The 123373-nt window shown below is 33.4% G+C and overlaps 9 protein-coding genes, 1 long non-coding RNA gene and 1 pseudogene across 13 annotated transcripts; 7 read left to right on the top strand and 4 right to left on the bottom strand.

The window, feature by feature from the left end:
* Positions 1-12642: 12642 nt before the first annotated feature.
* On the top strand, positions 12643-14715 carry LOC130960283 (uncharacterized). Its single transcript, XM_057885655.1, has 3 exons — positions 12643-12895; positions 13887-14087; positions 14418-14715. The coding sequence occupies exons 1-3, from the start codon at positions 12785-12787 to the stop codon at positions 14451-14453; spliced, it is 348 nt and encodes a 115-aa protein (XP_057741638.1). The 5' UTR covers positions 12643-12784; the 3' UTR covers positions 14454-14715.
* A 5725-nt stretch (positions 14716-20440) lies between these two features.
* LOC130961340 (PRA1 family protein B4-like) lies at positions 20441-21596 on the top strand. Its single transcript, XM_057887172.1, has one exon. The coding sequence runs from the start codon at positions 20555-20557 to the stop codon at positions 21248-21250; it is 696 nt and encodes a 231-aa protein (XP_057743155.1). The 5' UTR covers positions 20441-20554; the 3' UTR covers positions 21251-21596.
* A 3580-nt stretch (positions 21597-25176) lies between these two features.
* LOC130960527 (probably inactive leucine-rich repeat receptor-like protein kinase IMK2) lies at positions 25177-28309 on the top strand. The gene is made up of 2 exons (XM_057885944.1): positions 25177-27276; positions 27445-28309. The coding sequence occupies exons 1-2, from the start codon at positions 25383-25385 to the stop codon at positions 28053-28055; spliced, it is 2505 nt and encodes an 834-aa protein (XP_057741927.1). The 5' UTR covers positions 25177-25382; the 3' UTR covers positions 28056-28309.
* A 1647-nt stretch (positions 28310-29956) lies between these two features.
* LOC130963343 (uncharacterized) lies at positions 29957-35562 on the top strand (annotated as a pseudogene).
* Positions 35563-45384: 9822 nt separating this feature from the next.
* LOC130959378 (uncharacterized) lies at positions 45385-49300 on the top strand. 2 transcript variants are annotated; one of them, XM_057885290.1, is made up of 3 exons: positions 45385-46535; positions 47375-47475; positions 48712-49300. In XM_057885290.1, exons 1-2 carry the CDS (start codon positions 45561-45563, stop codon positions 47426-47428), a joined length of 1029 nt encoding a protein of 342 aa, XP_057741273.1. In that variant the 5' UTR covers positions 45385-45560; the 3' UTR covers positions 47429-47475; positions 48712-49300. The 2 variants fall into 2 exon arrangements, with proteins under 2 accessions (XP_057741273.1, XP_057741274.1); XM_057885291.1 differs by having other exon boundaries at positions 48661-49300.
* A 10414-nt stretch (positions 49301-59714) lies between these two features.
* Positions 59715-62019, top strand: LOC130960930 (uncharacterized). Its single transcript, XM_057886467.1, has 2 exons — positions 59715-59893; positions 60424-62019. The coding sequence occupies exons 1-2, from the start codon at positions 59871-59873 to the stop codon at positions 61871-61873; spliced, it is 1473 nt and encodes a 490-aa protein (XP_057742450.1). The 5' UTR covers positions 59715-59870; the 3' UTR covers positions 61874-62019.
* Positions 62020-62394: 375 nt separating this feature from the next.
* On the bottom strand, positions 62395-67523 carry LOC130960929 (protein DETOXIFICATION 44, chloroplastic-like). Of its 2 annotated transcripts, XM_057886466.1 has the most exons (13): positions 66985-67516; positions 66733-66857; positions 66301-66459; positions 65815-65948; positions 65536-65671; positions 65249-65345; positions 65041-65141; positions 64703-64866; positions 64337-64408; positions 64124-64240; positions 63398-63493; positions 63160-63281; positions 62395-63026 (listed from the first exon to the last, which is right to left on the bottom strand). In XM_057886466.1, the coding sequence occupies exons 1-13, from the start codon at positions 67326-67328 to the stop codon at positions 62966-62968; spliced, it is 1728 nt and encodes a 575-aa protein (XP_057742449.1). In that variant the 5' UTR covers positions 67329-67516; the 3' UTR covers positions 62395-62965. The 2 variants fall into 2 exon arrangements, 1 of the variants encoding a protein (XP_057742449.1); XR_009079297.1 differs by lacking the exon at positions 62395-63026 and having other exon boundaries at positions 63162-63281; positions 64075-64240; positions 66985-67523.
* A 4151-nt stretch (positions 67524-71674) lies between these two features.
* Positions 71675-76283, bottom strand: LOC130960576 (receptor protein kinase-like protein ZAR1). The gene is made up of 2 exons (XM_057886004.1): positions 74669-76283; positions 71675-72790 (listed from the first exon to the last, which is right to left on the bottom strand). Exons 1-2 carry the CDS (start codon positions 76173-76175, stop codon positions 72153-72155), a joined length of 2145 nt encoding a protein of 714 aa, XP_057741987.1. The 5' UTR covers positions 76176-76283; the 3' UTR covers positions 71675-72152.
* Positions 76284-80219: 3936 nt separating this feature from the next.
* LOC130961666 (uncharacterized) lies at positions 80220-82349 on the bottom strand. 2 transcript variants are annotated; one of them, XM_057887648.1, is made up of 4 exons: positions 82174-82348; positions 81376-81588; positions 80925-81079; positions 80220-80631 (listed from the first exon to the last, which is right to left on the bottom strand). In XM_057887648.1, exons 2-3 carry the CDS (start codon positions 81535-81537, stop codon positions 80936-80938), a joined length of 306 nt encoding a protein of 101 aa, XP_057743631.1. In that variant the 5' UTR covers positions 81538-81588; positions 82174-82348; the 3' UTR covers positions 80220-80631; positions 80925-80935. The 2 variants fall into 2 exon arrangements, with proteins under 2 accessions (XP_057743631.1, XP_057743629.1); XM_057887646.1 differs by having other exon boundaries at positions 80315-80631; positions 82202-82349.
* Positions 82350-103297: 20948 nt separating this feature from the next.
* Positions 103298-103735, top strand: LOC130963342 (uncharacterized). The gene has a single exon (XM_057889469.1). It carries the CDS (start codon positions 103298-103300, stop codon positions 103733-103735), a length of 438 nt encoding a protein of 145 aa, XP_057745452.1.
* An 11580-nt stretch (positions 103736-115315) lies between these two features.
* On the bottom strand, positions 115316-116104 carry LOC130960875 (uncharacterized). The gene is made up of 2 exons (XR_009079286.1): positions 115670-116104; positions 115316-115410 (listed from the first exon to the last, which is right to left on the bottom strand). It is a non-coding gene; the product is annotated as an uncharacterized LOC130960875 (long non-coding RNA).
* Positions 116105-123373: the final 7269 nt, after the last annotated feature.

Below are 123373 nucleotides of genomic sequence, written 5' to 3'. Positions count from 1 at the left end.
TCAGACCAAGACATACAAGGTATTAAGGAAGTTCTCATCCAATACCAGACAGTTTCAAGCCAAAGAATCAATTTGGATAAGTCAAAAATTTTCTTCAGCCGAAATGTGCCTACTATAACACAATCTTATCCAAGACGGGTTAGGGATAAAGGCGGTGAAACAATACTTGAAGTACTTGGGTTTGTCCACTTTTGTGGGAAGATCCAAAAAAAAAATTATTTTGTCCAGGAGAGAGTTTGGAAGAAGCTCAAGGGATGGAAGGAGAAATATCTCTCAAGAGTAGGGAAGGAGACCCTGATAAAAGCGATTGTACAATCAATTCCTACTTATATCATGGGATGCTTTCAAATACCTAAAGGACTTTGCCAACACCTAGATGCCATGATAAGAAAAATTTACTAGAAAAGTAGGAATGGGGAAAGGAAGATACATTGGATCAATTGGGATAAACTTTGTTCAAGTAAACCAGAAGGTGGACTAGGATTCCGAAAATTTGAGGCCTTTAATTCAGTGTTTTTAGCGAAACAAGGGTGGAGATTAATCATTAATGATAAGACCTGAATCCTTAGCAACAAGAGTCCTAAAAGCAAGGCATTTTTCTAGAACCAGTTTCCTAGAAGCATCAACAGACTATGCATCAAGCTACACATGGAGAAGTATTTTGAATGCAAAGGAAGTTTTTGAATTGGGAGACTTTGGAAGATTAAAAATGGAAGGTCTGTAAAGATTTGGGGGTACCATGATTACCAGAACAGAACAATCACAGAATATGAAGCCCAATTAACAGTTTAGATGAGAATGCAACTGTTAGAGAGTTAATCAATGATGAAGAAAATAGATGAAATATTATGAAAATAGGGAACATGTACATAGAGTTCGAAGCCCAACAAATCATAAGAATTCCACCACCAATAACAACCCAACAAGACTAATATTATTGGAAATTTTCAAGGAATGGGGAGTACAGAGTCAAGGTTGTGTACCACAAGATCATAAAACAAGAACAACTCCAAAACAGAAGTGGGCTATCACCAAACCCAGAAGAGCCTCGGTGGAAACAACTTTGGAAAGTAAAAGTCCACCCTCACGCAATTCACTGTGCTTGGAGAATTCTTAATAAATCGCTGCCAACAAAATTGAACCTGCAAAAGAGGGATATCAGTTGTATTGCTTTCTGCCCTCGTTGTTGGAAAAATGAAGAAACTGAAACTCACCTCTTCAAGAATTGCGAATTTGTTCGAAGATTTTGGTTTCACTCCTCTTTGGCAATTCGAATGACTGCAATTCATCTATAGAAGCACCAGAGTAGATTGAATTTTTGTTGAAATCTCTTAATCCCCAAGATCAAAGTTTGCTGTGCAACTGCTTCTATCTCTCTGGACAAGTCATAACCATCTCATTTTCAAGAATAAAGAAGAATTGTTTTTGAAAGCAATTGATCGAGCAAGAAGAAAGCATGAGGAGTTCCTTTTTGCTTTGAGAATTACCGATACCGAGCTCCAATCTCCACTTCCTGGCTCCAACAGTTTCGAAAGATGGGTTTGTCCACCTACCAATTCCATCAAAATAAATGTAGATGCATCTACTTTAGATAATGGATTGGTTGGCATAGGAATAGCAACAAGAGATGATTTTGGTGCCATCTTAATGGCTAACACGTGGAAAAGGGACTTATCCCTTAATTCCCAAGAAGTTGATGCAATGGTTTGTTTAAAAAAGTCCAACAATGTTGCTTTTTTTATGTTACTGTAGAGAATGATAATATAGAAATCATCCAAAGTCTCAGATCTAACAAAAGTCAAAATAATTATTTTGGGTCCTTCATTGTTGATTGTTTTAATTTATCAACTAATTTAAGATTAGTAGAGTTCTCTCATATAAAAAAAGAGTGGTAATAAAATAGTTCATGAATTAGCAAAATTGACTCTTACCATTCAAATAAAGTGTAGATAGAAGATGCTCTAACCAATATTTGTAATCTTATTTTTTTGGACACTATTAGTCCTATTCATAAATGAAAACTATTTATTTATATTGTCAAAAAAAAATTACTAACTTAAATTTGGGATTGAATTCTTTTAATTTTTTTAATTATTTAATAAAATATGATTTTTTATTATTTAATATCTATTTTATTTATTTTTTTAATTTTATTTAAAAAACCTAAAGTGAAAAAACATACCTTACCAAACAATTAAAAAAAATTGAAAGAATTCATTTCTCTCAAACTTTTCCCTTCATTCCTCCCGTGACCCAAGTCAATGATTTTTATTTTTTATTGCACCTTCCTCTCCAAATAATTTTTTTTTTAAAATCACTCCACAATATAATATAATATATATAATGTCTGTAGTAGCTATTATTTTACTGTGACTATAGTGCCTACAAAAAATTTGTCAATTAATTATAGATATCTGGTGTTTGTGTTTTTAAAAGAATTTTGACTTTGAGTTATTTTGTATTAAACATGGTAAAAAAAGCTAATAATAAGAGTAAACATTTTAAAAGGTGATTTGCATCAAATATATCATTAACGGCTAAATTTTTAGAAAATTTAATACCAATCTAACAATAATACATGAAAATTATGCTTGATTTGCTTGTGTCGAGGGTTATTCTTATGAAAATTGTTGTTGAATTGATCTTAAAAAATTAGCCGTCAGGTATATTTGATGCAAATCGAAAACTTTTAGGACAAAATTAAAACAAAATAAAAGAGTAAAGTGTTGTTTTTGTCCCTAACGTTTGGGGTAAGTCCTATAATTGTCCCTAACGTTTCATTCGTCCTATTTTTGTCCCCAACATTCCTAAATTGATTCAATGTTACCCCACCGTTAATTCCACTCACGGAACAGTAACGGAGATGCCTACGTGGACGCGAGACGTTAGTAACCCCAAACGTGTGTATTGACTGGGGGTTCACTTCGCGCGTAATGTTTCTTTGACCATACGAAACGCTTGCAGTTTAAGGGAAACGAAACACTTCACATTCCACCCACACCTCCTGAACCCTACTGATTATTGCTCCTCTGTTCTTCGCGCTCGATTAGAAAGGAAGAAGACAGATTGAAGCGAGTTGGTGGTTGGGTGCTACCTACACACGAGAGCTTTGCCTCGTGTTGGTGGTTCTGAAAACTTCGAAACGGCACAGAGCGAAAAGGTATGTGCAATGTATGTTTGATTTTCGTTTGGCCGGAATAGTTTATGCAAGTAAAAATGTTAATGCATAGGGTTTCTGAGATTGCAATGTTATTGCTCTTAGGGTTTGGGGTTGTTGATGTTAGTAGAGTCTTTTGAACCTGTGTTTCTGCACATTGATTACCGTTGTTTTATGGTTTGTGTCATAGGAACAGAAGCGGAAGAGATGAGTCATTTTAGTGTTAAAATTTATCACCAGGGGATGTTTCGGCTTCAAGGAGGTACTGTTAGGTATTTGGGTGGGGAGACGTCCATCGTAGACTACTGTGATGAGGATGAATGGAGTTTGATTGAGGTGTATTAAATAGTAAGTAGACAGGGGTATTTGAAGAAGGATATTGCTGCGATGTGGTATAAAGCTGTGAATGCTGGGTTAGAGGACGGATTGACCATGCTTAAAACCGACAAAGATGCAATGGATATGGCAAGAATTGGGGTAAAGGATGACATGGTTGAGGTGTATGTTGTGCACAAGACAAGTGAGGTGGGAGAAGTTGTGCAACCTGGGCAACTTACTGCTCCTGCTGAAGAAGGTGATCAAGCTGGACCTGGCCCAATTGTTGTGTATGATGGCCCTGGTGTTGGGTCAAAGGCAGCTACTGATGGGCCAACTGATGGGCCTACTGAAGTGGAAGAGGTTGGGTCTATGAGTGAGGGATCATGTGAGGTTGTAAAGAGTGATGATGCTGTTGAAGAAGAGGAGGAGGGGAGTGAGACATCTGAAGATGATGACTATGAACCCAGGGGGAGTGAAAGCTCATGGACTTCTGATTCGATTGCTGGGAATGCATCAACTCACAGCCTTGGTAGTCTTGATTTTGGTGACAGTGATGATGAGAGGGAGGGAGCTGAAGGCTTAGTTGATGTGAACATCACAGAAGAGGGGAAAAAAGAGTCTGCACCCAATCAGTCTCATGGTCAATCATCACAACCAGCTGCACAAAATCTTGGTAAGGAAAAAATTGTAGGGGGTTTTGGTGATGAGGATACAGGTTATAACAGTGAGGAGTTCCTGGATACTCCATTTAGTGATGATGAGGATGGCACGGGAAAGAGATATCCCATACACAGGCCGTTGAAGAACATGAGTGAATACACTTGGGAGGTGGAAACTTTGTATGTGTCAAGGGAGGAGTTCAAAGACTGTGCCACTGCATATGCTGTCAGCAGTGGCAGGGGTTTGAGATTCACAAAGGTGGATCTGAAGAGGGTTAAAGTGGAATGTGTGGAGGGATGTGATTGGTACGCATATTGTAGAAAGATGAAGCATGAGCGTAGTTGGCAGTTGAAGAGTTGCAACAACAAGCACAATTGCTCTAGGGAGCTGAAGATTGGAATCATGCATGCAAGGTGGTTGAGTAAGGTTTTCTTGAACAAAATTGCTGAGAACCCAAAGATTAAGTTAACCACATTAATGAGGAAAGCATACACAAAATGGAATGTGGAGTTGACCAAATCTAAGGCCTCCAGAGTTAGACAGTTTGCTCTGGATGAGTTGCAGGGAACATATGTGGAGCAGTACAGAAGATTGTATGACTACTGTCATGAGTTGCTGAGGACCAACCCTGGGTCATCAGTGCATCTGAAGGTTCAGAGGCCTCCTGAATTTGCTTCTGAAAGACCAGTGTCAGGGGTAGATTTAAGGCCCAGGTTTGAGAGGATATATGTGATGTTGGATGCTTGTAGGAGGAGTTTTATGGCTTGTAGGCCAATAATTAGGTTGGACGGCTGTTTTCTGAAAACACCTTACGGAGGTTGGCTACTGACTGCTATGGGTTGGGATCCAAACGATCAAATCCTGCCAATAGCATATGCAGTTGTGGAAGCTGAAACAAAGGATTCGTGGACATGGTTTCTCCAGCACCTGTGTGATGACCTGGGAGTAGACAAAATCAGGACTTGCACCTTCATGTCTGACCAACAGAAGGTACATGTGTTTTATTATGATTGATACTTAATTACAAGTGTTCTAGTTAATTACATGTGTGTTATTTTGTTTGATACTTAATTACAAGTGTTCTAATTAGCATGTAACATTCTATATTTTGTGCCAACTTTTCTTATACTCAAAACAGGGGTTGGTGCCAACTTTTGAGGAGCTTCTGCCTGGAGTTGACCACAGATTTTGTGTCAGACATCTGTATGCAAATTTCAAGAAGAGATATCCAGGAATCCAGTTGAAGCTAATGATGTGGAATGCTGCCAAGGCAACTTATCTTCAAGAATGGGAAAGGAGGATGAGTGAGATACAGAAGTTGGATCAGGGAGCATACAACTATCTTATGGAGATTCCAACAAAGTACTGGTGTCGTCACAGGTTTGAGTGTAGACCTAGGTGTGACACTTTAGTTAACAATATGTGTGAAGTTTTTAATTTTGTTCTGGTTGAGGCTAGGGAGAAGCCAATAGTAACTATGCTAGAGGATATCCGGGTTTACATCATGAAACGTTGTGCTGACAACAGGGACAGAATAGTGCCTTACAATAGAGATGTGTTGCCCAGAATTAGGATTAAGGTAGAAAAACAAGCCGAACTAAGTGGTCAATGGGTGAGTGTGTATGCTGGACGTGATAGATATGAGGTGGTTAGCATTCAAGGGGGTAAGAAAAAATTTGTGGTTGATCTTAGGCATCATGAATGCTCATGTAGGAAGTTTCAACTGTCCGGAATTCCTTGTGCACATGCCATGACATGCATAAGAAAAATATGTTTCAATGTGGATTCATATGTTGCTGACTACTACAAAAAGGCTGCATACATCTCTTGCTACCAGCATGTTGTCTACCCAGTTAATGGGCCAAACCTTTGGGACATAACTCAGTTCGAGGATGTGTTGCCTCCAACTTATAGAAAACCTATTGGGAGACCAAAGAAGAAGAGGGCACGAGGTGCTGATGAGCAGGCTACTAGGACTGGACTGTCTCGTGAAAGGCAACAGCAAAAGTGCTCTTACTGTTTGTGCTCTGGCCATAACAAAAGGAGATGTCCAAAGAAGCGCAAAGTCACACCAAACCCAACAGTAACAAATTTTAATAATGTGTTTATTCTGTTTCTTAATTGTGTCTTTGGTTATTTATTCTGTTTCTATTTTGTCACCAGGTTAACAATGTTGCTACTTCAACTTCAAGGGGGAGAAAAAGGCAAGGAGTCAGAAAAAGTTCCAGACTATCTGCCAAGACAGATTCTGGTAAGGCTGCTGATAGTGGAAGTAGGAAGCAAAGGGGGCAGCAACAACAAACCACCCTCACACCCAAAGAGGAAGTCACCTCTGAGCTCCCAACAATCACAAGCTGCTTCGAAGAGGGCCAAAGTGAATCATTCACAGACTGCTTCTGCACCAGCCCCAACAACTACAAGGGTACTGCCAAGCCCAGTGAAGAGGGTCACCCAGTCTCAGCTCAGGTTCATGGCCAGGACACCACCAAGAGCATGGAAGAAAGTGGAATGACTTTGTTTCACTTGTTACAAATTTTGTATTTTGCCTTTTGTATCAGCCTAAGAACTATGGTTGTTGGTTTCACTATTTTCAATTTGGTTTTGCTACTGCTACTATAGTAAAACTGTTTAGCATCTATGTTGACTTATATTTCCAATTCTAAGACATCTACTTAGGAATGTATGTATCTTAAGTTGCTGACTATTGCCTATCTATGCCATATGGTTGATTTTAATGCTTTATGTTTGCTCTATTTCACTGTTTCATTTAATCATTTCTGCTGATAGTTACCTCCCTATTTGTACCATGAGAATGTAAACTAAACACATAAAAGTGGATAACAACAAATTTTCATTCAAGTTCGTTCAATCAACAGGTTACATTACACACCAAATTACAGACAACACATTGCCAACACATTACACTAGCCACTATGTTCTGCAGCCTTACTGCAAAAAGAACCTTACATTTCTTGTTGATGAAAATTTTTCACACAGCAAAATTATAGCGCATGTCCATCCAACCAGACCAACTGCTACTGCCATTCTCAACATCCTCTCAACTGTTGTCACTTTACCCTTCAAGCATGTAATTCTTCTTTTCAATCGAGGAACTTGTGGCTCTTGCTCTGACTCTGTCCACACAAAGTACTCACACTCTTCTCCAATCTAGGCAAAAACCAAAAGAAAATCCCAATCAAAAAATCAAATAACAGCCATACCCAGATGCAAAGTTTTCTACTTACCCCATAGTTAACACAGCCCCAGAACCTCCGTCTCGGATTTTCTGCCGTTGACGAAGTCGCAAGCACTGGCCTCTCCCCACAGTAACAAGTTCTTCTCCGTCGACAACCTTGGCTGCTGTTTTGACCTGAAGCAAAGCTACTACTCGGCGCCGCTGAGCCCTGCGATGCCATGGGCTCAGCAATCAACTTCAACAGAGACGGCGATGGTGAGAAGGAGAAGCTACAGGAGACGCACGCTGCAATTAGGGTTTCAACATCTTTTTAAATTAAATTTTCAATTTTTTTTCCCAAATTCTCAGTAACGGTCACCAGGGACAAAGTTTGCCAGAGTGGACAAAGGGATTCACGTAGGCATTTCCGTTACTGTTCCGTGAGTGGAATTAACGGTGGGGTAATATTGAATCAATTTAGGAATGTTGGGGACAAAAATAGTACGAATGAAACGTTAGGGACAATTATAGGACTTACCCCAAATGTTGGGGACAAAAACAACACTTTATTCCAAAATAAAATTTAGGAATATTTTTAAAACTTTTGTCAAACAGAGAAAAAAAATTATACTTTACTTATTAATAAATTATTTCAAAAAATAAATAATAAAATGAGTGAAACCTTGTCAGCTTCCATCGTGTCATCCACTGGTGCTTGTATGGGAGCACCGGGTCAGACAATGATTTAGACAACACAATTGAGATTGAGTTTAAATTTTTAAATTTTATGATATATTTATTAAAGAAAAAAATAAAACTTAGTTTATTTCACAATTTTTTTAATATAAAAAAATTTATATTGATAATAATAAGAATAAGTCAAAATTATTTTCTTAAAACAATTGAACCTTAATTCTAATTATTAATCACAATATTAATATTTTTTTTTAAATTATATGTAATAAAAATTTAAAAAAAAAATTAAAAATATAGAATAAAAAGATAATCGATAAAAATTTAAAACTAAATAACAAAGCTAAAAAGTATATATATAATAATAATAATATATTATTTCTGTGAATAATAGTACGGATTTATTTTTCAATTATATTTAGTTATAACTTTAATGTATTTTTTATAAATTTTTTATTTTATTTAAAACACAGTTATTTTATTTTTTATAAAACAGAAAAGTGGAAAGAGATAGAGAATGAGAGAAAAAAGAAAGAGAAAAATAAAAAAGAAAGAGAGATAGAATTTTTTAATTTTTGAAAAAAAATATTTTAATTATAATAAAAAATATTTCGTGACATATTTTATTTTGTCAAATTAGTAATATAAAATATAAACTAAAAATTATACATAAGATGGGAATGATAGAGAGAAAAAAGAAAGAGGAGAGAGATAGATAAGATGATGGAGGAAAGGAGTTTATTAATTTTTGAAAAAAAATATTTTATCTCAATTTTAATGATAGAATATCATGTGGCACATTTTGGTTGTTAAATTAGTAATATAATATTATTATATTACAATTTTAATTTTAATTTTAATTTAATTATATTTAAAGAATGTTATATTACATATTTTGATTGTTAAATTCGTAATTAGTTATTGATAATGATATATAATAGAAATAGAGTGGGTGAAAGAATGTGACAAATAGAAAAAATGAGAGAGAGGAGGAGATAACTACTAAATTTTGGTAAAAAATATTTGATTTTAATTGCAATGAGAGAGTGACATGTGATATATTTAGTTGTAAAATTAGTAATATATAATAGATATCTAAAATATCTAAAATTATTTTATATAATATAGTAATTATAATTTTATACATGTAATATTTATAATTATATATTTATTATATTTAAAATTATATAACTATTCTAGCCATAATTAATAAATATTATCTAAGTTGATTTTTATTGTCATTTAAATTATAAATTATAAATTTTAAATCCTAAATTCTAAATATGAGTAATTGATATAAATTATAATAAATAAAAAATTAAACTTTATTTAATTGATAAAGACCGCAACACGTTTTATTTAATAAAATAAAATTAAAAACAACTCTTTAATCTAACATTTATTTTTAAAACTTAGTTATTTTTTTTCTAATGAATCAATATTTAATTTACAAAGGACTTGTGGATAACAAAAAATTTTTGCTCTTTTTTTTTTATTTTTTATTTTTCTCAAATTTATTTCACATTGCCAAGACATCCAAATTGTTGGATCACAAAAAAATGAAGTTACCACCACAATAAATAAGTACAAATTACTGCACTTACTTTATTGTTAATCCTTATTAGCCCTCCATTGATTCTTTTTAATGTTAACAGAAACTATCACGTATTATTTTTTTATTGGCAAGTCAAATATTAACTACCAATAACATTACTCTTATGACCACCAAAACATGACTATATATATATATATATATATATATATATATATATATATATATATATATATATATATTATTTAACTCAATTTTAATATATATTTTATATAAATAACTGATTTAATAATTAATTTTTAATAAATATATAGAATTACCCATAACTATAACTATTATGGAAAACAGAAAATTGTGATAATCAATTACTTCCGTGCATTCACTTTAATAATTATATTCAATTGTTAGGTATAATATAATTAGAAATAATTTATATTATTATTGGTATAATATCTTGTAAATTAAGTAGTTATTATCCAATTGATGGTTAGATGGATGGAATTAATTATTTTTAATTAGTTAAGTTTATATTAATTAAAAAAATTACCAAAAATTAAGTAAGCATGAAATTATGAATAAAAATCCAATTTTAATATATAATGTATGTAACTAAATATCAATATATTATCCATATCAGTACCACCATACCTCTATCAATCACTCAATCTACTACCTCCTTCCATAACCGAGAAACAAAAGATAAAACCCCACAAACTAGAAATAGCTTGCACATGCTTATAGATAATAGATCGTCGTGGTAGGTTAGGTTTAAAAAAATTGTTAAACCTATGCAATAATATAAATAAAGGATTTTTTTCATAATTTTTATGAAAAATATTTATTTTTACCAAACTCGATTTTGAGCTTTATTTATCGAAATGCACATTTTTTTTGTAATTAGGACAAGTTCGCTGTATTCTCCGACAAAATTTAGGTAACATGATTTTTTTCTTGTTCCGAAAATGTTGTCCAACCTCAAACTCATTTTTTGGATTCTCTTCGGGGCCTCCCTATGTAAAGGACTAATCGGACGTCATTGCATTGAGGTTCAACCTAGAGAAGTGATCCGGGTGGTCATACGGTTGCGAAATAACTGACTGTATCAGAACAATTTCTGTGTCACCGTAATAATTCATCTCTTCTTCTTCTTCATCAGGAATTTCGGATGGTTCTTCTTTGGCATCGTCTCCATCGTCGGGGTTAATTTCATACTGATCCATCATTGGATCCCTTACAGCATCCTCGTGACTTTCAACGCCGTCATCCAACTCAGCATTGCCGACTTCAACATTAGACCCTTCTTGATTACCTTTAGGAGCCATATTTAGATCCACCATCGTTCGTCTAATATTTCGTCTAACAGGCCTACCCAACGGACTATCGTCGACAGTATCCGCAGACGATCCTCGGCCACCCAAATCGACAAGGAACACAGATAACTCCAACAGATAAACATTTGTCCAGCGGTTGTGCCAAGACTGTATAAGATGTACGTGCTCATCGTCACATAGACGATACCTGATTCAAAAGACCATAAAGTTTTTCTCACAAGCGTGTTCAAGTAAATATACCATCAACAAATACAATACAGCTGTGACATACCTTTTATAAATTAAACTACCATCTATTTCGGTTGGATATCTGTAGTAGATTTTTTTCACCTTCTTTGTCTCTTGCATTCCCACAGAAAATAATATCAGATTCTTTAACAACTCTAAACTGTTGATTTCTGCTGTCAGATGGGTAAATATCGGTTGGTTTGATCTAAAAACGATAGAACCTTTTTTTATCATACATCATTTCTCCATCGTAATGAATGGATAACACTAAATTTCTTGCCATTGTAAAAAAAAAAAAGAAATGATCAACAACCAAAATGATTGTGGAGAATAAAGTCGGGTGCTAAGTTTCATTCTCTAACTGGCATTTATGGTGGGAACTTTGCCTAGAGTTCGCCAGGATGTGCGGTGAACTTTATTATATATTATAGAGTTTGCCGAAGAGTGTGACGAATTCTGTATAAATCATATAGTTCACTGGGGAGTGCGACAAGCTCCGTAATTTATATAGAGTTTGTCGGAAAATACGGCGAATTTATCCTAATTACAAAAAAAAACGTACATTTCAATAAATAAAACTCAAAACTGGATTTAGTGAAAATAAATATTTTTCATAATTTATTATAGAAAAAAATCTTATAAATATATAAATAAATAATTTATCCTCTAATTTTTAAAGAATATTAGAATAAATTGATTCGTTTAAATGAAAAAGTAACTTTTTCAAATAAGATATTTTTATTAAAAAATCAACAATACTTTACTTTAAAAACATAAAAGAAGTTTGTAATATTTAATTTTTTTTAGAAAATATGTCTAATTGTGAAATAATTTTTTATTAAAAAATATTTTTTAAAATAAATAAAAAATAAATATTTTTTTCCAAAAACTAATTTAAACTGACCGTAAATCAAATTTCAAAAATTATTTGATCAGACATTTAGTTTTTATTAAATTTTAATTATTAGATTAATTTATATTTTTTATTTTATTAGACAAATTAATTTTATTTTTAATTTTATCAAAAAATAAACAAATTAATATCCAATATTATTCAATAAAAATATAAAAGTGTTTTAGAAACTAAAATTCTTAAATCAATATTTTGTATAAAAATAAATAATATAATATAAAAGCTGATTTATATAAAAAAGTTAATAAATAATTTGATAAATAAAATTTCCTAAGAACGGAAATGATAATAACAAACATTTGGGTAAAGAATATTTTTATCATTAATATTTTTAATTTTTTTAAAAAATATTCTTAATATTTAATTTCATTTATTATCTTTAACGTTTTAGATTTATATCAAAATTGTTCCTAACAATTATTTTAATTTTATTCATAAAATTTTACATAAAATTAATATTTAAAAATAATTTTAACACAAATAAAAATATTAAAAATAAAATTAAATATTAAAAAAAAATCATAAACATTAAACACAAAAAAAAATGTATATATATATATATATACTTTACCTATTTACCATAAAAATTTCTCGGAATGATATCATAAATCATAATAATTTATTTATTTAAAAACGCCCATATTCCCGAAAGAGATTCTGCTGCGTTGCGTTGTAACTTTAAAGGGTTTTTTCATTTGTTCGAAGCTTCACTTGTTCAGTTCAGCGCTAAGCAGGAGAGAACAAAGAAACAGAAACGATGCCGTGCCTCAACATCTCCACCAACGTCTCCCTCGACGGCGTCGACACCTCCTCCATCCTCTCCGAAGCCACCTCCACCGTCGCCAACCTCATTGGAAAACCCGAAGCCGTTAGCTTCTTCTTCTTCAATTACGATTTCTAGATTTATTTTTTGTTACTGAACAAATATAGGTTTGAATTTTTATGCGTTTGTGATGTGATATATTATATAGATGTTTCTTAAGTTTTACCTGCTTGAAACTTCTATGGATTATTAGGTACTTTTCCCCCCTTATTTGTCAATTGAATTATTAGTGAGGTTCTAGGTTAGATGCTCTTATTTAATGAAGATAAGGAATATGATAAATTATACCTAGGTTAGAAACCGGCAAACTGCAATGTGTTCAAATATTGGATTGTTTTACTTTACTTATTTTGTGACATTAGGGTTTAGAGCTTATTTGGGTGCCATTTAGTTGTTAGAAAAAGATTTTTTTTTTAGTCTTAGTGTGTTTTGCAAAATTTTAGTACTAAAAATAAAATTAATAGAAAAATAAAAAATAATTTTTTAGAAGTTATAATTTATATTTTTTTAAAAAATTTGTTACTTTTCTAAAAGATTTTTTCGTAAAAGCTACCCAAACAAAACCTTAGGGCCATGAATTTACATGATAAGCTGTTTTCATTTTTTAAAAGATTTGGTCTCATTTTTTATTTAGTCTTCTATTCTAACCATTATAGTTGCGTAGCATAGTTGTTTTTGTTTCTTTTCTTCTTTCTTTTCTTTTTCCTTTTTTTAATATCCTGTATATGAATATTTGCTAAAGCTTAGTTATATCTTAGCTCCCTTATTGATGAATCCATGTGCCATTTCTTGATGTTTGTGTAAGGTTTTATTGCTGCTGAGCATTTTGAATCATCTCTGTTCTTGTCAACACCTTTGTCTTGAAGTATGCTTCAGCTAAATGTTGGATCAATGGTGTTTTGGGGTTACTTTTCAAGTTGAAAGTTTTCATTTTTCTCATTTTCAACATTTCTTTGTTTTTGGTATACTGATTTCTTGTTCTGCGCTATTCGCATTGTCCTAAAGCCTTAAAACTTCACCCTGTTCTTTGATGCAGTATGTGATGATTGTACTGAAAGGGTCAGTGCCCATAGCCTTTGGTGGGAATGAGCAGCCTGCGGCTTATGGTGAATTGGTGTCCATTGGTGGTCTTAACGCCGACGTGAACAAGAAGCTTAGCGCCGGAATTGCTTCAATTCTTGAAAACAAGCTGTCTGTGCCGAAGTCAAGATTCTTCCTGAAATTCTATGACACCAAGGCAAGTTTCTAAACTCCTCTGTTGCCCTGAAAAGAAGGGTCGTTGCCCTGCATGCTTTTCTTATTGCATTCTTCGTTTTTGTTTAGGCGCATCAGAGTCAAGAATATGCACAGTGTTTGCATGCTTTACACCAGCACTAGATCATGTAAAAATTAATCCTTACTGTTACACTGTTTTTGTATACCTTTTAAGCTGCAAGTATTAATTATCCGTGTTCCCTCTTGACATCAGCTATCCCTGTTCCGGTCTCTACTTTTATTCTTGATATCCTGTCTATCTATTTCAGTATTTTTCTGATATCCAAATCTTAACGCATTGTTACTTTGTCAGGGTTCCAACTTTGGATGGAATGGGTCTACATTCTGAATTCCATGATCCTTTTGTTGTGGTGCCTTGAACCTGTTGGAGTCTTTGAACTGTCACCTCTACTATTATGTCAACACTTGATATTTTATGTCATGTTATAAGTTCTCTGCATTTTTGTTTGCCCCATTTGGGACATCATGCAACTGTAAGGTGATTAACTGAGGTCAAATGAGGGTGTTCATAAATGCTTATGCTACATTTTGTACTAATACTATTTGGCACCACCAGAAATGAATGTGTTGATGATGCGTTACGGGTTAAACTTGAGACCCAGATGAAAGCCTTGTGTTATTTAATCTGATATCGTTATGGTACTATGATATAAGTAGCAGGTTTTTGTTCTCTATCTACTACAATTTCATGGTTATGCTCTGGTAATTTGGTCACAGGGGATAGGCTGTTAAGCTATACAGTCTTTGCTCTTATATTTGAGTAAGGTTTCATGTTTGTTGTATTCATTTTGCATAGAATATCTTATCCATTCATCTATTACTATTAGATTGGATGCGGTTCTAGCAGGATTTACTCCCTGACTAACGGTAGATGATGAATGAGTTGGTGTCTTAAAGGGCAAAAAAGAAAGTTATGCCTAGAACAATATTTACTTGGAAGTTGGAACCCTTGATAGTGGGGACAAAATGATAGCCTGATGCAAAGCATTTTGTGTTGAGCAAGATCTGGGAAAGGATAACATTCAGATAGTGTAATGTAGGAATTTTAATCTAATGTCAGCATCAATGGCTGATTCTACTACTTGAATTTATGATCTTAAGATGACACGGAGATAATTCAATGGTTATTTCAAAGCGGCTTTTCTGTTGATAGCAGGAATAGTAAGGAATAGTAGGGAATAGGGATAGTGGTTATGCATAGGACGTTAACTTTTGCATATTCTCTCCAGTTGCAACAAGTGATGTTGCCCCAATTTCGCTGCTAAGAACAAACTTTTGTATTCACATTTTCTTCTTGAGCATGAACGTTGTCTCACTTTGTTGGTACCTAAATCATGTATGGAATCAGTTTTCCACTATGCTTTGAATATTTCTACTTTAGAGTCAAGATTTTATTTTCTTGGTCATGAGAACCTTGGGTTTATCACCATACCGAGTTTATTCTTTTGCCCTTCTCTTTTCGGTTTGGTGTAGAATTTAGATTAAAGATTGGTAAAGTGATAAAGTAGGGAGTTAATCAATAATAAATATGTAATTCTCATTATATGTGAATTTTATTATCTTAATTTACGAGTAATTGACCTTTCATTTTAAAAGAACTTGATCCTTTAACTTGAGCACTAGTGGCTCAAGTGGAAAATTAAAGGAGTCAAAATCATATGTTTAGCTTTATCTTTTTTGGTATGATGGACTTCACAACTTCTAATTTTACTTTTTTTTCTATTTTTTATTGTATATTTCAATTCAACACTTACTTGAGCAGATTGGTAAGTTGCATTACACCCATATTTCACACACACACTACTATGGGTATTATGGATTCTTAAACCAACAACCAACCTCAGCGGGGATTAGAACCCAAATGCAGCGTTATATGAGGCAAAGAGCTAAGCTATCTGTGCTGGACCTCTGCTGCAGTTGATTTCTGTTTAGATTAACATTAATTGTATAAGGTGCAATTTGGGCCTTTTCATTTGATATGATTGCCTTTTGTTGGGCTCCACCTTGTATCAATGGAAAAACTATGGCGACCATTCTGATAAAAAGAATTTTGGATAACTTTCCTAGAGAAGTGGGGCAGCTTTGGGCTAATGATGCAAGAGGGATCTTATTATCCTGTACTGTGAGTGTTTGGTTTTTTCTTTTAGGCCTTAGGCCTCGCTTGTAAATAAAAAAAAGGAAGAATTTAATAAATATATGGTGATTTTAATCAAGTTGGGTTGGTCTAGTGATTAGCTCACTAGTCCGCTTAAGTAAGTGTTGAGGGTTTGAATCCTGCCTTATGCATGCAGTAACTCATTGGGCAGCGACAAACCCTTAAATGGAGTTCAGTATCACGACGGATTAGTCATTGACCTGTCGGGTTAAAGAATACCGTAGGAAACTAAAAAAAAAAAATATATGCTGATTTTATGGTTGGCAAAATGAATTTAATTTATAAAAAAAATTATACAATCATTAAATTAGAATTTTTTTTTTTTGCATCTAAGATAGATTCATTTATTAAAAATGAAAAAAATAGTCAAAACTTTACACATAACTATAAAAAAGGGAATCTCCTAAAAAAAAATCATTAACATTAACACAACATAGCAATTGAGCCATAATATCCTAAAACTCTCATAACAAATTCCTCTTACAATTGAGCAGCGCCTTAAAAAAAAATGCTTGTTGGAGTTGAATCTTTTCTTTAAAAAATGAGTTGATTTTTTACCTTCCATGTTTGCGAAAGAATAATTACAGCAAAGGAGAGTCTTCGAACACCATCCAATCCTTTGTTCAGCATATCAACAAGCTTCAGTCATCACCTCCAAAATTCATCTTCTTCAATAATCAGTAGCAACCTTAGTAGACCACAAACACTCCATATATTCAGTGTATAGGGACAAGTGACCGAACAGTGCACCGTCGACTTTTTCAGAGATTGACGACGTGGACAATTTATTGGGATACTTTATATTTTCTGCTTCAGGCGTTAACGAGAAGGAAGTTCATCATGCAATTTTCACAAAAAGAGCTTGACTTTGGGAGGGTATCGGAGTCCTTCACTCCTTTATGAGCTATCATTACATTGTCACTAATGAGTCTACCTTTTATAAAGGCACTTTAGTTTTCGCTAATCATATTATTCATCATTAATGATTTTGTAGAGACACTAGTCAAGCTTATAGGTTGTACCTAAGCCATAGTTGTAGTATTAGGAACTTTAGGAATAAGACAAATGTGTTTATGGTTAAAAGCTTTGAGAATCCTTCTTCCCGAAAAGAAACTATGAGAATCCTTCCTCCTGAAAAGAAACTATGCATTGTTCTGATCACATTTTTTTTATCGTTTTTCAAAGGAACTTAAAAAACTTGGACGTGAAGCCATCATCTCCTGATGTCGAGAATGGATTTATAGAAAAATACAGGCTCTTTAATTTCTTTGTCTGAGAGTGGTCTGGTGAGCATTCTATTGGTTTCATTGGAGATTTTTCTTTCCAAGTCTTTTAGTTCCATCTCAGTTACCTCGGATTAGAAGTTTGAAAATTTTCCTCAAAATACGCCTAAGCTATGGTAACAATTTTAGATGATTTTATTTCCATCTCATGATTTTCATCTTCCAGCCAATTAATCTTATTCTTCTTACTTCTTTGCTGGAATTTAGAATGGAAGTACTTCATGCTTCTATCACCCCAATTCAGCCATTGAACACGTGATTTTCTTTCTAATATCTCTTTTTATTATCATAAACATCTTTTAATTTTAGTCTCCGAACATCTAATAACCTCTTCCTAACCTGCTATTCCCAGTTCTTTCTCCTGTTCCAGCTTTGTTTTCAACTTAGAGATTCTGATTTGCAAGTTAGCGGAAATAAATTTCTGTCATTCTACTAGCTGATATCTATAATTTTTGAGTTTGCAAAAAAGAACATACATAGTCACCCTTATTTCTTCTTGGATATTGAAATTAGCAAAACTCTTGAGAAGACTAATTGGAATAGACCTCCTAGATTTTAAATTGTCGTTGCTTCCTCCAAACATTGAACCAGGATTCTTGTTCTCTTTCTAAATTTCTTCTTTTCTCGTAATCTGATTTGCCCTTAGCCAGCGTCCCACTCCTCTTCCTTCACATCACCTTTAATCACATCTTTTAGTTACTCATTATAGTTTTTTGTTTCATAGCTAACTACACCACAATAGTGACAAAAGTTTCATATGTTCTCATATCTCAATTGCAATTATGTTATCTTCTTATTTCTCTCTACAATCTTGAGAATTCTGTAGAGACTTTGTAATGTCTAAGTCAACTTTAATCTTTGCTATTTTCTCTTCTTTCCTTCTCATGTAGACAAAAATTCAAATCCAAGACTTTTTCAATACACTTTTATTCTTCTAGCCCAATTTTTTTGTTTTGCAGTGTCCTGAAAGACTCCATAGTTGATTCTTAGGGATGGCAATGGGTAGGGTAGGATAGAGTTTGGATCCAACCTTAACCCTATTCGCGAGTTGAGAATATCCAATTTTAACCCTATCCACTCTTAACTTGTTGGTATCCGACTCTATCCGCAGGTTACAAAAAAGATACAACATTACTATATAACTTGATGATAATTTAAAATAAAATTAATTTTTTTTAGTGCCTAAGGATCTTTTGCATTTAGTGAGAGATCTTTGATTTAACATCTACCTAAAATATATTTTTATATAAGTATATAACATATACATATATAGAGTGCGGGTTGGTCGGATAGGGTTGAGGTTCAACCCACACCCTACCCGACCCGCACAAAAACCTTACTCGCACCCTACCTATCTGCTGCGGATCGAATTTGGTACCCGTGAATAGGATACATATTACCACTCCTAATGATTCCAGATTGAAACTTATGTGAATTCTTTCCCATCTATTGCATGTCTTCCTCCTACTGTTTCAGATTCAAGATATAGTTCTTGAACAACTATGGCACACTCTTTTCAACCCTTATAATGTCCACCTCATTGACAAAGAAGAATTGAAATATATTACTATTTTTAATCTTACCAATGCTAAAAGTTTTGTCTGCTAATAATCTTTTGATAAGATTTTTGGAACAAGTTTTTATCCTCGTTTATGTATCAGTATTATCATATTAAATTACTTCCTCTTGTTCTCTGCCTCTCTTATTTTTTTCACTATTAAAATTAATAGATATTATTGCCAAAATATTAAAGCTTAAAAAGTAAAAAGAAAAAACTAATAATAAGAAACTACACTAAATGAAAATAATGATTACTCTCTTGTAAAGAGTACGAAGAAAAAACTCTAGGAGAGGACAAATTTTGTTAATTTAAAATAGGTCAATTTTTTAAATCATCAGGATTTAATTATTTTTTAGTTTTTATAATTTTATTAAATTTAGAATTAATTTTTTATATTTTTTAAATTAGATTCTTATATTATTTTAATTTTATAATTAGGTGTTTATTAATATAAAAAATATTAAAATTAACTGAATATTTTTTTAAAAATAAAAAATATTCATAATTAAAAATATAATTAAATTTTTAAGAGCATGTATTTTGAGAGAATATTTGATTAATTGTAATGTTTTTAATATGAAAAAGATCTAATTACAAAACTAAAAACAATATAAAAATTTAATTAAAAAAATTATAAAAATTTAATTAAAAATTTAGTAAAATTATAAAAAATAATAAAATAATTAAACTTAAAAATTAATTATTTTTTTAAATATGATAATATATGATTAAATATTTACATAATTTTTTTTACAACAATAGATTACATAAAAATCAAGTTTCTATTATGTTTTTTTTTTTTTTTTATCGAGGTTCAAGAATCAAGACCGACTCATGACAAGGATAGAGTTTAAAGCGTCGTTAATTTACTTCTAAACTTTTTATTCGCTTCCTGTGTTGTAAGCTAATTAAGGTCTAAATTATACCCAAAATAAATTTTAGATCTAAGAATAAATAGTAACATTGTGACCATTGCTTCAAACCTTGATATTGAAACTACTATAAACGAGCACCGATCCCATTACCTGGCTCTTTCCTTTCCCATTCTCATACTCGCCCAAAAATTAACTAATTCCTCGAATTAAACATCCCAAAATAAATAAATGAAAAAAAAATCCCAGACTAAAATAAAACACCTCTATAAGAAAACGCGTTCGTGACCACAAGAGGATGACGACGAAAAGAAGGAGCAAAACGCAATTATTTTGACTTGAACCCTTCTCATAAACGACACTCGTTTTCTCCTCGTTGGTGCATTCCGAACCGTAACCATTAAGCAAAGTTAAAAACTCTATTAACCCCTCTTCACATTTTTCTTATATTTATCCCCAAAACCCTTTTTCTCTAGCAAAATTCCAATAACCATTCTCTCTCTAAAAATCGATTCCTCCTCTTTCTCACTCTAAACGGTTACAACAAACCCCACAACGATGTCGTCCACCGCCCCTCCCGTCCTCCCAATCTCCAGCCACCAATTATCCACTCAAACAACCACCGCGCCTACAGTCGCATCGGCGGTTTCTGGACCGGAGTCCGCCTCCTCCACCGCCGCTCTCCGCTCCTTCATCGGCCGCCTGACGGACTCCCTCCGCCACGGCCTAGACCAACGCCGTCCGTGGGTGGAGCTCGTGGATCGCACCGCCTTCTCCAAGCCGGAGTCATTCTCCGATGCCACCGTCCGTGTCCGCAAGAACTACTCGTACTTTCGCGTCAACTACTATGCCGTCGTGGCGGTGATTCTCGCTGTCTCGCTCCTCACGAATCCGTTCTCACTCGTCGTCCTCGTCGGCCTCCTCGCCGCATGGACCTTCCTCTACCTCTTCCGTCCCTCCGATCAACCCGTTGTGCTCTTCGGACGCACTTTCTCGGATTTCGAGACGCTCGCGATGCTCTCTGCATTAACTGTCTTCTCTGTGTTCCTCACTAGTGTTGGATCTGTCATCATCTCCGCGCTCATGGTCGGCGTCACCGTCGTGTGCCTCCACGGTGCGTTCCGTCAACCAGAGGATCTGTTCCTTGACGAGCAGGAGCCATCGCAGGCCACCGGTTTCCTCTCATTCCTTCGCGGCGCAGCCGCCAACGCCGCCGTCGCTTCCGCCACCTCCGCAGTGCCTTCCCGCGTTTAAACACGGTAATGGTGTGTGTAGCTTGATTTCTGATCCGTAGAGATTCGGAGATCTGGAAGCTGAATCTGTGCTGAGGAAAAATATGATTCAATTTTTTGTTTTTAATTTTTTTTTTCAAATTACTTTTATGTGTATTAATTGACAGATTTGAATACAATAGGGTGAATATGCTTAAATATGTATGGATCTTTTGTTTAATTTTTGCCTATTCGCCGTTAATTTCGTTGGATCTATGAATTTTGTTAAGCTGATTCATTGATTCTTGGAAATCTTGAAGTGAAATTGTAGCAGGAATTCTTCTTTTAGGAAAAATAAAATGAAATACTTGATCTGTATTCTTTGAGAAGTTTGATTATACATAAAGTTGAAATTTGAATAGCAAATGTAATTTGATGGATCTCATGAATCAGGTTTTGTTCTATAAGTTTGTCATTTCATTGAACTAAACTGCATCACGGATTGACCGATCTAGTGTTATTTTGATTTCAGTGCAATTTTGCCTTCTGTGTATTTCTGATTTGATCTTATTATCCACCATTGTCGGTGCCTCGTTCATTGAACGACGCGTGTACTTCTTATGCTGCTTAGGATTTAATCCCACAAGATACGCATCGGTGAAATTGGTGCTCCGTAAGTGTCCCAAGTTTAGGAAATTGAATCTTCAGTTTGATAATTAATGGATGTCATATTACATTTCTAATAATTGTTTCAATTTGAAGCAAAGTTGCAATCTGATTCTATCTGAATCTGCATCGTTTGTTTATGATGCTCTAGCTTCTAGTTATTCATAAGGTCTTGCTAAGGAATCAAAGTGATAATGTGGATTCTTCATTAGAAATCATCATATGGAACTGAGTCCTTTGAAATCAATCTAACGGTTAATGTTGGATGAGTTGACACACCGAATTCATATTATGCTCTTCATTGGCAACAGTACATTACAAGATTGAAGAACTGGGCTTAAGTCCTAAAAATTTGCATGAGTTTCATAGTTGATTAGGCCTCTTATGGTTTGGGTTCATGTTAAATTGGTAATTGATCAGCATCAACCTTGCTACTTCCGGTTAGAAAAAATCTAGCATGTTCAGTGAATTGTATGTGCGAGGTAGATATTGCTATTTGTTGACTGGGTCTAGTAGTCCTAAACCATCTTTTTAATTTTCTAAATTAAAATTTTTTAGAGTTTTATTAAATTTTTTTATATTTTCAAAAGCAAATATATATTCAAATTTTCTTGGGTTTAAGACACATGTGAAGATTATCAAATGAAAATATTTTTATAAGAAATATATATCGTTGAAAATTTTAATTTATTCATTATGTATTTATTAAAGTAAAAGAGAAAAAAATCTTTATGGTTTAAACTTTAAAGAGACATCTAACGTCCTTAGTTCCCTTCCTCTTCTAAACTCGAACCCGATCTCACTTTCTTAAGAGCTATGAATTTTAAAAGGAGGAGTGCTAGGAGAGTGGACCAGCAAATTTTGTGCTTGTAGTAACTAATTAGCTATTATTAATAACTAATTTAGGTTGGTCGAGTGGTCAGTTCACCCGTCCACTTAAGCAAGTGTATTATTAATATTTTTAATGGTGTAGGATTAATGCTGGCAAATTTTAATAAAAGTGCTGTCTCCTAAATTTTTTCTTTTAGGAAATTAGTCTATTATCAATTTTTACTGAGTTTTATTTTACAGGTTACTTTCCAATTATTTATGATAGTCTTTGCTCTTGGATTCCAGGTAATCTACTCTAAAGAGAATAGGATCCTGAATTTTTATTTTGACACTGATATAAATAGGTTAGAAATGAAAACCTTATACTTGGTGCTGGTTATAAGTGGTTACTCTATACCTGATATCTGTTGCTTATATCACCATCATTTTTGTTGTTTATGGACCTTAAAATCTAGATCACAATTGCGTGGCCTCACCAATTAATGCAACCAATTTTTTTTCTTCATGCTTTTTATGGAGAGGTCATATATAGAATCGGTATTTTATTTTTGTACTTAAAATAAATCTGTACTAAAATTTGGGATTTAATTTTGTTTCTATAAAATGGGGTCAGCTTTCAGTCACATTAAACTCTTTTTATCAAGGAAAACAACGGTTTCTTGGTGCTCACTTATTCATCATGTTGGTCTAATATGTTGAAAAACATAAGGACAATTATTCACCAGAGTTTCGTTGTAACTTGCGACTATGACAACGAAGGATGATAATTTAGTTCTTCCTAACATCATGATTTTTCAAAGGTTCTGCTGGGCATTGGTGCCCCATTTACAGTTCATGTATAATGATGCCTCCCTCAACTCCATGCATCTCCATAAAGATGAATTTTATTTTTGTTTTTTTGGTATAATACAAATCATTCATCTCGCAAATAAAAAAAAAAAAAACTTATGATAAAATTGTCCTACACTAATATATGTCTAATATAATTAGGAACGCATCTTTTATTGTCGTTAGCTACATTTTTATTTAATGAGCCTTACCACATTACATTATAAACAATTAAGGGTGTTACTGTTGTTTAACAATTAAAACTAAAAATTAACTATTAAATTAGTAATGATGTATTTGTATATAAATAATTTATTTTTTATGTATACGTAATATAGTTGCTACTAAATATACTTTTATCTTTTGTGTAATACATATACATATTTATTATTAAGTTTGACTAATTTATTTCAAGTTTAGTAAGATTTTAGACCGGATATAGCTTTTTTATTTTTATTTTTATTTTTTTAATATTCAATAGCTCAAATTAGAGACACTATATTACTTGAAATCAACACTTACTTTTCTAAACTTTTTTTCCAAATTTTAATATGATGGAATTGTATATTTGTATTAGTATTTTACTGATATTACATGATTAAATTATTTTAGGAATTAAATTATACTAAATTGTTCTTATAATTTATTGATGCAATAAAAATTAATTTAAAAAAATACATAAAAAAATTAAATTAAATTTAATTATTATAAAATAATTTATTCACCTAATATGTTCTTTAAAATTTAGATAAGAAATATCCAAAGAAAAAAACCCTAAGGGCAAGTTTGGTAATTAATTAGTTTAGCCTACGTGACATATTATGATGCACGGATACGGACACAAACAAGGATACTGACATGAAACACGACACGACACGATATGAGACACATGGACACATGAATTTTAAAATTTTATAAGATATATATAAAATATAAAGCATTTTTTAGATAAATTACAATGATATTTTGATATTTTATTGATTTTAAAATATAAATAATTTTTTAATTATTTTTAATATTTTTTTAATTGCTAAAAGTATTTAAAATATTATTTATTTTAATAAATAATAATATATATTATTTTTAAACATATTTTAAAAATATATATTAAAAATAATACTGAACATGATGATATTTAAATATATTTAATTTTATTATTTTTTATTAAAATATAGTTAGATACAATAAATACTATGCATGTCATATAAATATCGATAAATATTGTATCCAAAGTATTCCTCCTTCTTAGGCGACACAGTTTTCCTACACCAAATTATTAATGATGATCACACTGATCAAAACGTGGCAAAGTGGCCCCATCGTTTTGAGGATCACATAATCCATCCAAAACCAAATCCAATGAAATGTAGCCGTTGGGAGTCACCAAACCAAACCTTAACTCTCTTCTGCTACATTGGTCTCTCTAGGTCCCAACCCAACCCGTTATTTGTATCTGAAAAATTCAGATATATATGATATTAATAATAATAACAATAATGTTAATGTTAATAATGTAAACAACCATATAATATAACCAGTAAAACTAGCCGTTAGCAAATCACAGAAGAAAGAAAAAATAATGTGTACCCTTTGACTCATTCTACCACAGGAATCAATAACAATAACCCCACCCCCCATCTTTTCTTCAATCACATGCATTCATCAGAAACCGTACTCCATCTCCTTTTAACACGCCCTCTCACTTTGCTCTTCCTTCACCCCTACATTGCTTTCTTTCTTCTTCTTCCATTGTAATACTAAACTAGCTACTACTCTGAACTTGGTCTCAGAAAGTGAGAATTTTTGTTTAGACACAAAAGAGAAACCAACATAGATTGTTTCTTTTGTTCATGGAAACCAATAGTTGGCATGTCAAGGGTTTCCACGTTAAGGGTACTAGTAAAGATTCAATCTTTTTGGCCATTTTCATGTTCATTCATGTTTTGGCTTCTACCATTGAACCTGTTGCATGCCACCTGTATGATGGAGTGATTGTGACACAATCAGATTACCAGGCCTTAACGGCCATCAAGCATGAGTTCATTGACTTCAAAGGGGTTCTGAGGAGCTGGAATGATAGTGGTATTGGTGCTTGTTCTGGTGGTTGGGCAGGTATCAAGTGTGTCAATGGTGAAGTCATTGCAATTCAGCTTCCATGGAGGGGTTTAGGCGGAAGAATCTCAGAGAAAATTGGTCAGCTTCAAGCACTCAGGAAGCTGAGTCTCCATGACAATGTTCTTGCTGGTTCTGTCCCTTTTTCTTTAGGATTCCTTCCAAATCTTAGAGGTGTTTATCTCTTCAATAACAAGCTTTCAGGTTCTATTCCTCCTTCTATTGGTAGTTGTCCAATGCTTCAGTCTTTTGATGTTAGCAATAACTCACTCACTGGTAACATCCCTGCTAGTTTGGTAAATTCAAGTAGGATATTCAGGATCAATTTGAGCTTCAACTCACTTACTGGTTCCATTCCTAGGAGTTTCACCATGTCTCAATCCCTTACTATTCTTGCCCTCCAGCACAACAATCTATCTGGTTCTATACCAGATTCTTGGGGTGGAATGGGAAAGGGAAAGAGAGTTCCCCAACTTCAAGTTTTGACCCTTGATCACAACCTCATTTCTGGTTCCATTCCTGTTTCTCTGAGTAACATGGTTTTGCTTGAAAATGTTTCTTTGAGTCATAACCATATTGGAGGCTCTATTCCAAGTGAGCTAAGTGCACTTTCAAGGCTTCAAAATCTTGATCTTTCACATAATGCCATCAATGGAAGCTTCCCTGCTAGCTTCTCCAACCTTTCTTCTCTTGTTTCATTGAATTTAGAGGGTAATAAACTTGAGAGTCATATCCCTGATAATTTGGACAGGTTGCACAATCTTTCAACGCTTAACCTCAAGAACAATAAGTTTAATGGCCAAATCCCACCAACAATAGGGAATATCTCTGGCATTAGACAAATTGATGTGTCTGGGAACAAATTCATTGGAGAAATTCCAGACTCACTCACCAAACTAGCAAATCTCACTTCATTCAATGTATCTTACAACAATCTCTCTGGTCATGTCCCTTCACTCCTCACCAAAAGATTCAACTCTAGCTCTTTTGTTGGGAATCTAGAACTATGCGGTTACCTATCAAAACCATGCACTTCACCTCCACCTTCAAATCTTCCAGTCCAAACACCAAAGCCTTCTCCAAAGCCACATCATCACAGAAAGCTAAGTACCAAGGACATAATCCTCATTGTAGCAGGTATTCTCCTGTTGATTCTGTTACTCCTGTGCTGCTTTTTGCTATGTTGTTTGATCAGGAAAAGGGCTGCTTCAAGTAGAAAGGGTGCAAAGGCAACATCCAAGGCTTCAGCATCTGCAAGGAGTGTTGAAAAAGGTGGTGCTGGTGGTGAAGTTGAGTCAGGAGGAGAAGCTGGAGGAAAACTTGTTCACTTTGATGGTCCATTTGTGTTCACTGCTGATGATCTTTTGTGTGCAACTGCTGAGATAATGGGAAAGAGTGCATATGGAACTGCATACAAGGCCACATTGGAGGATGGTAACCAAGTTGCTGTGAAGAGGTTGAGGGAGAAGAGTACAAAAGGGCCCAAGGAGTTTGAGGCTGAGGTTGCTTCACTTGGCAAAATCAGACACCCAAATCTCTTAGCACTCAGAGCTTATTATTTGGGTCCAAAAGGAGAGAAGCTTCTTGTCTTTGATTACATGCCAAAAGGAAGCTTAGCATCATTCCTTCATGGTAAGTAGTAGTAACTAATTAGAACATCTTATCAAATTGAGTTTTTGTTTATTATTAGTTAGTGTTAGTTTAGGAGGATCTCAGAAGATTAATCATTTATCTTCAAAGTAACATTCCATTTTAAATTCAACCATTGATTATGGTATTAATGTTTGTCAATCTATGCAGCTCGTGGGCCGGAAATAGTGATCGATTGGCCAACAAGGATGAAGATAGCAATCGGAGTCACACGTGGCTTAAGCTACCTCCACAACCAAGAGAGCATAGTCCATGGCAATCTCACCTCAGGGAACATACTCTTAGATGAACAAACCAATGCACACATAACAGATTTTGGACTGTCCAGGCTAATGACAACCTCGGCGAACACTAACATCATTGCAACAGCAGGAAGTCTAGGATACAATGCACCAGAGATATCAAAAACAAAGAAACCAAACATGAAATCCGACGTATACAGCCTTGGAGTGATCATCTTGGAGCTCCTAACTGGGAAGCCACCTGGGGAACCAACCAATGGAATGGACTTGCCACAATGGGTGGCTTCCATAGTTAAAGAAGAGTGGACTAATGAAGTTTTTGACTTGGAGCTCATGACGGATGCACCAGCCATAGGTGATGAGCTTCTCAATACATTGAAGCTTGCCCTTCATTGTGTTGATCCTTCACCAGCTGCTAGGCCTGAAGCTCCGCAAGTTCTTCAGCAATTGGAAGAAATCAAGCCAGATTTGGCTGCTGGTGATGATGATGATGATGGAACTCTCAAGACTGCTGAATAAATTAAAAGTTTTTTTTAAAATTTAATTTTGAATTAGTAGAGAAAGGTTCTTTCAATATTTCATTCTTTATTTATTTTTTGATTATTTTGTTTTTGGTGAAATTTGTTGATTCTCAGTGTATGTACATAATCAAGTGAGGAAGTATGCTAAGCAGTTTTGTATTGAATGTTATAGTGGTGTGATATGATACAAGAAGCTATTGAATGTAATATTTAATTTATGTTTTGGATATATATAAAGAAAGTTCTTTCTTATTTTGTATACTGAGAAAAAAAAAACTAATACGGTAAAAATTTATCCCTTTTGTTTGAACCTACAAAAAAAGAGAGCTAAATATAATAACTTCAAAAAGAAAAAAAAAATGGAATATCTTCGGGAAGAGGCTAAATTTATCCATATATATATATATAATAAGTTAATAACCGAGATATTATAGCAATAAATAAAATAAGGGTAAAGTATATTTTTTGTCCCTAAAGTTTCATAAAAGTTTCAAAAATACCCCTAAGTTTTATTTTGTTTCGATTTTGCCCCAGAAGTTTTTGACTTGCATCAAATATACCCCTAACGGCTAATTTTTAAAAAATTTAAGGCCAATTCAACAATAATTTCATAAGAACAACCCTCAACACAAGTAAATCAAGCATAATTTTAATGCATTATTGTTAGATTGGTCCTAAATTTTTTGAAAATTTAGCCGTTAGGGGTATATTTGATGCAAATCGAAAACTTTTGGGATAAAATTGAAACAAAATAAAACTTAAGGGTATTTTCAAAATTTTTGTCAAACTTCAGGGATAAAAAATATACTTTACCCATAAAATAAAATAAATGAACACATGAAAGCAGAAATATACTTCAAAGGAAATTGACATTACACAAGCGTAAATGAAGAAAGTAGTTCCTCACTAAACTTCCTAAGTAACAGAAAACCAAAATATATGTTTAAACTTTTTTTTATATCATTCTTAAATTGATAATATTACTGTTATTTTAGAGATTTTATTTTTAATATAAGAATAAATTTACGACAAAATTTTATTAAATTTAAAGTATACTACATTTGTATATTTTTTATTAGAATTTAATTTTCAATATTATCATAATAAAAAAATTTATACTAATAATTAATTAACTATTACTATATCCGTAAAAATAATTAATTTTTAAATTTATTACTTAAAAAATTATTTAAATATATAAATCTAATCGAACGAACGTATACAAATTTTTATACTATTATACTATTATGTATCAAAATTTAACTTCATTATTATCAATTTTTTCTTATTAATTTGTATATTTTTCATTTTACAACAATTATACAAAGAAACTTAAAAACAAAAGAGAAAGTAACATAAACATTCTTACAAAATAACTAACCAATAATGATCGAGAGTTTTAATCTATTCTGCTAATTATCCTCTTAGTACTTCAAAGAATAAAAACTTTAAATATATATTTCTTTTTAGAAACATCAAAATGATAAAAAAAAAACTTTTTTATTTTGAAGTTAGGATGATGAGTTATATAATTCTCAATATTTTTTTTAATTATAAATTAGTGCACGCAAGGTCTTAGTTAATGATAATAATCTTTGTCTTGCAATAATAGTAGATGAGAATTTTTAAGTGGTTGCTCTGAGTTAATACCTGAAACCAATGTGATATGAATTTACATGTAAGATCTAGACTTTTTTGAGTGAAGATTCTGACTTGTTTGATGGTCAAGTGGATCTGTCCGACGTGCTCGCCTAAATGGTGGTGGGAGATACCAATAAGGACTTCAATACTTAAGTTAGAAAGAGTTTTAAATAGATTTAAGTGAATTGTGATTAAAAATACAACATTTAAAGAAAAAATTCTAGCAGAGAAAGAGTACGTACTCCGTACTCAAAAAGAATGAGAGAAGGAGAGAGCGGGGGCGAGCAGTTGAGGGTGAAACACGGTGAGGAAGATGGTCATGCCATCGGAAGAGATAAGGGGGAGAGCGTGGGTGGGTGTGTATCCGGTGTTAAGGAGGGTTCTTCTCCAGATGGGTTAGAAAAGCCATCCAATGTCTCTTTTCGAGATAAAGTTATTGGTGCAGAAAAGTCTAAGGCCTTTGCGTTAGTAGGGTCTTTATCTGGGGATGGTATCGCGACGGTCACAGGTAAGCAGGGTGATTCTCGTCCACCAAGTGTCAATTTTACCAAGGAGGCAAAGAGCTGTCTGGCTGAACCTTATAAGGAAGCCATCGTGATCAAGGTGCTGGATAAGCATTATGGCTACACGGCTCTCATACATAAGTTTCGGATAGTATGGCGCATCAAAGGAGGGTTTGATTTGTTGGACGTGGGGTTTGGATATTTTTTGGTTAAATTTGATATTGCTGCAGATCGTGAGAAAGTCATTCTTGGTGGCCCGTGGTTGATAGACGGTCACTATGTTGCAGTAAAGTCATGGGATGTGGATTTTAGGCCATGCGAAAAATCCTTTGGATCAACGCTGGTATGGATTTGAGTCTCGGAACTTCCAATTTGGTGCTACCAGGAACAAGCAATGCTGCGAATTGCTTCTGCAATAGGGATTCCGGTGAAAGTAGATTTGGCCACTAAGCTTGCAGAAAGAGGAAAATATGCCCGAGCTTGTGTTCAAATTAATCTTGAGTTGCCTGTAATTAAACATATTATAGTGGAGGGTGTGACTTATGAAGTGGAGTATGAGAGTTTACAGTTGATTTGTGCTACTTGTGCACGGTATGGGCATGATAAATTGTTGTGCATGGAGAAGGAGTCCTTGGAAGGAAACGGAAATTCCTTTGGTGATGGAAAAAATAATGAATCCCCGACACTAGTGCCACACAACAATCATGAGATTCAAAAAGAGGCTGATTCAGAAGCTCGTGATTTAGGTGAGAATCCTCGTAATTTGTGTGAGAAATTAGGAGTTGTTAAAGGGAAGGATGTGGTTATAGAATCATTGGCTCCTCACGTGCCTGATGGTCATGTTAATGAGGCATGCATGGATGATGAAGAGGGCTGGCAACAAGTGCTGCGTAAGGAAAAATTCACAATGGGCCAGTCATCAGGTTTGAAGGACCCAGATGGAAAGCAACACAAGTTTGGTTCGAGAAGGATTCCAAGGCCCATTTTGCATGGTGATGAAGGTAAATCAATTGGCATTAGGATGGGGAAGAGAGAAAAACATGAAATTGCGCCATCTCCATCGCGCAGAACTTCTGCACGTCGTGGAATTTCTCTACGGAAGCGTCATCGGCCTTCCTCCTTGCAAAACTCGCCAGTTGATAAAAATGGTGGCACAACGGAGAAAACTTTAGTAGATGGAAGCATGGCAGGTGCAGTGTCAAGAGGTCCGAAGGTGGCAATTATTAAGGATCAGAGTGTGCCAGTACCGCAGGACAAACCACCTATTGAGGTTGGTGATTCTGTTTAGAGTTTATGTTCTTATTTATTCTGTCCCTATTATTTATGGATAGTTTAAATATGATTGTTTGAAATATTAGGGGTGCTTCTAATAAGTTAGCCCGGGTGCATTGTAAGAAACTTGTTAGGAAATTTAGACCTGTTTTCTTTATTGTGGTTGAAACTCACTCCCCTTTTCAGCATTTAAAATTATTTTGGGAAAGGTTGGGGTATCACTCTGTTGGTATAGTAGAAGCAGAGGGGCATAAGGGAGGTATTTGGTTTCTATCCTCTATGAAGGGTGTTTGTTGTAAGTTCACTGATGCTTTTGATCAGGGTGTTACTGTTGAGGTTCACTTTGATAATTTAATTTGGAGGTGTAGTGGTATTTATGGCAGTCCTCAATTTAAGAAAAAGGTTCTCCTTTGGGATTATCTTGTTGCACAATCCATGGTTTTTCAAGGACCTTGGATTGTTCTTGGTGATTTTAATGAAGTCAAATTTTCTCATGAATCTAAAGGCTGTCAATTTTCTCATCAAAGAGCAGACATGTTTGCTACTTCATTAGGGGATAGTGGTTTGTTTGATCTGAAGACTATTGGGAGGCAATTTTCTTGGTACAGGAAGGTGAAAAATTATGTTGACGTGGCAAAAAAGCTTGATCGAGTCTGTATAAATAGTAGTTGGTTATCTATCTTTCCAGAGGCTTATGCAGAAGTTTTAAATATGCTTCAGTCTGATCATTGCCCTATTCTGGTGCGTTGTAAAGGTCATCCTCAGCCTAAAGGGAATCGACCTTTCCGATTTGTTGCTGCTTGGGCTACTCATCCTGGGTATAGGAATATTGTGAACAAGTCATGGTGGTCTGGTAATAGAGGGATTCATGGCAAGCTTTCGGAAGTACAGAAGAATTCACTAGAGTTTAAATTGAAGGTATTTGGTAACATTTTTGTTAAGATATGTGAATTAGAGCAGCAGATTAATTATTTACAAAAGCGTTTGGAAATGGTGGATAGTATTTATTTGCGTCAGAAAGAGCAACAGTTGCTTGATGATTATAATAATACTCTAGTGCAAGAAGAGCTCCTATGGTTCCAAAAGTCCAGAGAGCAGTGGGTTGGGTTCGGGGATAGGAATACAAGATTCTTTCATATTCAAACTCTTGCGCGAAGGAAGCATAATAAGATTCATGGCCTTTTTCTCAAGGATGGAGTATGGGAAACTGATCCAGAGGTTCTGAGTCAAGAAGCAGAGTCTTTCTATAAAAGCTTATTCTGTCATTTGGATGATGTTGATTTGGGTTGCCTTGGTGATGTGCCTCTTCCTTCTCTGAATAAGGAAGCTTGCAATAATCTTACGGCACCAGTTACTATGGAGGAAGTCAGAACAGCTGTTTTTCACATGAACTCTTTTAAAGCTTCGGGTCCTGATGGATTTCAAGCTTTCTTCTTCAAAGAATATTGGGAGATCATTGGTCTTGATGTTTGGAAGATGGTTAAGCAGGCATTCTCCGGTGTTACTCTTGATCCGAGAATGTTGGAGACTTTACTGGTTTTCATTCCAAAGGTTGAATCACCGGTATCTATGAAAGATTTCAGGCCGATTAGTCTCTGCAATGTAGTTTACAAGATCATCACGAAGGTCCTTGTTAATAGGCTTCGTCCTCATCTTGCGGAGATTGTTGGCCCGCTTCAAGGAAGATTTATTCCGGGACGAGAAACTCCTGACAACATCATTATTGCTCAAGAAGTCCTCCACTTTATGAAGAAGACTAAATCAAAGAAAGGAACATTGGCCTTTAAGATTGATCTGGAGAAAGCTTATGACAGAATTGACTGGAGGTTTTTAGCTCATACACTTAAGAGCTTTGGTTTTCCTATTCCTACACTTAATTTGATTATGAATTGTGTCACTGCTTCTTCTTTATATATTCTTTGGAATGGGAGTCGTCTGAATGGCTTTCCTCCTAGCCGAGGTCTTAGACAAGGAGACCCTATGTCACCCTATCTTTTTGTGTTGTGTATGGAGCGATTGGCATGCTTTATTAGTCATCAGGTTGATTTGGGCTTGTGGGAGCCGGTTGCTATTTCTAGAGGGGGACCAAGAATATCCCACTTAATGTTTGTGGATGACTTGCTTCTATTCTGTAAAGCTACAAAGAGACAAGTGCAAAATGTGATGTTGGTTTTAGAGACTTTTTGCAAAGCATCTGGGATGAAGATTAATGTGGAAAAGTCTAAAGCGCTTTGCTCTAAGAATGTCTCTGCAATAAGGAAAGAGGTTTTCACTGGGGTATCCTCTATCAGATTTGTCCAGGACTTGGGCAAGTATCTTGGAGTTACCCTTAGCCATTCTAGGGTGACTCGTTCAGCTTTCAATGGTGTCCTGGATAAGATTCGGAGTAGGCTAGCAAGCTGGAAAGGGAGTTTACTCAATCGGGCTGGTAGACTCTGCTTGGTTAATTCTATTGTCGCCGCTATTCCCACGTACCAGATGCAGGTCTCTATTTTTCCCAAAGGAATCATTAGTAAATTGGAGTCTATGATGAGGAATTTTCTTTGGAAAGGACAAGTTGATGGAAGAGGATTGAATCTTGTTAGTTGGAAGGTACTGGTTACTCCAAAAAAATATGGAGGTTTGGGAATTAGAGATCCTTATTGTGTAAATATTGCTCTTCTTGGGAAGCTAGTTTGGACTTTTTTCCAGCAGCCAAACAAGCTATAGGTCCAATTGTTGGATGCCAAGTACCGATCATCTCTATATGGCTGTTTTAGTTATTCTAAGAACAAGGACTCTCCCATTTGGAGGTGTCTTTGCAATGCTTGGGAAGTGTTGAAGGATGGGTTTGCTTGGTGTATTGGAGATTTGAACCAGAATTTTTGGTTTTCTAGCTGGAAGAGAGAAGGACGGTTATCTAATGAGATGGATTATGTTCACATTTCTGATTCGAATCTCCGGATACAGGATATTTGGTCGGTTGGTAGGTGGCATTTGGATACTCTTTATTCTCCTTTATCTCAAAATCTGAAAGGTAATATTCTCTCTTACAATCCAGATGAACAAGCAGGTCCGGAAGTGGGTTGGTATTGGAGTGGGTCTGCTGCCAAAGTCTATAACTCACGCAATGGTTACTTGTGGTTGTGTAAGCAACTGTTTGGTTGGGAGGAGCGGGAGAATTGGCTTTGGCTTTGGCGTCAGCTTGTTCCAGAAAATCATAAGTTTTTGGCTTGGTTGTGTCTTAAGGAGGCTCTTCCTACTGCAAGTTTTCGCTTTAGAAGAGGGATGTCGTCATCGGATAGGTATCCAAGATGTCTTTCTAGCCAGGAATCGGTTTTACATTGTATTCGGGATTGTCCAAAAGCTCAGCTTGTCTGGCATAGATTGGATATTTCTTGTCATCCTTTGGATTTGAAGAACTGGTTCTTGTATCATAGCAGAGAGCATCCGTTCAAGTTCTTTTCGGGACTTTGGTGGATATGGCGAGCAAGGAATAATGACATATTTAATCCCTATGAAACTTGGCCTCCGGAAAAAGTGATTTGTTTGGCATTAACTTCAGAAAAGGAGCTTAGGAATATTTTTGAATTACAACGTATGTCCCTTCCCTCTACTCTAAATAGTTTTTGGAATCCCCCATCCATTGGTACTTTTAAGATTAATTGTGATGCTAGTTATTTTGGTTCGGGTGATAGTGTTGGTTTTGCTTGTATTATTAGAGATTGTAATGGGAGTTGGCAAAGGGGGTGTTTGGGAATGATTGAGAGTAATAGTATTCTTCAAGGAGAATTGTTTGCTATTTGGAGAGGATATCTCTTAGCTTGGGATGTGGGTCAACGAGATGTTATTTGTGAGACGGATTGTGTGGAAGCATTTAATCTTGTTACTCAAGATGGTTTTGGGTTTATTGATCCATTGGTGCTCAAAATAAGAGATATCATGCATTGGAATTGGCGTGTTGACTTTCGTTTGATTATGAGAGATGCAAACACGGTGGCAGATACTATGGCAAAGATGACGATGAAGTTACAACTTTCGCATGTGGAGCTTCTTTCACCTTGGGAGGAGTTTAAGAGTAGTCTTAAACGGGACTGCCTCTCTATTTAAGCAGTTCCTTGTTTTGTTTGTTTTGTTTTTCTTTATTTAATTTATTTCAATCACCAAAAAAAAAAGTGAATTGTGATTGAAAAATACTTGAATTTGATGGAGTATTTATAGAGAGATATGATGACTTTGCCATCACTCCTATGCTATTTTATTTACAGTAATGGGCTATTTCTCTTCTAGTCTTTGGGGGGTTATCCTATATTACAGTAGTAGATGAGTTGTGGATCAGCTTATAAAGTGGTGCTTGACAAGATCTTACTTGTCATACAAGTCAAGTTGGGTATGAATTGCGGAGCTCGTGCCTCGAGTAGGTCAGGATAAATCTGTATGCTTGTTTGGGCCCACATGATTCGGATTCTTTTTGTTCTAAAGAGATTAGAGTAACAATTTTTTGCTAAGGCATCATTTTGGTAGCATTTGGAAGAGAGATAGTGAGTGAGAGACAAAGACCGAAATAAGCTTCAGTATTATGTTTGGGAGACAGAGATTGAAATAAGAATTATAAAGAATAAAGTTGAAATTAATTCATTGAAATAGGGGTATTTTAGGTATAAAATATTATTAAAGTTTCAGTTTCTGTCTTAAAAAATTTCAGTCTCTTGTGCCCCCACTTTTTAGAAGTACTGAAATACTAAAATTTTAAGGACAGAGACTAAAATTTTAGTACCAGTCTTTGGACCAACAAACATGATACTGAGTTCCAGTTTTTCAGTCTTCGTCCCAGTACCTCAAAACAAACGCTACGCATGGAAAGAACTAAAGGTGTTCAGATCCAAACTGCTAAAAAAAACGCAAAATCGCACGATCCAAATCGAAAATCGAAACAAACCACTCAATTTTGGATTTTTTTGGATTTTGGATCGATTTTATTGCAGTTTGTTTAGTTTGCGGTTCCACTTTGTACAACCAAACCAAACAGAATCGAACCGCATATATAATAATAATAATAAGACCCTTAGTCTTTAGTTCGTTACTGTACTGGCTTACTCCCTTATCACAGCGCTGCACACACTCCATTTTCCCCCAAACAATTATACAAACCCTAACCTAAAGAAAGGGAAATTTACGTATATAAATTGAATGGACGAATTGTTTATCCAAATGCAACAATACAGATTTCATTACTTATGTGTCCTGAAACAAGTTTATGTAATATGTGGAATCCTCCCACGTTTTACAAATTGTGTATAAACCGTGGAAGTCTCCCACGGTTTATGAAAGAATCAAACTATAGAAAACCGTGGTTCTCTGCCACGGATTATGAAAAAGGGAGCTTGAGCATAAATCCTCCCACGGTTTACGAAGAGATCGCATTAAACAAAAACCTTTGGACTCTACAACGGTTTATGAACAAGAGACAATCACACATCAACTGTGATAAATTTGTGTCAAAATTTTGTGCATGTTATATATGTTCCTTAGTTATAATATCTTAAATGTAAAAAATATAGGATTACATGTTTGTTGGCGGTATTTTTAGGAATGTAAAATGAAAGTAAATAAGAGAGGGGAGCTATTAGCACTTTTATTATAGTGATTTGTTTGGAGATTATTATTATTATTATTATTATTATTATTATTATTATTATTATTATTATTATTATTATTATTATTATTATTATTATTATTATTATTGTTAGAGAAAATATAAAACAAAGATAAGAAATAAAAAATGTGAAATTTCAATTATGGATAAAGAATATATATGTTCAAACTGTATGTTTATACTATTTTTTTTAGATTATAGTTAATCATATTAATATTGCAAGTATAATGAGGAATACATGAAATTTCAATTATGAATAAAAAATATATATGCTCAAGCTCCATTCTTCATAATCCGTGGCAGGAAACCACGGTTTTTCTATAGTTTGATTCCTTCCACGATTTATATACAATTTGTAAAACGTGGGAGAGTTCTACGGATTACATAAACTTGTTTCAGGACACATAAGTAATGAAATCTATATTGTTGCATTTGGGTAAACAATTTGTCCATTCAATTTATATACGTAAATTGCCCCTAAAGAAACCCCTCTCTTCACTTTTTAGTCACTTGTATTTGTATCTCACACCTCACTCACTCTCACTGTCACACGCTGACGCTGTCTGCCACCTCCTCTTCTCAATGATACCTTTTGTCGCCTTCTCTTCTCAGTGATGCTACTGTCGCCTCTTCTTCTCAGTGACGCCGTTTGTCACCTCCTCTTCTCAGTAATGCCGCTACTGCCTCTTCTTTTCGGTATAATTTTTATTTGTTTTTGTTAATTTTGTTTTCTTTTGGAAGAATTTGTTCTTGCTTTTGTTAAACCTTGTGTTAAATTTTGTGTTGTTCTTATTATTTTTTGATAATTTGTTCTTGTTGATGAAATTTTGTTAAACTTTGTATTAAATTGAGTATTTTGTTCTTGTTGATTGAATTATGTTTTTTTTATCTTTTGCAGATTTTATATTTGTTCAATTGATTTTAGCTTCTAATTTGAAAGAAAAAAATGTTAGCTTCACATCTTGAGGTAATATTTTTATTTTGTAATGTGAATGTTGGTAACAAACTAACAATTCAATATGTTGATTAATTGAGAAAAATATTAAAATAACATAAACTGATTAACTATTCTTTGTTATCACATGATGTTGAAAACAGTGAGCCAGAATTTACCAGTGCTACTCCATTCATTTTTGAATCAGTTAAATCTTTAAGACAGTCAGAGTCGATACCGCGACCACAACCGCAGTCGCAGCCATAAACTCAGACACAGACACATATGCATATGCAGCTGCCATTGCTGCTACCGTGCAGTGATCAGAATAATGAAGGAACTAGATCTTAGTGGAAGAGAGACAAAGCAAATGTTGCTGATGAGTCACCTAATCCTAATTAGTCTGAGAAACTAGATACAGGTAACACTAAAAAATCTGTTAAACCAAGATCTTGGACTTGAGAGCATTTTTAAAAAAGATGAAATTGGTCTCAAACCTAGGGCTATATGTAAGTGGTGTGAAGCATATTATGCGGCTCATTCACATAAAAATAATACTAGCAATCTTAAAAATCACTTGTTGAGTTATTGTAAAAAATTTTCAAAAGATTCACTTGATCTCACACAAAAAGCACTTGTTATGTAGCAATTTAAAAAGAAGGAAATGGGCTGGGTAATTATTTTATTATTTGTATTATTTGATTCTGATTTATGTAGACAAGCCTTTGCTAAAATGATAATCATAGATAAGTTGTCTTTTAAATTTGTCGAATGGAAGGAGTTTCATTATTTTATAAGTGTTTTGCAGCCAAAACTCCATATTTCAGGTAGGATTTCAATTGTTAGGGATTATTAGAACTTGTTCATGAATGAAAAACATAAGTTGAAGAGTGTCTTTATAAACTTAAATTAAAATGTGTGTTTGACTATTGATTGTTGGATTTCTATACAAAATTTAAATTATCTTTGTCTCATTACACATTTTATTGATTAAAATTGAAAGTTGTAAAAGAGAATTCTTAACTTTTGCCTCATCAAGAATTATAAAGTTGAAACAATTGGTAGAAAGATAGAAAAATGTCTTTTAAATTAGGAAATAAGTAGAGTCTTTAGCTCACAATTAATAATACTAGTTCAAATGATGTTGTCATTTGTTACTTGAAAGATAGAATGAATGATTAAAATTTACATCCTTTAAAAGGTGAACATTTGCGTATTAGGTGTTGTGTTCATATCTTAAATTTGTTAGTCAATAATGATTTGAAAGATATGCATTCTTCAATTAGCAAAATTAGAAATGTTGTTAGATATGTCCGTACTTTTTCTAATTGCATGGACAAGTTTAAAAGTTGTATTAAAAAAGTTAGGATTCAAGACTGCTCTTGTGTGCAATTAGATGTTCTCATTAAGTGAAATTTTACTTACATAATGTTTGACAGTATTTTAAATTTTCAAAATGCCTTTAAGAGAATAAGTGAGAGGGATGCTGCGTTTGTAATGATGCAAGGGGCATTCCAAAGAATGAAGATTGGGATAATTCAAGATGCTTTATGGGGTTTTTAAAAATTTTTTCCAATGTAACCAAAAAGGTCTCGGATTCTATATTTGTGACATCTTCTTCATATTTTCATCACTTTTGTTCAATTTAGTTCTTTAAAGACTTAGGTTGATAGTAATAACATATTACTAAAGGGTATTGCTACAAAAAAAGGCTAAGCATGATAAATATTGGGGTAATTTGAGTAACATGAATATGATGATTTTTGCTGCTGTGGTACTTGACCCTAGATACAAGATTAAGCTCGTTGAGTGGAATTTCAAAGGTTATTTGAGAATGAGGATGCTGATTTTTTATGTGGTAAAGTGAAAGAAGTATTTAATGAATTATTTAATAGCTATAGGGTTGCTCTCAATAGTGATCAAGCACATCAATATGCACAACACAGTCAAGATGTGGATATAATTGATAGTGCCTTTGATGATGTTCGCTTTACAGCAATATTTGAAAAAATGATATACAAGCGAGAGTCTCAACACAAATGAAGTGAATTTGTATCTCATAGAATCCCTTAAGAAACTAGTTGATCCAAGTAGTTTTGACATTTTAACTTGGAGGAAAGTGAGCTCTAACAATTACAAATATCTTGTTCTTAGTCAAATTGCAAGGGATATTCTAATTATACTTGTGTCAACGGTTGTTTTTGAATTTGCCTTTAGCACTAGAAGTAGAGTGCTTGATCAATATAGGAGTTCTCTTACTTCAAAAACTATTGAAACTTTGATTTGTGCGTAAAATTGATTTCGAGCCAATTCATTGCCAATGGACCTTGAGGAGTCTTTTGAAGAATTTGAAAAATTTGAGAAAGGTACGTTTTATTTTATCTACATATATTGATTACCTTTATTACTTGATAATATGTTTAAGTAACTAATATTTATTTGATTATATTTTATTATAAAATTTGAACTAATTTTTCAACTAATAGATGAAGAAGAGTTTAGTGATGAATTTGATTAGTGATGAGTGCTTTACCTCTCAGTTTGGAGTTTTTTATGTTATGTTTTTATTAAGACTTGTATGTTATTTAATTTTGTGTTGTTGAGATTTGTTTTTATGCTAAAAAAATATTATTTTATCAAGATTTGTTGACTTTTTGAATGATGAACATGTTACTTTATAATGTTTATGGAATTTATATTTTATTATTATATTAGATTGTTAGACAGGTTACTTTTTAATGTTTATGGGATTATTAGTACTTTAGTAATGTATATTTATACTATGTCACGCAGCATTAATTTTGTAGATTAAGTTATTATTTTTTATTTAAAAAATTACAAATTCAAATCAATAAAAATCGCTTGTGATCGGATCGGATCAGATCGAATTTTCAAAAAATTAATCCAATTTAAACCGCAACGCACATAAAATAAGTATTCGGATTGGATGACTTTTTTTTTTTTAAATTGAACCAAATTGCAGTTATGTTTGGAAGAGAGAATAAGACCGTGGATAGAAACTGAAAAACAGATTAAATTAAGTCTTTATATTGTGTTTGATGTAAAGTGTACATGACTGATGACTAAGTTATGTGTTGAAAAAAGAAAGGTAAAATTAGATCTAGAATTTAAAAAGTTGAACTATGATAATTTTAAAAATAAATGTTATTAAAATTTCATTTTTGTCTTTAGAAATTTTAATCTTTTGTGTTTTTACTTTCTCAAAGTATTGAACGGATTAAAATTTTAATTTTATTCTCTAACTATTAAACACAATACTGAATCAACAACATCAATTCTTGCTTATAAATGCTACTTAAAATTAGATGTGTAAGTATATAGTATATATGAGTGTTGTAATTGTAATATATAATGACTAGGATTGGATTATCCAAACCATACTCAGTGTCACGGCCTTGGACACACTTCAACGCTACCGTGTCGGCACTCGGACTTACTCAACCTTTTTGAGCTAAGACCAAGTCAGCCTAACCCTCAATACTTAGCAAGAAAGCTAAGAACACAAGAGAACACAAGAGAAAGGAAGCTTAGTGGAAAGAACACTTTATTGCTCAAGTGTTTGTTACAAATGATTCACACACCTTACACTAACTCTCACCTCCTATTTATGGCCATCCACCTCCTCAATGGATGGTTAAGATTAAATCTAATCAACTATCCAAATTAATCATCCAGAACCTTCTTTACAAATATCTATCCTACCACAACTTTCCAAATGTTTCTAGATTATTTCATACCACTCTTTATACTTTTATATACATCTACACTCTTCTAAATTACTCTATGACCTTCCAGAGTCTTCTAGAACCTTCTAGGATATTCCAGGACCTTCTAGAACATTCTAGAACGTTTTGGAACCATCTAGAGTATTCTCAAACACTCCAGAAAACTATATAAACACTGTTAAACCTAACCTTCTAAAATTTACCGTGACATTCTCCCCCACCTAATGTGCAGACGTCCTCATCGCGTTCTGCTCATGATAGCGGGCGTAGGTGTTCTTGGAATTATCACAAATCTTCACGAGTTTCCCAGCTAGCTTCGGTTATTGGGAGTCCTTTCCACTTGATCAAGTATTGGATGCTTGGTGGTACTCCAACTTTAGAGACTGTAGGGACCATGCATAGAGACCCTTTCTCCATGATGCATACTATGTCGTAGTATGGCATATGTATTATATTTGCCTTCCTTTGCAAATCGAGTCCGATGACTATTTTAAAATCATCCATGGGTGCTACAGAGAAATCTACAAGGCCCTTCCAAGAACCAAGAGTCATCTCAACCCCTTTTGCTACTCCCTTAAGGGGTTCACCCTTGGTGTTCACGGATTTGAACCAGCCATTCTTTTCGGTGATCTTCAACCCAAGCCTCTTTGCTTCATCAGGCGTGATGAAGTTGTGTGTAGCACCAGTGTCGATCATAGCTATGACAAGTTTTTCATTGATAAAGGCTTTGACATACATCAAGCATTTTTTTTTCTGCAGTACTTGCCTCTTTGCCCTTCACAGCATTTATGTGTTGGATGGATCCAATACACTCAGTTACTTGAGTTTGGGCCTCTCGTTCCTCGGCGATAGATGCCAGAGTCCCTAACTTGGGACAGTCCTTCATTTGGTGTAGTCCCTTGCACACGAAGCATCCTCCTTTGGGCATGAAAGCCTTCTTCTTTTTCTCGTACTCTTTCTTTGAAGAGTATTTTCCTTCCTTCTTGATTGAGAAACTCTTCCCCTTGTCTCTCCCACCTTTAGTAGAACTAGGCTTGGAGGCAGACTTGGGTTTAGAGTCTCCCCTATGATACTCAGTGAGTGATTCGGCCACCACGATGGCCTCATCGACATTCTTAACATTCCTTCTTTGTAGTTCTAGCTTTGCCCAAGGTTGGAGTCCATCAATGAAGAAGAACAATGCATCCTCTGATGCTAAGTTAGGAATTTGAAGCGTAAGAGTAGTGAACTCCTTTACGTAGTCGCTAATCGTACTGTTGTGCTTCAACTCCCTCAACTTCTTCCTTGCTTCATAAACCACATTCTCAAGGAAGAATTGTCTTTTCAACTCCCTTTTGAAATCTTCCCATGTGGTTATGTTGCAAGTACCATTCTCCATAACTACGCACTTTCTCCTCCACCACAAAGTAGCATTATCAGAAAGATAGAGAGCTGCAGTGCGTACCTTTATTGCTTCTTCAACCACCCCTTGGCCTTCAAAGTACCTCTCCATTTGCAATAGGAGGTTCTCCACCTCTCGAGCGTCCCTCACGCCCTTGAACTCCTTTGGCTTTGGGAGATCAATCTTTGTCGTCTCCCTTATAATGGTTGGTCGAGATTTTGCCTCCTCGAACCAAACTCGAACTTCCTCAAATAGCTTCAAGAAATTCTCAAGCTTCTCTTCGATTTGGAGCATGCTTTTTTTGAAAGCATCTAGTTCTCCTAACACGTGAGCCTCGAGGGTCTCCTTGTCATGTTCTATCCTTTGGAACCGCTCATCCATAGAGGATAGAACATTTTCCAACATAGAAACTCTTTCTTCTAAGAAGTTAGAGTCCTTACCTCTAGGCTCACTTGAAGAACGGCCCTTCTTGCCTCCCCATTGAGAAGGAATAGTATCCCTTCCCCTTTGAGACTCAACATGCTCCATGGTGATATTTGAAGCCATACCCACAAACCACTTGTGCTCCGTCTTGAACCTTGCTTGGATACCAAATTGTCACGGCCTTGGACATACTCCAACGCTACCGTGCCGGCACTCGGACTTACTCAACCTTTTTAAGCTAAGACCAAGTCAGCCTAACCCTCAATACTTAGCAAGAAAGCTAAAAACACAAGAGAACACAAGAGAAAGGAAGCTTGGTGGAAAGAACACTTTATTGTTCAAGTGTTTGTTACAAATGATTCACACACCTTACACGAACTCTCACCTCCTATTTATAGCCTTCCACCTCCTCAATGGATGGTTAAGATTAAATCTAATCAACGGTCCAGATTAATCATCCAGAATCTTCTTTACAAATATATATCCTACCACAACTTTCCAAATGTTTCTAGATTATTCCATACCACTCTTTATACTTATATATACATCTACACTCTTCTAGAATACTCTATGACCTTCCAGAGTCTTCTAAAACCTTCTAGGATATTTCGGGACCTTCTAGGACATTCTAAAACATTCCGGAACCATCTAGAGTATTCTCAAACACTCCAGAAAACTATATAAACACTGTTAAACCTAACCTTCTAAAATTTACCGTGACATCGGAGCCAAAAAAAGAAAAATTATAAATAGGTAATTAGGATAAATTATTAAAATTATACTCAAAAATTTATTCTGATGACAAAAATAATTCTTCAAGATATAAATGACAAATAAATGTGAAATTATTTAAAAATACTACATAAATAACTAATGAGTATAATATTTTTATAAATAATAAAAAAATTTATATTTAAAAAATAATTTATCCATTCAATCCAAAATTTTTGGCCATATTTGAATAACTATTATAAAGTGCATATAAACATCCAATTAAAATATGATTTTTATTTTTTATTTTTTTAAAAAATTAGTCATTCACAAATAATTTTTTTTAAAAATCACTTTACATAAAATTAAGAAATTTTAAAATAAAAATATTTTATTTTTTTGAAACATCTTGATAATATACTCTTAATAATTATATTCTATCATTCAAAAAGATAAAATAAGATAATAAAAATGAGCAATCGGCTATTTTGTAATTTTTAGGGGTGGTAAATAAGCTTAAATTCGCCGAGTCGACCTGCGTAATCCACAAAAAAATAAGCAGAATTAAAAATTGAGACCGCCACACTTCGAAAGTCTGTCTAACCCATACTGTTTAAACTACGGAATTTGGTAGGGCGGGACGGGCCTCTCTAACGAGCCCAACACTTTATTTTGCTAAAAACATTTTTTGAAGATGCTCTAATTTAGTATTTTGAATTATGTTTTACGTTTAATTGATTAGGTTTTAAATATATAAATGTTTAATTATATGTGTTTGACAATATTAATTTTATTATTTTATTTCAAAAAACTTAATTTATGATTATATTTATTATATATTTATAATTTTAAAAATTTTAATATTTATAAATTAAAAAATTATAATTTTTTATATTTTTAAAAATTATAAATTTATTAAAATAATAATAAAAATTATATATATTATTTAATATTTAATAATAATAAAAAAAATTTTGATAAATTTAGTCCGTCAATTTACTGACCTGCCGTTAAGTAGGATAAGGTAAGATTTTAGGACTCCCTCGTTAGGAAGGGCAGAACGGACCAGGGTGGCCTTTTGGCGGGGCGGGGCTCCCCGTGTGCCACCCTTAGACTACTTATTATTGCCAACCCGAAGAAAACAAGTTTAAACGCAAAAAAGACTCGCAGTTGCAGACTTCACTCTCACTATCATCCAATCTCTCTCTCTTTCTCTCTCTCTCTCTCCCCACCGTATTCGGCCGCCACCCACCACAAATGGACGACCGGCCGCCGCTACAAAAGATCGCAATCTCCGGCCCAACACTCGCATCTCTAATCCAGCGCTTCTCCACTTCCCCTTCCTCCCTCGATGGCCTCCTCTTCGGCCACGTCACCCTTCTCACTCCTCTCAACCTCTCCGACGATCCCTCCACCGCCTCCTCTGCCACCACTACCTCCGATGAATCCACCTCATCCGCCACCCTCGTCGCCACCGTCACCGGTTTCATCTCCTCCCCTTCCCCAACCTCCACCTTCTACGACTCCACCGGCACCGTCACACAACCCTCCCTCCGCAACATCCTAAATAACCACCACCACCATAACAACCACCACCTGATAGGTTGGTTCTCCGCCCGCCGGAAAACCCCACTCCGTCCCTCCATGCGCGAATTCTCCGTCACACAATCCCTCTCTTCTCTCTCCGCATTCTCCTCCCAAATTCAGAACTCACCAAACCCTAATTCCACATCTTCTTCAACTGCTTCTTCTTCCTCCTCCTCCTTCTCCCCTTGCATCTTCATCCTCTTGTCTTCTCCTTTCTCCAACGACCACATCCACACTCACGAGTACCGCGCGTACCAGCTACGCGCTTCCTCCTCATTCGAACCGAAACTGATCGATATCGTCAACATTGGGCCTGCGTTTCGAGGGCATTACGGTTCCTTTAGTCCTAACGCGGCATTCCCGGTGTTGGAATGCGATTTGGGAATATCAAGCATGAATGAAGATCGTGATGGTAATGTTGACAAGGAAGATGAGAGATTGAGTGTGATGAAGGAGAAGGCGAAGGATCAGCGGGAGCTCGATGGTTGCGCCGAGGGTTTCGAGGTTGGGAGGTTGAGCAGGATGATGGGGTCGGAGGCGAGGAGTTACACTTCGAATTTGGAGGATTTGTATGAGAAGATGCTTGCAAAGGTTGAGAATCTGACTAGGTTGGTGGAGCAGAGTAATGCTAAGGTTCTTGAGCAGGTAAAAATGTGTTTCTTTTTTTGGATTATCATTTTTGCTTTATGACTGAGTAATCATATAACATCTTAAAAGTGAAGTATAAAGTAGATACTTATAATCTCTTGGAATCTAGAAAACAATAAATACGTCACTCGTTTGTTAGAACATAGAAGGATGTTTAGAGGATCTATCATGGAGATAAATCATTTCTCTTAAATGTAGATATTTTATTATTTTTAGTGTCCTGAAATATTAGTAGTTCGATGTTTAGGACAATAAATCATTTCTCTTTATGATGGAATGCGATGTAATGCTTTGATTAGTGTAGCTGTTCCTAGCTAGTGGTGAGCTTGATAAGAATGTGGCGATTTAAATTGCACGAGTTGCATGTGATATTGTGATGTTTCTTCTCTTGGTCGTTGTTGTTTTATAATAGGAAGCAACACTGCTGTTTGATCCATAACCCTAAACCATAGGTGTTGTTGATTGACTAAACTCTAAAGGGAAACTTTGCATAAAATGTGGTTTGATGTATTGGTTTATCCCACCTTAGTTGTTGACATTCAGGATGTTGTCAAATTGGAGTCATAATGTTACCGTGTTGAATGTTAAATAGCATATAGTAACAGCTTTGTCTTGTCGTTGAGCCGCTTAGGTATCCTTCAGAGTTGAAAACATTGGTGCCTGCATAGCCAAAAGTGGTATGAGTTGAATGGTATAGAGCAAGATTTTGTACCTTTCTGCAAGAGTGTCTGCTACCTCTCTTTTAGACTAAGGATCTTTGGTTATAAAATTTCTGTTATAAACTTGATAGAAACTAGTAACTTATGTTCATTTTTTCTTTTATCAACTTTGAACAGGAACATTATAATAGAAAGTTGAGGCAAAAAATTAGAGCTGCCGCCTCAGAGTAACTATCATTATCAATGATGGCAATGCTTTCGTTTTAATTTCAGTTCAGGTAATTTTTTTTATGTCTTGTATTTGTCTGTTCCTTCCCCCCCCCCCCCCCCCCCCCCTTTTTCTCTAAATAAAAAACTCATGCTATCAATAAAAATAAAGCAGATTTGGTAATAGATCTCGTCATATCAATTATTTGTTTATAAGCTCGTCTTTGCATTATTAAAACTGCATATTGATCAAAGTGAATTGTAATATTACTAAAGCTCATCGGGTTCTTGCTCAAGTTGAGCTAGCTAACTGTATCGCCTTTTAGGGACACAATTTTGTTATGGCCCTTGTGAGTTTGGAGATGGAAATACAGAAATACTTTTACTCATCATCATCATCATCATCATGGTGTTAGCTGATGATGTTTGGTGCAGATCTATAGTCGTAATATCCTAGATTCTTAATCAAGCACACTCATTCTATATCAAGAGTCAAGACATTTATTACTTAATTTTGGTCACTGCTGTAAAATTTATAATTATATCATTTCACATATAAATTATGTCCTTAACATGTATAAAATTTTTAGTAGCTTCCTACCTACAAAAATACTATTCTTTCAGCTTCTTGTTATTGGGTCTGAAAGAGATCTTATTCATGTTTTCCTTAGTAGTAGATGCACTAGTGCATATTCTTGTATATTTGATAGACGTTCTTTTCTGGTTTTAGGGTGGTCCACATTGCAGAGCAGAAAGCCTATGTGTATTGTGCTATATAGTCCTACCCGAAATATGCATATTTCATGTTGTATTTGAGTTTAGCCTTACAGAAGCATTTTCCTGAGGACGTGCACTTTTATCTCATCATCCTCTCCCCTTTCTGTTTTCTTGTTGTGTTTTCCCGGTTTTTGCTATCAATTGAGTTACACAAGTTATTTGAGTTACAGACCAATTGTGTAGCTTAGGAAGGATTCTTTTTGAGAATTTGATATAAAAATTAACAGTAAACTATTAATGCAATCAACCTCTGAATGTCAACTATGTTAGTGTTGAATACGACCTTGAGTTTAATGAAGCATTTAAGCAGTATATAATAGTGGCCTATTTCTTGCAAATATATCTGATTATCTTCTCTTATTCTGGCATATTGGTTGGATTACTTATGTCAAGTAGCATCTTGAAACTCACTAATGTCATGCTTATATTAACTACATGTTCCACTTGTTTTCATGCATTATATGACTGGGGCGCACTAGCATGGCAATCATCCATGTTAACAAGCTTATTTTTTGTGTGGCACAAAGCAGAGGAGGGTTAAGCAAATCGACGATTTCAGCCTTGTACACCTGACCTGGATAAGCAACAGTTTCTTCTGGTATCACTGGAAACATGAGACCGGCTTTTTGGACCTTTTGGCAGGCCTATCATATAATCTGTCCTGCTATTGTAGATTTTGTATTTTTTACTTCATGGTGACTCTTAAAGCTGAAGAAGGCGGTAAATCGTGCAGGGTGGTTGAATGGTTTTGGTCTTCCTCAATTCGAAAAGTTTTGAAGCTTGCTCTCCCAAGCTTTTGCGGCACATATTTGCTTCCTGCAATGACATGCCAACTGTATTTTGTATTGTTTGCTTTTGGTTCCTTTTACCCCCTTCATAGAATATTAAAACTTCAGCTTTAATAGTTAGTTTTACTTTGTTGCTTGCACAAAGATCACTGTAAAAGAAAGAAATGAAATCAACAAGCACTCAGTTAATTTTGGTACGTTTACAAAATTATCATTCTATGGTGAACTTCTGGAGTTTTCTGTTCTGTAATTATGCCCACCCTCTATATGCTAAGCATTCATTATAAGCAAAATGTACTACATTATGTACTAAGGTAATATAATGGTTCGAATTTTATGTCCTTAAGCTATACACTATATACACAATTGAATTATCTTAGTGCATCACACACTAAATTCAATGTATCATAGCATTCTCTTTGATTATAAATAAGGTACTCTAGTCTTGGATCAAGTACTAAAAATGCTGGGATTCCTCCCTAGGGTTGGTTCCAAAACATTGTCTTTGATGAGTAATGAAAAAGACGCGTATTTTACTAATATTTAAATTTATTTACTATCTTCTACAATACCAGTTTCTTTAAATTTTTAGTAAGCCAATTCAATTGTTTTTTCGGTCAATATTTGATAATAATTAAAACAATAATGATATGGTTTATTAAAATTACATATTAAAATATAAAATATATGTTAAATTAAATTAAATAATACATATATATACTCATAAATATATAACAACAAAATTTTATTCCACTACAAAATTTACAACATAGACCAATTATTTGTATATATATAGCATAATTTAATAATTGATTTTTTTATATGTATAACATAATTCAAATTATTTAGAATTGGCCAATGGAAAATACGAATAATATTAGCATTAGTAGAACAAGGGCATTTTTTGAGTTTTTTAAATTTGTAAATTGTTATGAAATTTTTTTCAGAAAGTCTTTTTTCTCTTATAAAATTTTAAGTTCATTAGTAAAACAAAAATAAAGCCTATAAGTTTCTTTTTATACCAAAAGAGATGATAACGTACACAAATGGAAAATAATAGAAGGTTTGCTGGAATAATGGTAAGTAGTAACTAGTAACAATATAAAACATCTATGAATCGGATATTGTTACAATGATAGCTACTTCTTTTTATGGGTAAAAAATCATATTAAACTAAATGGAAGAAGAATTTACACGATTCTATCAAAGTAAAAAATGTGACATGAATCACCCAAAAGTATATTTTAATGTAATTCGAACTAAGTTAATTTGAACTAGCTAAAACAATAGTAATTCGAATCCTCTAAATTTGAATTAGTCCCTATCAAAGTAATTCGAATGGATACAATTCGAATTATGTATGAATTAATTCAAGGAGTAATTCGAATCATATTGATTCGAACTACATGTAAACGTGACCCACACTAGTTTGAATTAAGCTGATTCGAACTAGTCCACCATTTTGACAACCATAGTAATTCAAAACAGGTTGATTCGAATTATCATAAATTTTGCTGTACATGGTAATTCGAAGGAAGCTCATTCGAATTATAAAGTTTTATCCTATAAATAGAGTTCGAATTGAGCTCCTTCGAACTAAAATACCAAATCCCTACCCCACTAAATCCTAGAGAAAATTCTTTTCGTAAGACTCCAACAACGTGTTCAACATCACATTCAGCTAATGGGAGATAACGCGGACCGACTATATCGTTTGGATGGAATTGCCCACATAGCTAGTGCATCAACCAAGAGATTAGTGCGCAGTTGTCCTTTTAAAATAGAATTTAACGTGTTGTTTTTATATTTTTGCCTTTTGTTTTTGTTTTAATAGTTGTCATTATTTACCGTGGTTAAGTTAGATAGAGTTGTTATATTAGTGGTTTTTTTAGTGTTTTTTTACTGGTGGCTAAAAATTAATAGAAAAGTGTGAGTAGCAAAAATAACGACGGGTGAAACTTACGTAGAGTAAGTGTTTTTTTTTGTTAATATTCGAGATAAATTCTTTATGTTAAAATTATACTATTGTTAAGAAAATATAAGACAGTATTATCTTATTAGGCCCAGTTTGATGTGTATATGATATTATTTTTCATCTTGACACGTAACATGCTTTGGTAGAGTAGAAGTTGTATTTTTTGGATTAAGATATACATTAGTGAATGATGTTGTGTAAATATGTTCTGAGTCGAGAGACAATATGATGCATTTTTTATGCAGCCCCACCGATGTATCTCGAGCATGCGACGGCAGCAGGGTATGCGTCTGGACGAGAGGTACGTTTCGTACTTGCATATGGCCGGCTTATACCATCTAGCGAGGCTGAACGAGAGATGGTTTAGGCTGGATGAGCCCCTGGTTAGTGCATTCGTGGAGCGCTGACGTTCGGAGACGCACACGTTTCATATGTCGTTCATGGAGTGCACGATTACACTGCAGGACGTGGCGTACCAGTTAGGGTTGCCGATCGATGAGCATTATGTTAGTGGTTGCCTGACAGACTTTCAGATGTACATCGAAGGTGGTCACCTAGCTTGGGTGTGGTTCGAGGAGCTGTTGGGGGTGTTGCCTCCTGTGAACTGCATCCAGAAGTTCACAGTGAACTGCAGCTGGTTCTATGATACATTCGGCGAGCTTCCTAGGGGGGCCGATGAGCCAACTGTTAGGAGATATGCCGGGCCCATATCATGATGTTGTTAGGGACTCAGCTATTTGGTGATAAGTTCGGTACTCGCATTCACATCAGGTGGCTTCCATACGTATGCACATCTTCACGCTAAACACAGCCTCCTCTTTATCCTGAAACTCTGATAAACCTCTGGTACCCTGCGTATCTCTAGCACCAAATCCAATAGGTTCTCCAAGAACCCCCTCCCGTCTCATGGCATCCAAGTCCAAAGATGAAAAGTGCGGGGAGTACTGCTGAGCCCCTGAGCTGGAACCACCGCCCGCCCCATCTGGATTACTCGCTACTATGTCATCACCACTATCATCAGCAATGATGTCTGGCTCCACATCATCAGCGTCATCATCATCCGGCAATGCATCGTCTATACCAGTCGGTGCCCCACACTGTAATGAAATCGGCGCCCTATCAATGATACCAACTTCTCCCCCACCACTGTGGTTGAGATCAATGGCGAACGACGGGGAAGCCACATGCTCGTCCTGAGGTGCAATCATAGACACGGATGAAGCTGCACTAATAGGTCTCGAACTAAAACAGGCTATCGTAACTGGAGTTCGGGTATTCTGGTTCAAACCACCTGAACTAGAGACCACATCAACCAACTTTGCCAACAATTCAGGTGTCCTGACCTCGGCAAATTGCCGAAGACAATGGAACAGGACCTCTAAATCCTCGTCACTCCCTATGACAAACGAATCGTACTTCATGTCATCTCGCAGCATTGAGATCGGAATGCGATAGAATAACTTCTCAACCCATTTCACGCATTGCAGCCCAAGTTTCTATATTATAGAATTCAAGAAGTCAGTGAAGCTCGTTGTAGGTTTTAGAAAAATACTGATGGGATCTTTATCAGTAAATTTAACACCTGAACGCATTTTTTTCTTAATTGACCCTCTATAATGCACCAACACTAAAAAATTCTCCTCACTAGCCATTGTGTTTCACTCTAATGAGAAAAATTCACGTTCACACCATATTTATAAACATCTGGGGCTTCATTATTCGAAACAACTAATTTCGAATTATATATAGTTTGAAGCAATCTCATTCGAACTACTATGTGTGACTTCCTTGCTTAATTCGAATCAGTATGATTCGAACTATCTTAATACAAGATGCATGCATAATTCGAATCGTGTTGATTCGAACTACCTAGGACCAAATGCATGCATAATTGGAATTTATTAAATTCGAATTACACTTCCCTGTTAATTCGAATTGAATTAATTCGAATTACATTAAAATATGCTTTTGGGTGATCCATGTCACATTTTTTGCTTTAGTAGAATCGTGTAAATTCTTCTTCCATTTGGTTTAATATGGTTTTTTACCCTTTTTTCATTATATGTTATTTTCAAACTATTTTCTTAAATAAATATTTCATCACAATGAGAATAAAATAATTAAAATAAAGAATAATTAAAAAAAATAGCTAATATGTGTCGATATATGATAAGTTTATTATTAATAAAAAATTTTAATATTTTTATTTAATAAATAAAAAATAAATACATTAAAAATTTAAACTTTTTATATTTTTAATAAAAAAAATTATTTTATAATTTTAACCTATGTCCTAAGAACACAAAATAAATAAACCCTTTAAAAAAAAAGAGTGAAACATCAACTTGACCCCTAACAATTTTACGAAATCTCTTTCCATCCATTAACGAAAGCATAATCCCATCGCGATTCCTGACGATTAACTCCGTGAGACCTTCTACCTCCTCCATTAATGTCTCTGTCTAGATTTAAGAATCTTGCCTATGTGGACCATTAAGTCAACAATTCAATGGACAAATTTCTTCCTCTTCTTCTTTTCTTTTCTCCTTTCCTCCTCTATGCGAACCAGAACACCACCAGACTAATTCTCCTCTCTTCTTCTTCTCAATATCATTTTCGGCTACTATCATCACCAACATCTACTACCATTCTCTGTTTTTGCTGTACCAACCCGCTGTCACCTTCTTCTTCTTTGCTGCACCAACCCACTGCCACTTTCTTTCAATTGAGTAATTTTATATATTTAAATACTTGAATTTGGTTTGGAATATGATCTTATGAGTTGTCCTTTTCTGAATTTTGATAATTGAATATAGATATTTACTTAAAGGATCGATTTTTATATGAAAGAGTGATTTGGTGATTTTGGAGTGCGTCAGTGTTTTAATTTGTTCGATGTAAAGTTCTCTACTTGAAATGTAGACTTGAAATTTAGTGTGAAATCAAATAGAGACGGAGGCAAGTTAATAAGAGAGGGATTGTGAGGATAAGCAACAGAAAAAGGGAGAGAGGGTAGCCGTGGCAACACAGGATTACCGATGGTGAACAGAGAAGTAGGGTGTGAGATATGGCTTCGTGATTTTGGTTCGGTCAAAAAGAAGGTAAAGTAGTGCAACGAAAACAGAAAATGGTGGTGGATGTTGGTAATGACATTGGCCAAAAATGGTGAAGAGGAGAAAGAGAAAATGCAAAAAAAAAATGGTGGTAGATATTGGTGATGATTAAGGGCTGAGTTGAGATTATACTCTTTCTATTGACGAAAATTTTGACGAAAGTGCCAGAAATATCTGACAAAAGTAATGAATATCGCGATGAAATTATGCTTTTATTAAGAGACAAAAAGAATTTCGTAAAATTGTTAGGAATTGGGTGAGATTACAGAACTTTTTCTTTTTAATATTGTATTATTAAGGATGAAATCCTCGTAATATTGTATTGTTAAACACTACTATGGCTATGTACAAAACGTCAGTAACGTTTTATGTTTTTCAATTAAAATAATATTTTTTAACAAAATATCAATAACATTTTGTGTTTTAATAATTAAAATAATATTTTTTTATTACAAAATATCAATGACGTTTTATTCTTTTATAATTAAATTTTTTTTTATTACAAAATGTCAATAACATTTTATATTATTATTACAACCCTGTAAAATACTAAAATAATCAAATATTTTTGTATTTTACATTAAAATTATTCATATATAAAAATTTTAGCCGAGATTTGAGGCTCATTTTTTTTATTATGGATTTGGTATTGGTGTTGTACAATGAAATGGATGCATGACCAATATTTTCACTGCTATGGTACTTAGTCAAAACATAGGTTACATTTAGTTTTGTTTTTATTTTTTTATTTTTTATTGAAAGAAATAGATAAACGCAACCTGCGTTTTGTTTTCTCAAATCTTTTAAAATTTTTTTTATTCCCTTTAAACCCAATTGTAGCCTACGTTTTACTGTGGGCATAAAATAAATTTTTTTTGAAGCAACAAAACGCATCTTGCGTTTTACTTTTTTGTGTCAGCTTTTTTCATAGAATAGTCAAAACGCAGGTTGCGTTTTATGGGCTGTCAGCTTTTTTTTTTTTTGAAAAACTAAAAATGCATGTTGTGTTTTATTTAAAAAATATATTTTAAGAGTTCGACCTATAAATACGAAGTAAGACACTCATTCAACTTGCCTCACTCCATTTCTACTCATTGTATTCTTCTGTCTTGCACATATGCCGTAGTTCTGAGTTTTTTTGACAGTTAGGTGTGTCAAAAAAATCGGATTAGGTGAGGTTGCAGTTATGAAAAATATTACAACTTTACGAGTATATTATAACGGTGAGGTTATACCAAACACACATGAAGGAGTGACTTTTGTTTGTGAATGTCCATTGTCATTTGCTATTTCATGTACCATGAATTTTGTAGAGTTGCAAAATGGACTTTGTAATAACATTCAAAGCCACATTTCAAAAAGGGTGAGCAACATTTTAAACAGAAATCCTGTACAAGTATTTGGTGGGCTGATACAGTTTCAAATGATGCCCATCACTGACGATGCCAGTATGCAGCAGATGTTATGTATTTATCAACAAACCCGATTTCATGTGCCGATGATGGACCTGTACGTTGAGTTCGAACAGCAGTCAGGATTGGGTGCGGTCAGCGAGGAGGTCAATGTTGATGAGCTCAGGGATATAGATTGGGAAGAAGATAATAATGACAATAAAGAGGGATTCGAAGCTAACTATGAAGTCGATGACAAAAACAATGACGGAGAGTTGGCAGGCAATCCGGCGGTGCAAAATGAAGCAAATGCGATTGTAAGCCAGCATTCGTTTGGTGTTCCATCTTTTATGCGGACTCTAGATCTCGAAGCCATGCATGCCCCGGAATTTCCTGAGTATGCGAATACGGGTATGTTATGATTATTAACTCAAGTTTCCTATAGTGCTTATTTTATTTGCCTTGTCTGACTGATGGTGGTGCGCATGTCGTATGTGAAGGCAACGCTGCGGCGGAAGATGACGAGTTTAGTGTCAAAATGGAATTTGCTTCGAGAGAGTCGGTGATATCTGCAATCAAAAGCTACACTATCTCTAGAGGAGTTGATTACACTGTGTATAAGTTTGAGTTGCAGACATTCTATGCGAAATGCAAGGGGTATGGTGCAGGGTGCGACTCGCTTATCCGAACTAGCTTGATTTGAAAAAAAGCTTGTTGGGAGATCAGGAGATACAATGGCAAGTACACGTACACCATGGGCACGATTTCACAAGATTATGCTAAGTTGGACTCAGACACAATTGCAGATGCCATTAGGCCGTTGGTCGAAGCAGACCCCTCGATAAAGGTGAAGTCTGTTATTGCAGAAGTTCAATCCAGGTTCAACTACACTGTGAGTTACCACAAGGCTTGGTTGGCAAAGTTGAAAGCTGTCGCAAAGGTCTTCGATGATTGGGAAGTTTCTTACCAGACTCTGCCAGTATGGTTGAAAGCAATGATGGTGAAGATGCCAAGGTCTCGTGTTCGAATTAAAACGCTCCCCGTTTACTGTGAGAGTGAGGAGGTTCAAGGTGTAAGAGTCCTGCACCCCGTTTTTTGGAGCTTCTATCCGTGTATTGTAGCATTCAGACACTGCAAGCCACTGGTGCAGGTTGATGGCATTCACCTGTACGGAAAATATAAAGGTGCACTTCTTGTAGCAGTTGCACAAGATGAGAATCAAAACATTGTGCCTATTGCATTTGCGATAGTCGAGGGTGAGACGGCAGATGCATGAGAGTTTTTCCTAACCAATTTGCGGAGATATGTTGTTACCATTGATGGTGTGGGTATTATTTCCGACCACCATACCTCCATCGACGCTGCAATAGCTCGCAGTAACGGTGCATGGTCACCACCAAGGGCGTGGCACATGTACTGCATCAGGCACATCGGGTCCAACTTCTTAAGGAGGTTCAAGACTCCATATTTGCATAAACTCGTGGTGAACACAGGTATTTCATCTCGCTGTTATGGTTCTATTCATAGTAAATTTGTGGCATCTGCTTATGATTAAATGGTTTGTTCAACAGGTTATTCTAGAACGGAACAAGAGTACAACAAAAACTACCAAATGCTTAAAGAGCAAAGTGAGGCATATACTCAATGGTGCAATGACATCGGTGTTAAGAGATGGGTGTTGGCATTCGATGGTGGTCATCGTTGGGGATATATGACGACAAACTTGGTAGCGTACATAAATTCTGTCCTGAAGGGTGCACGCAATCTTCCTGTGACTGCCATTGTCCAGTCAACTTTCTATAGGCTGAATGAATTATTCAATCGGAAGAGTACCGAGGCTCATGAGCCTCTCCGCAACGGATTCACGTATTCAGAATTTGCAACGAAATAGTTGAAAAAAGATTTCGACGTGCAGGAAACATTGTGGTCAACCGGTTCGACAGGCGCAACGAGATGTTTGAGGTTCGTGAAATGCAAGATGGTACCATTTACACTGTTGACCTTGCGCAATGACACTGCGACTGTGGCCATTTTCAGGTCGAGCGACTCCCATGTCGCCACGTGCTTGCATGTTGCGCCAACCAACGTCTTGATTGGCAAGTATTCGTGCACGACGTGTACAAGATGTCTGAAATTTGCAAGGTGTACAAAGGCGAGTTTGTTCCGATGGGTGACCCATCTACATGGGATAGATATGAAGGAGCGAAAGTGATCGCCAATTGGACATTGAGGCGCGCAACAAAAGGAAGACCGAAGTCAACCCGCTACTTGAATGAGATGGATTCGCGGGATATGCATGGTCCTCGCCCGTGCACTATATGTGGACGCGAGGGACATAGCCGCAGCCGATGTCCTCAGCGCGTAGGTCCAAGCTCCGCTGGAGGTCATTAGTGGTTTAGCTTTTCAATGTAACTTTGTTATGACGTACTTCACAATTATATGTGCGCCTGGACGTACCGCTCAACAGACTCCTGAGTGTCACACGGCTCGGTGTCTCTGCACCGCTGGACCCATGCAATATTAACCTTCCCCAACACGTGATCTTGCGGATCGGGCTCCCGACCAAAACACGCAATGCAGTTCTCCACAAAAAACTGGTGACTGCTGTCTGATCTACCCGTAACGACCTCCCCATTAATCGGGAGACCAAGAATATAGCTCACATCTTCCAGCGTCACCGTCACTTCACCGACCGGAAGATGAAATGTGTGAGCCTCTGGCCTCCAACGCTCCACCAAAGCACTTAGTAGTGTAGAATGACCTCTCATTTCACCTGCTCACGAAACGTGTTGAAACCCAGCCAATGCCAGTGCCGCTGCAGCTACCTCGTTAAAGGTATCTAGCGGATCGAGTTTTCTGGACAACAAATTCCTGACAGCCTGCAAAAAGAAAAATAATAATTATTAAATTCTAAATAATATCATTTACTAATTTATTCAAAAAAAAGTTAGCAACAATAATTAAATAGTATTATTATTATTATCTTAAAAAATAATAATTAATTATTAAAAAATCATAAATACTTATTTATTATTTATTACTAGAAACTAATAATAACTATTATACAGTATTCTATAATAATAATAATAATAATAATAATAATAATAATAATAATAATAATAATAAACAGTATTTTATTGTCATTATTATGAATGAAAAATAATAATAAATTATTAAAAATCAATAATAAATTATTAAATAATATTATTAATTATTAAAAATTAATAATAATTTATTCTTACTATTATAAAAAAATAATAATAATATATTAATTATAATAATAATTACTTAAATATAACAACAATAACAATAATAATAATAACCATTTATTATATTATCATTATCCTAAACGGTATATTATTAATAAACAATATTACTTATTATTAAAAAAATATTAATAAATTATTAAAAAATAATAATTTTTTTAATTAAATATTATTAAAAAACCGTTTACTAAACAGTATTATTATTATTATCATGAAAAATAATAATAAATTACTAAAAAATAATAATAAATTATTACACAATATTATTAAAAAAATTAATAAATTATTCTAATTATCATACTCACTATTATAAATAAATAAATAATAATAGTAATAATAATAATAATAATACAGAAAATAATTTCTCTAATAATAACAATAATAATATAATAACAATAGTAAAAAAATTAAACCATAATAAAAAAATACAGATTATTAATTTCATCGCCTGCAAAACGTTACCTACATTTTATAAATCATTGAACAATGCAAATTTATATTTATGAACAACTCACCATACATCTATATTCAAACAACTTACCATTATTTTATCTATAACCAAATTAATTTATGGAGATTTCACTCTTAAAAAAAATCACATTAAAAAATTGGCAATATCTGGTGATATGTGATAATATCGTTCTGAATTGTTGTCAGAACAGTACCAGCATACAAACAAAAAGTGGACCCCTTCGTAACTAAGGAATCTCGAAAGTTGAAACTTGGTAAACAAGACGAGAGAATAAAAAAAAATAAAAATAAAAATAAAAACACAGCCGCAAAAAGCAGCCAATACAATAAATAACATAAATAACAAAAAAATAAATAGCCGCAAAACTGGAACTTTCATGCCATTTTCTTAGTTACTCAATTACTTGATCCCCAATCCAATGACGTTGGCACTTACATAACAAATTCTTTCCTTTTTTTAATAATAAATAATTAAATACATAAAATAAAAATAAATATAAATTTAGTAAGCAATAAAAAAACAGAGTAGCACATAATCTGTGTGAAAATGCTATAAACCTCTCTAGAACCCTGAACCTTAAATCTGTGCACTCAAACCCACAACATACCACAAAACAATGAACTAGAACAACAACAACTGATACAATTACATGCTTCTTCAGCAGCAAAATCAAGAAAAGGCATCATGGCCACTGAAATCGTTTCTGGGTCAGTTCAATTACTCTTCTTTCTTTCACAAGAATTTTTATCTTTTACTCAAGCTAAGTAAATAGATAGATAGCTTCATATACTTGTTGGTTATTGTTGATTCAACTTTTTTATCTGGGCTTTTCATTGATTTCTAGTTTGTTGAACAAGTTGTTTGTGTTTTTGTGCTTCTAAGCACACAGACATGCAAAACAACTGACTTCATAGTTTCATTTGTTTTGGAATTTAAAAATTTGGTTAGTGATATCATAGGATATTTGTCAAAACTTCTTGCTTGTGTTATGCATAACAACTATTTGTTTCATTGTTTGATTCAACTTGCTTCTATTTTGACGTCTCTAATTTGTTTCTGGATTTCCCCGGCTGCAAATCACAAGCTAATTTCTGGTTGTTGCACAAGTTTTTGGTTCTTCTAAGACTAATTGTAGTTTCTTTTGTTTTGGACTTTGAAAACTTATATCTGTCAAAACTTTGAATAATGACTATTGAGAGAGTTCTAAGAAGAGTTCTGTTTTTGGTGGTTGATGCAGAAACAGGAATTCGTCGAAGAGGCGCAGGTGTGGAAGTGATTCGTTGGAGGACACTCTTGAGAAGTGGAAGAAGAAGAACAGCGACACTCAACATGATTTCTCCACAAATGGGGTGCATGTGGTTCATAAAGTTCCTGCAAAAGGGTCCAAGAAAGGGTGCATGAAAGGTAAAGGAGGGCCTCAGAACTCTGAGTTTAGATACAGAGGTGTGAGGCAGAGGATTTGGGGTAAGTGGGTTGCTGAAATTCGCGAACCAATCAGCAACCATGAGAGTAAGAAGAATGCAAAGAGGCTTTGGCTTGGTACTTTCACCACTGCATTTGAAGCTGCTCTTGCTTATGACAAAGCGGCTAAGACAATGTACGGTTCAGGCGCACGTTTGAACTTTCCGGAGCATGATTTGGAGTCAGTAGGCTCTGAAGAATCACCAAGTAAGAATGGAATTATATTTAGTGGTGAGGCCCCTAAAGCTGAGGATTTGGATGGTAATTTTCATCAGTTTTGTGAAGACAAACCTAATTTTTCTGATGTTGAAGCATTGGAGGGAACAAAGGAAGAAGATTATGATGTCCAAAAAAATGAGAAATGTGATGATGCAAGTGTTGTTCATAAGGAAATGAAGGATATTGAAGCTAAAATACCTGGAGAAAGTGAAGGAATCGAAGGAGAATCAGAAGAGGTTTTGAAGTGTTCTGGCTCTGGTGTTGAGTTTACTGATATGGTAATGAATTCTGGAGCTGATGGCGCGGCTTCTGACACCAACGAGCATGAGATTGTAGCGAATAATATAGAAGTACCAATCGAAGAATCGACCAAAAGTTTAACATCATCATGTGATTTGAGCAATATTGACAACCATTGTGATGATTACTTTAACAATCAGATATCAGATGAGGATTGCAACCCCAAACCTAATTATGATCAGTCAAACATAAAAAATGAGGCATATATGGTGAAGAAGAAACATGTGGAGGAAGTAATTTCTGAAATTCTAAGACTTTATAGCAACAAGTGCTCAAATAACTGTATTCAATCTCAAAATGAGAATGATGAAAATCAACCTTCTGTTAATGTTGAAGAAGAGAAGCCACTGATGCCAGTAGAAGCTGACATGGTACAAACTTGCAACTGCTACGGCTGCGATAATAGCGATGATGAAATTAAAAATGAGCCTAACGGTTCAGATGACAATGTTGGAGAAATGTATGAGTTTCAGGCTTTGAACAGCAACATTGATAGGAAGCTTGAATTGCAAGAAAAAGGAGATGATGGAAATGTGTTATCTGAATTCAGTTCCAAGCATAATAGGAAGCTGTGTGAACATCTGAATAATATGCAGGTTAGCATAGAAATGGATCATGATTATAGTTTCTTGAGACCTGACTATGATTTTGGGTTATTAGAAGAGCAGAAGTTACTTGATTTATGCTTTTCACATTTAGGATCTTAGGAGTTCACAAATGCTTACAAATTTTGTTTTCATTTTGCTGGGGTCAACGCATGAACATATTGATGTTTTTCTATCCACTACTGTTAATGTAAAAGGCAAATTAGTAGACTCATTCTTTTATAATGATACGAGTATAATTTTGATACACATGTAAAACGTTTTATACAGTTGTCTAACCACATTCATTCTTTTAAATGAGTATATACATAATTAATGTAAAGATAATTATTTTTATTTTTACAGACGTAGTATTATGAAATTAGATGTAGGTGTAGAATTATTTTATTCTGACAATCCATCAAAATTAAATTCTTAAAGTATTATATTTTCCTCACATTTTGGATTTTGGAGAACTGCTGGTAGATGTTAAAAAATCAGACTCATCCACAATTCACCTACTACATTAACCATTGAAAGCTACTCTTTTTTATTCACAATTCACAAAGAAATGAACCATTCCCCCATCTAAGAATCAACCTTAATTATTGAAAACAAAAAATACCATGCATTTAGCATAAATCTTTGAAAATTCAAAGGATCTTAATGCATGTAGAGCTATTGCCAAGTCAATATGTATAGTGACATTCATGGAAGTCTTATCTACCAATACATCAAATGTTTCCAAGAAATGCAACAAGCAAAATCTTGGCTTTGTAGCTGCAAGCAATGTCATCCAATAGAATTATTTTTTCCCTCTTGTACTTTCTTGCACATTCAGCTTCCACGTAATTGTACAAGTAAGATTTTGGCAATTGTTCTTCAGCAGCACTTGCTATCCTGATTCAAAATAAATGTCGCTTTCACTTTTTTGGTACATTGAAAAATTTAATATTCACGGACACGATTTGTGTACGTATTTATTGAATTTTCAATGTACCAGAAAATGTGAAAGCTAACATTTAGTTTAAAAAGGAGGAAGTAATTTGTTCTCTTGATTGATCTTCTAGAAGGGATGAGTTTCAAGCAAGAAAGTGCACATCCTCCAAAATGTTAAAAGAGCTTGTGACCTGTGAGCACCATCATTATGTTCTCTGACCAGTGTGGAGTGTAAAACTGGGGAAACTTAGGGAAATTTGAGTGTAAATGCCTCGGTCAATCTTCTGCTCCATCTTTATACCAGACCATATCCCATGGTCCACTTTTGCTACCCAACCTTGTAAAGAAAAAAAAAATGATAAGAAAACAATAAGATCAAAATATGCATTTTTGGATCATTAGGAAGAATTCTATCCTTCCCTTCAAGTAGATAACCTCTAAGAAATGTTTGTGTTAATGAATTAAAATACCTCCAAATTCCGGCTAGAACACGCAAAGCCATGAAAAGGAACAATCCTGTCCACACTCCAGGAAGTCCAAGGACCGGAGAAGCCACCAATATAAAAACTGATGAAATCAGTGCAACTAGAACCTACAAATCAAAGCCAAATAAAGGGCCAAGAATGTCAGAAAAATGGGAAACAAAGTAAGATAGAGTGATTATGTGAAATGTTTAACTATCTTTTGATCATTGAACTAGATCATTACCATAGAGTATGCAGCAAATCCAAAGTCTGATACTCCGTAATAAAGTCCATCAACAACAAATGCCAAAGCATTCACTGGTTGAGATCCAGCAACAAACTGCATGTGTGTACATTTCAGGTTTATCAAAGTCACTAATCATGCATGCTAGAAGGTTACAATTGCAAGAACACTTCAGCTAGTTATTCCTTTGACAAAACATTGCATTACTGTCGATGATTGATAAGACAAGAAAATGAAGTGTCGAATTCGCATCTTCATTTCAGTATAAACAGGCATCCAAATGTAAACTTCATCTTGAAGCTATGAAAGTAAACTCAGACATGTATTCGGGTTGGACGCCCAATCTGTTACTTTCACAAAAACTTTTTTTAACTTCTATTTTGAATCTTTATATGCATGTAACTGAAAATGCCATTATAATTAAACACAAGTGCATTTTCTTGTGTTTTCAATGCAATGATATCTACCAATTTTAAATCATAATTTTTCTCTGTCACTTTTAGAAATCGTCATCTCTTCTTGGCCACATTATTTCACATCTTTGTATTGTGTTGTATACTCAAGTTTCATTAACCATGAGACAGCAACACGATAGGATTATTGTTAGGGGAAAATGCCACAATTACACTTCCTGTAATAAAATAAATCGAAAGCAGCAATGTTTAGAAGCTCCTTGCCTATACATTCGTCATCACCAAGTAAACTTAATTAATTGTGGTTTTTTACCAGTAGACCAGACTGAGCAACATCCTGAACTTCAGAGTCTGTGCTGCATAAGCTAGAAAATGCCCCATACCCAAAGAATAAAATCATTGATAAGGTAATTCCGGTTCCCAAACCAATCTGTTTGACATTAAAAAATGAGAGTATGAGGAGAAAAGAATCTTGGATCAGTAAATATCCAAAATCTCATCCAAAGAAGGTGTGATGAGGAATAACCTGCAATGCTCTATATATAAGGTGGCGTGATTGCTCGTAATTTCCTTGCGAGTAACTACCAGCAAGTATAGCCTGTAAAGAAAATATTGTTATTACAACACAGCCTAACAAGTTCTCAGTCAGTTATACATGAGGAAAGTGGTTCATGGTTTTCTTATTGATTTGCTAGCATCACAAGAATGAAATATGAACAGAAATGGAAGACTTTTGAGACATACGACTGGCTAAGAAATTTCGGCCAGAGTACCTTGTGAGTTGGAAACAGGATTAGCTAAACTAGTCTTTTTTATCAATTGATCTGGTCCAACTTTTTCATAGATGTAAACAAAATGCATGATATGGTCAACTGTGATATTATGGTGTTACCTGACCAGCAAGCGCAAGAGCATCGGTGAGGGAAGATACTGACAACCAAACTTCCATGCAAATTTGATGACCAGCCATAGGTGTAGGGCCTTGCTTAGCTGCTGCGGATGTTGCCACTGTCATTGTCATAAGCACAGCAATAGTCCTACCGATCAGAAGACCACCTACAAAACGCAGCATATATCGTTGAAAGTAGAAGCTAATTTTTATTGCTCCATTATTTAAATCATATCAAGTTGTAAATCAACCAAAAACTTTTTCTAGCTAACTGAAATAAATCCTGTTTGAAAGATGAGGACCGTTGAAACTACGATACAACTTAATATAGAAGTACATACCTGATTTCAGATAGTTGAAAATTTTTTTCCAATCGACATCGGAAGGGAATAGAAGCACATTGTCACTTAATTTCCATACAAGTATAAAAGCTATCAAATATCTGGTGAACAGAAAGACAAATTATGCTCAATACGAAGCGAGCAATTAGTAAGTGACAAGTGCAAGATGCACAGATAATAACAAAGTTTTACCACATCATCGACGTACTCAGATATCACAGTAGAAATGGCAGCACCACCAATTCCAAGGCCAAAGAAAAATATCAATAGTGGATCCAGTATGGTATTAATAATGTTTCCAGCTCCTGGAATTCCAAAACAAAGTCTTCATTACTCATACATTCAGAGAATCATTCTAGAATTTCAAGGATGAACTTTATTTTCTTAAGGCCTATGGATCCAAATAAAATGAGTTTCATTGAAGTTTAAACAGATCTTTGGAAAATTGGAAACAATAACGAGACAGAGGAAAAAGGAAGCATCAGCATCACTTGCCAATTGCATACAGAGGAGTCTTTGTATCTGTAAATCCACGAAAAGTTCCTTGTGCGGCTAATGAGATCACGATTGCTGGAGCACCAAAAGCCCTCATTGTAAGAAAATGCTCGGCAGGTTCACGCATCGGAGAATCCTACATACAAATAGAACAAATAATACAAATGAAGAGCCATCATTCACATTCTCATCTTAAGTCATAAAAATTTATGACAATCAGGAAACATAAAGGCGAAACTGTGAAATGCATGGATCAACAATCAGTGAAGAATTACATACAGCAGGTATACCCATGATATTCATAAGAATGCCTGAACCAAAGGAAAGCGCCACGGTTTCAGCAACTCCAAGTGCCGTAGCAAGTGCTAAAGAAGTTGATACTGAAGGAATAAGCTTCTTGCTTTGGTACTTCCCTGCCAAATCCATATAACATCCATGAGATCAGGACTCACAGAATATATACAAATTTGCAGCTATAGTGAAGGAGGAATTATGCCCCCCAAAGTGGTCCCTCAGATTGGTTGCACACACTAAAATAATCCCCGAGATTCTAATTGTACCAATTACATCCCTGTCCATGAGATTGACAAAAGTCACCATGTTAGTCCCTCAGTCCTTTTCTATCAAGTGACTATCAAACCATTAGGTATTAAGGTGGTGCACTTATGCCAATACCAGGGACGTAATTGGGCAATCGGAATCTCAAGAACTATTTTAGTTGACCACTTTGGGATTTAACTCTTGAGGTAGCTATGCGAAACTTACCATTATTGTTACTTTGATTTTGGTCACCTTCCTTTCTAATCAGTGCCTGCTCCTCAGCAACAAAGGATGTAGTGATATTAAGCAAAGGAACATTGAACAAGTCTGAAATTAGATTAAACACAGAAGCTGAAACCCCAACAGCAGCCAATTCGACCGATCCTGTATAGTGAAATTTCAGTTATGCAAAACTCTCTTATGATGGTAACTAGAATTCAACCCTAGAAAACTAGAATTACTAGCTTCCCAATCCAGGATATAATCAAATGACCAAGAAACCACTTCTTCCAAAAGTTTAAGCTGGTTGCGGAAGGAACATGATATATCGCTATCAACTTAGAATCAAATCCCAAATTCTAATTTCCCCTTAAAAATTTGAAAGCAAAACATGAATAAAAAATGAAATTCATTACCACAAGAACTTCCTTAACTTACCTATATGGCCAACAAAGGCTGTATCAACCAATGAGGCAAGAGGGTCAGCTGCCAAAGCCAAGGCAGCAGGTATTGCAATGGACAACATTTCCATTCCCATATCATCAAATACAAGCCACCCATTTCTGTTCATGAACCAAACAAATAAATAAAACTTCAAAACCAACATATATATATATATATATACACACACAAATAACAAGAGGATGAATTTGATTTTCCAGCACCAAATCCATGAAACCAATAAAGTACCTGAACTGATGAATGAAAGAAGCAAAGAAAGAACCTTGAACTGATGAAGATGAAGGATTATGAGAGGGTGTAGTCGTGGAGGAGGAGGAGGAGGAGGAGGAGGTGGAGCATGGTTCTTGCTTATTAGAGGCAGTTTCTTCAAGGGAATCTGTTTTGGTGTCACTGTTTTTGTGACTTAGACATGATTTTGGAGCAACTCTTGGAGTTGGGAAGCAATAATGATTGTGAAGCTTTGATGGTTTAGAGTTGAAGAACAGCAATGAATGGTTGTGATGATGGTGGAGAATATTATGCATAGGGTAGTGATGGTGAATATGCATGCAATGAAAAGAAGACGACGCCATTTTTGAGCATCTGGATGAGAAATCAAAGACTCACTCTATTGGACGCAAAAACAAAACCATATCTATCTACACCAAAATCTAACCTTGATGTGGAATTTGTACACACTATGATTTCCTTTGTTAAATTCTATCCCACACATTTATGCTTAACAAAATTTTATGCTAATGGTTAGAGCGAGGAAGAAAAACGGTGAAGACATGAAGATTTTTTGATAAATAATTAATTTTTCTTTTGTATCTTAATTATAAATAGTTAAATGTTTATCTAAAAAATTTTATTTTATTTTTATTATTTTTTGAAATAGATTATATTTTTTCATTTTCTCTATCCAAAAATCATTTTATAATAAAATTATTCAAATTTATTAGGGTTAAAATAATTATAGTTTAACTTTTTAAATGTTTAAGTTTTTAAATTAGAGTTAAAATATCAAAAAAATATTTTTTATTGATTCTCTTATTTTATATGGTAAACTTGTTATTCGCAAAAAGTTTAATTTAAATCCCTAGCTCAAATTTAAAAATTTAGCTCAACCAAAACTAAAAAGAAAAAAAAAAATATACAATAATAACAAAGTCTTATCCCATTAGGTGAGATCGACTACATGAATTAAACAATGTTATTGAGCTCTGTTATGTATCATGTTTACAGAAAGATCGTTTACATGTAGATTTTGTTTGACCACCTTATTGATGGTCTTCTTAGATCTTTTATTTTCTGTCTTTTACTCATTGTCCATCTTTCATCTTATTCACCCTCCTGACGGGGTGTTTTGTCAATCTTCTTCTCACATGTCCAAACCACTTGAGATGCGATTCTACGATCTTTTCTACAATGGGTGTTACTCCAACTCTCTTCCTTATGTCTTCGTTCCTTATTTTATCCAATCACATATGACCACTCATTCATCTCAACATCTTCATCTCTGCCACACTCAACTTATATTCGTGCTCCTCTTTGGCCGCCCAACACTCCGTACCATAAAGCATAGCCGGTCTTATAGCAGTGCGATAGAATTTACTTTTAAGTTTTAAAGACACTTTTTTGTCGCATATAAAACCAGATGCACTCCGTCATTTTGACCAACCTGCTTGGATCCTATGATTTATATCATGTTCAATCTCTCCATTATCCTATATGATGCACCCAAGATATTTAAAACTTTTAACTTTTCGTAGGATGTTTTCTCCAATCTTCACATCTATATTAGGGTTTTTCTTTGTCAGACCGAACTTACATTCCATATATTCCGTCTTGCTATGACTTATGCGCAGACCATACACTTCTAGAGCTTCTCTCCATAAGTCAAACTTCTTATTTAGTTATTTTCTTGACTCTCCTATAAGGATGATATAATCGGCAAAAAACATGCACCATGGCACAGGTTTTTGGATATGCTCTGTGAGTACTTCCAAAACTAATGTGAAAAGGTATGGACTTAACGATGATCTCTGGTGTAATCCTATACCAATAGAAAATTCTTCTGTCATACTAGTTGTGACTCCATCATACATGTCTTTAATTGCACGAATATATGTGATTTTTACTCTACTCTTTTCTAAAACCTTTTATAAGACCTCTCTTGGCACCCTATCGTATGCTTTTTCCAAATCAATAAACACCATATGTAGATCCCTTTTATTACTACGATACCTCTCCATCATCCTTCTTAACAGGTATATTGTTTCGGTAATGGATTTGTCTGACATAAATCTAAATTGGTTATCTGTTACTTGTGTCTCTTTTCTCAACTCCCATTCTATCACCCTTTCCCTAACTTCATGGTATGGCTCATGAGCTTGATCCCTTTATAGTTTTCGCAACTTTGTATATCCTTTTTATTCTTGTAGATAGGTACCAAGGTGTTTTTTCTCCACTTATCAGGCATCTTCTTTGACCTTAAAATCTCATTAAAAAGATTGGTTAACCAGTTGATGACTTTTCCTCCAAGGCCCTTCCAAACCTCAATCGGGATATTATCAGGTCCTACTGCCCTATTATTTTTCATTAGGTTTAGAGCTTCTTTTACCTCGAAGTCTCAAATCCTTCGATAGTAGTCAAAATTTTAATCTTCTTCCCATGTGCATAACCGACTAAGATTCAGAAGAGTCTTATGTTCTTTATTAAATAATTCGTAAAAGTAGTTCTTTCACCTTTCATTAGTCTTCTTCTTTTGAACCACCACATTTCCATCTTTATCTTTTATGCACTTAACCTGATTCTAATCTTTCGTTCTTCTTTCACAATTTTTTACAATTCTATATATATATATATATATATATATATATATATATATATATATATATATATATTTCTTTTTTTCGTATCCAAAAATTAATAGAGACTCTTGTAGAAAGAGAAAATATATGAGAAAGAAAAAGAATAACGTCGAAAGCAAATGGCATCGTGACGAATACATTAACCACTTAATAGCCATATCGAATATTTTTGTTACTCATTAATGCATCAAAACAACTTATAAAACTTATTTATCTCAAGATACGAAAACTAGAAGATGGAAAATCTAACAAAATTTTGTTGAAAATAGAAGTATCAGACACTATTTTGGGATATTTATATGAAACAAATAAATTAAAAAGAAGAATTATTGTCCATCCATGTTTTGTAACTAACGGATATGTGACAAGTCATAAGCGACTAACATCATTCAATAGAAATATCTATTGGTGGGTCCTTCCATACATATTTGTGGCATCAAATTTTTTGCTTAACTTCTGCATAGAGAAATTGTTAGTGAAAGCACAATTTTACTATATTAGCACCTTAGAGTGGTAAATCCAAGAACTAGTAACAGTTAAGACTTTTACATCTTACTATAGCTTTATATCACACTAAAATGTATGTACTATACTTGTAAGTTTGTAACCTTTGCATATATATATTACTGGGATAAATAGTTAGATTATGTAATAATTAAAAGGAAATATAAAAAATATCCTTTTTTTTCTCCTACGATATCTCCCATCCCAATAGACTAAGGATTAATTCATCGGCTCGTCGCAGTACTAAGCTTTATTTAAGGGCTAGTCATTGACCAATGAATTGCTGCATGTACAAGACGGAATTCGAACCCCGACATTTATTTAAGCAGACTAATTAGCTAACCACTAGACCAATTTAACTTGATTTGTTTTTTATTTTTTTTCTCAAGGGCAACTCTTTTCGAGGGATGAAGCTAATAGGCAGCACTTCCCGGGTTCTAGCTTTTTTTTCTCTTATTGTTTGGGCCTTTAATCCCTTTCCTATACCCTCAAAAAGCTAAGTGACAAAATACCTAAAACAAAATCAATTAAGTGGCTCTAAGCAAATGAGTTTTAGTGCAAATGACATATTTTTTTCTTATTTTTATTAAGAGGTCTCAGATTCGAGGAGATATCATGTGTGTATGAGTGTTTAATCTAGAATTGAGAATTGTCCAATCTATCGACAAAAAAAAAGTGACCGTAAAAAAGTGTGCTGAAAATATTTGATCTATAGAAAAAAAAGAAAATAAAAACAAGAGAATAATGATTGGAAATTCTCATTTATTCATCTTATTATTCTTTTAATACTCAAAAGAGTAAAAAATTTTAAAATATGTTATTTTTTAAAATATCAAAACAAAAAAAAAGTTCAAAACTTTTTAATTTAAAAATTAAAAAATAATTAAGAGGATAAATTAATACTTTTAATTATTTTTCGAAAGCAAAAACATGTTATGCAGAATAAATCCAAGAAGAGACAATACACAAAAAGGAAAAAGAAATCGTAGAAGAGACAAGAGACTTCTATTAGTTGGACCTGTCAAATTAAGCTACTAGGACTCTAGGACTCTACAAATTGAAAACAAAGATACAAAATCACCTACTGCATCAACCAGCATTAATGTTGAAATATAACTTCTATTTGTACTCTTAATTATCAACCAATAATCAATTGAAGGAAATGAAAATAGTAAGCTGCTGTATTTCTTAAAAGGGACATTCTAAGGTGCCTAACACATGGGTGTTTAATTTGCCTAAAAGTTGAAAGAGGCAAAAATAGACCTTACTTTTATTTTTGTATTCCATAGTTAAAAAGTTAGACACCATAGAACACACTTTCTTAAAATTTGATATTTTCAGACCAAGTTTATTTTGTAAAAAATAACTAGTCTCAATTAATGCTCAAGGTCAGAAAAAATTTTCCTTTTTCTTCTCTTTCATATTTGTAGAATCATCTTAGCAAAATCAATTAAAAGTGTTAATCAAATCAAACAGTGGCACAACATGATGCTGAATTGATCTGCCAACTCAAATCATAATGCATGGAGTTAATCATGGTATCATTGTAATCATGTTCAGGATGCAAGCAATGAGACCAGACAAAATTTAAATAATATCCAACAACTTTACTGATATTCCACCAAAAAAGAATAAGAATGAAGAGAGACCTTGATAGTTACAGCTCTCCAAAAATTGCTTCAGTACCACACAACAAGTTAAGTGCCTAATCAATCCAAGATGGTAAAAAATTGCATCACCATCTCAAATTCTCAATATCCCAATCATAAAAGAAAAATCTTCTCATGACCACCACAAATATTACACATATCTTGATCTTCAAGTCAAATGCACCTTCATCCTCTTGAAAATTATTATAGATACAAATTTAACACACTCTTTTTCAAGCACACACATAAAAATTGATAGGATCTATAAACAGTGAAAGAATATTAAATGAAATTAGCAGCACTCACTTTTATTGCAAGTGTACTTAAGAAATGGTGTGTTAAACTTGTGTTCATGCAACTAGGTCTGAATTCTCTTACCATTGGAATCTTACTATGATCCAATCCTTTCAAGATTTTCAGCGACAGTTTTCATTCTAGGCCTAACTTCAGGGTCACCTTCAGTGCATGCTAATGCTACATGAAAAACAGCCAACACTTCTTTCTTTACACGCACTTCTTGTAGCAATGATGGATCAACCATTTCAGATAAGGGACTCTCTTGTTCAAAGCCTTTCCTTACCCACCTCACCAAATCAGGAACTTCCACAGAAGAAGTAGAAGTCGTCGGAGAAGATTCCGGCGTCCTGCCAGTTAGCAATTCAAGCAGAACAATCCCAAATGAATACACATCCCATTTCTGTGTTGGTCTGGAGCTGGGGAAGCGCGCCTCGGGCGCCTTGTAATTGTTGGTCTTCTCTTTCTGTGATGAGTTCATGTATGGAAGAGCACCACCCATTAGGCCGCCAGTCGACGGGGTGTTGCCGGTGATGCTGATTAGCCGGTTGAGGCCAAAATCGGATATGTATGGTTGGTAGTCATTGTCAAGTAGGATGTTGGAAGGTTTGATATCACCATGGACAAACTTTCTTGGACTGCATTCATGGAGATAGGACAAGCCTCTTGCTGCTCCTTTGGCTATTCTAAGCCTTGTTGACCAAGAAAGGTTTGGAGATGGTTGTCCACTTCTCCCTGTATTTTCAGAACGAGGGATGTTATTTGAACATATAAAAATACAAAAGATAAATAGATTTAAACGTTGAAGTGAAAAACTGCATAAAATCTCTAAAAATCATAGAGTAGATGTTAAAGAAACATTTTTCAATCAAATTAGATTAAGAGTGTACTAGGCAATTTCCTAAGGTGAATTGTTTGTTATTAGCAATGAATTTAGTGAATTTTATAACATCTAGAACATATTGCAAATGCAGATTCTTGAGTAGTTTTAAATTGCCAATTGCAAATTTATGCTGGCTTTAAATATTTTCTATCAATGTTAGGATTGGCATATGGTTGCATTGGAAGCAAGGAAAGGGTAGGAAAAAGTTGTAATAGGGACAGGGTTGAACCAAAGAGGTTAATGAATCTTGTTGATGCTTTTATGCTTCATACGGAAGGAAGTTTAATCCTAAAAGACAAAACAAATCATGAAACCACAAAAGGCACCCATTTTCCACTAACAAATGTAACCTTGTTTAAGCTGAATGGAAGGCAGAAAGTGGCACAAATTGCGCCTTCTTTTAGTTTATGCTTTCAAGTACAACACCTTACAAGACACAACGTCAGATACTAATTTCAAAATGCGATTCAAAGACTTTAAAGAGGGTGATCAAGGAAGGAAGATAGGGATTCAAAAGTCAATAAGCAGACAATTGAAAGAAAACAAATATGACATTGAAGTTTGAAGGAGCTTTCCTAACTATTATGTCCAAGCTTTTTTTAATTTATCTTGGCGGTTAAAAGCTATGTATAAGCTGTTTTGGTCCCAAACAAATATGATTGTGTTCCTATAGTTCTATCACTTCATCTCTCAGACAAATTGATGGAATAGGGTGGTCCAAGTCATCAATGAAGAAGACACGAAACTTCCATTTCCAACCCCCTCTTCCTTTCTATTTCTAATTCCAAGCAAGGAAATGTACTATAAATTGTATTTGTACAATATCATTTCTTTAGAAATAAATAAGGTGTACCCATTTTCTTCCTCTTATTTTTTTTTTTCTTATGATTTAAAATTATACACAGGAATTGAAAAGATTGGACCTCATGTCCTCATCTACTACACAATACAAAATTACCCATGTGCCATCTCTTTATCTCATTAAAACAAATGGGACCAGACACAGTCAATTCACAATTCACATACCGTAATAGAATCTAAATACTTGTTTTTAATGAGAAAAGAAAATTTAAGCCATTTAAAAAGTTGAAAAAGATATTATAAACGGTGGTGTTTGACAAATGATAGAGTCTTAGTGCACCCATAATTCCAAATAAGCAAAGGAGCAAAAATAGTTTATATGCATGTTTGTTAAACTCTTCTCATGTGTCACGTGGCAGTTGAGTCCCAAATTGCCATGCATGCATGATTAATTAATCGGTTAAGCTCGACCATAAGTTCAAAATTTTAGCCAACCATTAGTCTTCTTTTACCCCTAATTATTGTTACCTATCAATATCATTGTGATTACGTTTTTCTTCAATTACAACCTACTATGTTTGGTTAGGTAGGCATGTCCCTCGATTGAAAGAGTGAAAATTTAGAGCAAACCCCCTTCTCCTTCAATCCAAACCAATACATCAAACCATTCTTGCATAAAACATGCCTCTCTCCGATAGTTTAGGCACATTGTTAACAATCAATTACTTATACTCTACTATAGTGTAAACAAAGTATATCAATTACACATACATTTTTAGTATTAAATAAAGTATAAAATTTATATAAGTTAATGTTACATCTTGTATAACAATGTATAAATAATATTTCAATTTCTGAGAAGGAAAATGCATAGCAGCTAAAATAAATCAAATCACACACATTAAGGATGTGAAAATGAAAGAACTAACCTCGAAGTGCTTGAGCCAAATTGCCATTAGAGATGAAATCACTAATGAGAAGCTTCTCATCATGTGCCCAATAATAAGCCCTCAATCTCACAATGTTAGGGTGCCTAACCTTCCCAATGGCATGAACCTCAGCAGCAAACTCCTTATACCTCTGATCACCGCCCTCTCCCAATCTCCTCACTGCCACAGGAACACCATTAGCAAGCACCACCTTGTACACTATCCCCAACCCACTCTTCCCCAACACATATGCCGATGCCCTTAGAAGCTCATCAAGCTCAAACCTAAACCCTTTGTCTATGTTCACCAAACCCCCTTCAACTCTTCCACCTTCCCCCGCTTCCTCTTCCTCTTCCTCCTCCTCCTCGTCGCTCTTCACTCCATTCATGCATTGCAATGCACACAGATTCATCTTCTCCTCGCCGCCGCCGCTGCCGCCAAATTTGCTCTTCCCTGCACAGCTACAGGCATTGCCATCATCCTTCCTCTTCCAATAAACATATACGATTACTAGCCCGATGAGGGCGACCCCAGCAGCGTCGGCGGCTGAGATCAGGATTATCAGGCCGGGACTCAGGCCTTTTTCCGAATGGAAGGTCCCCGCGTGTGCTGCCGCGTCAGGACCTTCCTGTGATCCCCGGCCTGAATCCGAACCGTTGCATGATTTTCTTAATGGAAATCCGCAAAGGTTTGAATTCCCAAGGAACGCAGTGGGGCCCTGATTTGAAAATGAGCCTGTTTGGGGAATCTCGCCGGTTAGATTGTTGTTCCGGAGATCGAAGCTCACGGTCGCCGGTAACTTCCCAAGCGACGCCGGAACCTTACCGGATAAGTGATTGAACGAGAGATTTAGTGTGCCAGAGAGAGAACTCAAATCGCCGAGTTCGTCAGGGATCGGACCTTCGAATTGATTATCGGAGAGATCGAGCTGGACGAGCTCATCCATCCCCGACCACACATTGGCCGGAATATCGCCGGAAAAATTATTCCTCGCCAGAATCAGTCTCTGAAGCTGCTTGCAGTCCTTGAGCTCCGGCGGCAGGTGGCCGGAGAACGAATTCTCGGAGAAATCAAGGTTCTCGAGGCGGCGAAGTGTGCAGAGCGACGGAGAGAATGGACCGGAGAGGTTGTTCCGGTGGAGGTACAAGCTGTGAAGCGCGGTGGCGTTGAAGAGCTGCACCGGAACGACGCCGTAGAATTCATTGTCGTGCAAATTGAGTCGCCGGAGGTACCTTAATGTCCCAAGCTCCGATGGAATGTATCCCCGGAGTGATTTCCCGGCAAGCGCGATGCCGACGACGCGAGGCTCAGGCTCGCCGGAGATGCTCGAACATGCGATACCAGACCACCGGCACGGCGTGGTATCACCGTCGTTCCAATCGGAGAATGTGACTGCACCGCCGTCGACGGCAGATTTTAGAGAGAGAAGCGCGAGGCCGTCGGAGGAGAGAGAAAGCGCGGAAGGGAAGATTAGTAAGAGAAAATAGAGAAGCGTAGACGGTGTCATTGAGTGATACGGCGTCGTTTTGTGTGATGAATGATACGGCACCGTTTATTATGAACCGTTTATGTTAGTGAAGTTGCAGAGCTTTTGAATGGCGAAAGAGAGTGAAAGAGAGAGTGAGGGAGTGAGAGACAAAGAGAGGTAGTTGTGTTGGTATTTATGAGAAAAAAGAAGATATAAATTTGTTTTTAATATTGGTGGGGGTCGATGACCCGCCAAAATTAGTGAGGGACTTGCTAACTGAAATTGTGAGATGAGACAAAGAGTGAAGTGTAATGTAAGGAAAAAAAGTAACACAAAAACAAAGGGGGAGATTTTTGGCTTTACACTTGCAACTTCATCTTATGTCATTAGATTTGCTGAATTACTTTCTTTGTAACAATGTTCAATTATTGGGGTGAAACTGTAATCTCACTATTTTTTTTTGTATTATCCTTTTTTTATTGATGATTTAATTGTATTGCTGCAAGCCTACAACACTGTATTTCTATCTTAAAACATTTATAATTGAAAGTTTAAAAAGTTAAAAAGATGAAGATTTAATCCTCTCTTGATACACTTTAATCATAATGGGTTGGCAAATAGTTAATGAAACATAAACGAGGCTTATAAGAATAAAAACAACCATGCTATGTAATGAAATTATTTTGCTCAATTGTGTCAACTCTCAGAAACAAAAATGTTGGACATTATTCCTTATGTTATATGCTATATCATATTCGCTGGAAACTAAGCATGATTCTTGGCACTTATCACCACAATTAGCATGACAAAGAGATGTTGATAAAAAGAAAATTCAACCTTTTTGTAGAAAAGGAGCTTTTGTCTACATCACCATATATTATGTCACATGTAAATTTCTAAGAACATTAATTCTTAATTATTGTTTTTTTGGGGTGAGTAAATCACTAAATCCTCAATATTTTTGCTTATTTCAGTAATGCCCTTTCATGTAAATTTTATCTTTATGGATAAACAAATCACTGGGTTAACTAATGAAAAACAAGGGGGGAAACTAAGTACAACAACAATATGCATTGTACTCAAATTACTTAACAAAGAATCAACATTATGTATCAACATAGAAGTAGATTAAAAGCAGATTAAAATAAATTCGAATCAAACTATTAATTTAACTGAAATTAATGTTTACCAAGTTACAAGAAACAATATCAACATAGAAAATTAATTTTGATATAATATTAGTGTAAAATGTTATATACTACCAATAAACATTTGCTATTGCATCTGTCATCAACTACTACATTTGTTACAGCCTTTAGTACTTAATTATTTATATAATTTCTAATCATTATAACTAAAATTTTCTCCTTGAAATTTATGTATTCTAAATAAGTTTAAAATCTTGCAATCATCTACCTTGTTAATTATAGGTTTAAGTACTCTGTTGATTTTTATAGTTTTACTAAATTTACAATCAGATTTTTATTTTTTTTCAATTGGGTCCTTATATTATTTTTAATTTTATAATTAGGTCTTTCTTAATATAAAAAATATTAGAATTAACTGAATATTTGTTTCGCAAATTAAATATATCTACAATTAAAAATCTAATTAGATTATTTACTCCGCAAATTAAATGTATCCACAATTAAAAACCTAATTAGATGTTTAATTACATATTTTTTGAAAGAAATATTCTATTAATTTTAATATTTTTGATATAAAAATAATCTAATTATAAAATTAAAAACGGTATAAGGATATAATTAAAAAATATAAAAATCTAATTACAAATTTAATAAAATTATAGAAACCAATAGAATAATTAAATCTTAATTATGTTATATATAACGCATGTGGTAGCTATCTAGAACAAACACTTACAAGAAGTCACGATCATTGTCAAGACATTTCAAACTGAAAGCTCCATGTGCTTCGAAAAAGGTTTGTTACAATTATATAAATTTAACTATGTAAGTCTGGTTTGGTGATTCATTACTTAGTTGTTTAACCAAGAGATTGAGAGTTCAAATCCCACCATGAAAATCGAAAGCATCATGTGGTTAGTGTTTGTCCCTTAAAGAGATTATTAGCGACGAAGGGATTAATCACTGTATTCGACGGTTTACATATTTGAAAAAAAAAAACATATGAATTTCAATGGTGCAAAAAGAATCCTAAACTAAAAGTGGATTTTGGTTGAACAAATACAAAACGAAGTTTAAATTATCATAAGTTCAGCACCCTTTTTGTTTTTTCTACAGAAAGATAATTAGTTCAACAAATTTGAATTCTATTTCCTCGTTGACCACAAATATTTTTTATAGACAAATGTTATTACATTTTTGTGGGTGTGAAAATTTTTACATGTTTAGTAAAAAGTTTCGAAATATACAAAACATTTTTAAAAATTTAATTTCACCTACTTAATCCTCTAAAAAAAACATATTCATGAAAGGGAGAAAAAAAAGTCTCAAAATGTATAAATTTGAACTAGTACAAAATAAATTCCACAATAATATCATCTCTTCTAGTTATCATGCTTTCTCCATGATATTTATCCCAAACGACTAGAATTTTAAAGTGCCATCCTTTTTCCCAAACCAAACACCACTCATACTAAATAAATGAGTGAGGCCTATACCTTAAATTCTACTGCAAATACTACCGTTTTTGTTCATTCACTTAATTGGGCAATGCCCAAAGACAAAGCCTCTTTTCTAATTATTAAATCGTTGAGTTGAACTATATGCACTACAATTACACATCTGTATCTCAATCATGCAAGACAAACTTAGAAGCTAACAAAACAAAACCACACACTAACCATGACATAATAACGCAATTTCTTTTTGTATTCTTTTTTTTTTTTTTTTTGTGCTTATGATTCCATTAATGATTTCTATGAGCCACGAAAATGAAAGAACTTAAGCTTGGCCATAAAAACAATTAAAATCTTGCCCCATACGTCTAACGAATTGGTCTATATATATATATATTGCTTCGCTAATTTGCTTTGTACCGAAGGCATATATAAAGAGTGGTGATGAATCAATTCAACGGTAACAAATAAATATTGACGTGTTTAAAATGAAAAATTGGAAAATTTGGGTATTAAGAATGGGGCCAAAAGAAAATTAAAAACTGTTTGTTGAGCATATTGTACAAGTATTTTTTTTATTATTAAACAAATGATTCTGAAATTTAAATAATCTATTTTGATTAACTTGATCAGGATAAAGACAACACCAAAAGGGGAAGAAAATATGGAAATGTGTCTTTGTTGGCTTAATTTACAAGAAAAATTAAAAAATTAACAAAGACATACCTCTGAAATTTGAATAATCTATTCCATTTGGATGAATGCTCAAGAAAAATAGAAATAGAAAATGATCACCTTTCCACTTACAAGGCGATGCAAAACACTCAAAATCAGAGAACCATTCTATTTAACACATGGGGAGCAATTCCAAAGTGCACTACTCAACAACACCACCTCTAAGTTTGTAAATGGTTAGTTTTTGTTATTGTTATTGTTGGTATTTTTTCTTTTAAAGAACTCAATTGGATAGTGACACTTAGCATTGTGAGCTAATATAGATATATTATCATCTCAGACAGACAAGAGGGCATAAGTTATCTACTTATATATTATCAAAACCAAGATTAACAGAAGAGTAAGGTAGTCTGACTTCAGGATGGTCAACACACCACATCATATAGCATCCACCATCTTTAGCAGCAGTTCATTAAGGTTAGTAACACTAATCATTGTTCTCAACTCAATTTACCTAGCTCAATTTGCATCTTCTGGTTTGAGCCTTTGATTGTTTTGGGACCTCTCCTATAGACTGGGAATTAATTCTGGGGTAAATTACATCGGCTTCCTCTGAGGTTAGGCCATATATGTGCGACACTCCTTCATTTGTAAAACTATATACAAACTTTCCTTTAAATTTAAGTTATATCTTCCATGACACCAAATACCCATTGTATAAGAAATCAAAGAATGTTGTATGTAATATTACCTAACTCTAGGGGAGTAAATATATGTTAACCTCAATTCTATCCATGAAGCCTTCCCTGCAATGTTATTAATCTCTCACTCTAATGGGTAATCCTATTTTTCTTAAAAGGGGATTTTCAAGGTGGAGGGTAGAAGTGCTGTAAAAATAAGTTAATATAATGAAATCTTAGGCTTTTATTTAGAGAGAAACTAGAGGTGAATACAATACAGAAGTGAATATATGTAATTACCAAAGAAATGTTCTGAAAAATATGCAACATAATCATGATAAAAATTTATCCCTTTTTTTTTTATCATAGTACACTACAAAACCATTTGCATAGATGGTAATAAAAATCAAACATTCACGTTAACTTGGCAACCTAAACTCTAGCAATACTTATGTGAAAATGAGATTGGGGAAGATTTGTTTCCAAACCATCAAGTTACAAGCTAATCAACCTTAGAACGCTGCACAATAAATTTCTCCTGCCATAACAAATTTAGAGATGATGTCAGAATCTCAAAATGGAGAATAAATGGGGTTTTGGATTTCTTCTAAGACGATGACAGCACCAGAGGTTACATTTCAAGCTTTCTTACTAATAGTAACAAAAGAGCATAATCAAATTCAAGCTGCAAAAAGTATGCATATAAACCATTTCTACTATACTTGAATAAGGTATCAAACTACTAGCTGACTCTACGGTACTTTATTTCCAGTTCCATTTACGTCAACAGCAAAACTGCTGTAGATTTGACAACTAAGATTCTTTCAATACCTTGCACCAATTTAGGAAGGAGGTGCTTCAGTGCTGGAGGGTACATTCTCAGATACTGGTGCGGTGGGAGGAGTATATATGCGTGCTTTCTTGAGAATTTCAGCAACAATCCAATGTTTGCGCTTGCTCAAAGGCCTAGAAGGATCCAGTCGAACCTGAAAGAACAACAGCAAAAGAGATTGCTTACTAAGTTTTCTTGCAAAATCTAGAGAGTATATTAACATTTAACCATCAAGTGATAAGAATAATACAACAACTACCAAGCCTTATTCCACCAAGAGAGATCAGCTATATGGATCAAATGCCATCATAATATCCTATCATAAACCACGTCTATAGTTAAAATACTAAAATCCCAAGCTACAAAGACAATACTAATAACTAAGTTCAATATTTTAAGAAATAAACAAGGACTGCAAATTAGATAGGTAAGTAGAAAGTTGTTACTAACCCGATCACCAATGTTACATTGATTGTGCTCGTCATGCGCCATAAATTTAGAAGTTCGCTTGATGTAACGGTTGTACACTTTGTGGTGGAATAGCCTGTCCACTGCCACCACCACTGACTTCTGCATCTTATTGGAAACCACCATTCCTACAACTTGCTTCATCGTTCTAACCCAACCTACACAATCTCTAAGCCAGATTCTGATGTACAGCAACTACAACACAATAAAAAACAAAAAACATAAATAATGAATTCCAAAATTACATTTCGGGAACAATAACCAAGGACAGAAATTCTGATGTATCAGAGCATGTTTTCATTACAATCACCACCCCTCAATTTCCATAGCATAGTAGTTTCATTTATGGCTAAAATTTCAAAATTATTGAATTTATTCATTTCAAATAACATAGTTTCATGTTCAAATAACACAGGAATCCCAGCACACACACGTACTCCATAACAAATAAGTAAAAGGCATATCAATAACACAATAGAAATCAGGCCTTGATTGCACATTTGCACATAAAAACCTAACAAAATGAAGAAAGCATTCTAAGTTTCTAAGTACTCAGCTCAATTGACGCATTTTATCAAACAGGTAAAGGGCGAGGCTGTGACCACAACAATCTCACTCGTTTTGTTCTGTAATTCTTACAAGTCTCATGCTAAGTACGTTTCAGATTTACATAAAATCGTTAAAACCCAAAGGTTTCGAGAATTTTCTTAATCACTCAAATAGTAGAGTGGTTCTCAATCTCCCCCATGTATGTATTTATCTACGTATGTAGGTACGTACAATTGGATAAAATACGAGTGGAGCTTACTGAGATGAACGGGAAGATATTGGCAGAGACAAAGAGGGCGACGGGCGGCGGCTGAGGGCAACAGCTGGCGGTCGACTGGCGGCGACACTTGCGAGAGAGGGAGACTGCTGCACTAATCGCTTGTGAGTGTATTTTATTTTAATTTAGTCTTTTATTTTTTATTTATTTATTTTTGATAGAGATCTTTTATTATTTTTAAATTATTTTTCTCGGGTTTGGCATGGGCTTGGGTATGAGGAATATGTAAAATCTTGAACAACAAAACAATGGGCTTGGAAATGTTGGATGGCCAAGCCAACTTTGGTTGACGCACATGGTTAGGTTCCAACCCTATTTCGAGACTCTCAATAAAGACAAAAAAAAAAAAAGACTCCATGAACAACATATGGTTCAAGTCCTCCTAGAACCAATAAGTTTTTAGTAAATGGGCTACTTTCATGGGAAGATCTCTTATAAGAATAGTTCGAGACTCTATAAAAAAAAAAAGTTTTTTACTCTTTTGAGTGATCTTGAGCTATCCATTTTGAAGGGGAAAAGATGTTATAGAGTGAGGAGATTGGTAAAATATTAAGGATAAAAAACTAAATTTTAATTAATTAATATTAGACACAATTTTTTATTATAAAACTACTTTTTTAACCCACATTATTTGGGGCATGTTCCAAAAAAATACCTGAAACTGAAGTGACATGGGTCTAGACGTGTGGTCTAGACTCTTTTATGAAAGACTCTAATTCATTTGTTTGAGTGGTAAAATTGCTTGACATCTTCGAATAAATGACCGTAAAAAGTACCTAAAAGAAACTCCGATATTTAAGTTAACAAAAATTTTAGACAGATTTTATATAAAATGGAGTTGATCAGTATTTAAAGTTACTGAGATATTTATAAAGAAAGTGATGGCTTGACCATGACTACAAAATCCTTTCTTTTAGGAGTAGTGGATAGTTGTTCCCTTGATATTTGGGGAGTTACTCCATGTAAGAGCAGTTACTAAGCTTGTAAATATCATTAGGAGTAGTGAGATTACTAGTCTTTTTCTTGCCATGCAAGTCTTGTTGGTCGCAAGTCTTGGAGCCAATACTTTGAGTAAGTTGAGTAGGTTAACCCATGTTAATTATGATCCTGTTGATCTGGATCAGCAAGTTTGTTAGACTTCTTTAAGGTGGTCCAATTTTTTCGACTCCATGGCCCTGAGTCATCTGGGCTAGACTATGAACAGAGAATTTAGAATTTGTGAGTTAAAATTTAGGATTTAAGATCTGAAATTTAGGAATTAGAATTTAAGATTTAGGATAAAAGAGTTATTTAAATCTGGGTTAGGGGTAGCCTATTCTATCAAGTAACATCTCACTCAAATCGGACCACTACTCTACAACTCAACACAAAGTGGCAAATCTAAACTTCTGGTCCAATTTACACAAGTCGGATCGACTATGCTACAGAATCCGTATCCAACCTAACTTCGGGAGCAAATCAAATGCACCCCACTACTTCAATTATCATCACTCAGGTGATAACCACCTCTAACATGGAGTGTAACGTCTCACTCTATGAGAGAATAACCACCCATAATTATCTGAAGTCATTCTTAAGAAATAACTCTGATTTATTTATTATTCTATAAATATTTCAACACTCACGTATTTTTTTTAATTTATTCTGCACTCAATCTGCTAAAGTTCTTACTAATTTAAGTATTGGAGTCATTTGTAAGTACTCCCACTATCATTCAGACGAAAATATTATTAACACTTACAAGACATTTAGACTTTACGTCCAAGTACAAAACTACTCTCCGAATTCAAATCAACACTTTGAAATAAAAATAATGTAAAGAAAATGGCTGCTATTGACAAAAAATAATTGATCTTTTAGTTAATATTTTTTATTAATAATTTTCAATTAAAAAAAATCCACAGCCAAAATATTTAGTTAAAATGTAAAGTTAGGTAAAGAAAAAGGCTTCATCTGGAGAAACAGTTCTTTTTACGTGTATTATTCCTTCAATATTGATCATTACTCAATCATTCCCTTAAGTTAGGAAATTGTAGCAAAGTTAGGAAAATTAAATGTGATAAGAAATGTATGTCCATTCAAATAATCAAGACTGAATATATACTTTCAAAAACTGTGCAATCACATAGAAATAGTCCATCAGATATACATTCCAATACAAGTAAATGGAAATGACATATGCCTACCCCAACTGTAACATGTTACTTTAAGGTTCCATCATGAAATTTTTTGCATGCAGATATATTTCCCCTGTCAATCTATCCATCCCTCAATCATATGAAATTGATAAATGGAAATGCCTCTTCCCGAGACAAGAATACCATGTGGAGTAATAGAGAGAAAATCAGATCATTAGTAATGATGATCATTTTTTCCTTGCATCATTCAATGCCAAAATCTTTCATGACATGGGTTGCTATGCATTGTTATTGTTAACATTTAAAAGTAGCTATTGATGATAAACACCATATAATGATCGCGGTTTTCTGGAGAGAATTATATATATCTGATGAGTTTAGTAAAGTGCGCGCCATGTAGTCATTAATATATTCAATAATATTTAGAAGATAATAAAAAATTAATTAAAATTTTAAATTGTCTTATTTAATACTTATTAATTATTATTAGAATAATTATGTAATTTTAATATAATAAATATATAATTACAAATATTATATATATGCAATTATAAATGTTATATTATATAAAATAATTTTAAATATTATTTTTTAATATTACTGTAAGATATTCAAGTGATAATGTAATAAATTTAAAAAATTAATATTGTTATAAAAATCTCTTTAAGATGAAATAATTTTATCGAATTCAGTATGATTATATACGTAATAACATCTATTAGTTATACTAGGAATATCAATAAATCTGATTATTAAAATTATTTAGAAATATCCTTTTTTTAGTTTCTAAAATCTATTTTTTAGTTGAAGATCTGACCCTTTTTATCTTCTTTTTTTTTAGTGGAATAATAATAATAATAATAATAATAATAATAATAATAATATCACCCTATATTTAAAAAGTCATCATGATATAAAAGAAATGTTATTTAAATAGTTTAAAGATGTCAAATAATTTGTAGGTTAAACTAATTAAATATGTGGGTTTCGTATATTTTTCTAACTCATGTTGTTGATTAGGTCAATCCAAAGTTAGTGGAAAACTTTGGGGTGTTTAAATAACATATCTTTTAATACAAAGACTTTTAAGATACTCAATTTTCTATATCTAATAGTTAGTTTTGAAGTATAATTCTCTTAAAAACTCATACTTTTTATACGTCTAATAAAATAGAAAAGCAAAAAATTCTGAAAATATAATAAAAATTACGTCAAAATTTAAAAGTGGCAAGATAGGTATTTTTTTTTATCTTTAGTTGAAAATTGAAATATTCGACTATAAGCAGGGAGCAAAGTTCAAGAACTCAATGAAACAACACAAATAAAGCCAAACAAACAAAACAAGATCCAATCTCACAAGTCCACACAAACAAAAATCAAATCAACACAACATTTACAAAAATAATTCATGAGTACAAAAAACAATCATAATATATTTGTGTATATTTATATTTATCAAAATAAATGGTTGCAATGATTTACGAAGAATATGGATTAATCTATCTTTTGTATCTCCAAAAACTAAGAAAAATGACGTCTGAGAATAATTAAAGCGCATATTACTTTTCACAACTTATAAAATAGGAAAACAGTCAATAAAGACTAATCTTTTGCAATCTATGAAAAATTTAGAAAGACGACAGGGGTAATTATTTGTTGCTTTTTGCAAACTACAAAATGTTTTTGTGTTAGATAAGGTTGTTGTTTGCAACCTTGCAAACTCAATTGGGTAGAACTCATCCATTCTAAATTTATATTCAATTTTTTGAGACTAAAAAACGTTTATTTAATTTGGTCCTTGAATTTGCATACAAGTCTTAATTTAGTTCCTAAAGTTTCAATTGTTTTTATTTAGTTATCAAACTTTATAAACATAACTCATATTAGTCTTTGAAACAATTTTTAATGTTTACACGTTAATAGAATACTATCATAGACAGGCGGATGTTGCATTAGATTCTATAAAATGATATTTTGGTTTTGACACTTAAATAACCAAAAAACATCATAAGTGGTGTTTATTGAAATTTTACCTAACAAAACAAATGATGCTGACATCATTTTTGAGCTATTTAAATGTCAAAACCAAAACTACATTATTTTACATATTTCAATGTGGCATTTGATTGTCCATTTCAACGCTCCATTAACTTTTTTTAACTAAAAATCATCTCAGAGACTAATGCGAAGCACGTTTATAAAATTTGAAAATTAAATAGAGATAATTAAACTTCAGAAACTAAATTGAGACTTGCGTGCAACTTCAAAAATCAAATTGAGTATTAATTCCAAAAACGACAAAGATATTTATTTATAAAGAACTTAATCGGGGCTATTTTTTATGTTAATAAAAATATTTAAAAATCTTAGAATGTAAACTACTGCTCAAATTGTTTAACTAACAAAGCCCAATAAGTTTGAAAACCAAGACCTGAATGAATGCCTCACATTATATTTTTCTAAATATTGATGCCATTCAAGTCCAAGTCTATGTCAATCAACATATCCACATGCGATGAGCAGCAACATTTATCCATTAATTCTCACATCACACTTTTTGTTTCCGTTAGAATTTAACAAAGGAATAAAAAAAGCTCCATCAACATGAACTGTCAAGTGGCAACAACAACAACAACACTACTCATCATCAAACATTCAATTCAATTCAAATCATTGCTCTTTTTCTTGTAATAAATTAAAACCTTATGGCAATACTCAACCTCCTCCTAGAAAAACGAACACAACAAATTTTACCAAGAAAAGTTGAAGAGAAATTATGTTAGGCCTGGCACTAGACCCATGAATATAGGAGCTACACTGTTGATTGAAATTAATATGTGACAGGTTTCGTAAGGGGGAAGCAGACAAGAGTGTCAAATATAGGAATCAAAATCAAAACCCATTTTTAAATTAAACCTCTAAATGGGCCTTGTAAGTTTTCCACCGGGTCTCTCTGTGCACCATGAATGAGGCTTTTATTTCAACCCTATGAGCCCACCAAATTAAAGATGGGTGGGCCCACTTTTCTTGAACGGGGTACCACTCAAACACCACATTGCATGGTGGTCCATCATTTGCTTTTATTTTTTCTCAAGTTTTGTTTGTTTCCTAGGTTGATTGGTTTCATAGGTTTTGAACATGGTGGATATTTTACATTTTTAATATTAATGTCTTTACATAAAAATCACATTGTAAACAATTTGATAGTTTAGTCAAATATACTCAATTAAATATGTTAATTTATTTAATGGTTCATAATGTAATCTTTATATAAAAGTATCACCATTTAAGTATTTGTTTTTGAACAATTTATATTATTTGCATATTTAATCAACTTAATCGAGTGATTATTTCACTTATCTGTTTAAATATATGTTAGAATTTTAAATTTTGGTATGTACATATAATAATTTATTGGTCTTTTAAATAGAATTTTGATCTACGATAAATTAATTTTTAACATATCTAATTAAAAAATATTGTAAAAAATTAAAAAAATTATTTGCATATTTAAATTGAAATAATTCTCAAATGAAGTCAAAGTAAAAATACTTTTTAGATAAAGTATTATGATAAAATAATGAGAATATGACGTGCGAATATTTTATTACTATTGGTAGATATAATGTTTATTACTAGTCATATGCATTTTTGGGTGAAAATTGTCCATATCTTTTCCACGAATCTGATGCACTGAAGTGTATTATTGTGTCTAAATGAATTAGTAATTACATTATTAGTTACGAATTACTATCACTAATTACTAATTATAGTAGTCAAATATGAGTAAATAATACACCAGTCATGTATATTAATCTCATATACCAATATAGTGTAGGTGCATTTAGGGTAGGTTTAGCTTTTTCAATTTTTTTTCCCATAAAATATTGAAAAGCTTTCAAGTATACTATTATATCCGTATTTTAGTAAATTTTAATTGTTGATTTTAATTATATATATTTTTTATAATTAAAATTAATAATTAAAAATTACTGAAATACTAGTATATTAATATATTTAAAAAAATTAAACTACTAATAGTAAATATTTTTAAATATTAAACAAATTTTAGTATAACACTTAGTTATTAAATTTTATAAGTTTTTTAAAATTTGAAGAGCTAAACAATACATTTTTTGTATATTATATATTTAATATTAAAATATATAATATGCTTTCCGCATATTATTACATATTTAAATATTAAAAAGTACAATATGCTTCCTGCAAATTATCTCATCCCAAAAATTTTAAAAAATATCATAAAATTTAATAATTAAGTGTTTACCAAAATTTGGACAATATCTAAAAAAAATTAGCCATTATTAGCATAGCATTAGAGTTGAGCTTATTTTACCTTGTATTATTGGAATTGGAAAATTTTCAGGTATGCCACTTGAAAAAAGTGGAATACAATATTCACATAATGAGGGTTGAAATGACTAAAATAACCCTAGTTGTAGAGGCAAATGTCATGAACAAATAGCTCTAAAATAAGGGTGTGGCTAAGTGATCAAGGGCATAAGGTGACTATGTATTCCTTCAATTTCTTTTAAAAGTGGATTGACTCAACTTGAAACATATTTAACAATAGAAAATGATTGCGAGTAATAATTTGGAAATCAAAGACAGTCATAATTTGCTTTTTTTTTGTTTTTGTTTTTTAAATGTATTTATTTTTTATTTTATATTTTTAACTATTACTAAAATAAACAAATAATTTTATATAATATATATAAAATTATAAATATTAAATAAAATAAAATAATTTATATTATTGTCTTTTTAGTATTATTTTTTATAATCAATAAAATTCATTCTAAATTACAAATTACGTCCTAAAATACATTTTACTATTTACACAATATATGATCAAAATAAACGGAATATTAAACCAAAAGCCATGATTACAAAAAATGAAAAAAGGGCAATACAAAAATAACATGTAGACTTTAACAGTAGATTGATATATTATTTCGGAAAAAAAAAACATATTGTTCATCTCAAAATTTTTATTTGGTTACAAATATTGTTTTTGTATAAGTATGTGCAATTTCTTTATTGTTGACCTTTTATATTATATCTTGTTCACAAATAAAATTGAAAAAATTGAAAAAAATTGTGAACAGAAAAAAATTACCTTAAACATTGTGTGTAAAAAATATCTTTCAAACATTTTGTTATTTATATTTAGCTTAAATACAGGACATTAATTTAAAAGTGAAAATAAAAAACTAATTAGAATTGTTTATACTTAAAATTATGCCACTCAAAAGAATACATACGTAATGTATAATAAATAAATATAATAAATACAAATTTTATATTTATTGAGATCTATTCAATTTGATGATGGGCTCACCCAATTTTTTTTCTTCTCAAAAAAATCTAACTAAATCTTTGACTGCATGTATTTTAAAAATATATACTATTAATTTTATATGTAAGAAGTGCTAAAGCCAGACCTAAAACCTCCAAACTTTAATTCCATCAGTTCAAACATTATGGTGGGAGTTTTAAAGAATTACGAAGCACAACACCCTAGCCTGGAGCAACTGGACATGAAGGGCAAATGGAAGTGGAAAGAGTGGGGGAGCCGTCCACAAGTAGTAATGAAGGTCCTAGAGAGAGTACTATGCGCTTGAAGGCCTAAGATGGTATATTCTCCTATTCACCGTTAAATGATTATTCTCTATTGGAATGATAGAGGAGCAGTCAGTTGAACCTTTGGTTGCACCCTAAAAGAAATTACTCGTATGAATAAACTAGATATGGTGATTTTAATGGAAATTCGTTGTAGTGGGTCGGTGGCAGACAGAGTGATTAGAGATTTGGGGTTCAAATATTGACATATGGAAGAAGTGGTAGGATATAGAGGGGGCATTTGGATAATGTGGAGAGATTCTAATTTACAAGTAAATGTGATGGAATCGAAGAATTAGTTTGTGTATATGAAAATTAATAAAGGAGATGAAAAAGCTTGCCTGTTAACTGCGGTGTACGTTAGTCCTCAAGAGAATAAAAGAAAGGGTCTCTGGAGAGACCTTAAACAACTTAGTAGATATATTAATTCTGAATGGATGATGCTGGAGAATTTCAACGAGATTATAGATCCAAGTGAAAAGTAAGGAGAAGGGAGAGTGGATTCAAATGCCTGTAGGAGGTTCAAGGACTGGATTAATGAATGTTCCTTAATTGATTTAGGGGCTACGGAGTACAGATTCATGTGGAAAGGGCCTAAATGGGAGAATTTAGAAAGGGTGTTTAAGAGGTTGGTCTAGCACTGGAAAATACAAAGTGGAGAGTGAGATTTCAAGAAGCGAAAGTGAAAGTTTTAGCTAGGGTAAAGTCAAATCATCACCCACTATGGGTCTCGTTGAAGCTAGGAGAGTCCATGATAAGAGAGAAACCTTTTCGGTATGAGACAATGTGGAGCTTGCACCCTGATTTTAAAGACTTTGTGAGGCAACAATGGAACTATAACTATCAGGAGGACATATCGATGAGCAACTATTTTGAAGAGTTGTTGAGATAGAACAAAGATATCTTCGGATATATAGGCAAGCAAAAGAGGAAAACAATCAATAGAATAGTACGAATTCAAAGAAAGAAGACCTATGAAAGAAATAAATTTTTTAGAGGAGTTGGAAAGAAATTTGAATAAAGAGCTTGAAGAGCTCCTTGATAAAGAAGAAAGGACGTGGAGGCAAAAGTCGCGAGAGCAATGATAAGTGGAAGGGGATCAAAATACGAAATATTTCTACACAAAGACAATTATTAGAATAAGAAGAAACCGTGTATTGAAGTTATAGACTAGTGATAGAGAGTGGCGGTCAGATCAAAATAGACTTGTGGAATATATCACTCTTTTTTTAAGGCGCTATTTAGAGAAGATAGGAAATATGTACAAAAGTAGACGAAGACTGCTGTTATCCACCCTTCGAAGATGAAGTGAAAAGGAACATGGCCAGAATTCCAACTGATAAGAACATTAAGGATGCGATCTTCAATATTGGATCCTTAAAGGTCCCAGGACTAGATAGATTTTCAGCTATATTCTTCAAAGAAAACTGGGAGATAGTGGAAGGAAGTGTAGTGAAAACGGTGATATAATGTTGGAAGAATCCAAAACTAATTCAAGACCGAAATGCCACTTTGATATCCCTCATTCCAAAGGTAAAATTTTCAGATTCTATAACACAATTTTAGCCCAATTTTTTATGTAATGTGAGATATAAGTGTATTTCTAAAATAGTGGTAGATAGGCTAAAACCTGCTTTAAGGGATCGCATAGCTCCTTTCCTATCAAGTTTTGTCCCGGGGAGACAAATACATGACAATATAGTGATTGCTAAAGATGCTAAAAGGAGAAAGGGATATATGGCAATAAAATATGACTTTGAGAAGGTGTATGATCAAATGAGTTGGAAATTCTTAGAGCAGTGCCTTATAGAGTTTGAGGTGGAGAAACAACTCATCAAATTCATCATGACTTTTGTGAGTTCGATTACTTATAGAATTCTTTAGAATGGGGGAAAGACTAATAGCTTCAAACCAGCAAGAGAAATAAGGCAAGGTGACCCAATGTCACCTTACCTATTCATAATTGCTATTGACAAGCTATCCTAAATGATTGAAAAGGAGATGGAAAAAGGACTGTGGAATCCAATTAGAGCAGGACGACGGGGCCCAGCTAACAAGGAACAAATAGGAAAAGTTAAAAACTGCTTCAAAAATTTCTGCAACATATCTGGTCTGAAAATCAGTGTAGCAAAGACTATCCTGATCTTCTCCAATAATGTCACCAAAGAGAAGAGAAAAGCAATTTTGGAAGTTGCTCAATATCAAGAGAAGCCTCATCTGTGAAGATACATCAAAGCTATAATTTCAAACCACAACAAAGGAAGCGAGAGATTAAAGAATGTCATTGATAGGGTGAAGATCAAACTCAAGGGATGGAAGGAAAGTTTTCTTTTCCTTGCAATGAGAATTATTCTAACAAAAGCTTTGTTGAACCCCATAACAAATTTTGAGATGCAACAGACAAAGTCTTAAAAAGAATACGTGAGCAATTGGATGAGATGCAAAAAAGTTTTTTCTAAGGGGATACAGAGAGACAAAGAACGCTACATCATATTGGATGGGACACTCTATGTCTACCAAAACCCAAGGGAGAATCGGATTGAGAAAAACAGAGAAGGTCAATGAGGCTTTCCTAATGAAGCTAATATGGAAGATCATGATAGAACCAAAAGCAATTAGAACGCGGGTTATAAAACAGAGGTACGTGCATAGAAGTGAAGGAGAGGAAGGGATTCAAAGTAAGCAAACAGACTCCCCACTTTGCAAGAGCTAGTAAGGTTATAGCCCAAAGTTATAAAAAACTGTTGTTGCACCATTAGCAATGGAAAGAATACGTTATTCTAGTTTGACATGTGGGTGAAAGATGATGATTATTTTGTTTATAAGAGACTTGACACAACACCAATGAATTAGCAAGAGAAAAGATTGGTAGATTACACAGATGCTAAAGGATATTGGAACTATTGCAAGTTGCGAAAGGTGATTCCACTACAAGTGATGGAGAAAGTGAGGGTGATTCCTCCTCCAAGACATAATATGGAAGACTCCTTCAAATGGAACCATTCAATGAGTAGTAAGGTGACCATAGCCTCAGCGTACAGACTGCTAACAAGAGATTAAAAGAAACAAGCCCTCCCAATTTGAAGCACTATCTGAAAATGGAAGGGGTTAAAAAGAGTTAAAATTTTTATGTGAAAGCTAATTCATGGAAGAATTCTCACGGCAGAGAGAAAAGAAAAGATGATATGATCGAGTCTATACTGCATTGCTGCCCAAATTAGAAAGAAACCATTATTCATGCGATAAGGGATCAATTGGTGTCACCCATGACCACTGCAGCTTTTCTTGGCTATCCTATGTTTGATTGGCTGAATCTTAACTTATGCCATAATTAGGGTAAGTAATCATACTTTTCTTCGATTGATGAGTTTTGTATTACAGCGTGGTGAATGTGGAGGTAGAGGAATGAAAAAATCTTCTCCCAGTCATTTAGGATGTCGAAAAATACGATTCAGGTGATTAGAAATTCCGTAGAGACAGATGAGGATGCTGACAGAAAAAAGAAAGATGAGAGTACTCAAAAAGTAGCTGGAAAAAGATTAACAGAAAAAATTAGGTGAAATTTCTCTGAAAGAGGATGGACAAAGTTAAATACAAACGGAGCAATGAGAGAGATGAATAAGGTAGTGGGGTGCAAAGGGCTTATAAGAGTCCAAGAAAGTGGATGGGTTGGGGGTTTTATGGCGAAGATTGGAAAATGTGAAGCTTCTCAAGTGGAGTTATGGGGAGATTTTTTTAAGGATTCAAAGTGGCATGGGAATTGGGTATTAGAAGAATAGAGATAGAGATGGATTCATTAGAAGCATATCAAGAGATCACAAAATGCCAACAAGAGTCTCAAATACATAATATTCTCTTGAGATATATTATAGAGTTCAAGAAGAGATCCTGGGAGATTACATTCAAGCATACACTAAGGTAAGGCAATTATTGTGCAGACTAGATAGCGAAACAGAGTGTCAGTAGTTCTTATGAGATGCAATTTTTAGATTCTCCTCCAGTAAGGTTAATCCCATTTATTTTTGAAGAGTTAAATGGAGTTGTAACTCCAATTAGTTAGTTTTGTGTTTTGTTTTTGGGCTTAAGCCCCACTGGTTTACCATAAAAAAATTTAACGTTTTTGATATAAAAAAGATCTAATTACAAAATTAAAAGTAGTGTAGGAACCCAATTTAAAAAAAAAAGGTATAAGAACCTAATTAAAAATTTAATAAAATTATAGGGACCAATATAGTACTTAAACCTATTTATAACTAGTATAAACCTAGTTCTATTTATATAAAAATTAAGAACAATGTTACATGACCAATAAAATTTATAAATTTTTATTTATACTTTATTAATAAAGATATTTTTATCTAAATTTTAAATCACAAAGCTTAAATTTTAAATTAAACAGTATAAAAATAAAATATTAATTTAAAATATTGGCTAATGTGTGTTAATAAGAAATATTGTTAGTGACTTTTGCTTAATTATTTAGCTTGAGTTAACCACCAAAAATGCTTCTGAATTATTCAAACGCTAACAATAATGACTCCCACTTTTGTTATTGACAAAAATAACGTTAAATAATTTAAAAACGTACACTAAACACCCATTCGTCAAGGAAAACGTACTCCATTAACAGGAATGTCTGACGTGGTAAATGGAGAAGCATATGTGGCAAACGAAAAAGCTAATGTGGCCCGTTATATTTTCATTCTCAATTTAATTTAAAAACACTAGACCCTCCAATTTTCTCTCACCCTCTCTCCTCTCACTTAGCTACTGCCTAACTCATTCACTCAGCCACTATCGTAGCTCTATCCCCTTCCCTTTCCACTCCCTCTCATCTTCTCTCACTTCTTCTAACTTGCTCTCCCTTTCTGTGCTTGCATTGTGTCATCCATGTCTCTATATGCTTGTCTTGCTCAACATTTGATATGAGAAAACTTCTAGCAAGAACCTTTGGAATCCATGACTATCGAAAACTTCCATCTACGGTAACTGAGACTCCAAAATCTTTTTTAAACGATTTTCTTGTTTCAGGTAATCTGGACAATGAAGACCACTTAAGAATTTATCTGCCGATATGCCGCTTTGAATCAACTAGGTTTTGAGATGATTGATGCTTGAAATTTGGCTTCTCACATTGTTCCTTGCTCTGATACAAGGGGGAGAGAGCTCACTGGAGGGAGGCCATTAGTGTAAACCCTGCTAAATTAGTAAATAATCAGTCAATAAATTAAATTTTAATAATAAAAATAAAAAAGTAAATATTATACTAAATTAGGATATAACTCATTAAAATAAGAATTTTGACATTAATTTTAAAGAATTCGGTCCAAGATTGGACTGAGCAGGCCGAACCGGCTGAACTAAGCCCAAACTGAGCCTATGGGCCCAAGTGGCCCATCACTTAAATTCAGCAAAGAGCACGCTGAAACACATATAGGGGAAGAAGAAGAAACCCATCCAATCCCTAACCCTTGTTCCAACTTCTAACTACTATATCTCCTCCATTCGAACTCCAATTACTGCACCATTTGCGGCCACGCGACTACCGCGTCGAGCTCTACGATTCTATCAGAATAATTATATAGGTAAGCCACAAACTCACCTCAGTTTCTCTACTCCTTAAATTTCAAAATTTGGAGAGAATTCACATTGAGATTTTGTTGATTTTGGTATTCTAGGTTTGCTTTATCTCCCAAAACTTATTGGGTTTGATTTATTCGGTCCTAGGATGTAATAAGTATCCCTAACCCTATCCAATCCCTTGATTTAGTGTATTGAGACTTAAATTTTGGGTAAATATGTGTTATGTATATGTTAGGTATGTATATATGAATGATATGGAGTCCTTGGAACCATTGGAAGCTTGACTTGAGAACTTGGTGGGGGTTAGAATTGAGTTTTGGTGATTGAAGCCTTGCCCTCTTTGCCTTGTGGATTGCCTTGGTTAATACGTTGAAATCGGCCAAGGTATGATTTAGGTTTCTTGCATTTAATATATAATGTCCTCTGAAAATTTAGGCTAAAAGACCATAGAGTAGGTTGGAACGTTTGAATGACATGAAATGCTTAGTATTCTTGATAATATTGTTATTATTGATTGAGTATGATTTGTTGGATGATAGTTGGTTATGATGATATTATATTGTTAGGTGATGGGTTGATGGAGGTAATGTGAATAGGTAAAAAAAATGGTGGTGCTATATTGATAATTCTTGTTGATATTGTTGAGAGATTATGTATATGGTTGTTAACTTGAGGAATGGTTTTATTTAATAACTTGTGGTGGTTATGGTGTTATGATTAGTAGGTTGGGAGGTGAATGTTATATATGTAATGCTGGGATTGAGATTGGCTTAATGAAATTGAGGTTTAAAAGTTTTTATAAAATTTTGATTTTGGCCCAACTTCGGTGAGTTATAACTCAGCTTCCAGATTTCCAAATGGTTTTACACTTATTTTAAATGAAAATTGGGTTTATGAAGTTTATGGCGTTCAAAGAATGGATTAAAAATGATTTAAAACGAATAAGTTATGTACGTCGGAAATATGGAATTCTGCAGCTTTTTAACTTCACTAAATTTTTTTGGAGAAACGTACGCCCACGATTACGCATGGCCCACGAGTACGCGTGGCTTGAAATTTTCGTGTACGCATGCACTTCATTCGCGGACTGTCATCATTGCCCCTTTTATATGCGTACGCGAGTAGACCTATGCGTACGCGTGACATGAGGTGCATAGGTACGCGTACGCATGATGAGGGGATGAAGTAGTGAGCCTAGTGATTAAACGGAGTTAAAAAATAGAGATAACTTAGGGATGAAGTAAAGGTTAAAAGTGATAAAGAGAAAAATGTGTATGTATAAGAGCTATAAGATGTCATGGCTGTGATGAATGATTATGAAGTAAATATGGATGGTTATGAACATCATATGGTTATGAATTTTTATGTTATCTAAGATACGAATACATAACCGTGACTTGCCACCACGTGTTCCAGATTGAAACTCGATACTCTGTTGACCCTACATCATAAGGGTGACCGGGCACGTATAAATTACCAGGAATGGTAACCCCCATTGAGTAAAAATGAATGTATGATTTATGAATGAAAGAGAAAAAGCTATGCATAGACACGTGGGATGCGCGACGGGGGACAGTACAAGGGTTTAGCAAACCGAACTTATCGGGTTGGCTTGATAACCAACATATGAGACTTATCTATAGGACAGGCATGCATCATGTGCATATTGTCTAATTTGCTTGTTTATGAACTATGTGGGATTGCCTATATGACTATAGGCTGCTATTTGTTATAACTGTTATCTGTACTACTTGTGAACTACTTGTGTTTGCCTTGTTTTGCTTGTTTGTCTGTGCAAATCATGGGAAATGAAAGTACAAAAGAATGGTGGGGAAAGTTCAGTATATAGGTTAAGTTTAGTTAGGTTGATAACCTTTAGAGGACCACCTATTTATGGCTTCTGTTTTTTGTTCCTTAAGCTTTACATATGAGTGTCGGCGTTCTAGGATTGCCTCTAGCGTTCCCAGGACCTTATATCTTATATGTGTGGCACCTTTACCATGCTGAGAACCTCTGGTTCTCATCCCATACTATGTTGTTATTTTTCAGATGCAGGTCGAGAGGCACCTCGCTAGGCGTCTGAACTTCTAAAGCGGAGTAGTTATTGGGTTTCCTTTTGATGTATATTTATGTATATATGTACTTAGTTTCATCTCCGAACAACCTGTTCTTTTGATCCTTTTAGAGGCTTATGGAGAAATAGGGTTTTGTTTATGTAAATTTGGATTTTGGACATGTATATATATATATGTAAATATTCTCCGGCCAACCTTGACTTTGCAGGCTGCATCAGGAGCTAGTTATTCTGTATTCTTGACTCTCTAATGTCACTTTCTGTTTACTTATACCTACGATTTTTAGGTTTCTTAGTGCGTAAGTAATCCCGTTTCCTGAGCATTGCGCTTTTATTTTCACGATTTTGTTTCACCTGTTTTCTTTAAGGCTCATAGTTTATTATATTCTTTCTTTTAATATATTTATATTATATTTTAGAGGTCGTAATACCACATCACCTCTGTTTTATGGCTTAAGCGTAAAGCTCTGTGTGGTAGGGTATTACACTATGGTATCATAGCAGTTTGTTCTTATAGAGCATGAGGGACGGACTGACTATGCTTCTGTACATTCTCTGTATATGTGTTTATGTGCTATTAGGATATCTAACTGATATATGTGGCATAAACGTTCATGAGCATGCATTTGGAACTTGAAGCATTATACTTGCGATATTAAGATTGATCAACTTAATATCACTTGTTTGGTGGTATAAGGACCAGATGTCGACTTGCGGACGCGGTCACAGGCGAGGTTGAGGTAGGATAGGTAGTACAACTCCCGGACTGACAGGGAATAATCCTAACCCTGTGGATTTCATGGCTGCCTTAGGAGGCATGGCTACAGCTATGCAGGCAACAACTGAAGCACTAGGCAATCAAATAAATAATGGTAACCATGGGAATAATAATGGCGAAGAAAGCCTAATGAGGCTTGCTACGTTTCTGAAATTTTACCCTCCGACTTTCAGGGGAACCTCAAACCCTACTGAAGCAGACAATTGGATTCAGGCTATGGAGCGGGCACTACAGGCTCAACAGGTTTCTGAGGAGCAGTGGGTTGAATTCGGAGCTTATCAACTGCAAGGCAAGGCTCAATATTGGTGACATGGAACACGGCGTATCCTGCAGCCAGATGGTGCTGTGATTCCTTGGGAGATCTTCTGAATAGAATTATACAATAAATACTTTCCCAGTTCAGTCAGGAATGCTAAGAAACTTGAATTGCTTCAGTTGAAACAAGGTCAGATGACTGTTACTGAATACACTAACAGGTTTGAGGAATTGTGTCGTTTCTCTCAAATTTGTCAGGGTGCGCCTGAAGATTTTGCTGAGAGAAAATGTATAAAGTATGAGAGAGGTCTTCGGAGTGATATTCTGAGCTTCGTTGCCCCAATGGAGATCAGAGTATTTTCTGAACTGGTGAATAAGAGTAGAGTGGCTGAAGAATTTGTAAGGAAGGCGACAGCAGAGAAGGGAAGTCTGAGGGTGCCTTTCCAAAGGACTCCGAGGAGGAATTTTGCACCAAGAGAAAGGAACTTCAAGCGTGGAGGTTTTGTTCCACAGCAGAATTCTGGCCAGGATAATTTCAAAAGGCCGAATGCTAATGCTAATCAAGGAAGAAGGTATGGAAAGCAGTCACAGCAGGATTTGAGCTGTTAGAGATGTGGGAAATATCATCCAGAAGTTTCGTGCAAGTTCGAAACTGGAGTATGCTATTTTTGTGGATAGCCCGGACACTTGGCCAGTAATTGTCCAAAAAAGAAGAAATATGAGTCTGGTAGGGTGCAGTAGCTAGGGAGAGTTTATACCACTTCTGCAGCAGGTGCCGAGGGATCAGAGACACTGATTAGAGGTAATTGTGAGATAGCCGGTAAATTTTTAACTGCCTTATTTGATTCAAAAGCAACACATTCATTTATTGCATTTGAAAAGGCTAATGAGTTAGGGTTGAAATTAGTGGTCTTGGGTTATGATTTAAAGGTACAAAATGCTACCCATAAAGCTATGGTAACTAGGTTAGGATGTCCACAAGTTCTGTTTCAAGTACAACAACGTGAATTTGTACATGATCTGATTTGTCTGCCATGACTGGTCTTGATCTCATCTTAGGATTAGATTGGTTGTCTAAGAACCATGTCTTACTTGATTATTCTGAGAAAACAGTATGTTTTACGCCGGAAGGGTTAGAAGCGCCTATTGTGGTGAATTACTATTATTTGAATTCTATGATGGTAAGTTATTCTGGGACTGAATGCTAGGGTTTCATGCTATTAACTGCGGGTGTTTCGAGTGATGATCAAAGTCTGAAGCAAATTCTGGTTGTGTGTAGGGATGGCAACGGGTACCTACGGGGGCGGGGACATGCCCCCCATCCCCCGCCCCGCGCCTCCATATCTAGTCCATGTCCCTGCTCCGTGCCAACCACGGGTAACGGGGACTCCATATCCGCTGGGGATTAGGGACTCCACGAATATCTGCAAATTTTAAAAAATTAAACAAATTTAAAAAAATTGGGAAAAAAAAACTATATCAATCATCATGTTCCTTGTCTCTAAAGCATTAACAACAACAAAGACTTTAATAACATGTTCCTTTTCTCCAAAGACATTAACAACATTAACAACAACAAAGACATTAACATGTTCATAGTCTCCGAAGACATTAACAACAACAAACAATATCAAACATATCCAAAAATTACAAAGCATAATTCATCACATTGTAGAATCCTCAAACCCTTTTCATGATGTAATTGTAGTGAGCTCAACACCTGTAGTGAGCAACCGAGCTACTCAGTGGGTCTGAGGTGGGAAGCGGCGCTGAGGACCTAGAGGGTGGGAGGTCTATCGGCGAAGACTTGAACTGTGGGGGTCTGGGGGTTTAAACTTTGAGGAGCAGTGGACAAGAGAAGAGACTTGACTGCGACACTGAGGGACCCAGAGGGTGGAAGGCAGCGGTCGGCGACCGGCGGGAAAAAGACACGAAGGGGGGACGGGCTGAGCGCTTGAGGAGGAATGGAGAGGAGAGGAGCTCTCACTCTCTGAAGCAAGGATAGGGATTAGGAAAGCATATGTGATTTGTGAATGCAGTGGCTAGGGTTAGGTTACATGTTATATATATCAGGGGTATTTTTATCTTTTCACACAAACAGAGATTTAACGTGTCACCAAGGGAAGGGGACCTCTACCCCTGCCCCCGTCCCGTTTATTATATGGGGTCCTGTCCCCCGTCTTCGTGGGTGAAAATTACCCCCCATATCTGCTTCCCAACGGGTAAATCCCAGCGGGTACCCGTCCCGCCGAGAATTTTTGCCATGCCTAGTTGTGTGTGAGTTTTCAGAGGACTTTCCGGATAATATTAATGAAATCCCACCTAACTGAGATGTTGAATTCGCGATTGAATTGGTGCCTAAAGCCGGTCCGATCTCGAGTACTCCTTAAAGGATGTCACCTCTAAAAATGGCCGAACTGAAGACTCAGTTGGAAGATCTGTTGGGTAAACACTTTATTTAACCGAATGTTTCTCCCTGGGGGGCGCCAATGTTACTGGTAAAGAAGAAGGACGGAAGTATGTGCCTGTTTGTCGACTATCGACAACTGAATAAGGTTACTGTAAAGAATAAGTATCTGTTACCAAGGATTGATGACCTAATGGACCAGTTACAAGGAGCCGATGTGTTTTCTAAGATTGATTTGCGATCTGGATACCACCAGATAAGACTTAGAGGTGAGGATATTCCTAAAACTGCTCTTAGAACACGTTATGGTCATTATGAGTATACAATGATGTCCTTTGGGTTAACCAATGCTCCGTCAATATTCATGGACTACATGAATAGGATTTTTTTGTCATACCTGGATAAGTTTGTTGTTGTTTTCATTGATGACATCCTTATTAATTCTAAGACAGAAGATGAGCATGTGAATCACTTACGGACTGTGCTGCAAATCTTGAAAGATTGAAAGTTGTATGCTAAGCTATCTAAGTGTGAGTTCTGGAAAACTGAAGTGAAGTTTCTTGGCCACGTGGTGAGCAAGCAGGGAATAACAATAGATCCTGCTAAGGTAAAAGCAATAATAAATTGGGAGCGACCAACTTCAGTGACAGAGATCAAGAGTTTCCTAGGTTTGACGGGTTATTATTGGAGATTCATTAAGGGGTTTTCACAGCTCGCCTTACCTTTAACTAAGTTGACTAGGAAGGATACGCCTTTTGTCTGAACTTCGGAGTGCGAGGAAAGTTTTCAAGCATTGAAGCAGAGGTTCACTACTGCACCTGTGTTGATATTGCCTGAGCCAAGTGAACCATTTAAAGTGTACTGTGATGCATCATTAAAGGGTTTGGGGTGCGTTCTGATGCAGTACCGAAACGTCGTAGCATACACCTCACCACAGTTAAGGCCGCATGAGATGAATTATCTGACTCACGACCTAGAACTTGCTGTTATTGTATTTGCTTTAAAGATCTAGAGACATTATCTCTATGGCATTAAGTTTCAATTTTTCTCAGATCATAAAAGCTTGAAGTATCTATTTGAGCATAAAGAGTTGAATATGCGTTAGAAGAAGTGGATGGAGCTTCTGAAAGACTATGATTTCCAATTGAATTAACATTCTGAGAAAGTGAACGTAGTGACAAATGCCTTGAGTCGGAAGTCTTTATGTGTTGCTTGCATGATGTTGCGAGAGGAAGAGTTACTAAGAGCATTCCAAGGTTTGAAACTGGGAGTTAGAGAAGAGTTTGGAACTCTGTGCTTAAGTCAACTACAGATTTCAAGTGATTTCAAAGTTGAACTCCTAAAAGCTCATCAGAATGATAAAGAGTTGTATAAGGTTTTGCCAACAATTGAGCAGGGCAAATTGTGGAGAGTGTCAAAATATAAGGATGGTTTATGGAGGTTGATCATTATACCAGATGTCAGAGACTTGCACCAAGATGTATCAAGATCTAAAGATGATGTTCTGGTGGCAAAGAATGAAAAATGATGTGACATTGCACGTTTTGAAGTGCCTAACTTTTCAGAAGGTTAAAATTGAGCACCAAAAGCTGTCAGGAACCCTTCAGCCTCTAGAGATTTTGCAATGGAAGTGGGAGAGTATTGCAATGAATTTCGTATTGAGCTTACCTAAGACTCGGATGGGCTATGACGCCATTTGGGTGGTTGTGGACCGACTAACCAAGTCGGCTCACTTTCTCTCCATTCGGATAAGTTGCACGATGGAGGAGTTAACGCGACTATACATTAAGGAAATTGTGAGATTACACGGCGTACCTTGCACCATTATATCTGATAGGGACCCTCGGTTCACATCAAGGTTTTGGGGAGCCTTTAGCGAGCATTTGGCACTCAATTAAGTCTAAGCACTGTATATCACCTTCAAACAGATGGTCAGTCAGAAAGAATAATCCAGACTTTGGAGGATATGCTGAGAGCTTGTGTTTTGGATCAGCCGGTGACCTAGGATAATTATATGCCCCTAGTAGAGTTTGCTTATAATAGTAGCTACCATGCGAGCATTTGAATGGCTTCGTATGAGGCTCTGTATGGGAAAAAATGTCCATCTTCGTTATGCTGGTATGACACCGGAGAAAGGAGTTTATTAGGGCCTGAAATGATAACTGAGACTAATGAGCAGATAAAGAAGATCTGAAGCCGAATGCTTGTAGCTCAGAGCCGTCAGAAGAGCTATGCTGATCAAAGGCGGAAGCCTTTGGAGTTTGAGGAAGGAGAAAATATCTTTCTGAAAGTTACTCTAACCACCATAGTGGGAAGAGCCATTAAGATTAAGAAACTGAATCCCCGTTACATTAGACCGTTTGAGATCTTGAAGAGAATTGGACCAACGGCTTATAAAATTGCCTTACCGCCACATCTTTTGAACCTGCATGACGTGTTTCACATGTCACAACTTTGTAAATATACTCCTGATCCAAGTCATATCCTTGAACCGGAATCGGTTCAAGTAAGAGAAGATCTGACGTTTCCAGTAACTCCAGTTAGGATTGATGACACCAGCATCAAGCATTTACGCAGAAAAGAGGTCTCTTTAGTGAAAGTGGCTCAGAGTCGGGCTGGTATTGAAGAACATACTTAGGATAGAGCTCATTAAAACGAGAATTTTGACACTAATTTCAAAAAATTTGGTCCAAGATTGGGCAGAGCGGGCCAACCTGGTTGAACTGGGCCCGTGGGTCCAACCGGCCCATCACTTAAATGAGTCGAAGCTCATCTTCTCCCCAATTTAGCAAAGAGCATGCTGAAACACATACAGGGGAAGAAGAAGAAACCCATCAAATCCCTAACCCTTGTTCCAATCCCTTGATTTAGTGTATTGAGACTTAAATTTTGGGTAAATATGTGTTATGTATATGTTAGGTATGTATATATGAATGATATAGAGTCCTTGGAACCATTGGAAGCTTGACTTGAGAACTTGATGGGGGTTAGAATTGAGTTTTGGTGATTGAAGCCTTGCCCTCTTTGCCTTGTAGATTGCCTTGGTTAATATGTTGAAATCGGCCAAGGTATGGTTTAGATTTCTTGCATTTAATATATAATGTCCTGTGAAAACTTAGGCTAGATGACCATATAGTAGGTTGGAACGTTTGAATGACATGAAATGCTTAGTATTTTTTATGATATTGTTATTATTGATTGAGTATGATTTGCTGGATGATTGTTGGTTATGATGAGGGGATGCGTACACGAGCTGGACTTTTTGTACGCCCACGCGTACACGTGGCCTCTATTTCAACAAATATGGATTTTTTGGGTTTAAACCTAATTTTCAAACTTCTAAACCTCTATTTTCGTTATTTCAATCTTAAATCATAAGTAGTGAGCCTAGTGATTAAACGGAGTTAGGAAATAGAGATAACTTGAGGATGAAATAAAGGTTAAAAGTGATAACCGTGACTTGCCACCACGTGTTCCAGATTGAAATTCGATACTCTGTTGACCCTACGTCGTAAGAGTGACCGGACACATATAAATTACCGGGAATGGTAACCTCTATTGAGTAAAAATGAATGTATGATTTATGAATGAAAGATAAAAAGCTATGCATGGACTCGTGGGGATGCGCGACGGGGGACCGTCCAAGGGTTTAGCAAACCGAACTTGTCGGGTTGGCTTGATAATCGATAGATGAGACTCATCAGCCATAAGACAGGCATATATCATGTGCATATTGTCTGATTTGCTTGTTTATGAACTATGTGGGATTGCCTATGTGACTATAGCCTGTTATTTGTTATAAGTGTTATTTGTACTACTTGTGAACTACTTGTTTTTGCCTTGTTTTGCTTGTTTGTTTGTGCAAATCATGGGAGACAGAAGTACGGAGGAATGGTGGGGAAAGTTCAGTATATAGGTTAAGTTTGGTCAGGTTGAGAACCTTTTGATGACCACCTATTTATGGCTTCTGTTTTTTGTTCCTTAAGCTTTACATTTGAGTGTCGGCATTTTAGGATTGCCTCTGACATTTCCAGGACCTTATATCTGATATGCGTGGCACCTTTACCATGCTGAGAACCTCTGGTTCTCATCCCATACTATGTTGTTATTTTTCAGATGCAGGTCGAGAAGCACCTCGCTAGGCGTTTGGACTTCTGAAGCGGAGTGGTTACTGGGTTTCCTTTGTATATATGTACTTAGTTTCCTCTCCAGACAACCTGTTCTTTTGATCCTCTTAGAAGCTTATGGATAAATAGGGTTTTGTTTATGTAAATTTGGATTTTGGACATGTATATATATATATGTAAATATTCTCCGGCCAGCCTTGGCTTCGTAGGCTACGTCAGGAGCTAGTTATTCTGTATTATTGACTCTCTAATATCATTTTATGTTTACTTATACCTACGATTTTTAAGTTTCTTAGTACGCAAGTAATCCCGTTTTCTGAGCGTTGCACTTTTATTTTCGCGATTTTGTTTCACCTGTTTTCTTTAAGGCTCCTAATTTATTATATTCTTTCTCCTATTATATGTATATATTATATTTTAAATGTCGTAATACCACACCACCTCTGTTTTACGGCTTAAGTGTAAAGCTCTGTGTGGTAGGGTGTTACAATTAGGAAGAGTGATACACGAGGCACAGAACGGGGCAAGGAAGGGTCTTCATTGCTCCATGGCTGGCGTTGTCCATGCTGGTGCCATCACCGTTTATTCTCAGATATTCTCTTATTCAATTTTATGTGATTTTCAATTTTTGTTAATGATTGTTGTGTTATGGTGGTTACTGATTGTTATGTAGTAGTTTTTTGTATCTGGAAGAGAACAAAAAGTTCTGGCAGCAGTAATGGCTATGGCACCGCGAAAGTGGAGGGATGGAGGCTGAGAGAAGAGTGATTTCAGGTTTTGAATAGGGGTGGTAAAGTGGACTAACCCATCCCGTCCCACCCCGCCAAAACCCACCCAAATATAGGACGGGCCGGCCCGCCCCGCCAAACTAATATGGGTTCAACTTGCTACCCTACTCCGCCAAAGGGCGAACCGCCGACCCGCCTCTTTTTTTTTTTTAAATATTTTTTAATAAAATCTTTACTTTTATGATGAAATTCATTTTAACATATTAACGATTATTTTAATTTATAATAAAATAATTTCATCGAATTAGTTTTTTAATATATAGAATAATATCTTAAATTAATTATAAATTCATAAAAAATTTATAATTAACCATAATAACTTTTTTTATGTGAAATTAACAACAATAGAAATAACTTAACAAATAATAAGTCTCAAAGTCTCAAACATAAGGGCATAACAATGATAAAACAAACACATAATCTATACATAAATCTATTTCAAATAATTCTACTATACTTAAAACAAAACACACAACATAATCATAAATCAATAAGATATTCAAAAAAATTCATAAATCAACACACATAAATCAATTATCAACTTCCAAATTAATAAAATTTGAATCTGATCTAGAAGTTGAAATACCGCCTCGCCTAGCACCTTGAGGAATCACATCTTCACCTTCACCTTCACCTACAATTAGAAGAATATCCAAAATTTAGATTAAGATATAAATACTTAAATATTATATAAATATTAAATTAGTAACTAATAATCAAATTACCATCAACAAAGTCTTTATTCCAATTGCGAGTACAATCACAGCCTCAACATTTTCTGTCAACATATGATTTTTATATTTGTTAATGACATGAGCTCCAATACTAAAGGCAGATTCCGAAGCAAGCGTAGTAATTGGAATACTCAATAAGTCACACGCCATGATTGATAACTTCGGATAACGATTCTCATATAATTTCCATCATTCCAAAATATCTAAATTTTCAAAACAATCCTTTGATAAAAGTGGCTCCTCCAAGTATGTATCAAGTAGATTTTTTCTACTAGAGACTTCAGTTTGATAGTTACATTTCATCAATTTCTAGCAAAATAGAAATAATCACATCTTGTTAGGATAAAAAAATGACAATTAATAATATAAGAGAATTAAAATATGTTAAATATTACTTACACCAACAATCGCAAGTCGCTTCTTGCTTGCACTTTCAGGGGTATGGGCTATGGATGAAGATTGAATACTAGGTCCTTGTGCTTCAACCGTTGAAAGAGAATTTTTGTCATATTTTTCAAAAAGCTTGTATGATTTCTTTTTCACATGTTCCACCTTTCCTTTTGCAGTCTCAGCATCAATCTCTTCATACATAAGTTCCAAAGTAGAAATCTTAAGTCTAGGATCAAAAATAGCACCAAATGCAAGAATGACACTATACTTTTTCCAATACTTCTTAAATGTGTTCATTATCTTTTGTCCCATGCTCCTTAGAAGCTCATCTTCACTTCTCAAATTTTCTATCAAAACACATTGAATATGATAGACTTGTAGAAAATACAAATTCAAAGTAGGGTAAGATATTCTAGATATCAAATTAGTAGTTTTATAAAAGGGGTATAAAAATTCACATATCCTTTCAACTCTCCCCCATTCATCAACCGAAGGACAATGCTTATAAGCATGATTGGTTGCCTTCAAATACTCAAAGGCCTTCCGATACTTGATAGCGATTTCGAGCTTAGTGTACGTAGAATTCCATCGAGTAGTAACGTCTAGATGCAACCCACTTGTAAAAATCAAACCCTGAATCGCTGAAACACATTCTTTAAATCTTATCATTTTACTTTCCGATCTCCTTACATATTTCAAACTTTCTCTAATCTTATCCAATGCATCATGAGCAATTTTTAATCTATCTTGTACAATGAGATTCAAGATATGAGTAGAACAACGAATATGAAAGAACTCCCCATCACACAATAACCAATCATGCTTATTTAAAGTACTTTCAAATAATCTTGGCATGTATCATTAGCAGATGCATTATCTAATGTAAGAGTCATAATCTTCTTTTCAATTCTCCACTCATTTAAAAGTTTAAAAATCTTGGAAGACAATTCAAATTCAGTGTGAGAAGGAGGCATATGACAAAAACTCAAAATTTTACTTTGTAAATTCCAATTCAAATCAACAAAGTGAGTAGTTAGGCATAAACAACCCTCTGTAGTGATGGATGTCCATAAATCAGAAGTCAAACAAATTCTATTAGGAATGGCTACAAAAGTACTTTTAAGTTTTTCTTTTTCTCTTGAGTAAATTTTTAGCTCATCCTCCTTAAGAGTATTTCTAGTCATCAGGCTTAGAGTTGGACTGATGTATTTTACTCAATTCCTAAATTTTTTATTATCAACAATAGAAAATAGAACATCACATTCAATCACAAAGGCAGCAAACATCTCACGCGATACATGATTATCTATTTTGAGAGCCCCTATTTTATTTTGTCTTTCTATCAAAGTTTGACCAATATCCTCAAAGTCTATTTTCACACACCTGTCCAAATGATGCTTAAGTGACGATGTCCCATATTGTTTACCACCAGCCTTAAACTTCTATTTGTATCCACCACATTTGAGTACGATCTATACCATCATCACCAGGTCCAAGCTTTGTGAAATATCTCCACACATCAGATGTTGTTGCTTTTGTCTTTTTCTTTTTGATATCTTCTGCAGTTTCAGATCTTTCTTCATTTTTAGGATTTTATGTTACATTTCCACTATCAACTTCCATAGAGACAGAGTTATCCATAGCAAAATCAACAACTTAACCTAAATAACACAAAGACATAACAATATCTAAATTAGTAATAAATCAATAAAAAATATTAAAACAGTAAAATTTCAAAAGCATGAAAGAAGCTAAGCATCAGAACTGAACCATCAATAATCTTCGATAATGTTGCATCAGAGCACATACACCAAGCATCCCAGAAAGCAACGAATTAAAACTAAAGTTAATCGATATCTTCCTACCAGTTATATACTATTGGAACCAACACAACATGTACATTGAATAATTTATTTTAGCATTGATTAGAGCCTCCAAAATACCTTCCTAGTACCCATTCAAAATCAAAGAATGCATATCAACTAGCACACACCCTGCAAAAGAAATCATCAGGAACATATAAAAATGGCCTAAATATCACATAACAAACTGCATGGCGAGATGAGAATAAACATTTACCACCCAATAGCACCAACTATTTACCATTTTGTAGTGTGTTAGAAGTTAAGAATAAACACACACAAGGGATACTTAAAAATTTCATAAACAAATTTCAAAACCAAACCCTAGAAAAACAAATTTCATAAACAAATCCACGAAAAATTTCAAAAGCATGAAATAAGCTCTCCACAACACAAACATATGAATATATGATAGAGTTATAACAAAAACAAATGATAGGTAAACTGTAATCACAGTTCCTTACTTAAAAAAAACAAAAGAAAATAAAAATATTTACTTACTGAATCACAGCCGCCGAGAGGCAGAGGAGGAGAGAAGAGCGCCGCCAGAAATCCGCGGGACACAGAACTGCCGAGGCCCGAGAGGCAAAGGAGGAGAGAGGAGCAAGGGATAGAGTAGATGCAAGATGAGACAGCGTCATTGGGACTTCGATTTGGTGAGGACTGATGAGATGTGACAGGGACCGACGACAATGAGCTGCTGAAGGCTGAAGCCGAGAGTCAGGGTTTGAGGGTCTCACCGTCTCAGGGTCAGGGAAGGGTTAGGGCCAGCTGTTGTTTGTGGAAAGAGAAACCTAATTTTCTATTCAAGTAACTATTTATACCATTTGTAAATTTACAAAAATACTCTTAATAAAAACAAGATGGCAGCCCGCCCTGCCTTGGCCCACAATTTTGGCAGTGCAATTTTGGCGGATTTTTAAAATTTGGTGGGTTAAAAATCTCGTCCCGATATGCCTTTTTGGCGGTTTGACCCGACGGATTCGACCCGTTTTGTCACCCCTAGTTTTGAATAAAGGGATTAGGGTTAAGAAATTGGAACTTATGAAAATGTGTTGCCAGCTAACATCTTGTCACGTATGTTTCTCCGTTTGCATATCAGACGTTTTTGTTAATAGAATATATTTTCTTTGACGGATCTGTATTTCGTACATAATTTTTAAATTATTTAAGATTATTTTTGTTAATAACAAAAGTGGAGTTATTATTGTTAGCATTTGAATAATTCAAAAATATTTATAGTGCTTAATCTATTTAGTTTTTTTTTTTTACCCTCTACTGAATAAAGTGTACCCTAATTTAACCTGATCTAAGTTAAGTTTATCATCAATTGAACAAAAAAAAACTCTCAAAGGCCATAGGACATGCAATATTTATTTTTTTTGTTATTTACAAAACTTAAACCTCAAACATTACAAATAATAAGTTAGTAAACCCAATTTTACATAGAAGATTTAACATAGCTTTCAAACAAAAAGTACTCTAATTTTATTTTCAAAACTTAAGTTGAGAGAAGAGATTTGTAAATTTTTTTATTTTCTATAATATTTTTCAGTTTAATAAGTTAAAAATTAATTCTTTTTAAAAATAAATTTTATTTAAGAATTTGTCATTGAGCAATGAATTGATATATGCACAAAGTAGAATTCAAATCCTAATACTTATTTAAGCAAACTAGTAAATTAATCACTCGACCAATCCAAATTAGTTTAAAAGAAATACATGAATGATTACTATATCTCTAACATTCCTATATTTTGCTTTTCTTTATTTGTGGCATGGTACTAGCTAGATTTACGTGTCTTTTATAAGTTGATTTTAATTCGTCGACTCAGCTATTTTTGTATAATAGAGATCTTGAACTCTCTTTCTATTGTGTAGTAAAAAATTTTAACTAAGTATCGAAAAAATATCTCTAACGTTCTTGTTCATGTAAGATTCTCTTTTGAATTTGAAATATGATTGTACATATAATTTTTTAATTAATATATATTACCTATTTTTAAATTAATTTTTTTATGATAAAGATTGAATTTTTTATCTTTTAATTATAAAAATGTTGATAATATATGATCAAATTATTTATTAAAAAATTTAAATAATAAAAATATATATAAATAATTAAAAAAAACCAATACACCATTATGTATGCCATTAATCTAGCAGCTTGAAATTGTGTTGGCTACATTTCACCGAAAGTAACTCAAAGGGAAACAACATATATATTAAAAATATGTAGAATGCAAGGACTAAAGAATAAAGATATTCCCACTTATAAAGTTATACTATATTTTACTATATTTTTATATTTTGACCATTGATAGTAGTGGCATTATCGGAAGTACATTTACCATAAAAGGAAAGAAAATAAAAATCTATTTAAGAAATGTTTGCTGGAAATATATTTATTAAATAATACTGTGTGCAATTACAGATCATCAAATTACACATCATCTTTATTGATTTATTGCCGAACAGTATATATAAACTTCAATTACATGTGGCACGATGTTATACGCATCAGTATTTTGTAACTAAATTTAATTAAGTGGACAAAATTTAATTAAAAAAATGGATACATGTATTATTGTTTTTTTTTGTATTTTTTAATACATAAATTTTTATATATAATACATAAATTTTTACACATAATACAAATTTATTGATATAATATAAAAAAAATTATACATAATCAAAAATCTTATTTATAGCACGTTAATTTTTGTACATAGCACATAAATTTTACTTTCGAATTTATTTTGTTGGTTGATAAATTAATTATAGTCTTTTAAAAATTTTTAGTGCATTAAAATTTTTTGTAATGTTCATAAAAATTATGTTATGTACTAAAATTTTTGCATTGTATGTATTTTTTTGGTTAGATGTCAATGTTTTAGACATAGTCTTTCAAAAATTTTTGGTATTGTATACAAAAAGATTCTTTATTTTACACCAAAATTTCTGTATTATTTACCAAAATTTATGTGTTGTGCTTATTTTATTGGTTCAGTATCAATGTTTTAGGTATGTAATCCTTTAAAAATTTATATTGTGCACCAAAATTTTTGTAATGTGCATCGAAATTTCTGTATTGTGAATCGAAATTTCTATGTAATAGTTTTTTAAATATATATAAGAGAAGAAAAAGATAAAAAAGACGATGACGATGATGACAAAAAATAAGAAAATAGAAGAAGAAGAAGAAATTGAAGAAGAACAAGAGAAGAAGAAGAAGACGCGAGGACGACGATGAAGACGACGTTGTTGAAGAAGAAGCGCGAAGAAAAAGAAGAAGACGACAACGACATTGAAGAAGTGTGTGTATAACAAGCAGGTTTGGTTGGACTTGGTTTGGAAATTGCTTTACCGTCTAACTTTATAGTATGCTGACTTGGTAAAATATGAAGGTTTTAATTTTGATATATTAAAGGCGTAAATTATTTTGTACAGTTATTTATATAATTGTAGAATATATATTGAAATAGTTCTTTAAAGAATTTTACATCGGATGTTTTCGTTCCTAAATTTTTTTATTACATTTAGGTTCCTAATCGTTTTTACAAAGTAAGACATATAAGTCTCTTCTTTAGTTAGATTTGTTATTTTTATTTAGGCAAATAAGTCCTTAAAAGTGTGACGAAAGGACTTATATCTGTATTTTTGTAAAGTTTAAAGATCAATCTCAATGTAATAAATATTTCTTGGAAACGAAAATGTCCAATGCAAAATTTTCCAGGGACCTATTTGGATATATATTCATAATTGTATTTAGGATAAAATACTATTTTTGTTTACAATGTTCGGTCTAAATCCTAATTTGATCAATAACATTTTAAATATCCTATTTTAGTTCTACAAAATTTCAAATAAATTTAATTAATGTTGTCCTATTATTAATTTTGATTTGAATAATTAATAAAAAAATTTAATAGGTTGATTTTACTTACCTACTAAAATTAAACGTTACATTAACTTTTAAATATGTTAATTGTTTATGTCAAAACTAACCGTGGGATAACAATAATAAGTAATAACATTAAATCCATTTAAAACTTTTTGAGATTGAAATAAAGCATTTAAAATGTTAGGGAGCAAAATAATATTTTATCTTTATATTTATTTTTTTAAATAATCATAAATAAAGATAATTTCTATTGATGTTATGATAGTAATTAAATATATATGTAAATTTAATTTCCATTGTAAATACATTAAAACTAAATTAAATGTTTATTGTATGAGTTAGAAAGTGAAAAGTGAAAAATTCATACTCCTTATACTTTTCTTAACCCTAATGCATATAAAGGCTTTAATATGTGCGTACAATTTTGACCCTATATGCTCACACAGTGATTCGATGTAAGAAAAATGGCGTCTCCTCGCTATAATATTGAAATCTGAAAATAGATTTATCTAAATCAAATTGAAAAAGCAACTTTTTGGAAAAGGAAACATTCGATTTTTCGAAAGAATAATACCATGTCAATAGGTTATACAAGTGACTTTATCAATAGCAAAGGAATATATATACATTCATATTTTATAATTATAAATATTTTAAAGTTAAAAATGATTGAACTTAAATATGAGTTCTATCAAAATTGATTATATATAAATCAAACAATTACAAATGCAATCAAAATCGATTATATAATAACAAGTTAATAACATAAGCATAACAAACCCTAAATGAAATCCTAACTAATTTTGGTTCTCTATCAATTCAATTATAAAGATTATTCTCTAATTAGAAGCATGACTATTGTCCACTAATACCGTATGAACATATCTTTATTCAATATATATTTAAATATAAAGAAATATTGAATATACATTTGATTTGATTTAATTTATATACGTGAATAATCACTCCCAAATACACGCAATGATGTCTCCACAAGAGTCCATTCATAATTATTGAATGCTACAAACTGTATATCACAGAATTAAGGAGAGTGTGGGGGGTCATAGATACAGATAGAGAATTCAGCAAATAAATATACACATACATAACATAAAATGAGCTAAAATAAATTAAATTATATTAATAAAAAGCTTAGCTTTAAAGTTAGGCAATGTAAATGATCATGGGAATTTGGACTGAAGACCGTGACTTGCACGAAGTTGAAGTTGGGAGTAGTCAACATCCCTAGTCTATCAAATATCAATACCCACGTGATAATGTAGCTATGTTTATTTGGTTTATACTTAGGTGATAATAGGTAGGATAGGATAGGATTTAGATCTAATTCTAATTTTAATTGTTGGTTTAGAGTTTTATATAAATTCAATCTTATTTTACTAGTGAGTTAGAATATTCCAACTCTAATTCTATTTGTTTTTAACCTGTGAGTTATAGAAAAAATGTAACATTATTATATAATTTGATGATTATTTAAAATAGATCTAACTTTTATATAAAAGAAAAAACCGATTAAATTATTAATTAATAATCTTATCTTAATGGTTAAACATCTTTTGCATTAGTGAGAGGTTTTTAATTTAATATCTACTTGAAATATATTTTTATATATGTATAAGATGCGAGTTGGTCGGATATGGTTGAGACCCAATTCGCACCTTGTCCGATCCACACGAGAATCCTATTCATACTCTATCCTACTCGTTGCGGATCAGATTGACAACCCTACCCGACCGGATTGGGTCGGGTTGGATATCCACGAACAAGGTGCATGTTGCCACCCCTATGTATACGTTATAATAATATTATTATTTTTATTTTTGGGTTATTAATTAATTATAATATTATATGTATTATTTAATTTCCCTTTTTTTATCTTCTTCTTCTTCTTGAATTCCTATCCTTTGCGCAATTTGAGGATGATGCCAAGTTATGTCAACAGTGAATAAAAGGGCACAAAATAATGGAAATTAAAAAGTACTACATACCCTATAGTACTCTTAGATTTAAAGCTATGCTTTCCTCAATAATGAAACTCAGATATACCTCCTCAATAAAATCAAATAAACCCTTTTCTTGCTATTTTGATGACTTCAACAACACCACAAGAAACGTATATTATGGTGATGAGAATATAATTAGAAGATCTCAACTTTTTGTGGTGTATCATCATTGGACATATATATACACTACTTCAATAATTCAAGTGATACATTTATTACAACCTTTTAATTAAGCAACTAAAAGAATACTTTCAAAAATAAAAAATTATATATTTGTAAACATATTCTATCTCATGTTTGTATCAAATCTTTGATGTGATGCTAAAGATGAATATTATACCAAAGGACACACAAAATTAATATAAGAAAGTACTTTGATGAAAACAAAAATAGAAAGAAAATAAGAACTTGATAATCCATAGCCTTACACATTTAGTTTTTTTTTTCTCTCTCTCCACCATTTTTCTCCATATTCATTCTAACCAAGCTGCTTGCTCTTAAGAGGAAGCAAAAAATAGAAGGAAAAAAAAGAAATAAGATAAGTAGTTAGTCACTAAAATTTGCATAACAATAAACAAAACTAATAAAAGAGAAAGTGGGTAATAAAGAAAAAGATCATCAACAAAGGAAGAACCAAAAAAGGGAAAAAAATAAAAGAAGAAAAGAAGAAAATATATGTTATTATAGTCACTAAAACTAGCATAACAAAAATGATAACTATATAGAGTAATCAAAAGATTCATCACCTTGTATAGTGCATGATTATTATGAGGGACCAATAACCCAATATTGGTGTTACGTTTTTCTTCTTCTTATGATGAAAGCATGGAACATATTCATCCACACATCCCAAAAAAAAAATTCAAAGATTCATTAGAAGCAGTGTGAAGAACCCATGAAACTCAGGATGGATAGCGCTACAGAAGATCAAAGAGCGTAAAAACTCTTCACAAACAACGGATCATCGCCGATGCTTCCGTGGCGCTATCCCTCCTGAGCTTTACAGATTCTTCCACACTATATTATAAAAAAAAAACTCACACCATTGTGAAGAAGAAGATGAAGTGCTATATATGTATGTAATAAGATCACCAATACTACTATCCTTTTATTGTATATATATATAAAAAAATTGAAATGAAATGGTAGAAGGATAGCTAGCAACCATTATGTGACATTAAATGCTTCTGATACATGGTGGGGAGGAACGTAGCAGAGGTATTTATAGAAGCAGAAGAGAGAAGGGGACGTTGCAATATATATTCACAATCAAAATAGTAAAATATATTAAAAAGAAATTAAATTGAGAAAGGAAATTAATTTTTAATAATTAATTAAATTGTTTGTGGACACTCATCAAACCTACCTGTAACCATATATAGTTGTTTAATCAAATATAAATTTTAGGGTTAATTAGCTGACCTTTTTTAATATAGATTAGGTGATATTACATGTATAGCATGTATCTTTTAATTTGTTGTTTGTGCTCACTTTTTTAAGAAGGGATGTATAAAGATATTTTGTAAATAGTCTTTAAATATTTTTTTAGAAAAAGTTCCTCAACACTTGAAAGTTGAAAACGAAGAGGTGTAGCTACACTTTATTTGAATAAATATTTAAATGTTATGTTAACTAATAATACATGTTGACATACATCATTAAAGGAAACCTTATTTGATTAAAGAAAAATATTCTAGATTTGATTTTGACGGGTAAATCAAAATACCACATATTTCTGAATTATTGGAACATGAAACTCATGTTATGTGGATTTTATATAATATTTGTGTATTTTTTATTAATTTAAATTTTAAAATAATTAATATTATAACATAATATTAAATTTTTTATGAATAAAAAATTTAAAGTTTAATTTTTATAAAAAATAAAAAATATGCAAAATTTTATGAATAAACTATCAAAACTTTTTTTGCACAAGAGTATATATTAAAATTATAATTATTTATGTGATAAGTGATATTATAAATTTACAACAAATAAAACATCTAAAAAGTTAAAAGCATATAAAGACAAAAAGATAAATAACATCTCTCATGCACGATTTTTAAAATATGTTATTTTTTGAACAACTAAAAATAATGATCTCATTTAAATTACTACTTTACTATTAGATAATTATATTTTTTATTGTATCTTTCAATTTAATAATATAAGTCAAAAATTAATTCGTTATGAATTTAAATTTTATTATTAATTAATTAATTATTATATATACAAAATAAAATTTAAATCTACTCTAATATTTATTTAATCAGATAAATAAATTAATTATTTAAACAACTTAAATCAATTACTATTAGACAATTATTCTATCACCACCATCATCATATGAAATAGCGATGGACTGATTTTCTAAATAAGACAATCCTCTGATAACATTTTTGTTATTGACAGCTACATTTACTTAAACCATACATAATTAATAACTGCATGTGAGTTTTGATAAATTGATGCTTTAATTACCAATAACAACTTGCTCATTTAGAAAACAAACTAAACTTCTATAAATGGAGCAATGTAAAAAGCTCATCACTGTTAACGATGCTAGTAAGTAGTAACCACCACTACCAAATTGACATTTTTTAATTTTTAATTTTTATTTTTTTATTTTTACATTTGGTTTTACTATTGAGTAAATAATTGGTGGGTCTTAGTCTTTCCATTTTCACTATTTATCTTAGTTTTGTCCTTGGAATACCCCTGCCGACTACGATTATTATTGACTCCATAATTTTTCATTCTGTTCAAAAATACTACGTATACAACTTTTAGAGACTTTGAATTATTATTATTATTATTATTATTATTATTATTGAAACTAGTGATGATATTTGCTCCTAAGAAATCAAATGATTATTTTTAATGAGAATGAATGCTTAGTCTTATTTGGGTAAGCAAGGGGGTTTTGTCCTGAAGTCTCCCCTTACTAATGTCTTCACCTTGTTCCTTCTTTTTCATTAATCCAATCTTATCATTGCATTATTTCACTACTTTGCTTTTTGGGGGTATATAATTGAACAACTTGTCCCCTTAATTTATTTTTTACTCTATATAATAATAGTTAGAATCTCGATTTAACTCTTAAAATTTTCTGATATTATGATTTTAAATGAGTCTATCAATTTTATGAAATTTGTACTAAATCTAACAACTTTACGATAAAATTTTACGTTTTTTATGTTCTTAATTTATTTTTTTGATGTTACGTAAAATCTCAATTTTCTCTACCTGCTTTATATACAACGTTCTTATGTTTTTTTAGAACGTCCGTAAAAATTTTTTTTTTCACTTAAGCCTTATAATGTTATTAGTTGTTTTCTAAAATTTCTAACTATATTATTTTTTAGAATAATGATATTGTAACTCCTATTTTTTATAATGCCAATATTTTTTTTTTGGTATTGTATGTTATGCCTACATGATTTTGCAAAGAAAAAGGAATAACTAACATTATCGAAATAGAAATAACAATATTTATTCTTTATTTATTTTAAATTAATTTAATTTTTACAAAAATGTATTAAATATTGACTAAATTGAATAAATTCACTAACTTTTAATATGATATATATTTGGTGATAGTGAGGGAACGCATGCTTAGCATTATTATATATGTATTTCAAAATTAGAGTATCTTATATTATTATAAACTTTCACCTTATTTTATAATTTATAGCCCTCTGTTTCCGTACCCTATTAATTATTTTAGAGGCATCGTCTAATATTTGCTTTTTATAGTAGCTAGTCTCATATTTCGTGTGCTCATGTTCATACAGTAGTGTGTGTTAGATCTCATCCAAAAATAGAATGTTAACATCTGCTCAAAACTCACTCTTCACTACTCATATAAATACATAATATAAGATAATACGTGTAACTAAAATGATTAAATATTGGGTTTTTTTTTTTCAAAATAAAGGAATTATTGTTCATTAGATTGTTTATGGGATCAACCATAAAAATAATGTTATTTGATATTATATTAACATTAAGAATGAGCCTACTTTATATACATATACATTTAGGGTTACACAAAACTAAGTCTGGCATGAAATTTTCGAATGGAATCATTTTTAATCAAATTTAATCTAGCTTATTTAAAATTAGGCCCGATCCAAAATTTAAATAAATTATCCGGCCATTGCCTTGAGCATGCTCATCACTGTTACCTTCGTGTCTTTTGTGATTCGAATTAGCATGTGCTGGCAAAATTTTTGTTTTTTTTTTTTAATATGAAACTATGAATGGTAAAAACTTTTTCTTTACTTTTTTGTTTTGAAGCTATGAATGATAATTGTTGTTACTAAAATTGTTTCCATTAAATTGAAGAAATTTTAATATTTTATTTTTTATTACATTGTTGACATTGATCTATTTATCATTAATTTTGTTGATCATTAACTTTGATTCTTAATGTAATTTTTTTGCAATGCTATTGTGGTTTTATCCATCTTCTGCTATCTAGATTATTTCTTTGTCAATTTTATTAAATTTAAGACTCGTATTTTATTCTAGCATAAATTCTGTACGAAATAAATTGAATTATTCAAGTTTTATCGAATTTATAGGTCAAAAAATGAATCTAGAAAATAGAACTAGTCATAATTTATGGTCGAATTTAGATCGAAATAAAACCGATTTTATTCAGCATATAAACACTCTTATACTCCCATAAATTTATTGACCTTAATATTTAAGGACATCAAGTCTTTTGATCATCTACATCTATTTTTCGTTAAAATATAATTATTTATGTATTTTTATTTATCAGTTTAATTTTTTTAGAATATAATATCAAAATTTTTATAAACTAAAAATCTAAAATTTCATTCTTTTTTATCTCAAAAAAATAATCTAAATAAATATGAGACAAAACAAAAAAAATATATATACAAAATTCACAAAAAAAATCGTACAAAAAAATGTGCTAAAGATAATTATTCATGTGTTTCTACTTACCAATTTAAAAATTTGGACAAATAATTTTATAATAAAATAAAATTAACATAAGTATTTTAAAAGAAATAAATAAGAGTCGTTTACATCGTTGTTATTGCTAATTATATATTTTATCACATATAATTTTTAATTTTTATAATGAAAATTAAATACTTTAAAATGTAATGCATGACTATTGGATTAAACCATATATTTTTTCATATAATATTATAAAAAATAATAATAATTTATATATAGCATATTTTATCTCGCTTAAATAATCATGTGAAACTGAGACAAGCATTACTGTTTTTCATTATTGTCTTGCAAATTATTGTTAAGTTTTACCCTTTTATTTATAAATAACACCGAGTAATTTCAGTTATATAAAGAAAGGGAACCAATATATTCTTTAACTTCATGATTACTTTTGGACCACTTTTTACCACTTATCTCCGATTTAATGATTAAGTAGGTATCTAATAATATTCTTAATGAGTTAAACTTGCACTATGCAATGGCATTAACACGAATTTATCGGAACATAGATATAATTAAAATCAACTTTTACCATAAAATAATAAAAACAAAATAAACTTTACTTTCCAAAATAATCATAAACAAGCATACATTTGCCTAGTTGCCAATTGAATTTCCCTTTCATATGACTGCTTCTTGCTAGCATCAAAAAGTTAATTGTCCCCCACTATATGTAGAGAAATCATGAGATATATATTTTGCACGTGAAAATTTTAACGGCATTTAAGTGGAATTGAATATACTTATCAATTATAAATTACAAATAAAGTTTAATTTTAATATATTAATATTTTTACATTATATATATATATATATATATATATATATATATATTTATATTCTTCAATAAGATTATATTCATGCATTTAAATAATTTTTTTTAACTAATGCGTTTAAAAATTGGTTACTTTTAATATGTAGTCATACACAAGCATGATAACTGTTAGAAACCAAGTATATATATATTTGGTAACTAAAGAAAATCAGTCAAAACCAGTCATAACTTAGCTTATTTAGCATTCATTAAATATTCAAATAAAAAAATCAATCGCAACAATTAATGAATGTTAAATAAGACAAGTTCTGACTGTTTTTTTTTGTTATGTGAATCTATTATTGCCTATAAAAAATGTATTACCTAGCTATTTATATGTGTCAAACAAATAAAAAAAATCACAAAGACAATTATCTAATTTAAATCTAAATATAATTATAATTATAATCTAACTAATTAATATTCAAATTAAATGTTATTCCAACAAAAACAAAATCCTTAGTAACAAGACTGGTGTCCCAAATATAAAAATTATTAGAGCATAGTTATAATAAATTATGTATGTATATAATTTATAATGGATATTCCAGCAGTTGCTAACTTGTATAGCTGGATTTCATTGTATTGGGCAATGATTTTGAAAGCATCGTCAAATCATTTTGCGACGATTAAAAACCGCCACAAAGTTATAAAAATATTACTAATATTTATGGAAAGTGTTGTAGTGTGTGTATTGTTGGAAATTATTGGTTTCTTTAATTCCAATATCATCTATGTTAAATTATTAAGAAAGAAATACTTGAAAGTATAAAAATGTATCTGAATTCATGAGTATAATAAAGAGAGTTTGACTCTTGTGATTCTTTGATTTTTTAAAACTAAAGTCTTTTGTATTTTTGATAAGACTAAATCATAATTTCTTTTATGAAAAAAGGACTGCAGAAGCAGCTTTAATGTGTTAGAAACCAAAATCTTAAAATTATTATTTATATTTAAATGTGATATTCATTAAACTTTAAAGTCAAAATAAAATAACATATCTTATTTTAATCTTATTTAATTATAACTCAAAAGTAATAATGACTTACTCAATTCATTATTTATGATAATAAATAAGATCACAGTTGTATAAATTATTTAATGTGAAATAACTTAATTTACAATTATAATTAATCTATATATTGCCTATAAATAGATTAGAAAATTATATTTGTATGTGTTTAGTGTAATAATTAAACATTTTGGCCCCTCTATGAATTGCCTTGCTCCTTCCCTACAACTTAGTAATATAATCTTTTCACTTTAATTTCTTTGAGTCCATCCGATTTAAAATTCAATCAAATGTCTATGATATACAAAAGATTATTTCAAATAAAAACATCGCGTTGTGTGATTATTGACATATAGAGCAAAACATAGGGCAAATTAAAACACCACCATATATATTGAGATAGAAAAGAAAAAAAGTTCATCTAAAACAACGATAGGGCATTATTCTTGGTGGTGATTGAGTTTGAGCGTTTTGACGTGTGTACAATTGTTGCGGCGGATTTATGATGGAGAAAGAGGAGTGTTTGTGGTGGTCTTAGAGTTAACTTGCGGCGGCGGCGGCCGGGTTTTGAGATGGAAGCTAAGGGTTGTGGTGGTTGAAGTGTTAGTGATCACAAGGTAGCTATAGATATTGGAGGTGCTTTATTTTCACATGGTGGTAGGGAATGAGTGATAAAATATTTCATCCAACGTAATTTTTTTTAAGGAATTGATTGCAATAGTTTATTTTTTAATTTAGTTTTGATACACTAATTATGTAAATAGTGTGGATTTAAAACTTAGATTTTTTTCTCAGATATGTTAATACACAATTAGATATATGTATAAATTATACTAACATTGTGTGCGAAAATTAAATTCTTCTTTTACTTGCTCTTAAAAATTTATTTAATAATGTCATTAACATGCAAATTTAATCCAAAACAAGAACTAATATTATAGGAATTACATACTCTATTTGAGTATTTCTTCATATAATATATTTGTTATTTTTTAAATAATTAATTAAAAATTATTTATCAAATTAGAATGTTAGGATAAAATAATTTTATGACATAAAATTAGAATTTTTATAACATTTTAGTAACATCAATTCTTTTTTTCACAATTATATTCTTAATCCACTCCAACTTCAAATATTATTTTAGCGGAAAATCTGTTTTATTAAATTTTGAAATAATTAATAATTGAAAATATAAAATGAAAATTTTTATTGGACAGAAATTATAACTTTAAATTATAGTTATTTATGAATGGAGAGTATTCAATAAGATAATTGAGTAAGAAAATTAAAAAAAAATTATAGCATAAGAGAAAAGAGACAAATTAAAGTAAATGAAAAAATCAATTAAGGAGCTGTCTTATAAAATATTTTTCAATTAGGGTATTGATAAGAGAACTTTTATATATATAGGGCAATAAAAAAAAAATTCTCATTGAAAATCTTTTATACTTCTAAAAATATACCGAATACATAAAATAATATATAGATTAATATATAAAAATTTTAAAAAATTGTTAAATTACTATTCTCTTCACATTACTATGTTCCATAAAAAAATTTAATTGTTAGAATTAACAAGTCATTTTGGGTTAGTTACTTTATTTGTCTACTTAAATAAGTATC

Source organism: Arachis stenosperma, chromosome 2 (genome assembly GCF_014773155.1).
Source record: "Arachis stenosperma cultivar V10309 chromosome 2, arast.V10309.gnm1.PFL2, whole genome shotgun sequence".
In the NCBI taxonomy this organism is placed as follows: domain Eukaryota; kingdom Viridiplantae; phylum Streptophyta; class Magnoliopsida; order Fabales; family Fabaceae; genus Arachis; species Arachis stenosperma.
Note: the sequence above shows the minus strand (reverse complement) of the source record. Positions and strands in the feature narration are given on the sequence as shown.

Coding starts and splice junctions, on each gene's coding strand:
- LOC130960283 (XM_057885655.1), top strand. CDS start 12,785: ATGCCGTGCCTCAACATCTCCACCAACGTCTCCCTCGACGGCGTCGAC. Junction 12,896..13,886: donor TCATTGGAAAACCCGAAGCC/GTTAGCTTCTTC, acceptor TCTTTGATGCAG/TATGTGATGATTGTACTGAA. Junction 14,088..14,417: donor TGAAATTCTATGACACCAAG/GCAAGTTTCTAA, acceptor TTACTTTGTCAG/GGTTCCAACTTTGGATGGAA.
- LOC130961340 (XM_057887172.1), top strand. CDS start 20,555: ATGTCGTCCACCGCCCCTCCCGTCCTCCCAATCTCCAGCCACCAATTA.
- LOC130960527 (XM_057885944.1), top strand. CDS start 25,383: ATGGAAACCAATAGTTGGCATGTCAAGGGTTTCCACGTTAAGGGTACT. Junction 27,277..27,444: donor CTTAGCATCATTCCTTCATG/GTAAGTAGTAGT, acceptor CAATCTATGCAG/CTCGTGGGCCGGAAATAGTG.
- LOC130959378 (XM_057885290.1), top strand. CDS start 45,561: ATGGACGACCGGCCGCCGCTACAAAAGATCGCAATCTCCGGCCCAACA. Junction 46,536..47,374: donor ATGCTAAGGTTCTTGAGCAG/GTAAAAATGTGT, acceptor AACTTTGAACAG/GAACATTATAATAGAAAGTT.
- LOC130960930 (XM_057886467.1), top strand. CDS start 59,871: ATGGCCACTGAAATCGTTTCTGG. Junction 59,894..60,423: donor GCCACTGAAATCGTTTCTGG/GTCAGTTCAATT, acceptor TGGTTGATGCAG/AAACAGGAATTCGTCGAAGA.
- LOC130960929 (XM_057886466.1), bottom strand. CDS start 67,328: ATGGCGTCGTCTTCTTTTCATTGCATGCATATTCACCATCACTACCCT. Junction 65,949..66,300: donor AAATCAAAGTAACAATAATG/GTAAGTTTCGCA, acceptor TGGATTTGGCAG/GGAAGTACCAAAGCAAGAAG. Junction 64,409..64,702: donor CTCTTGCGCTTGCTGGTCAG/GTAACACCATAA, acceptor TTTTCTTTACAG/GCTATACTTGCTGGTAGTTA.
- LOC130960576 (XM_057886004.1), bottom strand. CDS start 76,175: ATGACACCGTCTACGCTTCTCTATTTTCTCTTACTAATCTTCCCTTCC. Junction 72,791..74,668: donor TTTGGCTCAAGCACTTCGAG/GTTAGTTCTTTC, acceptor CTGAAAATACAG/GGAGAAGTGGACAACCATCT.
- LOC130961666 (XM_057887646.1), bottom strand. CDS start 81,537: ATGAAGCAAGTTGTAGGAATGGTGGTTTCCAATAAGATGCAGAAGTCA. Junction 81,080..81,375: donor AATGTAACATTGGTGATCGG/GTTAGTAACAAC, acceptor TTGTTCTTTCAG/GTTCGACTGGATCCTTCTAG.
- LOC130963342 (XM_057889469.1), top strand. CDS start 103,298: ATGCTTGTAGCTCAGAGCCGTCAGAAGAGCTATGCTGATCAAAGGCGG.